We start from the raw sequence: 141,220 nt of genomic DNA, 5'->3' as shown, positions 1-141,220 counted from the left end.
GCACTCCGGAATTACTCCTGGCGGTGCTCAGGGGACCCTATGGGATGCTGGGAATCGAACCCGGGTCTGCCGCGTGCAAGGCAAACGCCCTCCCCACTGTGCTATCACTCCAGCCCCATACAGCGTTGATGTAAGGTGTCAATTCTCACTTGTCACGTCGTATCCCGTTGCTCATCGATTTGCTCGAGCGGGCGCCCTTGTCACGTCGTATCCCGTTGCTCATCGATTTGCTCGAGCGGGCGCCATTAACGTCTCCATTCATCAGTGTCGCATGCCTAGTGTGGCCCAATGGCGTCTGCTTGCTCTAGGAACACGAAGAGCCTCAAACCGTTCCTTCAGGGTCTTGATGAAGACGTCTGACCATCACGAAGGTGGGCGGCCAGGCGTTCTTTTGACGTCCCGTGGAATAATCCAGTCGGTAACTGCTCTAGTCCAGCGGTCATCTCCAAATCACATTACATGTCTGGCCCGTCTGATTTTTGATGCCTTGGCAAACGAGACAGCGTCCCTAATTCTTGACCGTCGAAGGAGGTCAGGACTCCGGATTTCTTCTCTCACTTGAGTGAGACGTGATACTCCACATTTACAAGCCATGTAAGGTGTGAAGGAAATTTTTTTTTTCTTTTTGGGTCACACCCAACAATGCTCAGGGGTTACTCCTGGCTCTGCACTCAGGAATTACCCCTGGCCGTGCTCAGGGGACCCTAGGGGATGCTGGGAATCGAACCCAGGTCGGCTGCGTGCAAGGCAAACGCCCTCCCCGCTGTGCTATCGCTCCAGCCCCAGAAAAAAAATTTTTTTAAATAAATAAAATAAAAATGATAAGACAAAGGCTAGAGTGGCAGCACAGCAGGTAGGGCGTTTGCCTTGCACACAGCCAACCCCGGTTCAAATCCCAGCATCCCATTTGGTCCCCTGAGCACCGCCAGGGGTGATTCCTGAGTGCATGAGCCAGGAGTGACCCCTGTGCATTGCTGGGTGTGACGCAAAAAAAAATAATAATAAAATAAAAACGAAAAGACAGCACAATGCAGTGAGGAGGAAAATCAAGCTGGGATCCAGGGAAATCAGCCTTATTCATTTGCGGGGAGCCCCTCACACCCCTTGCAGACCCCTAGACAACCAGCAAAATCCCGTTTCTGGCGTTTCCTCACTGCCCCACGAGGGAATTCTTCCTGTCCACGTAACAAACTCTGAAGCAGGTTTGCATCAGCCCAGACGTGGGTCACTCGGCTCCTGAGGAGAGCCGGGGGCCCTGACTCCACACACACCCCCCTTTGGGAGGGGTCCGGAGACCTGAGAAGGCCCCGGGGACCATCCTGAACCGGAGACAATGAGTCGAGTGCTGACCCCCGAGTGCTGACATCCCCCCCCCCCCCCCCCGCAAGCACAGGCCCGGATTAGTCATCCCACCCAAGCCTCAATTAGCCCAGACGCCACTTGACGCGCTCCAAGTATTCCTGGAATTACAATGTTGCTTGAGAAAGTGGGGGCGTTTTCACTGTGCATTTCTGGTGGCGGCGTCTGGCTGTGTTTTTTTGTTTTGTTTTGTTTTGTTTTTTTCATTTTTGGTTTTATTTTTGCTAAGGGAGAGCTCGTTCTCTCCAGGCTCTGTTTGGTGCCTTGCGGGGGGGGGGGGGGGACGTGTCATCTGCCTTCAGCCAAAGGGGTCTGACTCTTTGGGATGCTGGGAATTGAACCCTGGTTGGCTGTGTGCCAGGCAAATGCCCTCCCCAATGTGCTATCGATCCAGCCCCAAACCGTTTGGGTCCCACCTGACAACGCTCAGGGGTTCCTCCTGGCTCTTCACTCAGGAATCACTCCTGGAGGTGCTCGGGGGACCCTATGGGATGCCGGGGATTGGTCGGCCATGTGCAAGGCAAGTGCCTTCCCTGCTGCACTATCGCTCCAGTTCTCTAATCGTGTATCACTGTCGTCCCGTTGTTCATAGATTGGCTGGAGTGGGTGCCAGTCACGTCTCCACGGTGAGACTTGTGACTGTGTTTGGCATCTCAAATACGCCACGGGGAGCTTGCCAGGCTCTGCCGTGCGGGCGGGATCCTCTCGGTAGCTTGCCGGGCTCTCCGAGAGGGACGGAGGAATCGAACCCGGGTCGGCTGCATGCAAGGCAAACGCCCTACCCACTGTGCTATCGCTCCAGCCCTCTCTAACCATAACCGTTTTAGTTTTTTTTTTTCTTCTGAGTTCTGCCTGGTGGTGCTTAGGGGCTATCCCTGGCTCAATGCTCAGGGACCTTTCCTGGTATTCAGGACACAAGGGTCCACACCTGGGCTGGTCACACGTACCACAAGTGGTTCCTGGACTAGTTCCCTGCCCCCAGGGGGTAATTCTTTTTTGGTTTTGGGGGCCACCCCTGGTGATGCTCAGGGGTCCCTCCTGGCTCTGCACTCAGGAATCACTCCTGGCGGTGCTCGAGGGACCCTATGGGATGCTGGGAATCGAACCCGGGTCAGTCTCGTGCAAGGCTGGTGAGAACGGGGGATTATTGTCCCATTTTCAGTGTGGCCTCTTGGGAGTGGAGAAGAGGGAAGAAAGGAAAGATCTGAGGGGCAGATAGAACCGAGCCCACCCAGACCCCCAACACTCCATCCCAGGACGTGGGTTTTTCCTGCTGGAGCTGGACAAGGGTGGGGGGGCATCAGGTGGGGGATTCTCATGAACTTACAGGAGGTGCTTTACAGGAAGGAGGAGACTGGGGGGGCGGAAGGCTCAGGGGCCCACGCAGAGTTTGGCACCGGAAACCCCAAGTAGCACCAGGCATGGCCTAGAAGCACCCCCATCCTTCACCAAGAAAAGTTCAAAATTGGGGCTGGAGCGATAGCACAGCGGGGAGGGTGTTTGCCTTGCACGCGGCCCACCTGGGTTCGATTCCCAGCATCCCATAGGGTCCCCCGAGCACCGCCAGGAGTGATTCCTGAGTGCAGAGTCAAGAGGAACCCTTGAGAATTGCCGGGTGGGACCCCCAAAAAAAAGAAAAGAAAAGAAAAGAAAACTCCAAAGGAAATCATTGAGTTTTGGGAAATGCTCAAATGACATGGAAAATGCCAGAAATGCTATTTCAACTAAAAATATTGTTAGGGGGAGAGGGGATGCTCAAATATCAGGCACAGGAGGACCCAGGCCCTTCCCATTTAAAGACATCATCATGGGGTGATAGCACAGAGGGGAGGGCGTTTGCCTTGCATGCAGCCGACCCGGTTCGATTCCCTGCATCCCATACGGTCCCCTGAGCACCGCCAGGAGTAATTCCTGAGTGCAGAGCCAGGAGTAACCCCTGTGCATCACCAGGTGTGACCCAAAAAGCAATAAATAAATAAATAAATATAAAAAATAAAGACATTATCATGGCCTTGAGTGATATAGAACAGCGGGTTCAAACATCAAGTGGCTGACCCGGGTTCCATCCTGGCATCTCATAGGATGCCAAGACCTGTCAGGGAGAGATCCCTGAGTGAAGAGCCAGGAGTAACCCCTGAGCATAACTAAGGTGTGACCCAAAAGGCAAAAAAAAAAGTCATATTACTTAGGGGCTGAGCAATAATATAGCAAGCAGAGTGTTTGCCTTGCGTGAGCTGACCCAGGTTTGATCCCCAGCATCCCACAGGACCCCATGAGTACCACCAAGAGTAATTCCTGAGTGCAGAGCCAGGAATAACCTAAAAAGCTGAGAGAGAGAAAGAAAGAAAGAAAGAAAGAAAGAAAGAAAGAAAGAAAGAAAGAAAGAAAGAAAGAAAGAAAGAAAGAAAGAAAGGAAGGAAGGAGGGAGGGAGAAAAGGAGGAAGGGAGGAACAGAGGAAAGAAAGAAAGAAAGAAAGAAAGAAAGAAAGAAAGAAAGAAAGAAAGAAAGGGAAAGAAAGAGAAATATTGACTTAAAACAAAGCAGAAAATTCAGAAGTAAATTACTGAGTTTTGGGAAATGATGGAACAGACAGGGAATGTTAGAAATGCTATTTTAACTGAAAATAATGGGCAGGCGATCAAATATCAGGCACAGGAAGACCCTGACTCTTCCCATTTAAAAACATAAGAGTGGCCCCAAGTGACATGACAAGGGGAAGGGTGTCAGCCTAAAAATAAAAATAAACCAGAAGGGACCCCTAGAAAGTTGTATTCTGGGGGCCAGAGAGATAGCACAGCGGGGAGGGCATTTGCCTTGCACGTGGCTGACCCAGGTTCGATCCCCGGCATCCCGTAGGGTCCCCCGAGCACCGCCAGGAGTGATTCCTGAGTGCAGAGCCAGGAGGAACCCCTGAGCATCGCCGGGTGGGGACCATAATGGTAGAAACCACCACATTGTGCACAGTGAGACTCGGAATGTAACTGAAATGTAAGCAAACGCTCTCCCCGCCTGCCGCCAACTCCGCGCCGTACGCATATCAGCCATGGAACTGTGAATTCTTGGTCTTTCCTTTCCCCTTCACGGGACCCTCGAAGCATCCTTACGTCCACTGTGATTTCAGCGGCTTTAGTTTCCCTGAGAAAGAGCCACAGGGACACACAGCATTAGTCCTGATGCGTCCTGGCCACAGACAGACGGGGAATGGCCATCTGCCACCCGCGATTTCCCCTGCCTGCTCCCCGCGATGCACTCTTCCCCCCATCCCTTGCCCCCGTGTAGACACCACCCCCCCGCCCCACCCCCCCCAGCCCCCTGGCCAACCACCCTTTGTTAAATTTTATTTATTTATTTATTTATTTATTTATTTATTTATTTATTGGAGGTCACACCCAGCAATGCTCAGGGGTTCCTCCTGGCTCTGCACTCAGGAATCACTCCTGGTGGTGCTCAGGGGACCCTATAGAATTCTGGGAATCGAACCCGGGTCGGCCACGAGCAAGGCAAACGCCCTTCCCGCTGTGCTATCGCTCTAGCCCCTGTTCTAGGATTTTTATTTCCTTTTTGGTTTACACCCGGCGATGCTCAGGGGGTTCCTCCTGGCTCTGCACTCAGGAATCACTCCTGGCGGTGCTCAGGGGACCATATGGGATGCTGGGAATCGAACCCAGATCAGCTGCATGCAAGGCAAACGCCCTCCCCACTGTGCTATCGCTCTAGCCCTTGTTCTAGGATTTTTTTTCCTTTTTGGTTTACACCCGGCGATGCTCAGGGGGTTCCTCCTGGCTCTGCACTCAGGAATTACTCCTGGCAGTGCTCAAGGGATTCCAAACATGGGATGCTGGGAATCGAACCCAGGTAAGCCACATGCAAGGCAAATGCCCTTCCTGCTGTGCTCTCACTCCAGCCCCAAGACTCTTTTATTTATTTTTTTTAAAGACAAATAGAGATCAAAGAGACAGCAGAATCGTACTCAACCAGGCGGCCTTGCTTTAAACACAAGCAGACGTGTGACGTCCGTGGAGTAGCCGCCAGCTGGGATGACGTCTGAACACTGACGTGGCTGGGGGGTCACGGGGAGACAGCGGCGTTACAGAAAGGAACGGAGAGCTCTCGTTCAGAGCATCGGGTTTCTTCTTCCATTTGGAGAGTACATCAGTAAGATCTCCTGAGCGGCCAGGAAAAGTGCTGAGTGGGGAGAGATGTTCATGCAGGAAAGAGGCCCCTTGGCTGAGAGGTGGGGAAACCAGAGCTTCATTCTAGAGCAAGAGACCCCGGATAAGAAAGCATTGTGGGGGGGGGGTGTCAGAGCCATAGGCCAGGCACATGGTCAACCTGGGTTCAATCCCCAGCATCCCATACGGTCCCCTGAGCACCTGAGTGCAGAGCCACAGGCATCGCCGGGTGTGACCCAAAAAGCCAAAAAATATATAGCACAGCAGGGAGGGTGTTTGTCTTGCATGCAGCCGACCCGGGTTCAATCCCCAGCATCCCATAGGGTTCCCCAGCACCGCCAGGAGTGATTCCTGAGTGCAGAGCCAGGAGTCAGCCCTGAGCATCGCCGGGTATGACCCAAAAAGCAAAAAAAAAAAAAAAAAAAAGGAAGAGAGAGAGGTGAGGGAGGGAGGCAGGGATGGGGAGAGAGAGTGGAGCGGTTAATAAGGTTAATGAGATGCTGGTAAGGGAAGGACAAGGCCTGAATCAACTGGGGACTTCGAGGGTGACGTTTGTTTGGGACTCGTAGGGGCATTCGTGACGCTCATGATCGTCACTTTCCTGCTCTGTTTTGTTGATTTCCCCCTGGGTGACCTCGAGCGACACACAATGGCATGAATAGTGATCAGTGGGACATGAAAATAATTCCTAATGAATGAGGTGAGCAACGGTGGGGGGGGGGGGTGACTGTAACATGGGGACAGGATGGGCCGGAAATGCGGAAGAGCTTTTGCCAACAAGGCTCTGACAGGAACAAGGACAACGGTGAAGAAGGAAAGTCCCCAACACCATGGGCATCGGGTGAGGGGGGATTGCGGGAGGCTATTTTATTTATTTATTTATTTATTTATTTATTTATTTATTTATTTATCTATCTATTTATTTATTTTGCTTTTTGGGTCACACCCAGCGATGCTCAGGGGTTCCTCCTGGCTCTGCACTCAGGAATTACTCCTGGCGGTGCTCGGGGGACCCTATAGGATGCCAGGGATCGAACCCGGGTCGACCGCGTGCAAGGCAAATAGCCCTACCTTCTGTTTTATCGCTCCGGCCCCTTATTTATCTCTTTATGTATTTATTTATTTTTGAGAGAGTCTCTTGCCCGCATACCTGGCTGTCTTCCCCGGGGCCCCTCGGAGGGGATGGGCTCCAGCTTCCCTCCCCACCCCAAGCAGAGCTCTCGGTGGCCGAAGACCACCGGAACCTAGCTACAGCCATGCTCGAGGCCCCTCTCCACACGTTCGGACAGGCCTCACGCATGAAGGTACTGGCAGAGAAACCCAGGTGTGTGTAATCCCATCAACGGCCAACATCCAGAAAGAGATTTAAAAGCAAGCTCTCAGAAGTGATATCTTTAGCCTTCTTCTCCCTCTGGGATAAACTGGCAATCTTCTGAGAGTTTCCTGCCCACATGGGACAGCCTTGCAAGCTTCCCATGGTGTATTCATATGCAAAATCCAGTAACAAGCTGGATCTCATTCCCCTGACCCTGAAAGAGCCCCCAGTGCAACATCATTGGGAGGACCGAGTCGAGAGAGACTTCTAAGATCTCAGGGAAAGGACGAAATGAGACGTGACTGAACCCGCCCGAGAAATCGACGATTAGCAGGATTTCGTGATCGTGATCTGATTTTTTAGCTTTTAGGGTCACACCCGGTGATTCTCAGGGGTTCCTCCTGGCTCTGCACTCAGGAACCACTCCTGGCAGGCCCTATGGGATGCTGGGATCGAACCCGGGTTGGCCGAGTGCAACGCAAACGCCCTCCCCGCTGTGCTATCACTCCAGCCCCATGGGAGATGCTTTTGCAGAAGCTAAACATCAGGTCGGTGAACAGACACCCAGAGGACGTCGATGACAATGGAATGAAATCACGCTTTGGGCTCGCTGGTTCTCTCGAGGGCTGCCGTGGGGACGGGGACAAACAGGAAGTGGGTCATTCCACGGCCACACGAAAGACTCCAACGCCAGCAGGATTGAAAACAGGCTTTGGGGACTGGAGCGATAGCACAGCAGGGAGGGAGTTTGCCTTGCACGCGGCCAACCTGGGTTCAATTCCCAGCATCCCATAGGGTCCCCCGAGTACTGCCAGGAGTGATTCCTGAGTGCAGAGCCAGGAATAACCTCTGTGGGGCTGGAGCAATAGCACAGCAGGTAGGGCGTTTGCCTTGCACGCGGCCGACCCGGGTTCAAATCCCAGCATCCCCTAGGGTCCCCTGAGCACCTCCAGGAGTGATTCCTGAGTGCAGAGCTAGGAGTCAGCCCTGTGCATCGCTGGGTGTGACCCAAAAAGCAAAAAAACAAACAGGAATAACCTCTGAGCATTGCTGGGTGTGACCCAAAAAGCCAAAAATAAAAATAAATAAATAAATAAATAAGAACGCCCCCACTTCCCTGACCTGGCTCCCAACCCAGCACTTGGGGACAAGATACGCCCTGCCATTTCCACCCAAGAACGGGCCGTCATGGATGGGCCTGTCTCGAAACCCAGGGTGACTCCCAGGAACATTCTGGAACATTCTGAGCTGACTTCCTGGGGTCGCCTGAAGAAATGCCTCGGGCTCGACCCCAGCTGTGCCCCCCCCCTCTGCATTCCAGCCGCCACTGAGTTCTGGAAAAGTCTTTCCTCGGAGGAGCTCCTGCCCGACCCAATTACCGTCACAGCCCTGAAGAACGGACCAGCGGACGGCGGCCGCAGCTAGAGAGACGCCGAGCGTCAGGGCTGGGGAGACACTGGCGAGACTTATTTAGCCGTGGGGAAGCCGAGGGGGCCGGGAGTTCTCGCCTCTGGCTCTCCCGTGGGAACGAACTTGGACCATGTCCGTGAGGATGGTCTAGTCAGAGGTCAACGTTTCTGAGAGCCCCTGAAAGCCCTGGGGGAAGGACCGGCTCCAGAGAGCATCAGCCAAGGAGGAAAAGTGACTACGGAGATGGGGGGGGGGGGCAGACTGACCCATTGGGCCCCCCCCCCCCGGGCGTAGGAAAGAGACAGGCTATTCTGGGGACATGATGAGACGGTCTCCGTTAGACGCCGCCCGCCCGCCTCAGCCAGCCCCAGGGACAGTGTCTGTACATCCGAGAAGGAGGGAGAAGCACGCAGAGACAAACACGGCGGGTAAATGAATCCCCCCCGCTGCATTTCTGACAATTAAGGGGTGGCGTTTTTGACCCAGGAGGGGACCAAGGCAAGGGGTTGAAGGGCACAGAAGAAAAGGAGATGATTCTCTCCTCTCCTGGACCCCAAAGATGGGGGAGGGGAGGGAGAGAGGGAGAGAGAAGAAGAGAAAGAGTGAGAGAGGGAGGGAGGGAGTGAGGGGGAGGGAAAGATGGAGAGAGAGAGAAGAGAGAGAGTAAGAGAGGGAGAGAGAGAAGAAAATAAAATGAGAGAGGGAGGGAGGTAGTCGGGGGAGGAGAGAAAGATGGAGAGAGAAAGAGAGGGAGATAGAGAGGGAGAGGGAGGGAGAGAGAGGGAGAAGAAAAGAAAGCAAGAGAGGGAGGGAGTCAGGAGAGAGAGAAGGATGGAGAGAGAGAGGGAGAGGGAGAAAAAGGGAGAGAGAGATGGTGAAGAGAAAGAGTGAGAGAGGGAGGGAGTCGAGGGAGGGAGAGAAACATGGAGAGAGAGAAAGAGAGGGAGATAAAGAGGGAGAGGGAGAGGTAGAAGAAAAGAAAGCAAGAGAGGGAGTTAGGGGAGGGAGAGAAAGATGGAGAGAGAGAGGGAGAGGGAGAAAAAGGGAGAGAGATGGAGAGAGAAGAGAAAGAATGAGAGAGGGAGGGAGGGAGTCAGGGGGAGGGAGAGAAAGATGGAGAGAGAAGAAAGAGAGTAAGAGAGGGAGATAGAGGGAGAGAGTCTGGGAGAGAGGGAGAGGGAGAGGAAGAGAAAGGGAGAGAAAGAAGAAAAGAAAGAGTGAGAGAGGGAGGGATGGAGGGAGTCAGGGGGAGGGAGAGAAAGAGAGGGAGACAGAGAGGGAGAGGGAGAGAGAGGGAGAGGGAGAAGAAAAGAAAGCGAGAGAGGGAGGGAGAGAAAGATGGAGAGAGAGAGGTAGAGGGAGAAAAAGGGATAGAGAGGAAGAGAGAGAAGAGAAAGAGTGAGAGAGGGAAGGAGGGAGTCAGGGAGAGGGAGAGAAAGATGGAGAGAGAGGGAGAGAGACAGACAGAGAGAGAGGAAGAGGGCGAGAGATCAGGAGAAAGAAGAGGCAGGGGCTGACTGACAGCGCAGAGGGGAGGGCGTTGGCCTGGCACGGGGCGACCCAAGTTCGATCCCCGGCATCCCATAGGGTCCTCCAAGCACCGCCAGGAGTGACCCCTGAGTGCAGAGCCAGGAGTCAGCCCTGAGCATCGCTGGGTGGGACCTCCAACCCCCGCCCCCCCAACACACACACACAAAAGAATTCTGGCAAGGGGAGTGAGGACCGAGGGAGTCACCGAGAAGGCAAAGGAAGTTGTGTCTACACCAGCTATCAGGGCAGGGTTCAGGCCCGGCTGGCAGGGACAGTGTACACAGCAGTGGACACTCAGAAAGTCAATGCCAGGCAGGCCCCCAGAGCCAGCCATGGTTGTGAGCAGGTGGGTGAAAGGAGAGAAGCTGGCAGGGACTGATCTCACCACTATTGGTGTCCCAACACACACACTCACACACACTCACATGCACGCACACACTCTCACATGCACTGACATGCACACAGACTCACACACATGCATACACACATGCACACACTGACATGCATGCACACACACTCACATGCACTGACACACAGACTCAAACATATGCATGCACACACATACACACATTCACATGCACACACATGCATGTGAGTGTGTGTTAGTGTGTGCATGTGAGTGTGTGTGCCTGAGTGCATGTGTGTGAGCCTGTGTGTGCATGTGTATATGTGTGTGCATGAGTGGGGAGCCAGGAGTCAGCCCTGAGTGCGGCTGGGCGTGGCCCCACCAAAAAATTCAGAAGAGATAAATGTGACCTGCTGGGAGTGTCACCCCCCTCCCCCACCCCCAAAGCTCCTCTTTAAAATTCTATCTCCCCACATCTCCATTTCGAAGCCGGGCTCTCTCCCTCCCCGTCTTGCGTCCCTGGGAGACCCAGCGGCCCCACCCTGCCCATCTCGCCCCTGTGGGTTACCCCCACACACACCCCAGAACCTCACTTTGGGGGCTGCCGACGTTGTCTTGGGTGCGCGCGCCCTCTGCTGGTGAGCGTCGGTACCGGCGCCCACGGGCTCCGTCTCTGGCTTGAGCTGGACAGAGGCAAAACCCGCGCTCTTGGCAGACTCCAGGTGGATGAAATTCTAGAGAGTTCTAGGACCTCAGCTCGTCTGACAGTGTGGAGGGTGGCCTTGAGCATGGCCTTGGCTGGGTTCTGGAGGTGTTCGGCTGCCGGGGCTCTGCTTGGGGCGGGGAGGGAGACTCAACCCACCCCCCTCCGAGGGGACCCCCCCCAGTGAAGACAGCCTGGCACGGGGGCAGGAGGGTCTATGCAGGAGGTGTCCTATGTAGGGTCTAAAGTTCCTTTCTTGGGGAAATCGCCATCGTATGACAGCAGGAAGGGCTCTTGCCTTACACGCTGCCAACGCAGGATCCATCCCGGGCATCCCACAGGGTCCCCTGGGCACCGCCAGGAGTGATTCCTGAGCACAGAGACAGGAGGAACCCGTGAACATCACCAGGTGTGGCCCCCAAAAGCCCAATGAAATAAATAGCACTATAGCACTGTCTTCCCGTTGCTCATCGATTTGCTCGAGCGGGCACCAGTCACGTCTCCATGGTGAGACTTGTGATGACTGTGTTTGGCATCTCGAATATGCCACGGGGAGCTTGCCAGGCTCTGCTGTGTGGGTGGGATCCTCTCGGTAGCATGCCGGGCTCTACATCATATATGGACACTTCATTTCATTTCTTTTCTTTTCATTACGTTCATTTCTTCTTTTTTATTTTTTTGCTTTTGGGGTCACACCCGGTGATGCTCAGGGGTTCCTCTTGGCTCTGCACTCAGGAATTACTCCTGGCGGTGCTCAGGGGACCCTAAGGGATGCTGGGAATTGAACCCAGGATGGCCGCGTGCAAGGCAAATACTGTGCTATTATACATTTGAATATATATATACATTTGTATATATATAATATATATATACATCAAATATACACTTGGATTTGAATCCTGCCCTAAGAAGGTTCATTTCTGAGTGGTAACTATTTCCAGGAAAAATAGAGCAGGGGATGCAGTGACAGGTGGATATCTCCAGAGATTTCAGGAACGCTGAAGGGGTATATGACAAAGGACACAATTAAAAAAAATGTGGCCAGAAATAGAGGGACCCAGCAATGTGCTGAAGTCATTAAGACACAGAGATCTAACCTCTTTCTCTCTCTCTCTCTCTCTCTCTCTCTCTCTTAATCATTGATCAAACACGTCAGAAACAAAACCAACAATTGCACAGGAAACGTAAATGATATTTCAGCCAACATGACGCAACTGACATTTGGAAAACACTCTTCTGTGTGTTTGGAACGTTTGCCTTGACCATCACGTCTGCACTAGGTAAGCAAACATCCAGGAACCCAGAAAAGTTTCCAAATATACATTTGAATCGCAAAGACGCTAACTCAGGAAAAAAAAACAACACAGAGACTCTTTCGTGAAAATAAAATGGTCTATGAATCCATGAAGAAATCGACATGGAAATGAAGAGTTCTTTGAAGCCACAGCACCAGGAGGAGAGAAATATCTCCAGGTTTGTGTGTTATGGTGAGTGGGGCTGTGTGCAGGGTGGCCTTGTGAGTCATCACTGTGTTTATTGGAAAGTAATAATGATTTCAAATAAATTACCTCCATGTCCACTTTGAGGAATAAGAAAAAAAATCAGCTAAACCCATTTGTACGCAAAAGGAGATGACATCGAGGAAAAACCAATAAACCAGATAGAGCAGAAATGGAAGAGAAAAATAAATGAAATCAAGAGCTGCTTCTTTTAGAAAATAAAGGTAGATAAACTTTCACTCAGACTGATTAAAAAAAGAGAGAGGGGGTGAGGTGGCAGGAGGGATACTGGGGACATTGGTGGTGGAAAATGTGCACTGGTGGAGGGATGAGTGTTCAATCATTGTATGACAGAAACTCAAACATGAAAGCTTTGTAACTGTAGCTCAGAGGGTTATTCAATTACAAAAATTTTTTAAAGAGAGAGAGAAGGAAAATCTCACCCCTGTTAGAAATGAGAAAAGGGACATCAACAAACATAGTAAAAGGACAAAGAAATACCATTTTAAATGATGTGAATGGGACCGGAGCAATAGCACAGCGGGTAGGGCGTTTGCCTTGCATGCAGCCCACCCGGGTTCGATTCCCAGCATCCCATAGGGTCCCCTGAGCACCGCCAGGAGTAATTCCTGAGTGCATGAGCCAGGAGTAACCCCTGTGCATCGCCGGGTGTGACCCCAAAAAGCAAAAATAAATAAATAAAATAAAATAAAATGATGTGAATGAAGTTCAAAAGTTGGAATAAATGAATTAATTCTTTGGAAGTCACAAAAGAAAGACGACCTCAGGAAGAAAGAGGGCTCAAGACAGGAGAGCGGGGAGGGCCCTTGCTTTGCATGCATCTGACCCGGGTTCAAACCTGGGCAACCCAATATGGTCCCCCAAGCTTTGCCGGGTGTCAGCCCTGAGCTCAGAGCCAGAAGTAAGTCCTGAGGAACTTCAGGTGTGTGTGTGTGTGTGTGTGTGTGTGTGTGTGTGTGTGTGTGTGTGTGTAAGGAGGGGTGGAGAAAAGGAAGGGGGAGGAGGAGGGAAAAGAAGAAGAGGATGATGATGATGATGATGATGAAGAGGAGGAGGAGGAGGAGGAGGAAGTGGAGGAGGAAGAGGAGGAGGTGGTAAGAGGGATTATCTGCAGTGCCACGGGTCCAACCTGGGTCAGCTGTGTGCACGTCAAGTGCCTTAATCTCTGTGCTACCTCTCTGGGCCCAAATTTTAAAACACCATAAGTATTTTTATGGTACACATAAAAAGCCAAAAGATAATTAAAGTAAATTATTTGTCATAGGTGAATATGATGGACTGGAGCGATAGTGCAGCAGGTAGAGTGTTTGCCTTGCACACAGCAGGCCCGGGTTCGATTCCTCTGTCCCTCTCGGAGAGCCTGGCAAGCTACCGAGAGGATCCCGCCCGCACGGCAGAGCCTGGCAAACTCCCCGTGGCGTATTCGAGATGCCAAAAACAGTAGCAACAAGTCTCACCATGGAGACGTGATTGGTGCCCGCTCGAGCAAATTGATGAGCACCGGGATGACAGTGATACAATGATACAGTGATTTATTATTAGCTTATTTCGGGGGAGGGGTCCACCCAGTGACACTCCGGGGCTCTCCTGTCTCAATACTCAGAGAACCATGGAGGACTGGGGCACCCCCACATTCGAAGCAGGTGCTCCAACCCACACTGCTCTCTCTGGTCCCCCAACATTGAGGATTACGGTTCCAACTCCCCGCTTGACAAATTCTCCGGAATATTACTCGCCTGCTCGCCATGTTCTTGCTAGACTTCTGGGTCCATTATGGGTCTCAGGGCATTTGATTCTCCAACAACTTGATGGAGATGATGTGAGCTACCGTATTACCCCATTGTGTGGGCAGTACCTACCTCCAGGGTCCCTGGGGGCCCCTTAACTAGACCAGGCAAGATAACGAACCCTGATATTGCTCCCAGAGCCTCCTGCTGCAGGTGGAAGGAATATTACAATGTCCATTTGCAGCTGGAAGCCAAGGTAAGTAGCCTGAGCGGAAGACTTGGCTCTTGGAGAGAGAAAATAAATAAATAAATAAATAAAGACTCCACCAGTGATTTAATTAGCCAAAACCATCCATTCCTATAACTGCATAGTAGCACGGTGAAATGTGCAGGAACGAACCATGTCAAAACCCCAGATTTATTTATTTTTTTTTTTAAGAATTTTCTGGAACGGGAGCTGGAGCTATAGTACAGTGGGGAGGGCGTTTGCCTTGCATGTGGTCAAGCCGGGTTCGAATCCCAGCATCCCATATGGTTCCCCTGAGCACCGCCAGGGGTTATTCCTGAGTGCATGAGCCAGGAGTGACCCCTGTGCATCGCCGGGTGTGAACCCAAAAAGAAAAAAATAACAGAAAAGAATTTTCTGGAACATCTGGCTTCTTGCTGATTTCCTGTTCGGGAGTTTCCTAAGAGTCCACTAAATTGGCGTGCTGATGTGAGGAGATTAAACCAAGGAAGAGCTGGGAGCCAAAGGGCAGTGTTGCAAGTCTGTCACTCGGGGGTCAGAGGGGAATCGGCTCTCAAGAGGGGAGATGCGGGCGACACGTGTGCTCAGGCACCGCATGTGCCCGGCCACGTGGGCACAAGCAGCACATGAGCTCAGGCAGCATATGCGTGCACTTCCTTTGTTCAAGGTGTCTTTTTTTTTTTTTTTTTTGCTTTTTGGGTCACACCTGGCGATGCACAGGGGTTACTCCTGGCTCTGCACTCAGGAATTACCCCTGGCCGTGCTCAGGGGACCATATGGGATGCTGAGATTCGAACTCGGGTCGACCATGTGCAAGGCAAATGCCCTCCCCGCTGTGCTATCACTCCAGTCCCTCAAGGTGTCTTTTATAGGGTTTCTCCAACCTGCCCCCACGTGGAATTTCTTCCCAGGTAAAAGTCTGTTGCTAAGGAGGTTACCAGGGAGGCTGGGAGTGGGGATGGTCTTCTTTAGACTGGATCACATTTTAATCAGATTAAGGGAGAGGTCGAGGGAATTCGAGGGAATTCAAGGGCAGGGTTCCAACCTCCTCAGGGTCTGCTGAAGGTCTTTTTTTTTTTTTCTTTTTGGGTCCCACCCGGGGATGCACAGGGGTCACTCCTGGCTCTGCACTCAGGAATTATCCCTGGCGGTGCTCAGGGGACCCTATGGGATGCTGGGAATCGAACCCGGGTTGTCCTCGTGCAAGGCAAACGCCCTCCCCGCTGTGCTATCACTCCAGCCCCCTGCTGAAGGTCTTATCAGGTCTGTTTTCTGTATCCACAGGGTGGTTCAGTCTCAGGATTCTCCTTCCTGGAGACTTAATTAATCGAAGTTTCATTGCCAAGGGCCTTTCCCTAGCTACCTGCCTCCATTAGATTGACCACAACCAGCTACAGCAGGAAGCCCCGCCTTGGATATTCCCTGCTCCGATACCATTACAATAACACCTGCCCAGTGCCCCTACATTAAATTCTGGTGTGAGGGGACGAGGGCGTTTGCCTTGCACGTGGCCGACCCGGGTTCGATTCCTTCATCCTCCGCCCCTCTCGGAGAGCCCGGCAAGCTACCGAGAGGATTCCGCCCGCACGGCAGAGCCTGGCAAGCTCCCCGTGGCATATTCATGATGCCAAAAACAGTAGCAACAAGTCTCACCATGGAGACGTGACTGGCGCCCGCTCGAGCAAATCCATGAGCAATGGGATGACAGTGACAGTGACAGTGAAGGGACGAGATTTGAACCCCCAGGTAGAAAGAGACTTAGCTCAGGTGAAACTTCCAAGCAGCACCCCAGGTTCCTTCCCCATGGGGAAGGAGAAGCTGAAACGAGCTGAGGACTTAGTCTGGGATTTACGTAGAAGCCCTGCTTGCTCTCAGAGCCCAGGGGTCCAGTGTGAGCTATGGGGTAGCCCCCAACTCCAGTGTGTGTGTAGGGGGGGCTTCTACCAACTCCATGCTTTTGGTTCGAGCATCAACCCTTCTACCCCCAACCCCACTGACTCTCGGCCCCTGAGCACTGCTTGAGAGCAAAATCAAAGCAAATCCCCTCCAGCGGTGTGGGTGGGACCCACAAGCACAGCTGGGCGCTGTTCTCGTTCTGACAAGTGGCACCAACTGTCTCCAAAGGTGGCCGCACAGGTGGCCAAAGTTATCCCAAGAAGGGGGCAGAGTAGGCGGGGCCGGCAACGGGCAGTGGGTTCAAATGCAGCCGCCCTAGTCGCAGATGCACGTCACTTCTGCGCTACACGGCTGGCTTGGTGGGGTTTGTGCCCGGATCCAGTTCATCAGGCTCGGCCCTGCTGAGACCACCTCCCGCCAAGCCCAGAGAAGGAAACCCTGGGTGGGTGTCTGTCACTCAGTGTAGGGAGCCTTTTACAGAGCTTGGCTCTGATCTTTTTTTTTTTTTAATTGCTTTTTGGGTCACACCCAGCGATGCTCAGGGGTTCCTCCTGGCTCTGCACTCAGGAATCACTCCTGGCGGTGCTCAGGGGACCCTATGGGATGCTGGGAATCGAACCGGGTCAGCTGCATGCAAGGCAAACACCCTCCCCACTGTGCTATTGCTCCAGCTCTTACCTTCTGATCAAACAGAGGCTTCCTTAAGTTCCTGTAGCAAGGTACCCACTCCTGATCTTATTGATCTTACCCTGTCGCCATTTGTTTATCACTAGCTGCCGCCCATGCCACACCCTGCATTTTACTACTCTTTGTATTGGGGGTCCCGGCATGCAAACCAGACCACCTCCTCCCAGCAGAGAGGTATAAATACTGTAACTGCCAGAGAATAATCTCTCTCTCTGTCTCTGTCTCTCTCTCCCTCTGTCTCTCTCTCTGTCTCTCTCCCTATCTCTGTCTGTCTCTCGCCCTCTCTCTGTCTCTGTCTTTTCCCCCCTCTCTCTCTCCCCCCTCTCTCTCCCTCTCTCTCTGTCTCTCTGTCTCTCGCCCTCTGTCTCTGTCTTTTCCTCTCTCTCGCCCTCTCTCCCTCTCTCTCTGTCTCTCTCTCGCCCTCTCTCTGTATCTCTGTCTTTTCCTCTCTCCCTCTCTCTCTGTCTCTCGCCCTCTCTCTGTCTCTGTCTCTCGCCCTCTGTCTTTTCCTCTCTCCCTCTCTCTCCCTCTCTCTCCCTCTCTCTCCCTCTCTCTCCCTCTCTCTCCCTCTCTTTCCCTCTCTCTCCCTCTCTCTCCCTCTCTCCCTTTCTCCCTCTCTCTCTCCCTCTCTCCCTCTCTCTCCCTCTCTCCCTTTCTCCCTCTCTCTCTCCCTCTCTCTCCCTCTCTCTCCCTTTCTCCCTCTCTCTCTCCCTCTCTCTCTCTCTCTCTCTCTCTCTCTCTCTCTCTCTCTCTCTCTCTCTCTCTCTCCCCCCCCTCCTCCTCCTGGCTCTGCGTCTGTTCATTCGGCTGCGTCCCCTGGACAGGACGGGACCCCCCCCACTCGGACCAGTCATCTCTCCGACATGGAAGCCAGGAGCGACGCTGCTGCTTTCAAAGGGAGTGACCCGGTGCTTCGCGGGAAGACGGGCTCTGTGGCTTCCTCTGGGGGCCAGGCAGAGAGCCGGGCTTGTAAGCCCCGAGTGGCCCCCGCTTCTCAGCCCCCAGATCTCCCGCACCTGCCCTCTCTTCCCTCAGACCAGAAGGAGGCGATGGAGACGTTCTCCTTCCCCAGGTACGAGGTGGATGAGCTCCTAGCGCACATCCGCAACAGCATCCTAACAGGCGCCGATGGGAAAAACCTCTCCAAGACGGATCTCTGTCCAAACCCCAAGGTAAGGGGGGCGTTGCGGCAGGGATGGGGTTGCAGGAGGGCTCCCGGCCGACCCTCGGAGGCCGCAGGACACTCTCGGCGGTCATGTCCATGTCCAGAACCTCTGTCTGCATGTCAGGAATCCACTCTGTAATACAGCTGGGTTCGAGAGAATGGGGGAAAAAAAATAAAGCCTCGAATATATTAGCACTAGAGGGCTGGAGGGATAGCACAGCGGGGAGGGTGTTTGCCTTGCACGCGGCCGACCCGGGTTAGAGTCCCATCATCCCATAGGGTCCCCTGAGCACCGCCAGGAGTAATTCCTGAGTGTAGAACCAGGAGTAACCCCTGCATATCGCCAGGTGTGACCCAAAAAAGCAAAAAATAATATATATAGGGGCTGGAGTGATAGCACAGCGGGTAGGGCGTTTGCCTTCCATGCAGCCGACCCAGGTTTGAATCCCAGCATCACATATGGTCCCCTGAGCACTGCCAGGAGTAATTCCTGAGTGCATGAGCCAGGAGTAACCCCTGTGCATCGCTGGGTGTGACCCAAAAAGCAAAAAACAAACAAACAAAAATATATATATATTAGCACTGGAGCACTGTCGGCCCATTGCTCATGGATTTGCTTGAGTGGGCACTGGTCACGTCATCCACCTGCCTCTCCCAGCTGCTCTGCTGGGCTACTTTCGGGGTGCCGGGGGTTCTGCTCTGAGACTTCTCTGTTGCAGCCCGAGGTCTTACGTGCCATCTACATGCGGGTGCTGGTGCTGGTCTTCGGGATGCAGCCCGAGGACTTCTACAAGGTGAGTGCGTGGAACCGGGCACCAGGGCCGGGGCAGCCCCCTTTCTCCTCCTGGGCCTTTCCGGGGACGAACAGCGGATGGGATTTCTGGGGCTCTCCCCTGCTCCCACTCTTGGGCTCCCTTCCTCTGCAGAACGCCTCCGGGTTTTGGCCAATCCTGAGAGAACCAACGCACGGGGAATGTTTAGCCAGACAAGGGACTCGGCGCTGTCCTGGTCCACTACTCCCCCCCCCCCCCCCCGACCCATCCATCTGGGCACTGCAGAGGAATCAGCCCTGAGCACCCTGGGTGGGATGCTTCCCGCAGTGCTCTTTTTCCGGCGTACGCCCTGGACACACTCTGAGCACTCCTGATGCTCTCAGTGGCAGTGCAGTGCCCGTGTCGGCTTTGGGGCTTTGGGTGTGTGCCAGGCGTGGGGGCCGTTAGCCCGTTGTCTTTTTTTTTTTTTTTTTGCTTTTTGGGTCCCACCTGGTGATGCTCAGGGCTGACTCCCGGCTCTACACTCAGGAATCACTCCTGGCAGTGCTCGGGGGACCCTATGGGATGCTGGGAATCGAACCGGGGTTGACCACGTGCCAGGCCAACACCCTCCCCGCTGTGCTGTTGCTCCAGCCCCACCCACAAGACCCTTTTACACACCCCAGGAATTACTTGGGTGGCAGAAGACCGTTTCTTGGCAGTGAGGAAGGCACTTGCTATGCCCAAGGTGGACCCCAGTTTTTTTTTTATTTTTATTTTTTAAAAAATTTTATCACCATGTGGAAAGTTACAGAGTTCTCAGGTTTATGTCTCAGTTATACCATATTAAAACACCATCCCTTCACCAGTGCCCATATTCCACCACCAAAATCCCCAGTATACCCCCCGCCCCCCACCCCAACTGTATAACTGATGAACCTCACTTTATTTTCTCTTCACCTTGATTAAGTTCCATATTTCAACACAAAACTCACTATTGCTGTGGGAGTTATACCCCCAAACAAGATAACCCTAATAAGGAGGCATTTGATAATTAGTTTTCCATTCAAAGATTGTATGTTTTCAGGTTTTAGAAAAGGTCGCGTGGCCGCGTTAGCAGCCGCGCGGCTCAGATCTGTCCCAGTCCCGAATCCTGGAGCCGTGTTAGTTGCTGCTCAGTGTCGCCAGGGTTCCATCTGGAGAAGGTGTGCTGGCGGCACCTCCTCCCTCCGGCCCCCCGGTGTTGCTGGCCCCGATTCGGGTCCGGAGCATTGTCCGGGCCACGTTGCTCACCAGAATGCCTGCCGATTCTCTGTGGATTGTGGCATCAAGATGGCGCCGAGGGTGGGTCGAGGGCGTGACTTCCGGCGGCCGGGACCACTCAGAGTTTGGGCTGGCGCCGCCCCACTCCAGTGGCCCCCGCGGGACCCCAGTTTTTATTTTACTTTGGGGACCACACCCAGTGATGCTCAGGGCTGACTCCCGGCTCTGCACTCAGGAATCACTCCTGGCAGTGCTCAGGGGACCCTATGGGATGCCGGGGATCGAACCGGGGTTGGCCGCGTGCAAGGCCAACGCCCTCCCCGCTGTGCTGTTGCTCCAGCCCCAGCCCACGGTCTCTCTGATCCTCCCCCACAGCTGCCGGCCTGTGGGGAGGTGCCCTACCCACAGACCATGCAGGGCTTTCTATTCGTCAGCAACCTGTTCCGACACCTGTGAGTAGTGGGCGGCGGCCTCAGGGGGTCAGGGTGCCCCGGCCCTGTCCACCCCTGCCCGCCTCCCGGGCCCGTCCACCCCTGCCCGCCTCCCGGGCCCCCACCGAGGGCCACAGCAGCCCAGGTCGGCACATGGCCCTCTCTCCTTTGACCTTTAACCCCGAGGATGCCCAGATCCAGCGGCCGGGCCCCGGAGCCCAGAGTGGGGGGTTGCGCCAGGCTCTGTCACATTCTTGCTTCCTCCTCCAGGAAGCCCTTCATGCACATCTGTCGGGTCAGTGACTTCGAGATGGCGGATCTTCTGCACCCGAGTGAGTGAGGCCCGGAGCCAGGTGCAGGCTCGAGGCGTCCCGGGGCGAGGGGGCTTCTGGGGCCTCTGGGAACCCCCCATGGTGGTGGTTCTTCTGCTCGGCCTCCCCAGGAGAGCTCGTTTCAGCAGGACTCTTTCTTGCTCTCTGTCTTTGTTTTCGGGCCATACCCGACGATACTCAGGGCTCACTCCTCACTCAGTGCTCAGGATCACACTTGGCTCAATGCTCAGGACTCACTTCCAGTTCTGTGCTCAGGCATCACTCCTGGCTCAGTGCTCAGAGATCAGTCCTGGCTTTGTGTTCAGGACTCACTCCCGGCTCAGTGCTCAGGGCTACTCCTGGATCCATGCTCGGGGCTGGCTCCCGGCTCGGTGCTCGGGGCTGACTCCCGGCTCGGTGCTCGGGCCTCACTCCCTGCTCTGTGTTCGGTACTGACTCCTGGCTCAGTGCAGATCTCAGAGGGGCTGCGGCCCAGCAGGGGAATCCCTGTCTGGGTGGGGGGGCCCGAGCTGCCAGGCGTGTCCCTATGTCCCTTCCACTCCAGAAGCCAAGCGGACCATCCGGTTTCTCAGTGCCATTGTCAATTTCATCCACTTCCGGGAGTCTTGCTGTGAGAACTACATGGAGTTCCTGTGGCAGCATGTGAGGCCGCTCGGGGCTGGGCGGTAACTGGAGCCCCCCCCTGCACCCACCGGGGGGGATGGCTCCCGGCTCAGTGCTCAGGACTGACTCTTGGCTAGTGCTCAGGGCTCACTCTTGGTGCTGTGCTTGGCGATGGCTCCCGCATCAGTGCTCAGCACTGCCGTGCACTGCCGGGGGGGGGGTGGCGGCCTGGCCCCGTGACTCGTCTCGTCTGGCTGACGCACGTCCGTCATTGTGCCAGGGCACTGCCCTCGTGCTAGACGCTGCCCCTCTCGGGGACATGAGGACGGCTTCGGGGCTGGCCAGGGAAACCCCCGTCTTCCCAGGGTGCCGAGTGCGGGACACCGTGGGGGGCCACACCCAGAGCCCCCACCCCAGAGCCCCATCTCTGCCATCCTTCTCCCAGGCACACCTGTGTCGCCCATTGTGGGAGCACTGAGCTGTGAGGCTGAAGTGGAGGTGCTGCTGGGGGTCCCCGAAGGCACCAGCAGCCCCAGGTGCCCTAGGAGGGGGCGTCCCTGACGGGCCCCGCGCCCCCCGCCCACAGGAAGCTGCCGCCAGTAAAATGAGTCAGCTGGAGAGAGCCAAGGAGGAGGCACTGCAGAGACTGGAAGAGCTGAAGTGGGCGGCCCTGGGTAGCTTGGGGGGGAGGGGGGCGGGGGTGAAACCTTGGCGAGGGGTCCTGACCCGCGTCCCCTGTCCAGGCTGGTCCCCGCCGACCAGCAAGCCGAGGTCCAGCAGCTGGAGGACGACATCCAGGAACGGCAGCGGCCCCTGAGCCACTTGCAGAGGAAATCGGTACGGCGTGGGGCCACGCCACCAGGCAGTGGACGAAGGACCTGCTTTCCCCCCCCCTCCGGTCACCAGGCAGTGGACGAAGGACCTGCTGTCCTCCCCTCGGGCCACCAGGGCAGGACGTCCCTCGGCATAGCACCCACCCGACGGCCCACGGGGGGGGGGGGCGCCGTGATGTCACTGGTTTTTTTTTTTTTTTTTTGCTTTTTGGGTCACACCTGGCGACGCACAGGGGTTACTCCTGGTTCTGCACTCAGGAATTACCCCTGGCCGTGCTCAGGGGACCATATGGGATGCTGGGATTTGAACCCGGGTCAGCCGCGTGCAAGGCAAACGCCCCACCCGCTGTGCTATCGCTCCAGCCCCGATGTCACTGTGTTGGACGTGATGTGCAGCCGGGCTGGGTGCGACCCAGCGTGGAGCTGGCATCACTCATGCCTTCCGTCCCCTCTGCAGATGCAGATGCAGGAGACAAACGCGCAGAAGAAACACCAAATAGCCGAGAAAACCAGGCGCCGGGTGAGGCTTGGTTCCCGGGACATACATGGCCCACGGTTCCCGGGTCCGAGAGGGGTGGCTAGAGGGAAACCTGGGACCTGGGGGCAGAGGGGGCGGGTTGGAGCTCCAGATTTGGGCACCGGGGAGGTGGCACGGGTCCGTGCGGACGCACTGTCCCCTGGCCCCTCCAGAATGAGCTGAAGCTCTCACTGGCGTCCGCCAAAGAGCTGCAGGAGGGTCTGAAGGCCAAGGTCGTCGATTCGCCAGAGAAGCTGAAGCGGGAGAATGAGCAGATGAAGGACACGGTTCAGAAGTTCAAGACCTCCCTGGTGGGTCCCGGCCTCGCCCCTCTCCCCCCCTCCCCACCCCTGCCTCTGCCGGGCTTCCTGCCTGCCCTTGAACCCCGGTGGGCAGGACAGGAGCTGTGTGTCCCCTCCTGGACCTCAGTCTGGTCTGCGGTGAGTCCATTCCGGGCTCCTCGGAGGCTCTGGCCGAGTGACCGTGGAGGGGCTGTGTCCCCTGAGCCGTCCCTGACTTTACTGTGACAGGCGGGGGGGGGGGGTCCCGTGCAGGGTGGGGACCGCGCCCCCTAGCCAGGCCCTCCGCCCGCATCGTCCCAAAGTCAGAGCAGGGCCGGCTGGCCGGATGGGTGGGCGCATCGTGGGCAGCCAGTGGGTTTTGAGCTGACCGGGCGGCGCCGTCCAGCGAGAGGTGAGGGACAGGCGTGACCAGTACCGCGACGCGGTGGAGGGGCTGCCCAAGTGCCAGCTGGAGGCGCAGCGGTACCTGAGGAAGGCACAGGAGCTGGCGGACAGCAGGGACGGGCTGGCCCAGACTTCCCAGGAGGTGGGTGTCTCCCGCCCCCCGCCCCCCGCCCCCCGCCCCCAGCCCCAGCGGGAGACAGCGGGAGACAGCGGGATGGCCCTGTGATGTCCCTGTCACCTCCCTCCCGTGGTGACCCCCGGCCCGCCCACGCAGAACCTGATGCTGGAGGACCAGGTGGAGAGCGCCCAGCTGGCCCTGCGGAGGCTGAAGGGGGAGGAGAGCGCCCTCCGGCGGCAGCGCGCGGCCAAGGAGGAGAAGCTGGCCACGGTCCAGCTCAGGGCCCGCCAGAAGCGCCAGGACACGGAGAGGCACAAGCGCGCGCTCACCGAGTAGGTCCCCCGGGGCTCATTGAGTCGGTCCCACCCGGGGTCATCGAGTAGGTTCCCCGGGGTTCATTTAGTAGGTCCACCTGGGGTCACTGAGTAGGTCCACCTGGGGTCACCGAGTCGGTCCCCCCGGGGTTCATTCAGTTGGTCCCCCCCCCGGGGTTCCAGTCGGGTCCCCCCGGGGTTCATCGAGTTGGTTCCCCCACCCCCCGGTGGTTCGAGTCGGGTCCTCCCGGGGGTTCATCGAGTCGGGTCCCCCCCCCCCCGGGGTCACCGAGCAGCTCCCCCCCCCGCACTCCCGCGCCCAGGGACTGCCAGAGGCTGCAGGCGGAGCGGGACGCGGTCTGCGCGCGCGTGGAGACCCTCACCCAGGAGGCGCAGCGGGGGAGGCTGAGCACCCAGCAGCTGCGGGACGCGGCCGAGCGGGAGCGCCTCAAGTCCCGCGTGAGTCTGGGCGGGACGGGGGGGGGCCCTGCCTGGGCAGAGCCCCCACCCTGCTCACGAGTCCTCCCCCGCCCTCGCCGCCCCCGCAGGAGATCTCCGTCAAGCTCAAGGCTGGGCTGGACAAGTACCATGAGGGGCTGGAGAGGGCGTCGGCCGAAGGGCGCGCGGCTCTGCAGAGGAAGGTGGAGAAACTGAGGACGAGGCTGTACCAGGCCAACACTGGAGGGCCCCGGGAGGAGGAGGGCATGGGCCAGGGAGGGCAGGAGGGTGCATCCAGCACTCAGGACTAAGCACCTAACGCGCAGCACTTAGCGCGCAGCACTTAGCACGCAGCACCCCTAGCGCGCAGCACCCAGCTCTCGCCACAGCCCCCACCGATTAGGTTGTCACCTGTGGCCCCTGTGGGGTATTCCGGGGGCCCCCAGGGGTCAGACTCCCTGTGTGTCCTCTGCCTGAGGCTGTTTGGGCTGAAGAATAAATGGATACGCTCATGGCTGGATACGCTCATGGCTGCATGTATGTTTGCGGGCCTCCTCCTGTGTCCCCTCAGGGCACCTGGATCTGAGACCTTCAGGGGTGGGGGGGTGGGTACTGTCGCCTCAGGGTCCCAGCCCCCCCTTCACCACCAGGGGGCAGCACCTCCGTAAGCGCTGGGGACACCAGGGCCCAGCCAGAGCTCCTGGGCTCTGTGGGCTCAGGGGCCGTGGAGAAAGCTCAGTGGGTAGAGCACTCCTGGCAGTCCTGGTTCCATCCCTGGTACTACACAAATTTTCCTAAGTCCCCCCAAAAGGGGACCCCTGAGAGCAGCCTGAGTGTGCGCCCAACCCCCTTCTCCCAAGAATCCCATCCCCCACCGGTTTCCTGGGAATAGCGTTGCCTCTCCTGTGCAGGATGGAGGTCACGGGCACACATGTGCTCCAGCCCTGTCCTGAAGGGTTCCTAGAGGGCAGCGTTCCAGAGAGACATAGCAGGTAGCTGGTGCTCACTGTCTGGCCAGGGCCCCTCGGCCGTGTGTCCCTGGACACTGGGGACCCCCGTTCTTCTGACGTTCAGACCAGCCAATGCAGGGCTGGGGGCTGGGCGTGGGGAAACGCCCATGACCAGCCTCTCTGGGCTTAGACTGGAGGCGTCCAGCCAACCCCTAGCATGTAGGGGCCCCAGGACACCACCCTGTGGTCCCTGGGAGACCCTTGGGGCCAGGGACAGAACCAGTATAATGATGCCAGGCCAGACCCCTGCATCTGGAGCTACTGCCCCCACATCTCTTTGTCACTGAAGAAGGTGGATTTTATTTACTTTATTTTATTTCATGGGCTGGAGCGATAGCACAGCAGGTGCGGCGTTGCACGCAGCCGACCCGGGTTCGATTCCTCCGCCCCTCTTGGAGAGCCCAGCAAGCTACCGAGAGGATCCTGCCCGCACGGCAGAGCCTGGCAAGCTCCCTGTGGCATATTTGAGATGCCAAACACAGTCACAACAAGTCTCACCCTGGAGACGTGACTGGTGCCCGCTCGAGCAAATCGATGGACAACGGGATGACAGTGCGACAGTGCTATTTGTTTCATTGGGCTTTGGGGGGCCACACCTGGTGATGTTCATGGGTTCCTCCTGTCTCTGTACTCAGGAATCACTCCTGGCGGTGCCCAGGGGACCCTATGGGATGCCGGGGATTGATCCTGCGTTGGCAGCGTGTAAGGCAAGAGCCCTTCCTGCTGTCATACGATGGCGATTTCCCCAAGAAAGGGACTTTAGACCCTACATAGGACACTTCCTGCATAGACCCTCCTGCCCCCGCGCCAGGCTGTCTTCACTGGGGGGGTCCCCTCGGAGGGGGGTGGGTTGAGTCTCCCTCCCCGGCAGCCGAACACCTCCAGAACCCAGCCGCGGCCATGCTCAAGGCCACCCTCCACACCGTCGGACGAGCTGAGGTCCTAGAACTCTCTAGAATTTTCATCTACCTGGAGTCTGCCAAGAGCGCGGGTTTTGTCTCTGTCCAGCTCAGGCCAGAGACGGAGCCCGTGGGCGCCGGTACCGACGCTCACCAGCAGAGGGCGGGCGCACCCAAGACAACGTCGGCAGCCCCCAAAGTGAGGTTCTGGGGTGTGGGGGGTAACCCACAGGGGGCGAGATGGGCAGGGTGGGGCCGCTGGGTCTCTCAGGGATGCCAGACGAGGAGGGGGGAGAGCCTGGGTTCAAAATGGAGCTGTTGGGAGGTAGAATTCTAAGGAGGGGCTTTGGAGGTGGGGGAGGGGGGTGACACTCCCAGCGGGTCACATTTATCTCCAAGGCTTCTGAATTTTTGGGTGGGACCACGCCCGGCCGCGCTTAGGGCTGACTCCTGGCTCCCCCCTCGGGGTCACTCCTGGCGGTGCTCGGGGACCCTGTGAGGCTGGGTGGGCCGGTGGCAGGTTAACACCCTCCCCGATGTGCTGTCGCTCTGCCCCAGGTCCTGATTTGAATGGAACACTCAGTCCTGAGTGGCTGGGAGTTGGCAGTTGACACCTTGTTGTCCCCCATCAGCCACCAGAGCCTGGCCTCTGGCGCCTGTCCCTCCCCAGGGTGACGGTGGTGCCCACTCAGTGGGTCAGGAAAAGAAGCCCCCCCCCCCACCTGGGGGCCATTCTATAGTCGTTACAGTAAAAATCTTTCTCCTTTATTTTATTTTGGTGCCAGGGGTCAAATCCAGTGCCTTGGTTATAAGAAGCAAGTTCTATATTACTAAGACTTGGCTTTAAGCCTTGGTCTTAGTCTTTTTTTTTTTTTTTTTTTTGCCCTTTTTGGGTCACACCTAGCAATGCACAGGGGTTACTCCTGGCTCTGCACTCAGGAATTACCCCTGGCGGTACTCAGGGGACCATATGGAATGATGGGAATCGAACCCGGGTCGGCTGCTTGCAAGGCAAATGCCCTCCCCGCTGTGCTATTGCTCCAGCCCCAATCATTGGTCTTAGTAATGAAGGCACATTTGTAAGGAAAACGTTCACTCAGAAAAAAAAAATTACTTAGTTAACTCAGTTTTTTGGAGAATAGGTATTTCAGCATTGCAGCAAAGTCAAGAGTATGCAAGAATTAAAATATTCTCTTTGATGCTAGAGAATTCAGAGAAGGCAGGGACAAAAATGTTGGCAGGTTAAAAGCAAGCAACAAAAAAAGAGGCCTGGGTTCAACCAGATTAATCGTTCTATTAAATTGAAACCAAATTCACTGATATATTACCGAGACAAAAAAAAGATACGTCAGATAAGCGTTATGCAAAAGAAAACTGTTTTATTAATAGGAGACACAAGACAAGAATGATTAGAAATGGAGTCATTGATGATGATCAATGGGTCATTCCAGGAAGGGGCTGGAGCAAAGCGACACTCCAGGTGGTTAATGGCTGCACTTAAAAAATAGATGAAGCAAAAGTGGAGCGAACTTAAAGACAGACACATCTCCAGTCAGAAGCGGAAATATCAATTTCCTCTTTAGTGTCTAGAAAAAAGATCCACGAGAATGAAGTTCTAAAGCTAATTTTGAATTACTTTCAATTCAGTTACTTGACTGCCCGACTGGAGCCCTAGCATGAAGTGTAGGGTGTTGGCCTTGCACGCGGCCGACCGGGGTTCGATTGCTCCATCACTGTCAGAGAGCCCGGCAAGCTACCAAGAGGTTCCCGCCCGCACGGCAGAGCCTGGCAAGCTCCTCGTGGCGTATTCGAGATGCCAAACACAGTCACAAGTCTCACTATGGAGACGTGACTGGCACCTGCTCGAGCAAATCGATGAGCAACGGGATGACAGTGCTACAGTGCTACTTGTCCTTTGATGAGAGAACATTCTGACATTTATTTGAATAAAAACAAACTGAGGGGGTAGCATGATCTGCCTTCCTTTAATATACCTCTCTGGGGAAGGGGTGGTCAGGGAGATAGTATGGTGGGCAGGGCACTCATCTGGCATCTTGCATGCGGCTGACCCAGGTTCGATCCTGACTTCCCATACGTACCCCCGAGCACTGCCTGAGGTGGTTCTTGAGCACAGAGCCAGGAGTAAGCCCTGAGCATTGATGGGTATGGCTCAAAAATAAAAGAAAACAAGCTATATATATTTGAATAGGAGAGCCCGGCAAGCTACCGAGAGGATCCCGCCCGCACGGCAGAGCCTGGCAAGCTCCCCGTGGCGTATTCGAGACGCCAAACACAGTCAGCACAAGTCTCACCATGGAGATGTGACTGGTGCCCGCTCGAGCAGATCGATGAGCAACGGGACCACAGTGCAACAGTGCTGCTGTGTTTTTGGGCCGCACTTGATCGTGCACAGGGCTCACACCTCGTTCTGCTCAGGGATCCCTCCTGGGATGGAAGCTGAGTCAGCAGACGTCAGCAAAAGTCACCACCTGTTTGTTTGCTTTTTGTGTCACACCCAGCAATGCACAGGGGTCACTTCTGGCTCATGCACTCAGGAATCACCCCTGGCGGTGCTCAGGGGACCCTATAGGATGCTGGGATTTGAACCCGGGTCGGCCGCGTGCAAGGCCAACGCCCTCCCCGCTGTGTTATCGCTCCAGCCCCAAGTCACTGTCTCTCTGAACCCATGTGCAAGTTGTTTTGTATTGGCAGTGATGCGACACAGTGCAAACCTTCGTGGGGTGCAGGTAGCCGGGACTCAAGGCTGTGACTCATTCTCAGACAGGGAACGCAGGGCTCAGCGCTTGGATTGGGGCCAGTGGCTTTGCTGCCTTGACTCGTGTTTCGAAACCGAGGAGATAATCTAAGTTTCTGCCGCCTCCTGTCAAACTGATAAGAGCCCAAGTCTAGTTGATGGATTGACTTGACAGTTTGGTGTCCAGGACTTAATGGAATGAAAAAAGAACCACCACCATAACAAAAAAACACAAGCTCCCAGTGTCTGAGTGAAGCAAAGTATCTAAGAACGATCAGATTTATTTAGGTCAGATTTTACCATTGCTGCAGGTAGAAAGAAGTAGTTTGAAATTTTTTTAATTATTACTTTTATTCCTATCAATAGCACAGCAGGTAGAGCGTTGGCCTTGCACCCGGCCGACCCAGGTTCGATTCCTCCGTCCCTCTTGGAGAGCCCGGCAAGCTACTGAGAGTATCCCGCTCACATGGCAGAGTCTGGCAAGCTCCCCGTGGTGTATTCGATATGCCAAACACAGACACAACAAGTCTCACCATGGAGACGTTACTGGTGCCTGCTCGAGCAAACTGATGAACAGTGGGATGACAGTGTCATAGTGCTATTTTTGTTTATTTTGGGGTTTGGTTTTAACCACACCTGCTGGTGCTCAGGGGCTACTCCTGGCTCTGCACTCAGGAATTACTCCTGGCGGTGCTCAGGGGACCCTATGGGATGCTGGGAATCGAACCCGGGTTGGCCATGTGCCAGGCCAACACCCTCCCCGCTGTGCTATCGCTCTGACCCTTCTTTGACATGTCTTACACCAGTCAGAGGGCTGGTTAGTTATCTGCATCACATCCACCTGCAAACTGGTCAAAAAGCAGATGTTTAGGTTTGTTTTGGGGTCACACCCAGTTGGTGTTCAGGACTTACTCCTGACTCCATGCTCAGGAATCACTCCTGGCAGGCCACTCGGCCGACCCGGGTTCGATTCCCAGCATCCCATAGGGTCCCACGAGCACCACCAGGAGGGATTCCTGAGTGCAGAGCCAGGAGGAACCCCTGAGCATGGCCGGGTGGAACCCAAAAGCAAAAAAGGAAAGAATGCATAGGAGTTATTTATTGGAGTCTTAAAGATTCTCTTGGTTTTTTTGTTTGTTTGTTTGTTTGTTTTTGCTTTTTGGTCACACCTGGCGATGTACAGGGGTTCCTCCTGGCTCTGCACTCAGGAATTACCCCTGGCGGTGCTCAGGGGACCTTGTGGGATGCTGGGAATCGAACCCGGGTCGGCTGCATGCAAGGCAAATGCCCTACTCGCTGTGCTATTGTTCCAGCCCCAAAATTCTCTTGTTGGGAATAACTTAATCCTCCTTTCTCTGGCATGGTCCTCCCTTCACCCCCTACTCTGCTCCTCGGTCCGTCTTATCCGTAATGCTTAACCAGCTGTAATTTTTCCTCATTCGTCTCTTTCCTCCTAATCTTTCACCTCTTCTGGAAGATAAATCAGCTGAAACCTTAATTTCACAACACTTTGATGAAGATCCATCCACTTCCACTTAACTTCCTTCCACTGTGATTTTTTTTTCACTTGACTAACTCTTCTCCTCCAATGCAAAGACATCTGAACTTCAAAGTTTTAAGTGGGGGGCGAGAAGGGGAGTTTAGGTCATATACGGTGATGCTGATTAGGAGCTCTACCTGGTTCTGTGCTCGGGAGTCAGTCCTGGCAGCCATCAAGGACTGAACTGGACCCGGGTTCGATCCCCGGCATCCCATAGGGTCCCCGAGCACCGTCAGGAGTGATTCCTGAGTGCAGAGCTAGGAGGAACCCCTGTGCATCGCTGGGTGTGACCCAAAAAGTAAAAAACAAAACAAAACAAAACTAAGCATACTTGCCTTGGCAGATCTTTCCCCAGCAACATTTTCCAGCGTGGTCTTATTTCAGGACTTTGGGGGTACACCTGGCAGTACTCAGGAGCAATTCCTATCTCTAGTGGGGGTCAGTTCTGGCACTGTTTGGAGTATCGTGCTCTGTTGGGAGTTGAACTCTGGCTTCCCCAAAATGCGATGCATTTTTTATTTTTCTTTTTGGGTCACAGCCAGCGATGAACAGGGGTTACTCCTGGCTCATGCACTCAGGAATTACTCCTGGTGGTGCTCGGGTGACCCTATGTGAGGCTGGAAGTCGAACCCGGGTCGTCCCCGTGCAGGGCAAATGCCCTCCGTGCTGTGCTGTTGCTCCAGCCTCGCGATGCATTTTTTTTAATTTAATTTTTTTTCTTTTTGGGTCACACCTGGCGATGCTCAGAGCTGACTCCTGGCTCTGCACTCAGGAGTTACCCCTGGCGGTGCTCAGGGAACCATATGGGATGCTGGGAATCGAGCAAGGCAAGGCAAAAGCCCTACCCGCTGTGCTATCGCTCCAGCCCCTCGTGATGCGTTTTGAACCATCTCTGTGGCCCTTGTTTTGTACCTTTAGTGGTTTCCAGTGTAGCCCATTAGAAGTTAGGGGCTGGGGAGATGGTGCAGGTGTTAAGTTGCTTGCCTTTTACATGGTTACCTCCATGATCCCCAACCTTGAGCAAAGAACCAGGAGTAGCTCCTAAGTACCACTGGGTGTAGCCCCAAGTCCTCCTACCCCACCTGAATTTAGTTATTAATTATTTCGGCTTTTGGGGTCCCACCCGGCAACGCACAGGGGTTCCTCTGGCTCATGCACTCAGGAATGACTCCTGGCCGTGTCGGACACGGAGCAGGGCAGGAGTAATTCCATCATGCCCGGTTCCTGCTTCACGTCTTGTTTGACTTAAACCGTTTTTGTTTTTCTTAAAGCCCCGCTTCTCCCTGCTGGCCATCTGTGAGGGAAGGACATTTGGGCTGAAAACTCGGCCTTGGCAAATAGTTTCATAACCACCATCCGCTATCTATAGAAGGATGCAGGCAGGGCAGGCAGCGGCCAGAATGTTCTGAAAATGTATCTGTAGCACTGCACGGTCGTCCCATTGTTCATCGATTTGCTCGAGCGGGCACCAGTCACGTCTCCATGGTGAGACTTGTGGTGACTGTGTTTGGCATCTCGAATACGCCACGGGGAGCTTGCCAGGCTCTGCCATGCGGGTGGGATCCTCTTGGTAGCTTGCCGGGCTCTCCAAGAGGGATGCAGGAATCGAACCCGGGTCGGCCGCGTGCAAGGCAAACGCCCTCCCCGCTGTGCTATCGCTCCAGTCCTCTAGATGACCTATCTGTAACTATTTGTTTGTGGTATTTGAAAATGTTTTCTTCTGAATTATGAAAACGTGCAACTTCTGCTTACATTTTTGTTTGAATTTGTAAGCACGGGCTATGATGTAAGCTTTGACTATAAAACTGGAGGTTTCTCCCTTGTTCATCGTCTTGCTTTGACCTGTGTGCCTAAGAGCTCGACCCCAGCTAGCTGGCTTTAATAAACTCCGCTGTGTGTTACATTACTGGCTGAACTGTTTGTGCGGATTCTGAGAGGAGGAAATTATCAATACCATACCCTAACAGCGGTGCCCGGGGGACCCTAGGGGATGCTGAGAATCCAACCTGGGTCGGCCGTGTGCAAGGCCTTTGCCCTATTGCTGTGCTATTTCTCCAGCCCAGATCTATGTATATATAGTTAATGTTAGAACAAGTGTTCATTATATTCATTTATTGATCATTCACGAGGATCGATATGATCAACAAATATTCATTACATTCATTTATCCACCAAAGAATGTTTGAATACCCATGGAGAACTAAGCCCTTCTTTCAAGGAGCTCCCTATTCATTTGGAAAGACTTTAAGCAAACACTGAAAAATTAAAAAAAAAAATCAATTGCATTATTCATGTGCCAAGAAAGATTAAAAAACAGCACCTCTCCGGGGACAGGAGTGATTCCTGAGTGCAGAGCCAGGAGGAACCCCTGTGCATCGCTGGGTGTGACAAAGAAAGAAAGGAAGAAAGGAAAGAAAGAGAAACCTGAGCTGGAACAGATGGAAAAGCGGGGAATGCAGAGAATGAGCCCATCATGGGGTGGTTTTCTGTGGGAGGGAGAGGGAGGGGCGGGAAAGGCTCGTCTAGCTGCTGAAATGGGGGGGGGGGGTTGTCTTTTCCTAATTATGCCTCTTCAGCACTTCCTATGTCCTAGGGAACCCAGTAATCTTCAACCCTCCCAAGGCCAATGAAATGTGCAATCTTGGGGGCTGGAGAGATAGCCCAGTGGTTAGGGCGTTTGCCCTGCGCGCAGCAGACCCGGGTTCGATTCCCAGCAACCCATAAGGATCCCAGAGCAGCGCCAGGAGTAATTCCTGAGTGCATCACCAGGTGTGACCCAAAAAGCAAAAAATAAATAAATAAATAAATAAATAAATAAATAAATAAAATAAAAATCTGCAATCTCTTCCCCTAGGAGCGTGAGGAGACCCCAAATAAATGACCCCCTCGGATTCCCCAAGCGTCCTGCTACAATCTCTAGTCAATTCGCAGTATTCCGAGGAGCCTCCCAGCAAGAGCCCGGCTTGGAGATTGACATCCGAGATCAGATCCCTTAAAACCGAGGCGGTGGGGCTGGAGCAATTGCACGCGGCCGACCCGGGTTCGATGCCCCGCATCCCCGAGGGTCCCCCGAGCACCACCAGGATAAATTCTTGAGCGCAAAGCCAGGGCTCCAGGGACCCCTTAACATCACCGGCGGTGTCTCCCCCAAAACAAAGCCCAATCAAAGTTCTTTGCAAAGCGTCCTGATTCCGCACTGCTCTCCGCATCGTCGTTCTGCTGCATCTCGGTGCACAAAATGCAAGCAAGCGTCAGGCCGGGACGAGGCTCCTTCGGGACGGCCTTCGGGAGCACGACGTCGCACGGGGGCCCCGAACTCGCGACCCAGGTCGCAGGTTGCAGCAGTAGCTCAGCCAGGAACCGGGACCGCCCTTGGTCCGTTCGGGAATGCGCCTCGCCCCACGCGTGCGCCGTGCGGAGCCGCCGCAGAGGCCCCGGGACGCCGCGGGCAGCCGCGCGTGCGCACTGGCCGCGGCGAGGCCGTTCCCTCCCGTCTCCGCTCCCCCACACCCCTCGGCCTCCCCTCCTTCCGTTCCGCTTTTCCTTCTGCCCTTCCACCCGCGGGAGCCGCCCAGCCCTTCTAAGCATCAGGCATGCAAAAGAGCTTCCGACGCGGGCGAGACAGCTGCCGAGGAGTGCGTATGTGTGAGTGTGCATGTATGTGAGTGAGTGAACCACGGGGCAGCGGCGTGTGCCGCGTCTAAAGTCGTCCCCCACCGCGTTCTCTCGGCGCCGGGGGGGCCGCCCCTTCCGCCACTCGCGCATGCACAGGCGTACGGGCCGGCCCCCGGCGCGCGGGGATTGGCCGCGGCGGGAAGCCCGGCGCGCCGGGATTGGCCGCGGTCGGGAGCTCAGCGCGCTAGGATTGGTCGCGCCGGGGAGCCCGGCGCGCCGGGATTGGCCGCGGCGGGGAAAGCCCAGCGCGCCGGGGATTGGCCGCGGCGGGGAGCCAGGCGCGCCCGGATTGGCCGCGGCGGGAGAACGGCGCGCTCGGATTGGCCGCGGCGGAAGCCGGGCGGGGGCGGCGGCGGCGGCGGCCCGGGGAGCGGTAGTGGCTTCTCCTCCTTCCCCGCCTTGGCTTCGCCGCCTCCCGTCGGACGCCCGAGGAGCCTCCAACCCAAATAACAACAGCAGCCAGGGCCCCCGCACCAGACAAACCCCACCCACCCAAACAAACAAACAAACAGCAACCAAAAAAAAAAAAAGCCCTTCAGCGTCCTGGTGGCCCGGGCCGGCGCGCCCGCCCGTCCGTCCGTCTGTGCGTCCGTCCGTCCGTCCGTCCGTCCGTGCGTCCGCCCGTCGCGATGCTCTGAGGCGCGGCCGCGCGGGTCCCGCCGCCCCTCGCCATGTCCGGGAGCCGCCAGGCCGCGGCGGGCTCGGCCGGGACCAGCCCCGGCTCGTCGGCCGCGTCGTCGGTGACTTCCGCCTCGTCGTCGCTCGCCTCGTCGCCGTCGCCGCCCGCGGCTGCCGCGCTGGGCCCGGGCGGCGCGGGGGGCGGCGCGGCGCGGCCCGTGCTGGTGGCGCCCGCCGTGTCGGGCAGCGGCGGCGGCGGCGGCGGCGGGGCGGTGTCGGCCGGCCCGGCCCGGCCCAGCTGCGCGGCCCGGCCCGGCGGCGGCGGCGGCGGCGGCGGCAGGAAGCGGCCGCTGCTGGTGCCCCTGTGCAACGGGCTCCTCAACTCCTACGAGGACAAAAGCAACGACTTCGTGTGGTGAGCTCGGGTCCGGGGTCCCGGCGGGCGCCGGGGGGGTGCATGCGCGGGCGTCCCCGAGGGCGTGAGTGACAGCGACCCGGGCCCGAGTGCAAGTTGCACGCACCTGGGCAGGGCTGGCTCTCGGCTCTGCTTTGCAAGCCCGGGGTCGATGATTGATCGATCGATCGATTGCTTGCTTGATTGCTCTTTGGGTCCCACCCAGCAATGCACAAGGGGTTCCTCCTGGCTCGTGCACTCAGGACTCACTCCTGGCGGTGCTGGGGGGGGGGGGGGGACCCTAGGGGATGCTGGGAATCGAACCTGGGCCAGCCGCGTGCCAGGCAAACGCCCTCCCCCCGTGCCGTGGCTCCAGCCCCCTCGTTTGATCTTTGGAAGGTTTTTCTTTACTTTTTTGTGTTTAACTTTTCACTGAGCTGTTAAGGAGGCGAAGTTGGTCTCTAAAAGGGTAAACGTGGGGGCCGGAGCGATAGCACAGCGGGTAGGGCGTTTGCCTTGCACGCGGCCGACCCGGGTTCGATCCCCGGCATCCCATATGGTCCCCCAAGCATCGCCAGGAGTAGTTCCTGAGTGCAAAGCCAGGAGCAAGCCCTGAGCATCGCTGGGTGTGACCCAAAAAGCAAAAAAAAAAAAAAAAAAAAAAAAGGGTAAACGTTTCATTGTTTTAGGGGTGTCTCTATACACCCCCTGTTCTGTGTGGGGGCCGCACCTGTGATGCTCAGGGCTGACTCCTGGCTCTGCACTCAGGGATCACTCCTGGCGGGGCTCTGGGGATACCGTATGGGATGCTGGGGATCGAACCCGGGTCGGCCACATGCCAGGCAAACGCCCTACCTGCTCCAGTCCAAATGTTTATTTAACTTTTTTTTTTTTGTTTGCTTTTTGGGTCACACCCGGCGATGCTCAGAGGTTCCTCCTGGCTCATGCACTCAGGACTGACTCCTGGCGGTGCTTTGTGGGGGGACCCTGTGGGATGCTGGGAATCGAACCCGGGTTGGCCGCGTGCAAGCACCCTCCCCGCTGTGCTGTTGCTCCAGCCCGTGGGTCGATTGATTAAAAGGCCTGTCTGGTGTGGGGATCGGAAATTGGCATCCTTCAGGTGCAAGGGGGGCACTTGGTTTTTTGCAATAGGCATCCTCAGGTGCTCATGGCCTGGGGGCCCCAGAAATGCTCCTTGCAGGTTGCACGCTCCTCCAGAAACAGACAAGGGGCATTAGGGACCCTGCTGGGGGTGTTAGGGACCCTGCTGGGGGTGTTTGGGGCTTGGGGTTTTTTTGTGTGTGTTTTTGTTTTGGTTTGGTTTTGCTTTTTGGGTCACACCCGGCGATGCTGAGAGGTTACTCCTGGCTCTGCACTCAGGAATCACTCCTGGCGGTGCTGGGGGACCCTATGGGATGCTGGGAATCGAATCCGGGTCGGCTGCGTGCAAGGCAAACACCCTACCTGCTGAGCTGTCACTCCAGCCCCAGTGAAGCACTTTTGTTTGGTGTTTTAACACCTGGTGATGCTTAGGGCCGACTCCTGGCTCTGCACTCCGGAATCACTCCTGGCGGTACTCGGGGGACCCTATGAGATGCCGGGGATTGAACCCGGGTCGGTCGTGTGCAAGGCAATTGTCCTCCAAGCTGTGCTGTCGCTTGGGGTCCCCAAGTGGGGTTTGCAATCCAGCCCCAGTGTAAACTCCCGAGCCGAGTTGGCTGTGCTCCCGGGAGCCTTCCCTGCGTTGGGGGGTTTTTGCCTCTGGAGGAAACTGTTGCCAGCTGTGTGGTCTTGGGGACGGGGGAGTCGGTCTGTCCTGTCAGTGTTGGGGACGTTGTTTTCCCTTTGGGCTTCACGGGGAGCTGAGATGGAGGCGTTAACATAGAGCAGAGCTAAAGACGGGACCAGAGGGAGGAAAGTTGATTGGATTGAGTTCAGAAAACTCAAAGTGTCTCTTCTCTTCTTTTCTTTTTTTTTTCTTTTTTGGGTAACACCCAGTGATGCTCAGGGGTTACTCCTGGCTCTGCACTCAGGAATCACTCCTGGCGGTGCTCAGGGGACCATATGGGATGCTGGGAATAGAACCTGGGCTGGCTGTGTGCAAGGCAAACGCCCTCCCCGCTGTGCTGTCGTTCCAGCCCCAAAGTGTTTTTCAAGTTCTTTGCTTTTAAGTTTTTTCAGATTCGGAACCAGCCCATTTTTCGTGGATCCTCTGGTGTCGCCTTTGTAAATAAAGCAGCTTGTGGTTGGGTCAAAGCGGCCTTTGCTCCTCAGTAGAGCATGTTATATGATAAAATAGAAGCTAATAAACGCGAAGGGGGCGCTGGCCTGGGTCCCCGGCACCCCATAGGGTCCCCCGAGCACCATCAGGAGTGACTCCTGAATGCAGAGCCAGAAGTCAGCCCTGAGCATACCCCGGGGTGGCCCCAAAACAAGCAAAAACCCGAAACAGTGAAGGTTTGCAGTGTAGCCTTGAGCTGCCTTTTGCATTTCCACATGCAGGAGGTTGAAAGAAAACACACATGAGCATCCGTAAACATGCACTGGAATAGCGTAGGAGATGGGGCGTGAAGCACACTTGTCACCCACGGGGCAGTTGCCCCTGGAGTGTCGTTGTCTTTATCATACGCCGTTTTGGAGGGAACCGGAGAGTGATGGAAAAGTCTAAGCAAATGGCATCGAGTTTTTTTTTTTTTTTTTTAAGGGACAAGATTATTAGTCTGACTGTATTGCATAGATCATTGTTTCTCAGTTGGGGACCATTGGGCCTCTTGTAACCCCCAGGTGTTGCATGGATACCACCGGTGAAAACTGTTCATTGGGTAGGTCAGGGGGGCAGCCGGAAAGAAGTTGTAGGAAAGGAACCATGGTCAGAAAAAGGTTGAAAAACTTTGTTATAGGTTATTCTGTGTGTGTGTGTGTGTGTGTGTGTATGTGTCTGTGTGTGTGTGTGTATGTGTGCGCGTGTGCTCTAATGGAATCCAGTGAGTCTTGAAAGATGCTAAATACTTGACTTCCTGGGAATCACATTAATCCTTCTCTCCGCCCCACCCCCTTCCCCGCTTGGGCCTGGTTGAGTTTTTCAGATTTCATCAGTGCAGATCTGTTTCCCCCACGTCGAGCTAAATTTGACTTGGATAAACTTTTGCAGGTGGGCTGGAGTGATAGCACAGCGCGGAGGGTATTTGCTTTGTACAGGGCCGACCCGGGTTCAATTCCTCCGCCCCTCTGGGAGAGCCCGGCAAGCTACCGAGAGGATCCCGCCCGCACGGCAGAGCTTGGCAAGCTCCCCGTGGCGTCTTCAAGATGCCAAACACAGTCACAACAAGTCTCACCATGGAGACGTGACTGGTGCCCGCTCGAGCAAATCGATGAGCAATGGGACGACAGTGATACAGTGATAAACTTTTGCAGGTAGGGGGGTAGAGATTAGGCAAGGCGCCAGCCTGACTTTTCATTTCTAATGGACCCGGGATCATTTATCTGGTGTACATTAAGGTCATACTGTGGACAATTTCGTATTCCTCTGTGCCTTTAGATCTAAATGAAGGTGATGTTTGAATAATGGTGGTGATGATTTGTTTTTCTTCTTGGGTTCCGGGTGACACCAGCTATGCTCAGGACTCACTCCTCGTGGTGCCCGAGTATGTGTGGAGCCCAGGATGGAAACAGGATCAGCCCCGGCCCCCTGGACACATAGTTCATTTCACCCTTCAAATAATTCTGCGAAGTTCCGTAGAACATCCAAAGTTAGCATAATGTTGACAAAGTTATTGTCCCATAAAGATATAAAAAAAAATTTTTTTTTCCCCACCTAGAATAGCTAAGGGTGAAAGTGCGAGCACAAAGCTCTCCAGGTCTCTGTTTAATGCTTTCTCGGTGTGGAATGAGATAATGCCAAGGGTCTCTGTGGCAAGGAGACCGCTGTTTCCTACTTACCCGAGCCTTGTCACTGTCAGACTCGCCCCTCTGCTTGTGCCTGTGTCCCCAGAGCACTTGTGGGAGTTGCAGATCCGGCGGGTTGTGTAGTTTGCAGATTCTTCCCTGCTGACAGTGGTATTGTGACCCCGGCTTTGAGACCTGACTTCAAGTCAGATAGATGCTGCATTTTCAGTGTCATGCATTGATGTCTCTTGACTCGTGTAACATTTGAAGGGAAGCTTACATTGAGTTGCTGAACTGATCAGCAATTCAGGGGTTTATGGTTTTACTTTAGTGTGGCCACTGGAATTATTGTCACGTTGTTGTTAGTTTTAAGTAACTTTTTTTTTTTTTTTGCTTTTTTGGGGTCACACCAGGCAATGCACAGGGGTTCCTCCTGGCTCTGCACTAAGGAATGACTCCTGGTGGTGGTCAGGGGACCCTATGGGATGCTGGGAATCGAACCCGGGTCGGCCGCGTGCAAGGCAAACGCCCTCCCCGCTGTGCTATTGCTCCAGCCCCAGTTTTAACATTTTAATCAAACATCTTTTTGCCTGTGTCATAGTGTATTTAACGTGAACTTGAATGAAGTCTTTGACATAACAAAGTCATCTTTTTACCAAAAGATTTTTTTCTTTTTCACTATGGCCTAACTCCTGGCTCTGCATTAGCTTTGTCGACTGTCTGAAACGATCTTCTCTGCAAGCCCCAGTTATTCTCTTGAGCAGAAATAAGTATTTTTGAGTCACTTGGAAGTCCACGTGGGAAGGTGCTGATCGGCCGTAGGTAGGCTCTACATTCAATCGACTTAGCTGGTAATAAATCTGCGGCTGCTGGCTTCTGTCAGGCTATTAATAAAACGAGGCTCTTTTCTGAGGGCCTCATGATTTAATGTGAAGACAGACCTTGGTCACACCGTTATTCCGTCGTGGCCTCTCGACTTTTCTTAGGCCAGTGGCAGATCTGAATTCAGCTGTCACAGACTCAAGCATCTCACGAGGTGGTTGTTACCCTTCATCACTTGTAGGACTATAAAGGAAGCCCCCCAGCTATTCCTTGCTTTTCTAACAGCTCACCAACGACCCAAGCATGAAATAGAGTGGGAGATAGCATAGCACCTGCCACTGTCACTGTCATTGTCATCCCATTGCTCATCGATTTGTTCGAGTGGGCACCAGTAACGTCTCTCATTGAGAGACTTATTGTTCCTGTTTTTGGCATATCCAATATGCACGGGGAGCTTGCCAGGCTCTGCCATGCGGGCTCCATACTCTTGGTAGCTTGCCGGGCTCTCCGAGAGGGGCGGAGGAATCGAACACGGGTCGGCTGCGTGAAAGGTAAAAGCCCATCCGCTGTGCGATGACTCCTCAAAAAAAGCAAAAAGCACCTGCCACAGTAAGAAAAATTGGAGGGAACTACTTGGTTATACACTTCGACACAACCTATGCGTGATGTGTGTCTTTTGGGCATTTTGAAAGTTCTGAAGTCTGGGATACAACTCTCCCTGTCCTGGTTTGGAAAAATCAGTTGAAAATCTCATTGGCCTTTTGGGACCATTGGAGCTTATAAATCGTGCGTGCTGGAGTGGGTGGCTTTGGTGTCACACCTGGTGTTGCTAGGGACTGAATCTAGGCAATCTTTGCCTCAGCACAAAGCATATACTCAGTATTGAGTATAAGAGGCCGCGTGCAAGGCCTCTTTCGCCTCTCCCCAGCCCCATGTGGACTGGGAACGCATAGTCAATACTGCAGCAAACTTCTGAGTTCGTCAGATGGTTATAACGACACCCAAGAAGTTCCTTGAAACTGGGGCTGGAGCAATAGTGCAGCGGGGAGGGTGTTTGCCTTGCACGCGGCTGACCCGGGGTTTGATTCCGAGCATCCCATAGGGTCCCCCAGCACCGCCAGGGGTAATTCCTGAGTGCAGAGCCAGGAGGAACCCCTGTGCATGGCCGGGTGGGACCCATAAACAAAAATTAAAAAAAAAAAAGTTCCTTGAAACTGCAAAACTAACCCCTCAATCCTTCTTTTGCTTTGTTAAAAAACGTGCGATTTGGAGGAGACCCTCTGAGGACGAGGGTGTAGAATCAGCAATTTATTGGCTTCTGCTGATCAATCAAACGGCGGGTCATTAGCATTATTGCCAGAAGACGTGGGGTAGACCAGGTGGCCCAGAAAGGAAAGGGACTGCTGATGCAGCAGATCCTGAAAGCCGGTTGTGAGTTCTGGCCTGTAAATTGAGAGGCTGGTGTTTGTGCGGTAATAGTTCATTACCAGAGACTGTTCATTCCTACCCTCCCTCCTCTCACGTCGCCCGGACTGGTAATGAGTCGACCCAGCGTTAGTTAGCTGATCAGATTCCTCTAAGAACTTTTGTGGTTCACTACTTCCTTAAACCTTGTTACTCTAGACGGCAATTTCTTTGTCTTAAATCATTATTTCAGCCCGTAACCCTTTCCCCAGAAGACTTCTAAAGTTTTTAAGCACTTGACAGAGAAATGAATCATTTCCGTTAATGTTTGTATCGTAGCACTGCACTGTTGCACTGTCGTCCCGTTGCTCATCGATTTGCTCGAGCGGGCGCCAGTCACGTCTCCATGGTGAGACTTGTTGTGACTGTGTTTGGCATCTCGAATACGCCACGGGGAGCTTGCCAGGCTCTGCTGTGCAGGCGGGATCCTCTCGGTAGCTTGCCGGGCTCTCCCAGAGGGGCGGAGGAATCGAACCGGGGTCGGCCGCATGCAAGGCAAATGCCCTACCCACTGTGCTACTGCTCCAGTTGTGTTTGTATTGTACACAATAAAATGTTTCTTAAATGCTTAATTTTATTTTACACTACAAAAAGTCCTTGTTTTTCCTCATCTTTGCCCTCTTTCCTTCCCTTTTCCTTCTTCCACCTCCTCCTCTGTTTCTTTCCATGGTGAGAGAATAACCTGTTTTCTCATCATATCCTCAGATAGGTTAACTGACTTTTCAGTTTTCATAATTTAGTGTCTATGTAGAGAAAGGTGCATTGTTACAGATTGATAGAGATAGAAATTGTGTTTTTGACTTAACAGTTTGGACTCCATGCTTGTCCTTATTGTGTGTTTTACCCAAGGGAACAGTTTTTCTAAATCAAAATAATATATGAAGTAATTAACCGTGATATTGGTGAAAGAACAGGTAGATATAGGTTAGTGTGAACAGAATAGGGCACCCAGACATAAATGTGGTTAGTTCTTCGTCGAAGGAACAAAGCTAATACAGTGTAGAAAAGGATCTTTTCTAAAAATGTTGCTAGATCAGCGGGATGTCTGTGTACAGAAAGATAAGTCTAGATCCAAACAATTCAGAAAAATTACCTCAAAATGGTTTACTGATCCCTTCTTTTTTTTTTTTTTTTTTTGGTTTTTGGGTCACACCCGGTGATGCACAGGGGTTACTCCTGGCTCTTCACTCAGGAATTACCCCTGGCGGTGCTCAGGGGACCGTATGGGATGCTGGGATTAGAACCCGGGTCGGCTGCGTGCAAGGCAAATGCCCTCCCCTCTGTGCTATCGCTCCAGCCCCTACTGATGATCCCTTCTTATATAAATACTAAAAAGATCATTGAGCAAAAAGTGTTTTTTTTTTTTTTTAACATTTTTGCTCTGTGAAAGACATTGTCAAGAGAATGAAAAAATAAGCTGTGGATTTGAAGGAAATACTTGCAAAAGACATACCTTTAAGGACTTATCTAAAAATACACAAAATACTCCAAAACCTCGATAGCATGAGAACAACTTGATTCAGAGTGAACCCTTGCTCTCGGCAGGACATTTTGCCAAAGAAGATACAGCTGGAGAAGAAGGCTCTTGCAAAAGCCGTATCATGTCAGCCGGGAAGTACCAGTCAGAACTCAAGTGAGAGCTAACCCTTGTTGGCCCAGTATTGCAAAGCAAGTGCCCCGCCCACCAGACTGTCCTTTAGCCTTCAGAATTCACCTTTTTTTGTTTTTTTTTTGCTTTTTGGGTCACACCCGGCGATGCACAGGGGTCACTCCTGGCTCTGCACTCAGGAATCACCCCTGGCGGTGCTCAGGGGATCCTATGGGATGGTGGGAATCGAACCCGGGTTGGCTGCGTGCAAGGCAAATGCCCTACCCGCTGTGCTGTCACTCCAGCCCCCAAGAATTCACCTTATTGGAGGTCAGAAATAAAAAGCACTATTTTGGCTGGCAGAGGTAAGGAGACGTATCTGAGAACAGGGATGGCCAGTCAAGATAGCCATTGCTGATTATTCTTTTAAAAAGGGGGCAAGTTAAAATATTAGGGCCATTGGGGCTTGGGCAATAACGCAGCGGGGAGGGTGTTTGCCTTGCACGTGGCCGACCCGGGTTCGATTCCCAGCATCCCATAGGGTCCCCTAGGCACCACCAGGGGTAATTCCTGAGTGCAGAGCCAGGAGGAACCCCTGTGCATCACTGGGTGTGACCCAAAAAGAAAAAAAAATATTAGGGCTATTTTAATTTACTCCTTTAATTTATTTTTAGAATTTGGTTGCTTGGACAAGATTTTATTAGCAGTAAAATTCCCCAAAGTTAATTTTGCTCAAAGAAATGCACATTTAGGGGCTGGACTGATAGCACAGCGAGGAGGGCGTTTGCCTTGCACATGGCCGACCTGGGTTCGAATGCCAGCATCCCATATGGTCCCCTGAGCACCGCCAGGTGTAATTCCTGAGTGCATGAGCCAGGAGTGACCCCTGCGCATCACCGGGTGTGACCCAAAAAAGCAAAAAAAAAAAAAAAGAAAGAAATGCACATTTGTTGGGGGGGGTGGTAGTCACACCCGTTGTTGCACAGGGGTTACTCCTGGCTCTGCACTCAGGAATGACTCCTGGTGATGCTTAGGGGACTATCTGAGATGCCAGGGACCGAACCCAGGTCAGCCTGGTGCAAGGCAAATGCCCAGCCTACTGTACTATCCCTTCATTCCCAGAAATGCCCTCTTTTTTTTCGTAGAAGGTTGAGGATCCTTCGTTGCTATGTGTTGAATGATCTTGTAGGTATTGTGATTGTTTGGTATTGGTCTTTCTCAGTTTGTAATCACTCGGAAAAAAAAATTATTATTTTCCTATTTTTCTTTTTAGCCCCATCTGTTTTGATATGATTGAGGAAGCATACATGACGAAATGTGGCCACAGCTTTTGGTAAGATGATTCTGTTTTGTGAAATAGTCTTGGCAGTTTGAACTTGTGCCCAGATGTAGTCGGTGAGGTTAGATTTTTAAGAGTAATTTTTATTATCTTGCAAATTGTATTATTCCTTTGGCTAGTGAAACTGCTTCTGAGTGGCGCTGAGAATCAAACCCAGGGCAGTCCCACATGTAGTGCAGGCTTGTCCCCGACGGAACCTTAAGATTGACAAGGTATGGGGCTGGAGCGATAGCACAGCGGGGAGGGCATTTGCCTGGCATGCGGCCGACCCGGTTCTATTCCCAGCATCCCATAGGGTCCCCTGAGCACCGCCAGGAGTAATTCCTGAGTGGTCCAGGAGTAACCCTGTGCATCACCGGGTGTGACCCAAAAACCAAAAAAAAAAAAAAAAAAGAAGATTGACAAGGTAGTAAGTTTACAATTGGGAACGGCCTGCTAAATATTTAGGTTTGCATAAGCCTTTTAGAGACAATTGTCAGGTGTGAGTAACAAGAATAAAGCATTAAAAAACCATAAGGGGCTGGAGCGATAGCACAGCGGGGAGGGTGTTTGCCTTGCATGTGGCTGACCGGGGTTCGATTCCCAGCATCCCATACGGTCCCCCGAGCACCGCCAGGAGTGATTCCTGAGTGCAGAGCCAGGAGGAACCCTTGAGCATCGCCGGGTGGGACCCAAAAAGCAAAAAAAAAAAAAAAAAACCAAAAAAAAAAAAACAAAACAAAAAAGAACCTCATGAACTCACTTGCGAAATCTCCGTAGAGCTGATTCCGAATTGGAAAAGGATAGAAAGAATGAAAAGCTCTACTCTCTTCTCTTATACTTCGCTTCATGTTACCTTTAAATTACAGCATGTCACAGTTTGTGTACCGAACAGCATTGTAGCTGCAGTAAAATATACAGGAAACGGACTTGACCATTTTTTAGTTGAGTCGTGTTTTCTAAGTATACTCACATTGTTTTGGAATGTACCTCTGGATCGTTTTTATTTTGCAAAATTGAAACTGCACATTAAACGGCTTTTCATTTCCACCGAGCCGGTGTCTGTCCATCCCCCATCCTACTTGCTCTTCCTACAGATTGAACTTTTCAAAAATGTGAGGAGCTAGTGTGTAGGTAACAGATCTGTCCGTTTGTCCATCCGGGGACATTTTCTCGGCTTCCATTTCTAACCCTTGTTAATATGCTGCTTTGAATACGGGTGTATGAATGTCTCTTTAGACCCTGCTTTCAGTTTTTGAGGGTCATATCTGGGAATGATTGCTGGATTTTAACGATGATAACACCTTGTTGGTTTTGTTGCTTCCTGTAGTTTCATTATCATTCTACTTAGGCGGATTTTTTTTTTTTTGCTTTTCTTTTTTTTTTTTTTTTTTGCTTTTTGGGTCACACCGGCGATGCTCAAAGGTTACACCTGGCTCTGCACTCAGGAGTTACACCTGGTGGTGCTCAGGGGACCCTTTGGGATGCTGGGAATCAAACCCGGGTCGGCAGCGGTAGGCCGAGTGCAAGGCAAACGCCTTCCCTGCTGTGCTATTGTTTCAGCCCTCTTGGCCGTTTTTTATAATCATTTCTTATCTTCACCAACACTGTTTATAATAATAGTAATCATCCTAATGGTTATGTGCTCTGATATGTATCTTTAATTCCTTTTTCTTATTTTGATTGTGGTTGGTATATTCTATTTGTAATTAAATTTTATTAATTAGTCTTTTGGTATATTATTTTAGTCTGAGTATTTTGGGTTTGGTTTTTTTTTTCCCCCCTAGTTTCGGTCACTCCTAGTGGTGCTCAGGGCGTAGTTGTGGCCCCACACTCAGGAATTACTCCTGGCAGTGCTCAGGGGACCCTACAGGGTGCCAAGGGTTAGGACTGGGTGGGCTGTGTGCAAGGCCGCTATATTGTTGTTCTGGCCCTCTAGGATTTGTGTTTTGAGAGTCTTTCTGTTCTCGTTTATATTGAAGTTAGCTTAGGTCTATAATTTTATTTCATTTTATTTTTACTTGGGGGCATTTGGAGCCACCCCTGGCGGTGCTCAGGGCTTATTTCTGGCTCTGTTCATGGATATGAGTGCTGGGCATCAAACCGGGGTTGACTTCGTGCCAGGGAATTGCTTTGACTCCTGTATTATCAGTCTGCTTCCCAGTGAGTCACAAAATTTTTTTTGGAGGGGGGGCAGGAGCTGGAATGTGGGGTAACACCCAGGCAGTTTTCAAGACTTACTCTTGGCTGGCTCTGTGCTTAGGAACCACTCCTGGTGAGGTCCTGCACCATTTACATCACATGCATTTAAAATGCTAAATGCCCTTGATTTTTATATCTAGTCGATTTGTTTAATTATAATTTATTATTATAAGCTTGATTCATCGAGTGCCTTACGAATCTTGTTTATGATGTCAAAATATCAGCTGGCGTGAATCTCGTAGCAATTACAGCGGAGAAGAGGACTTGACAACTAATAACGCATTATTTTGTGACCAGCTAATCAGTCTGTCACTTGTTTCATCAAACCTATTTTATATTTTCTTTGCCAATAGCTACAAGTGCATTCATCAGAGTTTGGAGGATAATAATAGATGTCCCAAATGTAACTACGTCGTGGATAATATTGACCATCTGTATCCTAATTTCCTGGGTGAGTCTTTGGAATGATTTTGTGATTTTTTTTTTTTTTTAAAAGTCATCTATCCCCCCAAATTGTACGCGGGCAATAATTGATTCCGAGAACCGAGCTCAGAGGTAAGCAAATCTGTCGCTTTTACTCACCAGGGCGCTTTTCTCAGTCTTCCCTAGGTTGTGACATAAATTCTATACCATATGTTGTTAGTACCATATGATAATTACTTTTAAGTTTCAAAAAAAGGAAGAGACACAACTCTTACACAGATGGCGGGACAGAATGTGAGATTGAAGGAGACGCCTCCCCCCACCCCCCCCCTTACGCTCGTTCCCTCTCCCCCCTCCCTCCCCTCTCCCCTCCTTTCTTTCCCTCTCCCTCCCTTTCCCTCTTCCCTCTCCCCTCTCCTCCCCGCCCTGCATTGCTCTTAGTTCTGCTTCTCGGGCAGGAGTGAGACGCAGCAGATGATCGGGTTAATGGAAAAACTATTCAGATATGGGATGTCTGCCTTGGGGGTTGGGAGCACGTGATCAGATCTGGAAAGGTGACGGGGAAGGAAGAAAGGGAGAGAGATGGTTGTTGGGATGCGTAACTCTGGAGCCAGAACGTGTCGATTGTGGCAGAAAATCTAAGTCAGGGAGCAAATTTGGGGGTGGAGGGGAGTGTCACATCTGGCGGTGCTCGGAAATTCCTCGGTACTGTCGCTCCAGAACCACAGTTGTCAATACATAGAAAAATTCTGCATGTCGAGAAGCGTATGGGAAAGCCGTAGCCTGAGGGTTTTTGTTTTTGCTTTTTGGGACTTCCTCCTCACGCGCTGGTCATGCATTCCACCGCTGAGCTAAAACTCTGGCCTCTGAGTGACAGCCTAGATCAAATTTCAGAAAAATTGATTTTCAGATATGGGCAGGAATCCATCGGTCAGAACTGGCTCGCATATTGGCTACAATGCTGGCGGGAATGATGGTCCTTGTGTAGACGGGTTCACAACCCACCCAGGAGCTCCCAGTGGGGTTTATAGCTCCCGAAATGGGAGGCAATGTGACCCTGGACATAATAAAGTCATCCTGAAAATCCATTAGAATGTGTCTGGGTAGGTGTCTGCCTAGAGATTTATACTGTCACTGTAGCACTATCATCCCGTTGTTCATCGATTGGCTCGAGCGGGCACCAGTCACGTCTCCATGGTGAGACTTGTTGTGACTGTGTTTGGCATCTCAAATACGCCACGGGGAGCTTGCCGGGCTCTCCGAGAGGCACAGAGGAATCGAACCCAGGTCAGCCACATACAAGGCAAATGCTCCCCCTACCTGCTGTACTGTCCCTCTGACCCCTGTTGTACTAACAGTAATTATGAGAGGTACATCTAGCTTCGTTTTATTTCTTTATTTTTGGCTACGTATCTTTGATATTTGGTGGCTTTTTTTTAAAAAAAAAACAAAACTCAAATGGACTCTCCACAGAACAGTGAGATGCCGTAGTTGACAAAAATGCCAATCACCTCTGCTTCCTGTTTTTCTTTCAGTCAACGAGCTTATACTCAAGCAGAAGCAGAGGTTTGAGGAAAAGAGGTTCAAGTTGGATCACTCAGTGAGTAGCACCGTATGTTTCAACTCTTTTTTACTATTTTTAAATACATTTCCATTGGGGGGGGGCTTGGGGCAGGGGTTGGTTTAATAGTCGATGTTGAAGCGTGGCGCCTTAATTGACTTTCAAGGGGGATTTGTGTAGAATACTTGGATTTAGTGAATATTCTTGCACTGTAGCACTGTTGTCCCGTTGCTCATCGATTTGCTCGAGCGGGCACCAGTCACGTCTCCATAGTGAGACTTGTTGTGACTGTGTCTGGCATCTCGAATACGCCACGGGGAGCTTGCCAGGCTCTGCCGTGCGGGCGGGATCCTCTCGGTAGCGTGCCGGGCTTTCCGAGAGGCACGGAGGAATCGAACCCAGGTCAGCCATGTGCAAGGCAAAATGCCCTACCCGCTGTGTATTACTTTAAAAATGTATTGATCATCTTTTGAAAAGTGTTGGAATCTCACTGGGTCAAGTACTTGGTACTTGGAATATTTGCCATTGACAGGATCCTTTGGCCAGGTGAAATGATGGGTGGTAGTTGGGGGTTTTCTGCAGGCGTCTCAGCTGGAGAGAATTGGCTCCAAACTGAGCAAGTGTCCTTAAGTTGTGAATGTGTCTCCACTACACAGACATTGAGCATGTAGAAATGTAGGGAATGTCTGACTTGAAGGCAGCGGGCAGCCGGGAGGAGTCGATTAGAACAGCGCGGGTTTTCCATATCTGTGTAATAGGCATGTTCGCACGTGCACATGTGGGCTTGGCTGCGCCTTGGTATGACTTCCGCTTGATGAATCTGCTGAGTTTCTTCTCTTTTTCAGAATGGCCACAGGTGGCAAATATTTCAGGATTTACTGGGGACTGACCAAGATAATCTTGACTTGGCCAACGTCAACCTCATGTTGGAGTTGCTAGTGCAGAAAAAGAAGCAACTGGAAGCAGTAAGTGACCTTTCAGTTTGCATTTCTTTTCTTTTGTTTTCTTTTGGGTCACACCCAGTGATGCACAGGGGTTACTTCTGCCTCTGCACTCAGGAATTACTCCTGGCAGTGCTCAGGGGACCCTATGGCATGCTGGGAATCGAACCCGGGTTGGCCGAGTGCAAGGCAAATGCCCTCCCCGCCGTGCTAGCTCCAGCCCCGAGTTTGCATTTCATCACATCAGATATGATCTAGGTAGAGAGAGAAATGACGAGACCGTCAGCAAGAATCACCTGCAAATGTCACACCAGTGGATTCTCATCATTGTTTGGGTGTTGGGGCTGAACCCCAGTCTGGGCCGTGAGGAAGCGGAGCAGTGTCACTCAGTGACTGCGCCTGCTCCCACCCCCCCTCTCCTCAGTGTCCAGGGAGCACTGCTCATTGCTCGTCTTTCTGGGTTCTTGCCACGCCGTCTCCTCCTCAGCACCTGCGATTTGGAGGGAAGAGAGAGGCCCAGTGGAGGGGCAGGGGAGATGGAAGATGCTCAGGTTTCATTCCAGGCATTGTGTGGTTACCCGAAGACAGAATTGGGAAGAGTTCCATAGAGCACTACCGGGTCTGCCCCCCCCCCCCCCAATAGTTCAGCCCTCCCCCCACTCCCACCATAAAAAGAAAGAACCAGTTGGAATTTTTGATCCCCTTCGAAGGAGCAGGTGAGTCACCCTTTTCTATTTTCAGCGAACGCCGACATTTTCCCCACTGGGGTAGATGAAAGAGAGTCTCTCTGGGCGGTTGTGTAAGAGGCGTGACAGGTGCGTCTGCTGTGTGGGCCACCGTACTGAAGACCCAGGGACGGACCGATGACAAGAACTGAATTTGCTCCGCCTTTCCCCCCCTTTTTTTCCCTGCTGTGAAAACTTGATCCTTGCCTTTTGTAGCCCCTATGACTTAGAATTGAACAAAGGCAGGGATCTTAGTTATAGGTTGCAAAGTCTTTTTTTTTTTTTTTTAATTTTTTTTTTGCTTTTTGGGTCACACCTGGTGATGCACTGGGGTTACTCCTGGCTTTGCACTCAGGAATTACCCCTGGCCATGCTCAGGGGACCATATGGGATGCTGGGATTCGAACCCGGGTCGGCCGCGTGCAAGGCAAACGCCCTACCCGCTGTGCTATCTCTCCAGCCCCCAGGTTGCAAAGTCTTTCTTGGGGAAAAAAAAAATTTGAAGGGCTGGAGCGAAGGCACAAGTGGGCAGGGTGTTCGTCTTGCATCTGGCCAGCCTAGATTCGATCCCCTGTATCCGTCTGTCCCTCCAAGCCTGTCAGGAGTGCTCCCTGAGTGCAGACGTTGGGGTAAGCCCTGAGCTTGAGCGTGGCTGAACAACAAAGCCAAAACAGAAACGATTTTTTTGTTCTCCCGGCTTATTATGATGCTCACTGGGGGCTGCAGCCCAGTGTTTTGGGGTGCTCACACACATGGGGCTCCGGTAGAGCCAGACATCATGGTGCTGTTGTGCAGAGACAGCTGAGCTGCCAGGCTCAAGTTAACCTTGAAAGCCTTGGGCATCCAAAATCTGGAAACAACCCGAGTGCCCAAGAACAGACGACTGGTTAAAGAGACTCTGGTACATCTACACAATGGAATACTATGCAGCTGCTAGGAGAGATGAAGTCATGAAGTTTACATATAAGTGGATCAACATGGTGAGTATCATGCTAAGTGAAATGAGTCAGAAAGAGAGGGACAGACACAGAATAACGGCACTCATTTGTGGAGTGTAGAATAACATCCCATGAGGCTGACAACCAAGGACAGTAGAGACAAGGGCCAAGGGTATTGCCCCATAGCTGGAAGCCTGCTTCATGAGCGGAGGGGAGAAGGCTGATGGAATAGAGAAGGGATCACTAAGAAAATGATGGCTGGAGGAACCAGCCAGGATGGGAGATGCGTGCCGAAAGTAGATAATGGACCAACATGATGGCTTCTCAGTGTCTGTGTTACAAGCTATAATGCCCAAAAGGAGAGAGAGAGTCTGGGGAATATTGTCTGCCAAGAAGGCAGGGGGAGGGTGGGAAAGGGGGGTATACCTGGGATATTGGTGGTGGGGAATGTGCCCTGGTGGAGGGATGGGTGTTTGATCATTGTGAGATTGTAACCCAAACATGAAAGCTTGTAACTATCTCACGGTGATTCAATAAAATTAAAAAAAAAAAAAAAGAAAAAAAGAAAGCCTTGGGCATCATTGGTAATCTAGGGATTTGGCTCGGAGCCCTGCACTGTTTCTCCAAGTCCAGGAGACGGGAGTTTAGGGTCTAACCTTCCACTGTGATTTTTATGTGATACTATTTGGCTGGGAAAGAGCTGGGCTGAGTAAGAGTATGTAAACAGAATTGCCGTTTCCTGTGCAAAGATTTTGGGGCTTAGTATAAAGAGTTCATAGATGGAATATAATTCCTATGTAATTCTATAAAGGAATTCACAGATGAAGAGTGTAACTTAAAATAATGTTTCGGGGGGGGGAGGGCTGGAGTGATAGCACAGCGGGTAGGGCATTTGCCTTGCACTCGACTGACCCGGGTTCGAATCCCAGCATCCCATATGGTTCCCTGAGCACCGCCAGGGGTGATTCCTGAGTGCATGAGCCAGGAGTGACCCCTGTGCATCGCTGGGTGTGACCCAAAAAGAAAAAAAAAATAATAATGTTTTGGGGCTGGAGCAATAGCACAGCGGGGAGAGCGTTTGCCTTGTACGTGGCCAACCTGAGTTTGATTCTCAGCATTCCGTAGGGTCCCCCGAGCACCGCCAGGGGTAATTCCTGAGTGCAGAGCCAGGAATAACCCCCGTGCATGGCCAGGTGTGACTCAAAAAGCAAAAAAAAGGGAAAAAATGTTTCTTGAAACTAGTTTTAGTTAGTCTGGGGGGAAATGCCTTACTTTCAGAAATACTAATTAATTAATTTGTTAATTTCAGTTAACAAATGGAAAAGCTGAATACATAGACATGATATATACAACTGTATCGTACTGGTTGATGGTGGTGTTAAAAAAACTGAACTGGGAGGAGGGTGAGGTTATGTAGGGGGGGAAAAAAACTGAACTGTTAGAATTTAAAAGCACAATAATGATTTTCTATTTTAGGAATCACATGCGGCCCAACTACAAATCCTAATGGAATTTCTCAAGGTTGCAAGAAGAAATAAGAGAGAGGTATATTTAATATATTTTACAATATGTCTTGATTACTATTAATGACTATTTCCATTATATTCATTTATATAATGGGTTTCAGGCTTAAATAATTTAAATGTTTTATTTTACTCTTTTTAGAAACTAGTAAAAACTTATTGGAAAGTAGAAGAGAAAGGAAAAGTAACTATGTGGGGAGGAACTTAGATAAAGGACTTAATTCAATTTAAACATTTTAAAGGTATTTGAATTTTTAGTTTTTCTTAAGCTTTGCTCTTTTAATTTTGACCTTTATGACTTGATATTTTAAAAAAATCCTTTCTGGGGGCATGCAGATTATAAAATGACTTATCTCAGAGCTGTAATGAATAGAAACTAATTATTAAATGACATCTTATCTTCCCCGGAAAGAAGTCTTAGTTACTTAGTTAATAAAATTTTAGTAGAGGTGCTGGAGTGATAGCACAGCGGGGAGGGCGTTTGCCTTGCATGCGGCCAACTCGAGTTCGATCCCCGGCATCCCATAGGGTCCCCGTAGCACCGCCAGGAGTGATTCCTGAGTGCAGAGCCAGGTGGAACCCCTGAACATCTCCGGGTGTGACCCAAAAAGAGAAAAAAAAATTTTAGTAGAGAGGGTTACGGTGACTAGTTGCTTTGGGGGTGAGGGGACTCGGTTACAGTGCTCCGGAGGTCCCAGCGCCAATTCTCACGGAGACTTGACCAGCTGGGCCAGATGGCTTCGTGCAAGAGCCAGAGGATGTGGTGCTAAATGCAGGTGCCGTGATGCCGGGTGTCCATTGGGGAGGGCCGTCTGCGGGTGCCTAGAGGGGCCCCTGGGGCCACACTGGGCAGACTCGGGGTCCCAGACGTAAGAGTTTGTCTTGAGGTGAAATGCGTGGCGGGGAGCAAGGCAAGGTGAATGCTAGAGAAATGTTTGGGGATGCCAGGAGGACTATTACTACTTCTTTACAGCAGCCGTTTACCGTGAATACACAGAGGAGTCAGGGGAATCCGTTTCATAGCCAGAACGCTCTCCTAGGATGTGAAATTCGGAATTTTTTTTTTTTTTTTTTTTTGCTAAAAATTCTTTAGTCCTTTCGTGCTTGTACAGAACTTGGGGAAAATTTGCAAGCAAATAGCTGTGGTCTTGGTCTTAAGCTAAAATAACTGAACACTGCTTTATGCTTCAATTCCTGTCTCAAAACTCTGCTCTTGGGGCTGGAGCGATAGTTCAGCGGGAAGGGCATTTGCCTTGCACGCGACCGACCTGGGTTCGATTCCCAGCATCCCATATGGTCCCCTGAGGAGTGCCAGGGGTGATTCCTGAGTGCAGAGCCAGAAGGAACCCCTGTGCATCGCTGGGTGGGACCCAAAAAGCAAAAAAAAAAAACTCTGCTCTTTTTATTCTGAGTTCTCTTTTTTTCTGTGCTAGGTTCTTTTTAAAATAAGTTGATGGATGGTTTCATTTTGATGAATAACTTGCATTGCTGGGATATTCCGTTCTCTGAATTTAATACTTCCCCCTTTTACAGCTGTTTATTGTTTATTTTTTTTGGAGGGCGGATGGCTTCACCCGGTGGTGCTCAGAGCTTACTCCTTGCTCTGTGCTCAAGAGTCACTCTTGTTGGTACTTGGGGCAACATATGTCGTGCTGCGAATGGAGCCAGGTTCAGCCACATTCAAGGCAAACGCCATAACCCCTGAGCTTACTTGAGAGGGAGATTCAGTACCTAAGAAGTCATTTGATTATGAATGTGTAAGGGCTGGAGCGATAGCACAGTGGTATGGCATTGGCCTTGCACGCGGCTGACCCAGGTTCGATTCCTCCACCCCTCTCGGAGAGCCCGGCAAGCTACTGAGAGTATCTCACCCGCACGGCAGAGCCTGGCAAGCTCCCCGTGGCATTTTCGATATGCCAAACACAGTCACAACAAGTCTCACAGTGGAGATGTTACTGGTGCCCGCTCGAGCAAATCAATGAACAACGGGATGACAGTGACAGTAATGAATGTGTAAATGAGTCAGTTGAGTGAACAGTCCAAACATGATATTTTGGGATTAAATGAGATATTGGGGTCATTCTCTGTGGCCTGGGTTATTTAAGGCTTTCATTAAACCTTAGGCCTTGTTTTACATTTTTGAAGAGCCTGCTAGTATTTGCAACAGATTTGTTAGATTAAACAGCAACGCAGCAGACGGCTGTCAAGAGAATGACACTCTAAGTGCTTGCCTGCCTGTGGCCAGTCACGGTTCGATTCCCAGCACCGCACATGCTCCCTCTGAACACCTCTGCTAGTGATCCCTGAGCACTGAGCCAGGGGTAAGCCCCGAGCACTTCTGGGTGAGTCCTAAAAGCCAGACAAACTAAGTAAATCAAAAGTAGTGCTTCTGAAATATTCCCGGGCTTGTGTTGCCACAGTTCTAGGTGCCGCTAGAAGACAGAAGGAACCTGAGACCCAGGTAGAGGGTCCAGGCTGTCCGGTCGTGCTTGGGTGGTCCCCTGAGCGGATGTGGGGGGTGTCCGTGAACGGGAGGCTGATGGAGACGGCCCCTCGATGACTCTTTCTTTTTCTTTTTTCTTTTTTTTTTGCTTTTTTTTTGCTTTTCGGGTCACACCCAGTGATGCACAGGGCTGACTCCTGGCTCTGCACTCAGGAATTACTCCTGGCGGTGCTCAGGGGACCCTATGGGATGCTGGGAATCGAACCCGGGTCGGCCGCGTGCAAGGCAAACGCCCTCCCCTCTGTGCTATCGCTCCAGCCCCCACGATGACTCTTTCTCTGAACCCAGTTAGATGTTTTTCTCCTTGGTGGCTGCTGGCCTCTGATCAGCCTCATCGGCAGACTCCCTAGGGTTTTTCATCGCCGGGTGTGACCCAAAACAAAAACAAAAACAACAAAAAAAACAAAACAAAACAAAAAACAATGTTCCCCTGGTCTATTTAAAAAAAAAAAAAGATTGAACAGGTCAGCCACATGCAAGGAACATGCCTTAGCCCCTTAACTATCTTGTGGGCCCCTAAAAAGTTCTTAACCAAAATACAGTTGAACCTATAGCATGACCATCATTTAATCACTGTCCCAATTAAACAGGTCATTTCTTTTTTTTTTTTTTTTCTGCTTTTTGGGTCACACCTGATGATGCACAGGGGTTAGCTCCTGGCTCTGCACTCAGGAATCACTCCTGGCGGTGCTCAGGGGACCCTGTGGGATGCTGGGAATCGAACCCGGGTTAGCTGTGTGCAAGGCAAATGCCCTCCCCGCTGTGCTATCGCTCCAGCCCCTAAACAGGTCATTCTTTTTTTTGTTTTTTTTTTGCCTTTTGGGTCACACCTGGTGATGCACAGGGGTGACTCCTGGCTCTGCACTCAGTAATCACTCCCGGCAGTGCTCAGGGGACCCTATGGGATGCTGGGAATCGAACTCTGGGTTGGCCGCGTGCAAGGCAAACACCCTCTCTGCTGTGCTATCGCTCCAGCCCCTAAACAGGTCATTCTTAAGACCCCGTCAAGTCCCTTGGCTGTCCCTTCCAGATTGTCACCACCTCAGCTAGTCAACCTACTCAATACTTTTGGTGGTCACATTCCTGTCGGTCTTTATTCTATCCCAGTTGTAAGTAAACTCTAGCTTTTGAATTGGTGTACGTGTCCTTCTGGAGTATTTAGTGGCCTTTGCTGGATTCAGCGTTAAATGTACATTGTTCTTCGCGACTGTAGTTGATTTTCCATGTCTATATAGTTGTATGGTTTCTGTGAAAGAATATTATGCCCTTTTTTAACAAAAGTATTGTGTATTGATGGATCTCCAAGTTGTTTTGTTGAGGAGCTAGCCACAAGCCACGCAATTTTCACACATATGCACGCATACATCTCCAGGTGTGCCGAGTGTAGCATGTGAATGGTGTACTTGCAGACGTCGAGTTCATGGGTCACGGGCATGTGTAGCTCCAAAGGTAGTAGATAGTACCAACTCGGCTTCCTACTTAGTGGGAAGGTTCCTGATTTTGTTGTTTTTGTTATTTTGTGTGGGGTGTACCCTCTGGTGCTCAGGGCCCCGTGCAGGGCTGGCAATTGAACCTGGGATGTGGATTGACTCCTGCGTGTGTGCCAACCCTTCGCCCTCTCCCCTGACTGGCACCGGGGTTTTGCTACCGGTTGCCCGGTCCCAGTGTTGCTAATCTTGGGGCTTGGATGGTTCGAATTTGCATTTCCCAGGTAGCTGTGAGGTTCAGCCTTTGGCGCTGTTCTATTGGTCATTTAGATTATGGATGTGCGAAATATTTGTTCAGCGCTTAACGAATGCTCACCTCGTGTCTATTTTGTTATTTAATGATTCGTTATCGGTATATGTTAGAATGCTCTCTGTCTTTGTCACACAGTATTTTCTCCTCGGAGCTACTTTTTCATTGTCTAATTATGTCACTTGATTAGCAGATGTTTCTGTCAATTACAGTCTCAAATTTATTCATCTTTCCTGCACTCATGAGTGCCTTTGCCAGGTAAAGAATTTTTCCCCTCGGGTCCCAAAGACATTTTGCTGCATTATCTACCGAAAACTTTATTCCTTTACCTTTCACATTCAAAACTATAGTCTGCGGGGGGATTTACTGCTGTGGAGTAGCGTGGGGACTTTATGGAGCGTCATTTGTCTGAGTGTCTTGGGTTAGAATTTATCCTTCCCTGTTTCTTCGAAGTATCACATTTGTTGTTTGTTTTATATCAGACATTGTTGAACACATGCACACACACACACACAGAGTCATATTTCTCAGTTCCCCTTTTTTGCTCTGCTGCCCTTTTTACCTTTTTTTTTTTTCTTTTTGTCGATACCCAGATGTGCTCAGGGCTCACTCCTGACTGGGTTCTCAGGATTACTGGTGGTGCTGAGTGGATCATGTGCCAGAGATTGAACCCGGGTCAGCTCCATGCAAGACAAGAACCTTACCTGCTGCCCTGTCTCTCTGTCCCTGCTCTCTGTTGTCTTCGTCGTTTTGGTTTTGGTTTTACTTTTTTTTTTTTTTTTGCTTTTTGGGTCATATGTGCCAATGTCCAGGGGTTACTCCTGGCTCTGCACTCAGGAACTACTCCTGGCGGTGCTCAGGGGACCCTATGGGATGCCAGGGTTTGAACCCCGTTGGCGTTTTGTTCATCTCTCTTTGAATTTATGTCTTGGACATTTAAAAACCGGTGGATGCATTTCCATGATGAAAACTCTTGAGATTTTTATCGGAACTCCTTGGGTTCTGTAAATCAGTTGGGGAGCCTGTTCCTTTAAAATACGGAGTCTTTTAAATCCATGAACATGCTATTTCTCTGTGTATCTCCATGTTCTTAGCAGTGCCCTTCAACATTTTGATATTTTGGTTTGGGGTGTTGCTCTTTTCATCTTCATTGTAGATTTGTTCCTCAGCCTCCAGTCACTTTTATGCTAATGTAAACGATGTTGATGTCTTTAATTTCATTTTCTTACTATTTGCTGCTGGTGTGAAAGAACTACAATATTATACGTGAAAGAATGTATTTTTTTTTTGTATCCAGCCATCCTAATTCAACGCATTAATTCTAATTCTGATAACTTGTCTCTTGTCGTTTTCTGTGTACACGTCACCATCTGCAAATAATAAGTTTAGTTTCTGCCTTGATGATCCTTACACCTTTTATTTATTTTTCTTGTCTTACTCTGCTGGCTAGGACTCCCGGTACAGTGATGCATAGAAGTCCTAGCGGGGCAGCCTAGTCTCCGTGCTGATCTCAAAGTGAAAGCTTTCGACGTGTCACCCATAGGTATGAGCTTTTTTGTAGGTTTTTTTTTTTTGTAGGTACATTTGTCATACAAGGAAGTACATATCGATTCCCAATTTCCCGAGAGATTTTTTTCCCCCTCCCCCTTAACCATGAGTGGGGTTAAATATTTTATAAATTGCTAATGCATCTGAGATTAAAAACATCTTTTTACCCTATTGATACTTGTGATTTCATTGATGTCACATTAAAAAGCAAGGTGACTTGGCATATTGGGTGAGCAGCTGTCTTGATTGGCCCAAGTATATCCTTGTGGAATCACTGGCCGTTTACATTCTCTGTCTCTCATGCTTACGTAAGGCAAACCACACCGTGTTTTTTTTTTTTCTGAATTGTTTGGTTTGCTGATACTTTGTGTCGGAATGTTACATCCCAGTCATACTGTTCCCTAACTTGTTTTTTTTTCTTACACTGACCTTGTTGGTTTTGCTATACACTCACCTGAGTGGGAGCTTGTACTTACATTTCCTGCTTTCTGGAAGAATACATGGAGTTCAGGGTATATCTTGGCAGGATGACAGACAGCCTCGTTAGAAGCTAACAGGACCATTTGTTTGCAGAACGTTTTAAACGGTCTTCGTTTGTTTTGACAAGTTTATTCAGATTATTGTTTCACTTGGGGCCTTATACCCCTTAAGTTGTCTGTTTCATGTAATTTTCAAGTTTCTTGGCCTCTGTTTGTTATGCTCACCGTAGTGGTTTAGGGTGTCCTTCATTTCTGCTTCTGATTCTTGGTGCCTTTTCTTCCTTGGTTCTTGCTGGATTCTTACCCAGGATGTGTTGTTTTTATGAGACTCAAGTTGGACTTTGTGTATTTCCTATTTTAGTTTTTGTTTTCTGTTTTGGGCTAGGAGCGATAGCACAGCAGGTAGGGTGATTGCCTTGCATGCGGCTGACCCGGGTTGATTCCTTCTACCCTTTCGGAGAGCCCGGCAAGCTACCAAGAGGATCCCGCCCACACGGCAGAGCCTGGAAAGCTCCCCGTGGTGTATTCGATATGCCAAAAACAGTCACAACAAGTCTCACCATGGAGACATTGCTGGTGCCCGCTCGAGCAAATCGATGAGTGACGGGATGACAGTGACAGTTTTCTGTTTTATTTGTTCACGCTCTTCATTATTTTTCTCCTTTCTATTTTGTTGTTCCCTTTCTAGTTTGTTACTTTGAGTATCTATATCATGATGCAGCCTTTTTTCTTATCAGGGCTTGGGGCCATTCCCAGTGATTCTGGTGGTACTTAGGGCTTATTATTATTTCTGTGCTCAGGGCTCACACCTGGCAGTGCTCAGGGGATTGAACGGGGCTTGGCAGCTTGCAGAGGGAGACACTTTCCCCCCTCCCTGTACTACCTCTCTGCCCCTAGACTTGATCTTTTTTCTTTTTTTTTCGTTTTGGGTCACACCCGGCAATGTACAGGGGTTACTCCTGGCTCTGCACTCAAGAATTACTCCTGGCGGTGCTCAGGGGACCATATGGGATGCTGGGATTCGAACCCGGGTCAGCCGCGTGCAAGGCAAAAGCCCTACCCGCTGTGCTATCACTCCAGCCCCGACTTGATCTTTTTCTTGTGTTTTATTTTTTTCGGGGTGTGATGGGGCACGCCTGGCCCTACACTTAGGAATCATTCTTGGTGGGGCTCAGGGGGCCCAGTGTGATTCCAGAGCTGGGACCCTGTCAGCCACAGGAGCGCCATATCTGCTGGACTGATGCTCTAAGCCCCAAGGCAATGATTCTCTTTTATTATTATTACTTTTTTTCTTTTTGGATCACACCTGGCGATGCTCAGGGGTTACTCCTGGCTCTGCGCTCAGGAATTACTCCTGGCGGTGCACAGGGGACCCTATGGGATGCTGGGAATCAAACCCGGGTCGGCCGTGTGCAAGGCAAAACGCCCTACCCGCTGTGCTATTGCTCCAGCCCCTACAATGATTCTCTTTTAGCCGCATGTTGTGATTTCGTGTGCTCTCCCCTTGTTTCTTAGTTCCAAATAGAGGGAGGGGACAGTGGTCGAGCAGCTGAGGGTGGCCTGGGTCGATCCCGGGCTCTGCAGGCCCTGAGAAATATGTCCTCTGGGCCTTGTGTCGAATCACCGCTTGGGGGCTGAGAATTGCCTAGTGGGTCCCTAGACCCCCTGCAAGAGCCAAGTGCCCGGGACCCTGCCAGTCGTCCCCGTGTGCTCTCTTCCCTCCTGCTTCGGTGACCTTGGGCTCTTCCTGACTTGCCCTTTGCTGCTGTTGCCATGACGACCCGGAGTCACGCACTCATTTGGTTTGGGTGCTCGCGGGGTGGGCTCCCTTCTAGTCGGGGCGCTGAGGTCGAGCTTCCGGGACCTTGCCGTTGGGCCGTGTGGGGAGGCGCCAGGGCTCAAACACGGAGACTGAGTCCCGCCCTGCAAACACTGTCCTGCTGAGCCCTCCCTGGCCCCTGGGTCCACTTCTCACACAGCGATGTTCCCTCTGTCTCCTTCCACCCTCTCACAGCTCTTGGTCTCCGTGTGTATTATTATTCCACCTCGTGAATATTATTTGCTCTGCTTAGCCAGTTCTTCAAGGCTCAGGCTTTTTTTTTTTTTCTTTCCTTTTTGGGTCACACCCAGTGATGCTCAGGGGCTCCTCCCAGCTCTGCACTCAGGAATCACCCCTGGCGGTGCTCGGGGGACCCTATGGGATGCTGGGAATCAACCCGGGTCGGCCGAGTGCAAGGCCAACACCCTCCCCGTTGTGCTATCGCTCCAGCCCAAGGCTCAGCCTTCTAACTTCTTTTCAGATCAAATTTCAGTGATCCCATTGCTGCCTCCCCCTCTCCTCTGCTTTTCATCTCATTTAGGGACCATCTGATCTTTCCTGTATCCCCTCTGCACGCGGTGCTTTTCAGTGTTGGGCTTCCATTTTTGAAGGCAAGGCCACGGTGGTCCGTTTGCATCTTTATTTTGTTGGGGGGATGCTCCCACATTGGTGCTCAGAAGCTCAGGCTGCCTCAGTGGTCCTCGGACAGCTGGGTGGCTGGTTCCGTGCAAGGGCTCAGCTTGGGCCCTGGGTGCTGGGGGGTGGTTTTTAAATCCTCTTCCAAGCAGCACTTAGCAGGAAAGGATCGTTATCGTTCATACTTCAATGAATAATGTATCCGTTCCCTTATTGGCTGGGATGTATTGCTAGGGAAGGAAAGGAACTCGTGTTAATAAATTGTGAATGGATCGCAGAGCCTTAGCGGGCATTAAGTGGAAATTAATTAATAAGAAATTGGCAGGGCGGGGAACAGCCTAGTGATAAACAGCCTGGATTCTGGAGCACGGCCAAAAGCCAGTCTGGATTTGAACTCTGCTTTTGCCACTTACCGAGTGATCTGTGCAAGTGATTTAACCGTTAGGGGGTTTTTTCCCTTCACATGTAATAATGCCTATTTCATACCTCACTCAAGTGCCACTTTTTTTTTTTTTAATGTTTGGGATGATTTATTTATTTATTTGCTTTTTTTGGGGGTCCCACCCGGCGATGCTCAGGGGTTACTCCTGGGTCTGCACTCAGGAATCACTCCTGGCGGTGCTCAGGGGACCTTATGGGATGCTGGGATTCGAACCCAGGTTGGCCGCGTGCAAGGCAAACACCCTCCCCGCTGTGCTATCACTTCAGCCCTCAAGCGCCACTTAACTATTACTATTTCTGTTTCTTGACATTTAGAAACTTTGGTTTATTACATTTTGGTTAGAATAAGATGGCTCTATAGTGATGGCTTTCTTTTTTGTTGCTGTTTTTGTGTTTTGGGTCACACCCGGCGATGCTCAGGGGTTCCTCCTGGCTCTGCACTCAGGAATCACTCCTGGTGGTGCTCGGGGGACCCTATGGGATGCTAGGAATCGAACCCGGGTCAGCCGCGTGCAAGGCCAACGCCCTCCCCGCTGTGCTATCACTCCAGCCCCAGTTTTCTATATCGTAGTTTTGAATAGCAGTCTTGTTAGATTTTTCTTTCAATCAGGTAATTTAATACTCAGGAAAATTTGCAATACAGATTCATGTTTTAGAATTACGATAGTTTGCAAACGGCTTCCGTCTAATGAAAGAGGGAATAGTCGAATATGTTCTAGAATGTGATCCCACCTGTTCAGATGTTTGCGCTGGAGGCCGAAGGCTGTGCTTTGTGTGCCAAAGCACCTGGTCCCCAGAGCTCCGCCAGGGGTAATTCCCAGGCACAGAGCTGGGCGTGACCCCTGAGCACTAAGCACTGGCAACAGCCAAACTTCTCCCCCTACCCCCCAAATTTGCATTGTAATGATATAGGACAGGATTATGATACAGTAAGTAAGATACTAGTCAGAAAATATTAAGGTGTCAACTTGTGAGTGTTTGGGGATGAAACTCATGTTTATTTTTTATTTGTGGGTTTTTTTTTTTAGGGCAGATGCACAACCAGCAGTGCTCAGGGGTTGCTCTTGGCGATGCTTGGGGGCACCCTATGGGATGCTGGGGATTGAACCTGAGTCAGCCACATGCCAGGCAAACGCCCTCCCTCCTGTACTACTGCTCTGGCTCCTAACTTTTATTTATTTACTATTTATTTTGTTGTTTGGGTCACATCCGGCAACGCACAGGACTTCCTCCTAGCTCTGCACTCAGGAATCACTCCTGGCGGTGCTCAGGGGAACCTGTGGGATGCTGGGAATCAAATCAGGGTCGGCCTCGTGCAAGGCAAACGCCCTTCCCGCTGTGCTATAGCTCCAGTCCCTAACTTTAATTTTCTTTTTCTTTTTTTTTTTTTTTTGGTTTTTGGGTCACACCTGGCGATGCACAGGGGTTACTCCTGGCTCTTCACTCAGGAATTACCCTTGGCGGTGCTCAGGGGACCATATGGGATGCTGGGATTAGAACCGGGGTCGGCCACGTGCAAGGCAAACGCCCTACCCACTGTGCTATCGCTCCAGCCCCTAACTTTAATTTTTTTAAACGGGGCAGATAACTGTCATCCTAACGTTAGCTACTGCCAGTGAAAGGAGCTGAATTGAAAGTGGGTCGGACAGCTTACATTCCAATGAATTCATACCATGAATGTTGGTGTCATATTTTATGTAGGTAATTCTCATGTCAAGGACGCTAGATTTCTTAAATCTACTTTTGCGTTTTATCGTAGGGACTTTCTGCGGGGCGGGGATCCAACCTGAGCTGCACCCTTTCCTTCTTCCAGAACTTTCTGCCTGTGTTTTTTTTATTCCCATGATTTGCCACTGGTGCCCAGTTTCCTCGAAATCATCTTCCAAATGTAAAGTTCTTTCATGCTCATGGTGACCCGGGCCTCCTGGTTTGATGTAGGTTTTCCCCCTTCTTATGTTCACAGCAGCTGGAGCAGATTCAGAAGGAGCTCAGTGTTCTAGAAGAGGATATTAAAAGAGTGGAAGTAAGAGATCAAGAATTTCTCCCGTCTCTAGCTATGTGTCGATTTCGTGAAATTGTCACTTTTCTTTAAAATTGCTGCACTAAGTTTATGGGATTAGTCTGTTCCGTGGAAAATAACAGATGTTACTTTAATTTTAATTGAGTGCATTTTGGTAGAAAAACCTGCTGAAATCCTAATGAAAATATTATTCTCATGTTGGCTTTGCAGTGTTTTATTGCCATAATTATTCATGGGTAGATTGAAAAATGTTATTTAATTTTCTTGGTGTGCCATCGTATTAACGTAAATAAATTCCTGCAAAACCCTCAGTTCTTGCTTTTAAAATGATGTCACAATCCTGCTCTTTTATTAAGTTAACAATTTTGTTATATTTACTGTGCATTACTAAGTGTACTAAGGTTAATTTAAAAGAAGACATGAGAATGTATTTATTACCAGTAGCTAGGAATCTTTCGTATTTGGTCATTTACATCTAGTCTCCATGAGAGAATTACTGGAGACACATGGGCGATTAGGATGTGGGATTTTTTTCTTTTAGCTATATTTAAAATTCAACATGTATTTAAGTTTACATGTTAGAGTTTCCCTTTTTTTTAACCTTTTTTTTTGCTTTTTGGGTCACACCCGACTGCACAGGGGTTACTCCTGGCTCTGCACTTAGGAATTACCCCTGGCGGTGCTGGGTAGCCCATATGGGATGCCGGGGATCGAACCCAGGTTGGCTGCGTGCAAGGCAAACGCCCTCTCCGCTGTGCTATCGCTCCGGCCCCTTAACTTTTGTTTTGTTTTGTTTTGTTTTTTTGCTTTTTGGGTCACACCTGGCAATGCACCGGGGTTACTCGTGGCTCTGCACTCAGGAATTACACCTGGCACTGCTCAGGGGACCCTATGGGACGCTGGGAGATGAACCTGGGTCGGCCGCGTGCCAAGCAAGCGCCCTCCCCGCTGTTCTATCGCTCCAGCCCCAGTTTCCTTTTTTGATATATAGACCGTTTTCAGTCGTGCTGAGTTCGGTGTTTAGTGGCAATTCAATATCCCATGTGGGTCACAACCCCTTCCCCTGGTTTGGCTGTACGGTCGAACTGAGGCCGGCTTAGCCAGAAACCACTCTTGTGATTCTATTTCTATACTGCGTTTTAGAAATGTGTGCACTTTTCCCATTCATCAAACTGCAGCACATATAAAGGCTCCAAAGGTGGGGTGCTGGAATAATTTCATTTATGATCATGTAGTCGCCTGTTCGGCCGTCCCTGAGTACAAAGATAATCTTTTCAGGACGCAGTAGGCAGCAGTGAGGGACTGCAATGGACTTGCCGACAGAGCTTCCGTCATGTTCACCATTAACCTCTGGGCCTTTGATCAGTGGTCAACGGTCATTACTGAGCAGAGTCTGTGTTTGAATCTCCAGGAGTGTTCCGTTACTGTTCTTAATATTTGCACGGGGAGTTTGTAATTCTGCACTGCAGAGCTGAACCTGACGGTCCACTTTACCGTGCTGTTTATATTCATCACTAGGTTATTATTATTATTATTATTATTATTGCTTTTTGGGTCACACCCGGCGATGCTCAGAGGTTCCTCCTGGCTCTGCACTCAGGAATTACTCCTGGCAAATGCTCAGGGACTATATGGGATGCTGGGAATCGAACCCCGCGCCAGCCGCGTGCAAGGCAAACGCCCTACCCGCCGTGCTATCGCTCCAGCCCCTCACTAGGTTATTTTTACCCCAGATTCCTAGCTCGCTCACATATTTCATTAAAAATATTGACATTTGTTTTTTTTCTCTATTTGGTGGCTTCATCCGTGATTAGCAAAATTTACTAAAGAGTTTCCTGTTTTTTGGGAAAGTGAACTACAGAAAAGACTTGTCTTTCAACCATTTAGATATTCAAACTACCCTACACGGGGGTCTGGAGTGGGGCCAGAGAGATAGTCACGCTTAGGGTGTCCTGTCTTAGAGTATTTGCTTTGCTTGCAGCCGACCTGGGTTCCATCGCTGGCATCCCGTACGGTTCCTTGAGAACCCTGCAAGAGTAATTCTAATCCCGAAGTGCAGAGCGAGGGGAGTAAACCTGCGCACTGCTGGGTGTGGCCCCAAAACAAGACGGAAAAAAAGTGTAGGGAGGGGGCTTGGAGAGTTAGTGCAGGGGGTGTAGTGTTTGCAACCCCTGTTGGTTCCCGGCACACGAGTTTGGGTATTGAGATAGAAAGGACTTAAGCGATAGCACAGCAGGGAGGGCGTTGGTCTTGCATGTGGCCCACCTGAGTTCGATTCCCAGCATCTCAGCATCCCATAGGGTCCCCCGTGCACCACCGGGAGTAATTCCTGAGTGCATGAGCCAGGAGTCAGCCCTGCGCATCACTGGGTGTGACCCAAAAAGCAAAAAAAATAAATAAAAGAAAGGACTTAATGAAAACTTAGGGTTCGAAAGATCTTACTGTGACTCCAGGTCTGTTGTTTTGACTGTTGACGCTAATGTAAATCACTCTGCTTTCAGGAAATGAGCGGCTTATACTCTTCGGTCAGTGAGGATAGCACAGTGCCTCAGTTTGAAGCTCCTTCTCCGTCCCACAGGTACAAAACCTCAGACTTCCAGTGGCTTAGGATTTCTGTTCTAAAAAATGCACATATGGTGCTGTTAAACTTGGGAGCAGTTTTCATGCAACGTACAGAACCCCGGAGAAATTGCTTTTTGGTCATGAGCTAGGGGTGGTGAGATTTGGATGGCCCATCTGTTTCCCTTGCTACTTGAATTTCCATGCCAGGAACAGTCAGTGAGTGGAATCCTAGAAGATTAGGAACTGTTGGATTATGAGTTTGATGCATTTCAGGAGATAATCTGAATTCAGCTCACATAGAATTAAAATTTGTAGTTTGGGAGCGTGGAATGGAAATATTAGGAACCTGGTTGATAAAGTAATGCCTTTCACTTTCTCCCAGCTTTTTGCATTTTTTTTCTTGGCTGATCACTTTCCCCAGGCTTCAAATGAGGGCATGAGACCTGTTGGTTTAGATCTTTTATCTCCCACTAACAGGTTTGGTTAAGATTTCCCTTCTGGGGGCTGGAGCGATAGCACAGCGGGTAGGGCGTTTGCCTTGCACGCGGCCGACCCAGGTTCAATTCCCAGCATCCCATAGGGTCCCCTGAGCACCGCCAGGAGTGATTCCTGAGTGCAGAGCCAGGAGTAACCCCTGTGCATCGCCAGGTGTGACCCAAAAAGAAAAAAAAAAAAAGGAAAAAAAAAATGATTTCCCTTCTGTTCTCTGTAGGGGGAGAAGGCGTCTTCCTCTCACTCATGACTATTTGCCTCCAGTTCAGAGGAGAGGTCATGGGAAGGAGTCTTCTACGTTTGTGAGGGAAGTACTTGAGGCCTCTTCTAGCTTTAAAGTTCTCTGTGGTGCACTATATAATACTTAAAATTTGGATATGCCTAAAATGTTCAAAATAAGAACAATTTCACCTTTTTTTTTAATTTTAATTGAATCCCTGTGAGAACAGTTACAAAGCTTTCAAGTTTAAGCCTCGGTCATACAATGATCAAACACCCATCCCTTCACCAGTGCACATTTTCCACCACCAAGAACCCCAGTATACCCCCCATCCCGCCCTCCAGGTCAGATGATCTCCACCTTACTCTCTCTCTACTTTGATTGCATTCAATATTTCGACAAGAGACCCACCATTATGATTTGAGTTTTTCCCCAACAATCAGACCTGCCAAAAAGGCATCGTTTGTTAGAGAATTTGTTTTCTGTTGCTGATTATGAAGAGCAGATGATGTCGCCGTGATTTTGGATTTCTGATGTTTCAGAAAAAAGTCTGGAGCCGTTTGTGGGTGGCAACTTGGGGCCTCGTCGGGACAGGGAGAAGGGCCGGTTCTACCCCCATCCCGTGAGACCCCACCTGTCTTGTCGCTGTAGTCTCATACCTGGCTGTAAAATAGGCTCTGAAAGATGGTAGCCACAGGGAAGTTGCGGGGGGGGGGACGCGGAACATTTAACTCAATGTTGTATAATATTTTCACATGCAGTTCTTTAAGTCTTTTTTAACCTCTGCAAAATCTTTAAGTAAAGGCAGGCTAGCTTTAACAGATGGACTTGGGAGGATCGTGTTGTAAGTCATATTGCTAAAATCAATAAGAGCTGTACAATCTAGAATTGTCCCATCTTAACTTATAAATATTGAGATTCTGAGATTAATAAAATGTAAATCATTCAGTTATTCAAGTTCATACTTAAAAAAAAGTTTAGAAAAGGGATTTCATCTGTTCTAATATTTAGTTTTCATTGTCAAAGTTCTTAATTCCATTTCTCAGTTGCTATTAGGTGAGAATCATTTAGACTTTTGACTTTCAGTACATTTATTGTTGTGATGTACCTTGGGCGCGATAGCACAGCGGGTAGTGCGTTTGCCTTGCATGTGGCCGACCCGGGTCATTCATTAATCTTGGAAACAAAAGCTAACATTGCTCTGGCTGATGCTGGGGCCCAACTTTTGAATGATTAAAGTCCAATAATTTATCAGATGGGCTGGAGCGATAGTGCAGCAGGTAGGGCGTTGGCCTTGCATGTGGCCAACCTGGGTTCGATTCCTCTGCCCCTCTCGGAGAGCCCGGCAAGCTACCGAGAGGATCCCGCCCGCACAGCAGAGCCTGGCAAGCTCCCCGTGGCGTATTCGAGATGCCAAACACAGTCACAACAAGTCTCACCATGGAGACGTGACTGGTGCCCACTTGAGAAAATGTATGAACAACTGGACGACGGTGCGACAGTGCTACTTGGCTGCCTCACATATCTGCACTTGAGATTTCCCTGGCCTTGTGCCATCAGTTTCGTGGAGCCATTGAAAGGGCAGCTTCGTAGGACGTCCAGGGACAGGACTCAGGACACTGTCGCTAAAGAGCACTCTAGCTGGGAAGCAGGATTTTTTTTCTTTCCCTCATTAGCCGTCCTATGGAGAATCTTTGTGAGTTCTAATTAATTCTGTGGTCCCCTTGGATATGTGCTTCAGCCACGTCTCTCTCCCTGTTATTTTCTTTCAAACACTCGGGAGTGACTCCATCAGTAGGGTTTCATCTGGAAGCTTAGTCTTCACTTCCGGTTAAACCCGGAGTCTTCTCAGTCAGTGGAATACTTAGTGTTTGAGTGGAACAGGCAAGCAAGAGTTGTCGTTATCATTAAAAAAAAAAAAAATCACTAATTGTGAGTACCGGATGTGGGCACACTCCATGTGTGTTCGGTGGCCCGGAACTGGTCCGCCCCCCACAACGGACATAGTCGAATATAGGAGGAAATCCGGCCAGGCTGGTTGGTGATCAGTCACCGATCATTCCCCTCTCACCATGCTGCTCCTTCCAGTCTCCCAGCACTAGCTATCAAGAAATCCGCAGGTGGGCTGGAGTGACAGCACAGCGGGGAGGGCGTTGGCCTTGCATGCGGCCTACCCGGGTTCAATCCCCAGCATCCCATAGGGTCCCCCGAGCACCGCCAGGAGTGATCCCTGAGTGCAGAGCCAGGAGGAACTCCTGAGCATTGCTGGGTGCGACCCAAAAAGCAAAAAAAAAGAAAAAAAGCCACAGATAGTGGGGCATAGCAATTACACATAGGTGTGGTTGCACAGTTAACAGACATAACGCCTTTCCCTCAGGGAAAAGCATTAGGACAAAATCTCATCCTTGTAGATCCACCCAAGGGCGGAATTCCATCTAAGGGTGCATTACTGTTCCCTTTCCTTAGCCAGTATCTATTAAACAGTCATCTTAAATTTCTTTTTTTTTTTTTTTATTTTTGGCTCTTTTTTGTGGGGGTCACACCCGGCGATGCACTCAGGAATTATCCCTGGTGGTGCTCAGGGGACCCTATGGGATGCTGGGAATCAAACCCGGGTTGGCCACGTGCAAGGCAAATGCCCTCCCTGCTGAGCTATTGCTCCGGCCCCTTTAAATTTATTTCTTAATAATATTTCTAGTCATTGTGTATGGACACCGTCAAAGATATATTCAGCTTAAAGGCTGGCTCTTCCTGGGGGACATCTCGCCTGATAACCCAGACTGCAGTCTTCAGGCCAGGTCAGTCTTTCCTAACCCCAGCCGGGTCCTTAACCAGTTACTTCTCTTTGGGTCAGGACAGAGTTTCTTCATGACCGTGCTTTTCACTTACGTGCTTTACGGTACTTGACCTGTCCCTTTTCAATACCAGTGTCACTCACGGCCCGTCCTTTTTCGATGCCTGGGTGGCTTATGACTTGCCCTGGGTCCGTCTAAGGCCCTCACCGGGACCCTTCTTTTGGGATGTAGGAACTAAGCGTAACTGAGGCTTAAGTCGAGTAAATATGACAGATGTCCGGGAGTAAATACTATTCGGAGTCAGTTAACTCCCAAGTCACAAAATATACCATTAACTGTCTTCCTGTGTCTGTGCCAAAAGGACATTGCTCTGAGGTAAACTCTGCACACGGAAAGGAAAGAGAAAAGTAGTATTTCACTTGCATATACCTGAGAAGAATCTGACTTTACAAGTCACAGGGGCTGATTTGGGGATCTAGTGGGTATGTCCCTGTAACGGGAAGGAGAGCACAAAGGAATGAACGTTCCTTGGGAGCACTGTGACGGGTGTAACTCAGTAAACCTAAGCTCCCTGCAGCTTGGGGAAGAAATGATAAACCAGTGATATCCAGCAGCTGATCAGCTGGTAATGTCCAGTTTCAGCTCCTCTTTGTATTAATATTTCTTCATACCTGTGGTCTCTAAGTCTTTGTCATACAGTCTCACTGTTTTCTCTTGACATGTTGCAGTATGGTTATTTCTTTGCCCTGCCTCTGTTTATTGAATACTTTTTTTTTTTTCTTTTTGGGTCACACCCAGCAATGCACAGGGGTTCCTCCTGGCTCATGCACTCAGGAATCACTCCTTGCAGTGCTCAGGGGACCCTATGGGATGCTGGGAATCAAACCCGGGTCGGCCGCGTGCAAGGCAAATGCCCTCCCCGCTGTGCTATGGCTCCAGCCCCTGTTTATTCAATACTTCTGACATGCCGGACAGTTTTCTAGGTGTCCCATCTAGCAAATTCCTGTTATCTTTTGGAACCTTAACTTTTGAGGGGTGTGTGTAGAGGTTGGGGGAGATGCTAAACAAGCAAACAGAAGGTAGCCGACAGAGCATCTAAGGAATGGTCAGGAGGAAAAGGACACAGAGTGGGGGCTTACAGCTTGTCAAACAGAATAGTGTTATTTCTCCAAATGTACATTTTTACGGTGATGCAGTGAAACACCGGCTATCAAAAGCCACCGAAGCCTTTAGCGGGATCTTCCTAGATTTTAAAAAGGTTCCTGCAGGGGCCAGATCAATAGTATAGCAGGTTTGGTGTTTGCCTTGCACGCAGCTAACCCAGGTTTGATCCCCGGCAACCCGTGTGGTCCCCTGAGCACTGCCAGGAGTAATTCCTGAGTACAGAGCGAGGAGTAACCCCTGAGCATCACTGGGTGTGACCCAAAAAGCAAATAAATAAGTAAATAAAAACAAATAAATAAATAAAATCAGGGCTGGAGCGACAGCACAGCGGGCAGGGCGTTTGCCTTGCACCTGGCCGACCCAGGTTCGATTCTCAGCATCCCATAGGGTCCCCTGAGCACTGCCAGGAGTGATTCCTAAGTGCAGAGCCAGGGGTCAGCCCTGAGCATCCGCCGAGTGGGACCCAGAAAGCAAAAATTAATTATAACAAAATGGTTCCTGCAAGTAGCCATGTGGAGGGGAGGGCGTGTGTGTCCTCTCAGTTCGGGAACTTTCGAGGCTGGAAGGGAAAGTCCCCACGAGTCCCCGCGGTGAGGCATCCGGGAAGCGCAGGCGGTGGCTCGGAGTGGGAATGTATTAGTGGGAGGGGTGAGAAGCGGTTGCACTGAGAAGTAGCAGATCCTGCAGAAGGTGGAGGAGTTTATAGTCTAGGGAGATGTGGGAGAATTGCTTGAAAAACTCATGGAGAGTTGCTCTCAAAATCGGGGGCTGGAGCAATAGCACAGCGGGGAGGGCGTTTGCCTTGCACGCGGCCGACCCGGGTTCGATTCCCAGCATCCCATAGGGTCCCCTGAGCACCTCCAGGTGCAATTCCTGAGTGCAGAGCCAGGAGTAACCCCTGTGCATCGCCGGGTGTGACCCAAAAAGCAAAAAAACAAAAACAAAAAAAAAACCAACCAGTGTTGTTCTCAAAATGAGATGCTGGCAGCATGAGTCTGGTTAACAGCTGATAAAGGAGAAGCGGGCAAAATGGAATTGTCATCAAAGGAATGTTTTGATTCTTCTTTTTTTTTTTAAACAAATAATTTGCATGCCACTTGAAGTTTGAGAGAAACACTTGGGAAAAATTATGTACTCGCAGCGAATGATGCTTAAGATTAAGAGGTGAAATTAAATGTGCTGAGAAAAATTTTGACTTTCTTTTTTTTTTTTTAAAGAAATCGCACAGGGTTGAAGAGATATTGGGAAGGGTGCTTGCCTTGCATGCCAACGTGGGCCTGATTCTTGGCTTCCCACATGGTTCCCTGAGCCCACTAGCACGGATCTTTGAGTGTGGAGCCAGGAATACCCGCCCTGCCCCCAGTATCGCTTTGTGTGGCTGCAAAACAGAAAGAGAGGGAGAGACAGGGACTCTCTAGCTGAAATTGTAGTACCTCCTCGCACCCAAGTCTCACAGGCTTACTTTGCAAAACCTTTTGTAGCTTTATTTTCCCTGTAGAGAGGGCATTGAATTCCTTGCTTAGATTTGAGGTTTCTGTTAGGGCTGGAGCCATAGCACAGCGGGGAGGGCGTTTTCCTTGCACGTAGCCAACCCAGGTTCGATTTCTCTGCCCCTCTTGGAGAGCCTGGCAAGCTACCGAGAGGATCCCGCCCGTACGGCAGAGTCTGGCAAGCTCCCTGTGGCGTATTCGTGATGCCAAACACAGTCACAAGTCTCACCATGGAGACGTGACTGGCGCCCGCTCGAGCAAATAAATGAACAACAGGATGACAGGGCTACAGTCCTAACCTTATGCAATTCAATCTAAAATTCACAGCTATTCTTCCTTTCCATCTGCAATTAAAAGGTCACTTGAGGATGTTGGGAAAAAGTTATTCTGCCCTTCTGAAATATTCTTGATTGCTTCTGTCATTTGAAGGTTGAGTTTCTGACCTTTTCTTTGAAATCCTTAACATATACTTTAGAGTATTTTTGTAAACCTTGAGTAAACCCAAGCTAATGTACCTGAATCCCCATAGTGATTTTGAAAACCTTTGCAGTAAGCGGTGTAAGAGCTTCGGATATTCTGTCTGTACCTCCAAGTTTAGAAATCATTCACTGTAGTATTTTTCAGCATTGAAATATTTCTGTCACCGTGAGCGAGATAAATGAAAGCAGATTTATTCAGGGAGGGTTTTATTTCCAAATCTGTCACTGTCACTTTCACCTCATTGCTCATCGATTTGCTCAAGTGGGCACCAGTCACGTCTCCATGGTGAGACTTGTTGTGACTGTGTTTGGCATCTCGAATACGCCACGGGGAGCTTGCCAGGCTCTGCCGTGCGGGAGGGATCTTCTCGGTAGCTGGCCGGGCTCTCCGAGAGGGGCGGAGGAATCGAACGCGGGTCGGCTGCGTAAAAGGCGAACACCCTACTTGCTGCCCTATTGCTCCAAAAAGTATTGCAATCTTCTATATAATCTTTTGAACCCCATATTTTAATTTTTGTTTTTGGGGTCATATCCGACAGTGTTCAGGGGTTACTTCTGGCTCTGCCCTCAGGAATCACTCCTGGCAGTGCTCAGAAGATTATTTGGGATGCCGGGTGTAGAACCTGGGGTTGGTCAAGTGCAAAACAAGTGCCCTCCTCTTTGTATTATTGCTCTGGTTCCAGACTCAAAAGCCAAACCCACTTTCAGAAACCAAACTACATATGCCAAAAAGCCATTGAAGTCACTTGTGTTTATAAAAAATTTGGTTTAAACTTTTTTCAAGTTTTTATTTCTAAAGAGTCTTCAAGGGAAAAGTTCATGTTAATTTTTAGCTGAATTTTGCTTCAAAATCAGAAAATGTTTACTCATGCAGAGGTGATCGTATTTATTTGCAAAAGTTATAATTGCCAGAGTTATGTATGTAGCACATGTGTTTTTAGGTAGTTCTGTAAGTTACACTAATTCCCTGCTATAGACCTCAAAAATTCTGTGTAAATGGGACTTTAACTTACATTTTCAATTTTTTAAATGAGAAAATTGGGTCAGGGAGATGAGACACTTTGCCTAGTGTAATATAACTAATTGGCGTAACTACTCTAGAACCCTGGAAACTGTGAAACTTTCGGAAGTGAAAGGGTTCTGTCACAGCACCATTGAAGGGGGAAAAGTAAAAAAGAAAATTAAGAGGGGCTGGAGCGATAGCACAGCGGGGAGGGTGCTTGCCTTGCACGCGGCTGACCCGGGTTCGATTCCCAGCATCCCATCGGGTCCCCTAAGCACCGCCAGGAGTCATTCCTGAGTGCAGACCCGGGAGTCAGCCCTGAGCATCGCCGGGTGGGACCCAAAGAGAAAAAAAAAAGAAAAAGAATAAGAGAAATTTTCAAAATGTAAGGGCATTCATTCTCTTCAAGAAGAGAAAACACCATTTTGATGGTCTTCCATCAGAATTCTAGAATCAGCCTGTCTGGGCCCACATTGCAGTGACATAATTTAACGGCACTTTGACATCAAGCAAGTTTGCCAACCCAGAACCAGACACCGTGCAGTGTTGACTGTAAAATCAGATAAATTTGTTTCAATGGTTGTGCCGGATGTTGAAGTGCGTATGAGTTAGAAAGGAATCATTGAACACAAAGGCTGATGTTTTAATTTAATTAAATTTAATTTTTGCTTTTTTGGGTCACTCCCGGCAGTGCTCAGGGCTGACCCCTGGCTCTGCACTCTGGAATCACTCTTGGTGGTGCTCGGGGGACCCTATGGGATGCTGGGAATTGAATCCGGATCGGCCTTTTGCAGGGCAAACTCCCTCTCCACTATCACAAGCCCCAAGGCTGATTTTTCTTTTTTTCCGTTTTTCTTGAGATATCTGCAGAATGGGAGCCGTGGGAATTTTTATGGTTTGCTAAATGGGACTTCTCAATTTGAAATTGAGTGTTTTAGGTCTTATAAAAAGAAATAATAATGCCGTATACTCTCATCATTGGAAAAGTGTTAGGTAACTGGCACCAAAGCAATGTAGCTCTTAACCTATAATTCACGAGGCCTTGGTGAGAAACTCTTTTCAAAAAATTACTAAAACTGGGCTGGAGCAATAGCACAGCGGGGAGGGCGTTTGCCTTGCATGTGGCCGACCCGGGTTCAATCCCCGGCATCCCATAGGGTCCCCCGAGCACCATCAGGAGTAATTTCCTGAGTGCAGAGCCAGGAGTCAGCTCTGAGCATCACTGGGTGTGACCTGAAAAGACTGGGGCCAGGTTGGAGAACTCGCTTTACAAAAACGTCGTAGGCCCGGGTTGGATCCCGAGCACCTCTGGGTCCCTTGAGCATCCACTAGGGAAGGCCCCACTGTGCTGAAAGTCCTTTTGCACCACCAGTTGTGGCTCCCCCCAAAAGAAATCATTAAAATTTGGTTTTCATTATTATTTGATTTCCCGCTGTGCATTGCTAAGCATCGTTTGTGTCAATACCTTAGCGGTGTTAGGTAAAATACACATTTTGACTTCAGCCCCAGAGAGTTGACTCAATACAGGATTTCGTGTTCCGTTTATGCTAATGAAGAAGCTGGTCCTCGACAGTAATTAGCCCACTTTTATGCGCGGACAATGCTTTGTTTTAAAAATGAGTTTATTCAGTTCCCTTATTTACTTAGAGACCTCTTGTTTCCGTTATGCTCAGTCTTAATTGAGCTCAGGAGAGTTTTTTTGTTTTTTTTTATTTGGTGGTGTTTTTTTTTTTTTTCCCCCTTTTTGGGTCCCACCCAGGGATGCACAGGGGTTCCTCCTGGCTCTGCACTCAGGAATTACTCCTGGTGGTGCTCGGGGGACCCTATGGGATGCCGGGAATCGAACCCAGGTCAGCTGCTTGCAAGGCAAACGTCCTCCCCGCTGTGCTATCGCTCCAGCCCGAAGTTTGCTTTGCTTATAGATTAAACCCATGATTTGCTGTTGTGCCTATTGATCATTTAAAAGTGAATAGTTCACTTTCAGTACAAGTCCTGTATAAAACTAGTCACTGTCATTGTCACTGTCACCCCGTTGCTCATCGATTTGCTCGAGCAGGCACCAGTCACTTCTTCATGGTGAGACTTGTGACTGTCTTTTGGCATATCCAATACGCCACAGGGAGTTTGCCAGGCTCTGCCGTGCGGGCGGGTGGCTTGCTGGGCTCTCCGAGAGCGATGGAGGAATCGAACCCGGGTTGGCCGAGTGCAAGGCACACGCTCTCCCGCTGTGCTATCGCTCTAGCCCATAAAATTAGTCACCTGCATTTATTAGAAAAATTTTTAAATTTATTTGAATTGTATTAGTGACCTACTGGCCTTTTTCCTTTCTTTTCAAATTGAATGATTTTACTGAAATAGTAAATACCAAAGCTAGTAAGCAGGTGCTGTGTTTTTCTATTTTTCTCCTTAAATTTTTCCTTCGAGTAAGACAAAGCTAATTCAGGATTTCCCCTCTTTTCACGTTGAGAGCAAGACCTACCTAGAGAGTCTGTCTAGAGTTTGTGTAGACCCTGGAACTCTGAGCTCTGAATATTTCCTGATGGCGTCACCTGTGGCCTAATGCAGGGTCCTCCAGGATCTTAGTTCACTCATTTGAGAAACAGGAATGGCAGGAGCCAAAATCCAAAATGAGTTGGGAGGTTTAAATGATGTCTGCTGGGGCTGGAGCAATAGCACAGCGGGGAGGGCGTTTGCTTTGCACACAGCCGACCCGGGTTCGATTCCCAGTATCCCATATGTCCCCCGAGCACCACCAGGAGTAATTCCTGAGTGCATGAGCCAGGAGTAACCCCTGTGCATTGCCGGGTGGGACCCAAAGATAAAAAATAAATAAATAAAAAATAATGTCGGCCAGTGCCTCTGGCGCAGCCCTGCCTGATAACTGGGGGCTACCTTTTTTTAATTATTATTATTTTATCTTCATAAGTTTGTTCAAATGAATTGATGACATCCAATATTTCAACACCAAGCCCACCCCCCGTGACACCTTCCCACCACCATTAATTCGAATTTTCCCATACCATCCAGGCCTGCCTGCCAGGGTTAGATGCTAGATGATGTATTGACTATTAGCTTTTTATGAATATCATGAGAGGTCGCGTGGCCACTCTTGTGACCGCATGCTTCTGGATTCTAAAATTGTAAATCGTTGGAGTCCAGAGATATCTTGTAGGGAGCCAGTCCAACTTGAGATTGATTTGGGAGTCTCGGATCAAGGCCGTTGATATGCTGAGTTGGGGCCCAGAGGCAGATCATGGGTGAGACAGCCAGGACCCCGAGCGGCCGGGGAGATGGGAAGGTACGGCCAGTTTCTGCCGCATGTGCCCTGGAATCCCAGTCCTTGAACCCACATACCTGCGTTTTGCTTCTGGAAGTCATCGGGGTTCCATCTGGAGCGGGCAGAAGGCACACACCTGCTCCATCCGAGGTGTCCCGGTGGACCTGACTTAGTACGGGGTCCGGGAGATCTTCGGCGAGCTGCTGTCTTTTGGGATTCATGCTTGTATCTCTGGGGACTGCTGCTTCTTCTTCTTCTTCTTCTTCTTCTTTTTTTTTTTTTTAATTTTGTTGAATCACCGTGAGATAGTTACAAGCTTTCATGTTTGGGTTACAATCTCACAATGATCAAACACCCATCCCTCCACCAGGGCACATTCCCCACACCAATATCCCCGGTATAACCCCCCTTTCCTACCCTCCCCCTGTCTGGCTTGCAACACAGACACTGAGAGGTCATCGTATTTGGTCCATTATCTACTTTCAGCACACATCTCCCATCCCGACTGATTCCTCCAGCCATCATTTTCTCAGTGATCCCTTCTCTATTCCATCTGCCTTCTCCCCGCCACTCATGAAACAGGCTTCCAGTTATGGGGCAATCCCCCTGGCCCTTGTATCTACTGTCCTTGGGTGTTAGCCTCATGTGATGTTATTCTGTACGCCACAAATGAGTGCAGTCCTATGTCTGTCCCTCTTTTTCTGACTCATTTCACTTAGCATTATACTCTCCATATCTATCCATTTATAAGCAAGTTTCATGACTTCATCTCTCCTCGCAGCTGCATAGTATTCCACTGTGTAGATATACCAAAGTTTCTTTAACCAGTCATCTGTTCTAGGGCACTCGGGTTGTTTCCAGATTTTGGCTATTGTGAGCAGTGCTGCAAGGAACATATAAATACAGATGTCATTTCTACTGTGCTTTTTTCACATCCTTGGGATACATTCTCAGAAGTGGTATTGCAGGGTCTATATGGAAGCTCAATTTCTAGGTTTTTTTTTTGGGGGGGGGTTATACCCTGCAATGCTCAGGGGTTCCTCCTGGCTCTGCACTCAGGAATCACCCCTGGCGGTGCTCAGGGACCCTGTGCGATGCTGGGAATCGAATCCGGGTTGGCCACATGCAAGGCCAATGCCCTCCCCGCTGTGCTATCGCTCCAGCCCCCATCAATTTCTAGTTTTTGAAGGGACTGTCCATATTGTTTTCCAGAAAATCTGGGGGCTGCTTTTGATCCTGTGGTTTCCCACCTGGGGGTGATGGCAGCTAAGTCAAGAGTCGAATTGCTTTGCTCTCTGCAATAACAACACCCTCGTAGGAGCACACCAAGTTAGGTGGGATATAGAAGCCAGCTGAGGCTCAGTTAGCAACGGTCTTGGAGCCCCTCAGACAAGGACTCAGTGTCCCCTGACGAGGGAGAACAGTTGTCACAAAATTCTTTTTCGCTGATTATTTTTGGATCATTCCACTAGCCGGTTAGTGTGGCAACAAGCAATAGAAAGTAAATTCTTCTGTGCTTGCGACAGGGACAGGCTTTCGGGGTGATTGGGAAAATGGAGACAGTGGTGGAGGGAAGGTGACTGTGATGATGGGGTGGGGGTTGGAATATTGAATGCCTGGAAAGCTTATTTAAGTCATGCACAACTTAAATAAGCTTAAATAAATAAATGGTGTTTGAATATAAAGGAGGAGCAGAAAAGAGAATTCGTTTGTACCTGGACCAAGAAGAAAGACCCTATTATTTTCCTAGTATTCTCCTTAATCGGGTTACTTTTTGTGTACACATTTTGGAAAGGATTATAAGATTTTGTCTGTAATATTTCTTGCGTTCACTTTATTACGGCACTGGTCGTATTTCTTAGTGAATAAGCCCAGCTATGAAATGCATATAAAATTCCATGGCCTTTTATAACCGATGATTTCAGTATCTTGAGTTTAGTTTTATGCCACCATCTACACTCATATATAACATCATTATTATTCAGGCTTGCAGTCACGGAGGTCTGAAATATATAGCGCCTTTAGAAATTGCCTCAATATTGGTATGTTTTACTGCCCTCTGAACTGTCATCTCATAATTTTATTAATGTTTGTACAGATGCCAGGGGATTTGGTTTCACTAATTAAAATGGAGCAGAGAGCTCTCTTCTGGTGGTGTGTTTTTTTTTTTTTTTTTTTTTTAATTCTCAGTGTGAGATGGAAGCAGGCGAGGCAGGGCGGTACCTCTGAGCGGCATCCCTAGCTCAGGAATGGAGACGGGAATGTCTGGCGTCTCCTCCATTTTGGCCCGTTACTCCCTTCAGTGGGGTCGGTGGAAATTCCAGGGGCGTGATTGCAGAGCCAGGTGGGGGTGGTCTCGTTAGCTAGAGAGGGTGCTGGTCACGCTCTCATTTGTAGTAACAAGTGCTTGGAAGGTCCCCTCCCTGCCCTCCTAACCCAGACACTGTACTAGGAGCAAAATGAACTAATTTCTATTGCTCTGTTTTTAATTTTAACACTACTACGAGGGCCGTTTGATCTGTTCTATATTTGGAGATGTGAGATTGTATATTATGGACTACTAGTAGGGGAAAAATTTTAATGACTCTTTTTTCCTCCTTTGGGACATTGTAGTGAGAATTAGAGACAGAAATTTTTCATTTTAAATCTCTCTGAAGTGCTTTCATCATTGCCAGTAGGCTGGGAAGCGAGAAACCTAGTAAGACGAATGTCCCCAGCCTTGTGGAAGCCAAATCTCTATCACCCTAAGATGGCCTCTCGTGTTTGACCGTGGAGATGATTGGGATACTCCCAAAATAATGATTTTTGTGGACTTGTGTGGAAAGGGTTGCTTTCAGCAGTATCCTCGGTTGCTTACATTTCATTCGGGTTTACGAATACAGCAAAAGAAGACAGAGTCTTTTTCAGTAGGTCACTCCACTCTTGGGTGGCACGTATACGTATTATCCATCACCTTTTTTTTTTTTTGCTTTTTGTGTCACACCCAGCAACACTCAGGGGTTACTCCTGGATCTGCACTCAGGAATCACCCCTGGCAGGAATCAGGGTACCCTATGGGATGCTGGGAATCGAACCCGGGTCGGCTGCGTGCAAGGCAAACGCCCTCCCCGCTGTGCTATCGCTCCAGCCCCTATCCATCCCCTTTTAGCTGTCAGCAGTCTTCAGAGGCTAATTGGAGGTGGGACCGAGATAGGAATGATGGAGTGGCTAGAAAGAAACGGTAAGAACTACAAGGGGGTTGAAATGAGTCAGTGTGGGCCGGAAGGGTTCGAGTTACAGGCAAAGTCTGGACCTCTCGCTGCTGGTCCGTTGGGCCCCTGGCCGCTGGCGTACACCCCCCAACACCTGTAACTTGCAGTTCATGAAAGGATCGTTTTTGACGGTTACTATTGGTACTACACGTCTGACCGTTCTCTCTCGCCTGGACGGTTTTTGGTAGCTCTGAGTTTGAGCGGGAGGCTGGGTAGTCTCGAGAGGGTGACTCAGTCCTCCCTGCATTCAGTAGGGTCCTGACCCACAGACCACCTCCTTGGACATGACGTCAAAGCAAACACATGTGTATGCTTGTGGGATCACTCCCTGGCGACATCTTTCTCAGCATGCGTGGTTTTTGGGGGAGGGGGTTACGGGGTAAATTGTTGAAGCATTCATCAATGTTTCCCCCCTTACCATGCATTATTTGGCATTATTTGAGATCTGAATTAACGGCGGTGCTTTGTGCTTCACACACAGAAACACGTGTCTGTCTGATGTGTTTTCCGGTGAGCACTGAAATTGTGTTTTTCTCGCTTCCTTTGCAGTAGTATCATTGATTCCACCGAGTACAGCCAGCCGCCGGGTTTCAGTGGCAGTTCTCAGGTGAGTGGGACTGGTCAGGAGCATGCCCGGTGCAGGCAGCCGTTGGGAGCGCTGCGGCCCCGAGGCATGGTCGTGGAGGGGCTCAGTCCTCGCACAGGACATGGGGCGACGGCAGACCTTGAGAGGGGAAATGATAGAGGAGGAAACTGCAAATTATCCAGACTCAGCTTGCACTCTGCTCAGCAACTACCCATTATGGTTTTTGCTCCCCTCCTCCCGTCCCTTTGGTTGGGGTCGCAGCTGTCTGGGGCTGCGCACGGTGATGCTGCAGTGCTCTCTGGTCACACTGGTGATGCCGTAGTGCTCACTGGGTCACAACACTGGTGACGATGCAGTGCTCTCTAGGTCACAACACTGGTGACGCTGCAGTGCTCGCTGGTCACAGCACTGGTGATGCTGCAGTGCTCGCTGGTCACAACACTGGTGATGATGCGGTGCTCACGGACCACACTGGTGATGCCGTAGTGCTCGCTGGTCACAACACTGGTGACGCTGCACTGCTCGCTGGATCATAGCACATTTACCTTGCAGTGCCCTGTGTGGCAGTACATGCAGACACACTTGCCCTGGAGGTGGCCCCCATGCAGTGCACCTGGCGTCACCTCAGCAGTGGGAATGGAACACACAGGTGCTCTATCGAAGAACCAGCCATTGCCCTCCCCTCCCCCATCTGTGCGTTTTCAGATTAAACTTCTCTGCTTCGCCTCTCTTTTAACTGAATCATCTGATGAGTTTTCCACTGTTCCTCTCTTCATCTGTGACCTGAGGATATTTCCCAGTCCTGATTTGGAGGCCTGGCCTATTTAATAACTTGATATTGGAATAACTTCAGACTCAAACACAGTTACAAGAATGGTTCAGATAACTGTTACTTTCCCGAGACCGTGCCCACATTGCCCACTAACCGTCCCACTCTTACTCTCTCTCTCACATACATGTATGTACGGTTTCAACAGGCCTGGATTACCATCTAAGGGACAGCAGACGTAATGTCCCTTCCAATTACTCCCATCTGGAGTTCCTTAAAAACAAAGATATTAGGGCCAGGGAGATGGTAGAGGGGGGAAGGCACCAGCTTTGGATGCGGCAGAGCCTGGTTTGAACCCCTGGCACCGATTGTCATCCCCAGAGAGCCAGGAATAAGCCCTGAGCACTGCTGGGTGTGACTCAAGACAAACAAATCCAATAAAACAGATACACTGGGGCTGAGGAGAGAGTCTGAGGGTCATAGCCAGTATGCTGCAGGTGTATTGGCTGTCCACATACCTGATTTAGACATTCTGTTCTAATAAATGTCAAATTGCTCCAACGTTTATTCTGCTCCTTACTCTTACTCTACAGTGTTAACTTAAATTCATTGTCCATACTGTCAGACACTATTTTAATTCAAAGGGTACAGTGACTGCAATATAGGGTTGGCAAAATAATTACTTTTCTCTTAGTAATTGTTTCTTTTAACAATTTTTGATTCTCAGGGGCTGGAGCGACAGCACAGCGGGGAGGGCGTTTGCCTTGCATGCAACCGACCCAGGTTCAATTCCCAGCATCCCATAGGGTCCCCTGAGCACCACCAGGAGTAATTCCTGAGTGCAGAGCCAGGAGTAACCCCTGCGCATTGCCAGGTGGGACCCAAAAAGCAAAAAAAAAAAAAAAAAAAAAAATTGATTCTCAGTAATGGATTCTACCTGCACTTCATTGGGGAGTGTTGAAAAAACTTTTTTCATTTTTGAAAAATGAATCTTGAAGCCTATTTTTGCTTTAAGACAAAAGTTGGAAACTGACCGAAGAACCGTGCATTTTTACCACCTATAACTATTTGAATATGATAGACATTTGAAATAATACAGGCATGCGTTTAGGACTTTCCTGCAGAGCGAGTAAGGTTTGCTTGCAAGTTTTAAGTGGTTTTGTTTTGTTTTCTTCCTTTCACTTTAGACCAAGAAGCAGCCCTGGTACAACAGCACCTTAGCTTCCAGACGAAAACGACTCACGGCTCATTTTGAAGACCTAGAGCAGTGTTACTTTTCTACGAGGATGTCCCGTATCTCAGGTACTCAGGAGGGCTTCTTCAAATGCTTCAAATCCATTCCTGGCTTTGTATGGTGGATTTAGGCCTATTCCTAAAGCCAACGTCGATTTTCCACAAAATGAGCATTGTGACTATTTTGAGAGAGGAGCACATTGCTTGCTCATTACAAGTCTTGCTGTGTATCGGGTACTTTGGGGTCGGGGATGGGGGGTCAGTCCCCGTGAGGCCTGGAGATGACTGTGTGGTCCCGTGCTGGCATTGATTTTTGGGTCACACCCGGCGATGCACAGGGGTTCCTCCTGGCTCTGCACTCAGGAATTATGAATATGACAGAAGCCAGAGTTGATTTCACTCGAGTTGGCAGTGCAAGGCAAACGCCCTACCCGCTGTGCTATCCCTCCAGCCCCCCGTGCTGGCATTGAATCACCGACTTCCTGCTCCAGCCTTTGGTGCCCATCTTCCTGGGCCTCTTTGGGAAATGTTAATCTTAGCCCAGTGAGCTGTTCAAAGCTTTGGAAACGTGGTTATGGCAATAAAATGAGCAAACCAGGGTTTATACAGTTCTTACCAACTGAGAAAGTTCTCTGTCTCTAGGCTGAGAATAAAAAGATGAAGGCACCAGGTGTGTGTGTGTGTGTGTGTGTGTGTGTGTGTGTAGAATTGTAAGCCCAGTGGGTAACGCAGCAGGTCCATTGCCGTATTGGATGCCATGTGCCGTATATAGCGAAGACATTCTGGCACCAGAGAGGAATGCCCGCTGGAAGCACTGAGAGTGACAGAGCCAGGCCACGCTGAAAACGGGGATGTGCATGTACCTGATCCCTGGAGTGACTTCAGAGGGGCTGAGTGTCGTAGGAACTGAACAAGGGCGAGAGGAACATGTTCCGAGTAGAGAGAAGTAACAGAGCTCTGGCTGGCATTGTGTAGGGTCGCCTGCCGCCCTCGAGAACGGAGTCAGGTCTGCCCTGTTTCTGCTCAGTGCTCTCCTCTTGCTCACGTCTTCGCAGTGCAGGTGGAGTTGGGGGTGTGACTCAGTTGGCCTGTATGAGGCCCGGGTTGATCCCTGTACCCCAGAACACAACACGGAAAACACAAGTTAACAAGCCGACCAAAACATCAACGTGTAGGCTTTTACAAAAAAGAAAAGGTGGTAGCTGATGTGTATAAAATGGAGTACTTGGGAGGAATTGCTAGTTTTATTAGTCAGACAGCTACCCAGAGCAGACGCCATCAAGGAAAAGAGTGCCTGGTAATGCATTAAAAATTGCACCGTATTTTTCTCTTGAATAGGCATGTTTTCACTGTGATTTATTTCCCGCTTCAGTTCCTTGAACGTATTTGCCTCAGGATTGTGGTGGAATTAAAAAATGTAGCAGATTTACATAATGATTTTCCCTCTGAAGACAAGTAGAAAACCAGCCTTTATGTGTTTCAGGAATGAACGAAAGGCAGTTTTTATATAGCTGGAAAGTTTTCATCTGGGGTCTTGGGAATGGTGCTCTCCCCGCCCCACTGGAAGCTAGACCTCCTCTAGAGAAGTCTCTGGTTCATGCTAATCGGCCACAACAAAGGCAGATCCTTTCTTTCAAGTTGGGAAGGAGCTTGTGGCAGGCTGTTGTGCTAATAAAAGTAGCAGCCGCTCCTGCCAGGGAGAGGAAGGGGATAACAAACCCACTTGACTCATTGGAGGGTCAGAGCTCTACAGAAAGGTATGACTGTAAAGTTACAACTAAGAGGAGGATGGATTTTGATTTCTATTATACTCAAGATTTCTATTGTACTTATTGTACCGAATATACTTAGTATACTATACCATATACTATATATACTACATACTATACTATATTATATACTACAGTATATTGTATATAGTAATATAGTATATTATACATAACATGCTATGTGCTGTATAATATAGCATAATATACTATGGTATATTATAGTATATTGTACTATAGTACTATATTACACTATAGTACTTATTGTACTTAAGTCTAGTTTTTTCTGGACTCTCCAGTTTAGCCTGCCAAATTTGCATATCGATGAAAGTAATCAAACTATCATTTTTTTGTTTTGTTGGTTTGGTTTTTGGTATTTTTTTTCTGCTTTTTGGGTCACACCCAGCGATGCACAAGAGTTACTCCTGGCTTTTGCATTCAGGAATCACTCCTGGCGGTGCTCAGGGGACCCTATGGGATGCTGGGAATCGAACCCGGGTCAGCCGCGTGCAAGGCAAACGCCCTACCCGCTGTGCTATTGCTCCAGTCCCAGAAACTTACCGAACTATTGACTACATAGAAGTTCCTCCTAGTGCGTTTGACTAGGAAAAGGAAATTTTAACTTCTGTCTAATGGGGTCCTTCAGCATTTTAATTGCCCGTCTGTGGTTTTTTGTTTTTGTTTTTTTTCTTTTTGGGTCACACCTGGCAATGCACAGGGGTTACTTGTGGCTCTGCACTCAGGAATTACCCTTGGCGGTGCTCAGGGGACCATATGGGATGCTGGGATTAGAACCGGGGTCGGCCGCGTGCAAGGCAAATGCCCTACCCGCTGTGCTATTGCTCCAGCCCCTGGTTTGTGTATTTTTAAATGAGACTCCACTCAACTTTATTCAACTTCTCTTACCCAACTTCGACTTACTACTATGAAGTGGGATTAAGGAGTGAATGACTTGGATTCTTGTCATTGAAACAAGATAAACTGTAAAGCATTCAGAGAGAGCGCCTAGTTACTGAACACACTTTGACTTTGGGTTTTGTGTTGCCAGCATCACAGCTAGGCCCTAAAACATAGAGGCATGGGGGCTGGAGCGATAGCACACCGGGGAGGGCGTTGGCCTTGCACTCGGCCGACCCGGGTTCGATTCCCAGCATCCCATATGATCCCCCGAGGACCGCCAGGGGTAATTCCTGAGATGCAGAGCCAGGAGGAACCCCTGTGCATCGCCAGGTGTGACCCAAAAAGAAAAAAAAAAACAGAAACAAAACATCATAGAGGGGCTGGAGCAATAGCACAGCGGGGAGGGCGTTGGCCTTGCACGCGGCCGACCCGGGTTCGATTCCCAGCATCCCATATGGTCCCCTGAGCACCGCCAGGGGTGATTCCTGAGTGTAGAGCCAGGAGGAACCCCTGTGCATTGCTGGGTGTGACCCAAAAAAAAATTAAAACAAAACAAAACAAAACATCATAGAGGCATGTGATCTGCCGCTGAATACACACTAGTCTGTACTTACTGCAAGATTATAGACCAGCCTTGCAAGCGGAGTCCTGATTCCTAAACTTTCAGTCACTGAAATAACAAATTTCGCTAGTTTCTAATTTCTGCTGGAAGTAGGTGCTAATGAGTGGGCTTCCGATAGCTGAAATTTCAGATCCACTAGAAAAGGATTTTGGTCTTCAGTAAATACACATTTGCAGATGCTTGTGCATTTCATATGCATAAAAATTGATGTGAAAATGGGGAAGAGTAGATTAACATTAGAGCAGTTTAAAAATGAATATCTGAAGTAATTATCTTTCCAGTATTTATTGAATTAAATGGCAGAGCAATAGGATTAGATAGAAAAAAAACCAATTAACTATTAACATCCAAACCACAGTGTTGTACATTTGGTTCTTTTTTTTTGCAATAACCCATGTTTTATTTATAATTTGATTTTTTTTGTGAGAATAACTTTGGTGGAGCAGGGGCTTTATCTTAATAACACGATGTTACATACTAATTAGATTTGTTCCTTTGCTGCTTTTAGAATGGAAACACTACAGAATTTGACTCTATTCAATATAGGTCATTAGATTTGCCTGGTTAGTGTTTAAATATTTCAAACGATAAAAGATTACATAATTTCCTCTGATCGTTTTTTTTTGCTTATAATCATCGTTCACGGTTTCACGTCAGCAGGCTAGCCTGTGTTCACTGATGACTGAACAGTCAACTCTCCACACTGTGTTGTCATGCTCTGGTGACTTGGTGATGGTTTTCATGGTGTCTTTGCTTCATTAGGCTCACTGTTTGCAAAGGACACGAGAGGAGAGATGACAAGAGCATGCAAGTTGTGTGTGTGTGTTTAGGGAAAGGCTTGAAATTGCAGTGTTGTCACGACTGCAGCTCAAGTTTCAGCCTAGGAACTGCAAGTTCATTTGGCTGTCGGGCCCCACGTGGCGGTGCTCAGGGCTTACTCCTGGCTTTGCATTCAGGAGTCCCTCCGGTGGTTCTTGGGGGCCCACTTGTGGGGGTGGGGATCTTAGGTGGGTGATCTACATGCGCAGCAAGCACCAGCACTTGGTGCTCTGGGACTGCCCCTGACGTGAGGCTCTGGGTTGCTCCCTGGGTTACTCTGTGCAGTGCTGGAGATCAAACATGATCTCCACCTGTAGCACTGCACTGTCGTCCTGTTGTTCGACAATTTGCTCAAGCGGGCACCAGTCACGTCTCCACGGTGAGACTTGTTGTGACTGTGTTTGGCATCTCAAATACGCCACGGGGAGCTTGCCAGGCTCTGCCATGCGGGCGGGATCCTCTCGGTAGCTTGCCAGGCTCTCCAAGAGGGATGGAGGAATCAAACCTGGGTCAGCCACGTGCGAGGCAAACGCCCTCCCCGCTGTGCGAAGCTCGCTGTGATCGTATAGGTAGTGCTTCTCGGTCTAGAGTATGCAAAATGATTCTGGCCCTCTTTGCTGCCTTCCAAGCCTTGCTTTGCTTTCCATTCCTTGGAAAGGAGCTATGAGTCCAAATTTGAAATATTTTTGAAAACCAGTGGTGAAAAACTGCTTATAACTGCTTTCCGTTATAAAATCGTTTCTCAGTTGAAGAGCCGTATTCTTTGAGCTCTTGGGTCATCTGTTCCTCTGTTCAGATGAATTACGTGTGATCGTTACATAAACCCAGGCCGGAGACGTATCTCTGCCAACGTGTTCCTTCAAACTAGTCAATAGCCCTCTGGACATAAACATTCTTTTCTTTCCCCTCTTTGCTTCATTCTCAAGGTAAGAAAGTGATTTTAGCTTGAGAAACGATTTAACTTCTCTTTCTCAAAGGACTTTTTTGGGTTTTGTTGCCAGCAAATTATTGCTTAATATAAAGGAGAGAAATGGATGCTGAAAATCACAGATTTGGCCGGCGAGGTAGTATAACAGGTTGGGCGTTGGCTTGCGGGCAGCCGACCTGGGTTCAGTTTCTGGCATTCCATATCATCGCCCACCACCACTGGGAGAGGATTTCCTGAGTGCAGAGCCAGGAGTCACCCCTGAACATTATCCGGTGTGACCCGGAGGAGAAAACTTAAAAGAAAATCCAGATTCTTCCAGTTAAAAAACAGTTTTACAGTAGCTGCTGGTTAATTTGTGCATGCTAGTCTTTTCCAAATGCTCCTTAAGATTTTTTTTGTTTGTTTGTGTGGGGGCTGGTGAGATAATATAGGGCGTTTTGCCTTGCATACAGTAAGCACATAATAAGGACATAATAAGGACTTAACCACCACTTCACGGTCCCCTGAGCCCTGCCAGGCGTGATCCCTGAATGTAGAACCAGGAGTAAGCCCTGAGCACAGCCAAGTGTGGCCCTAAAACCCAAACAAAACAAAATTTGGCTTTTTTGGGGGGAGGGGTGTCATACCCGACGTTGTACAGGGTTTACTCCTGGCTCATGCACTCAGAAATTACTCCTGGCGGTGCTCAGGGGACCCTATGGGATGCTGGGAATTGAACCCGGGTTGGCCGCGTGCAAGGCAAACGCCCTCCCTGCTGTGCTATTGCCCCAGCCCCAGCAAAACAAAATTTGGGAAGTTGGGTGTTTTTTTTTTACAATGTGATTTTTTAGTCTGTGGATATTGCTCTATGGATTCCATTATAGTTCAGAACAGTTATGTGCTCTTTTTTCCCTAGACGACAGCCGAACTGCGAGCCAGCTGGATGAATTTCAGGAATGCCTGTCCAAGTTTACCAGATATAACTCAGTCCGACCCCTGGCAACACTGTCGTACGCTAGTGATCTCTACAATGGCTCCAGTATAGTCTCCAGGTAAGTATTCCTCACGACTTCCTGTTGCAGATGTTCTAGAATCTAATGTAATCCGAGTAGAAATTGCACTGTAAAGTTTCAGAACCAGTGATCTGAAGTTAGGTTGCTTGATAATTTTGAGTTCTGTGATCTTAGGATGGTTTGTAAATCTCTCTCTTCCTCAGTTTTTTCATCTCTGAAATGGGATCATTGGTCGTAGCTTCCTCGAAGATGTGAATGTTTGCTTGGATTTCCTTTGATAGGTTTCGATGACAGCACTCTTTCTTGTGATTTGATCCCTCTTCAGTTTTCTGGGAAAGTTATTGAAGAATTGTTATTATTTCTCAAATAGTTTGTAGACGTTTCTAGTGACACTCTGTCTTAAGTTTTGAGAGAAGATTTTTAAAAAATAAATAAATTCAGCTTTTGTAGATTTGAAGCTATCTTGACTGTTCATGTATTGTTGTGAGCTTTGGTACTTAAGTTTGTCTTTCTAAAGCAATGTATCAGCCTCATGTAGGTTGGTGAGTTTATCGACATGTGTTTATGATATTTCTTTATTATTCTTTTAATGTCTTGGATTTTTTTTTTTTTTTTGGCTTTTTGGGTCACACCCAGCGATGCTCAGGGGTTCCTCCTGGCTCTGCACTCAGGAATTATTCCTGGTGGTGCTCAGGGGACCCTATGGGATGCTGGGAATCGAACCCGGGTTGGCCGCATGCAAGGCAAACGCCCTTCCCGCTGTGCCATCGCTCCAGTTCCAAGACAACACACTTTTATGCTGGCAATGGGAATTTCTTTTCAGGCACTAGACTGACTAAAATTTGAAAACACAGAGCAGTGATAGAGCTTATTTCACCAGTGAAGTAAGTGCGCAATTAAATTAATGCGATTTCATTAGCTGAGTAATTAATTTATTTCACAAATTAATTGACCACCTAGTGTGGTCTCGATTAGAGGTATATTATGATACTCGGAGTCAAGAGAGCTTCTAATCTTCCCTCTTTATGATAATGTGCCTTCACTGAAGTATGATGGAAGTCTGCTAAACAGTTGACCTGGTGTCTGATGCCGCTTAAGTTCTGAACTGATGAAGGAACGTATCGCCTGTATTTCCAAAGGTTTAAAAACAGAGCTTGGGTGCGAGATGGCAGAAATAATTGGGGTCAACCAGGGATGGCCTCACACAAGTCCTAAACCTCCCCGCCTGCAACCTCTCTCTCTGGTCTCTCAGCATCTGTTTGGGGACCACACCCGGCTGTGCTAGGGAGTCACTGCTCAGTGGCCATAGGGGATGCCGGGAAGTGATCCGGGTGGGCGTGTACAAGGCCAGCATCCTGCCTGTCTTGCTTCTGGCCCCGTATTCCTGAAAGCCATTTTGCACTGATCTGTTGTAGTCTTGGTGTGTTTTGTTTTCTTTTCTTTTGTTGGTTTTTTGGGTCACACTCAGCGATGCTCAGGGGTTCCTCCTGGCTCTGTACTCAGGAATCACTCCTGGTGGTGCTCGGGGGACCCTGTGGGACGCCAGGGATCGAACCTGGGTCAGCCATGTACGAGGACAATGCCCTCTGCGTTGTCCTACCACTCCGACCCGGGGTTTGTTTATTTATTTATTTTTTATTTATTTGCTTTTTGGGTCACACCCGGCGATGCACAGGGGTTACTCCTGGCTCTGCACTCAGGAATTACTCCCGGCGGTGCTCAGGGGACCCTATGGGATGCTGGGATTCGAACCCGGGTCGGCCACGTGCAAGGCAAACACCCTCCCCGCTGTGCTATCGCTCCAGCCCCCGGGGTTTATTTTTTAACGCTTTACAAAGACGGTTATATTTCAAACCTGTGCGTGCAGCTGCCAAGATTTCCTGTCAGAGGAAAAAATACTACACAGACCTGAGTTTGGGAATTATCACTCGTTGAAAGCAAGTCATTTGAACAATGAACTAGGAGTGTGAGAATGGACCTTTGCCACATGTGTGTGCTTCCCTGAGTGACATTGTCTTAGCCACTCGAGCAGAAAGACGGCCAATTTTCAGAGCTTACCCGGAAGGAAGGACCGATGTGACTGGTCATCTGCAAGCGAGTAAACCGGGAGCCAGAGAAATGAAGGCATTTGGACTCGGTCCCAGCCTTGACCACTTGGGTCTTCTTGTTCCTCCCATATTCCTCACTGGTAATGCCGTGATTTGGAAGGATTTTCGTTCCTCTCAAAAGCAGCTATTCTGTTAGAAAAGATGAAACCAGGAAATTCGCATGTAAGCGGATCAACATGCAGAGGATCATGCTAAGCGACATGAGTCAGAAAGAGAGGGACAGACCCAGAATGACTGCACCCATTTGTGGAATATCACGATCACGGTCACGAAATCCCGTTAATCACCGATTTCTCAGGCGGGCTCAGTAACCTCTCCGTTCGTCCTTTCCCTGAGATCTTAGAAGTCCATCTCGACTCGGCCCTCCCAACGATGTTGCACTGGGGGCTCTTCAGGGTCAGGGGAATGAGATCCAGCTTGTTACTGGATTTTGCATATGAATACACCATGGGAAGCTCGTGAAGCTGTCCCATGTGGGCAGGAAACTCTCAGAAGATTGCCAGTTTCTCCCAGAGGGAGAAGTAGGCTAAAGATATCGATTTTGGGAGCTTGCTTTTAAGTCTCTCTCTGGATGTTGGCCATTGATGGGATTACACACACCTGGGTTCCTCTGCCGGTACCTTTATGCGTGAGGCCTGTCTGACCGTGCGGAGAGGGGCCTCCAGCATGGCTATGGCTAGGTTCGGTGGTCTTCGGCCGCCGGGAGCTCTGCTCGGGGTGGGGAGGGAAGCTGGATCCCATCCCCTCTGAGGGGCCCCGGGGAAGACAGCCAGGCGCGCGGGCAAGAGAGTCTTATAAAGTCACATAATCGGAGAGTAACACCTAAGGACAGTTGAGATAAAGGCCAGGAGGGTGGGCCCACAGCTTGGAAGCCAGTCTCATGTGCTGGGGGAAAAGGCAGCTGGGATGGAGAAGGGACCACTGAGTCAGTGATGCTCGGAGGGCCCGCTCGGGATGGGAGATGCGCGCTGAAAGTAGACTATGGACCAAACATGATGGCCGCTTAGTGCCTATATTGCAAACCGTAACACCCAAAGGGAGAGAGAGAGAGTAAGAGGGAATGTGTCTGCCACAGAGGCAGGGTGGGGGGGAAGCGGAGGTGGCAGGAGGGACACTGGGAACATTGGTAGTGGAGAACGGGCACTGGTGAAGGGATGGGTACTCGAACATTGTTTGATTAAAACATAATCACAAAAATTTGCAAGTCTGGAGGGGGGCTGGAGCCATAGCACAGCAGGTAGGGCGTTTGCCTTGCACACGGCCGACCCGGGTTCGATTCCCAGCATCCCATAGGGTCCCCCGAGCACTGCCAGGGGTAATTCCTGAGTGCAGAGCCAGGAGGAACCCCTGTGCATTGCCGGGTGTGACGCAAAAAAAAAAAAAAATTTTTTTTTGCAAGTCTGTAACTGTACTTCACGGTGATTCATTAAAATTATAATATTTTAAAAAGCAGCTGCTTCCTGAACCATTTGCCTTTTCCTGTTCCTGAGCCCTCCAGTTGCACGGACTCGTGGCGGCGGCCCCCGCTGGCGTCTGAGTCCTGCTGGGCCTTGACCCTCCGCCGTGATAACTCCACACGCCCTGCTCGTAGCTGTCGAGGGCGCGGCGAGGGTGCTCAGGCTCACACGCACACAGCTGGCCATCCTGCCCCCCCAGCCCCCCACCCCCGTCTCTGGCTGGCGTGTCGCACGCTGCCTGCAGACGCTTGCCCGGTTGTGCCCTAGACATCAGTGTTTGTCGTGCGGATGCATGCGGTTGGCATCAGATTGGAACTCTTGCTACTTGCTTGCAAGGTGGACACTTCTCTGCAGGGACCCTCTGCCTGGCCAGTGAAGAGGCTCTTCTAGGAGCAGGGGTGTATGGGGGAGGCGGGGGGGCTAAGTGCTTGAGATGGCACCGTTTAACTTTGTTTTTGTTTTGTTTTGTTTTTTGCTTTTTTTGGGTCACACCTGGCGATGCACAGGGGTTATTCCTGGCTCTGCACTAAGGAATTACTCCTGGCAATGCTCAGGGGACCATATGGGATGCTGGGAATCGAACCCGGGTCAGCCACGTGCAAGGCAAGCGCCCTACCCGCTGTGCTATCACTCCAGCCCCGGCAGCATTTAACTTTGCACCTTAGTTCATTACATTTAGGAGACAAGACTTTTCCTATGTTACTGGAGCGATAGCACAGCGGGTAGGGCGTTAGCCTTGCACGCGGCTGACCCGGGTTCAATTCCTCCACCCCTCTTGGAGAGCCTGGGAAGCTACCGAGAGGATCCCGCCCGCACGGCAGAGCCTGGCAAGCTCCCCGTGGCGTATTCGAGATGCCAAACACAGTCACAACAAGTCTCACCATGGAGACGTGACTGGTGCCCGCTTGAGCAAGTTGATGAGCAACGGGACGACAGTGCGACAGTGCTACGCTTCCTATAAAATACATGAGGTCTAGTGTTGGTCACTTACGAGTGTGACCTCGCAGAGAAAAAAATCTGCAAGACTGCTTTCAAATGACTGCTTCCTTTGCTTGCAGTTTCCTGCTAAGAACCTAAGCATGGGCCCACAAGGGGGCAGTATTTGTTTATTTTGACCATCTCAATTGTTAAGTAACAAATGGAAATAATGGAAATCGAGAGGTTTCATAATAAGGTTCATCTTCAGGAATTTTACACAGCCCCAGGCTAACAGAACAGGTCATGGAAAAGACGGGAAACTCCTCTCCCACACAGCAGTGGTGTCATCGGTTAGATTTTTTTTTCTAAAATTAGCTCTTCCATTTGGTGGCTAGCAGAGAGTGATGGTTTGGAATGACATTGGTTAAATGTATTAAACAGTGACTGCTTCGGGGCTAGAGCGATAGCACAGCGGGGAGGGCGTTGGCCTTGCACTCGGCCGACCCGGGTTCGATTCCCAGCATCCCATATGGTCCCCCCGAGCACCGCCAGGAGTGATTCCTGAGTGCATGAGCCTGGAGGAACCCCTGTGCATGGTCAGGTGTGACCCAAAAAGAAAAAAAGAACAAAAAACAATGACCGGTTCTTAAATTCTTGATTTTGGTACTGCTATTCGTTATGAATAACACACACCTGTAGTTTAGAGATTATTTTAACATTTCTGGGTTTTTTTGTTTGTTTTGGTTTGGTTTTTTTTGCTTTCTTGGGTCATACCCAGCAATGCTCAGGGGTTACTCCTGGCTCTGCACTCAGAAGTTACTCCTGGCAGTGCTTGGGGGACCATATGGGGTGCCAGGGATTGAACCTGGGTCGGCCACATGCAAGGCAGACGCCCTCCCTGCTGCACCATCGTTCTGGCCCTGCTTCTGTTTTTTTTTAAATATTAGAAATAGAGCTGTACTAGTCACTAGTAGATTCTAAGGAAAATGATTAAATATGGCATTTGTGGCTTCAATATCAACCACTACAGTGGACTTTTTGACCAGGGAAAACTAGCAAACTATGATCCTGTCACTGTCATCCCGTTGCTCATCGATTTGCTCAAGTGGGCACCAGTCACGTCTCCATTATGAGACTTGTTATTGTGTTTGGCGTATCAAATTCGCCATGGGGAGCTTGCCAGGCTCTGCTGTACAGGCGAGATACTCTCTGTAGCTTGCTGGGCTCTCCGAGAGGTGCGGAGGAATCGAACCCAGGTCAGCCTCGTGCAAGGCAAAACGCCCTACCCGCTGTGCTATTACTGCAGCCCAACTATGATCTATGAGTTCAAATTTGACCTATCCCCTGTTTTTGAATACTTGTGAATCAGAGTGGGCTTTGCATTACTGTTACCCAAAAACAGAAAAAAAAACACTCAACAACAATAGCATATGATATATAGCACTGTCGTCCCGTTGTCCATCGATTTGCTCGAGCGGGTGCCAGTCATGTCTCCATGGTGAGACTTGTGACTGTGTTTGGCATCTCGAATACGCCACAGGGGAGCTTGCCAGGCACTGCCATGCGGGCGGGATACTCTCGGTAGCTTGCCGGGATCTCCGAGAGGGGCGGAGACATCGAACCCGGGTCGGCCGCTTACAAGGCAAAACGCCCTCCTCGCTGTGCTATCGCTCCAGTCCGTCATATGATATATAGTAATATAAGATGTATAATAATGGTATGAAAGTTATTCTAAAATTTAAATTATGATGCCTAATAAAGTTTCAGTGGGACACAACCTTGTCATTCCTTTACATATCGTCTTTCACTGCTGGCATACACAAGTAGTTGCGATAAAGAGCAGGTCTGTGTTTGACATTTTTTGCAAGCACCTGACCTAGTACGTTGGTTTAGGCCCCAAGGCGATCCTCCTGGCTTGGTTATAGTGCTGGGATTGTTTTGGAGATGGCTTGTGGTAGAGTTTCTGGTCCCCTGTGAAGAGTGACTATTGTTCACGCCTCACCGCTCTATAATAAAAATAACCACACTTCGCCCATCCGATGCTGAACGCTCTCTCACTGGTTGATGGACAGCAAGAGATGCTTAGTACTCCTGTAGAAAGAAGTCCTGTTCACCCAGCCAGAAGAGGTCCATTTGTGCCTTTTAAAATTTATTTGTGGGGGCTGGATCGATAGCACAACGGGTAGGGCGTTTGCCTTGCACTCGGCCGACCCGGGCTCGATTCCCAGCATCCCATATGATCCCCCGAGCCCCGCCAGGAGTAATTCCTGAGTGCATGAGCCAGGAGTAACCCCTGTGCATCGCCGGGTGTGACCCCAAAAAACCAAATAAATAAATAAATAGATAAATAAATAAATAAATGAATAAAATTTATTTGTGGTTGGGGGCTGGAGCAATAGCATAGCAGGTAGGGCGTTTGCCTTGCACACAACTGACCCGGGTTCGATTCCCAGCATCCCATAGGGTCCCCTGAGCACCGCCAGGAGTAATTCTTGAGTGCAGCGCCAGGAGTAACCCCTGTGCATTGCCGGGTGTGACCCAAAAAGCAAAATAAATAAATAAATAAATAAATAAATAAATAAATAAAAATTTATCTGTGGCATGGAGCTGAAAAATAAAAATGATATGAAACAAGGGCAGAAAGTTGGACAGGACGTCCCGAATTCTGACATGCCCCTCAAATATTGAGTGGACGCTTGTCAGTCCCCGCCTCTTCCTCCGCCCTCCTCTCTGCTCCCACATTACATTATTGCTGTTGCCTAAAATCATAAAACTGTGCTTGGCTCCGAGCTTTAAAAACTTCCCAGTTGTAGAACCGCAAACTGAAAAGCTTCAGGGCTGGAGCGATCGCACGGCAGGTAGGGTGTTTGCCTTGCACACGGCTGACCCGGGTTTAATTCCCTGCATCCCATCTGGTCCCTTGAGTACCACCAGGAGTAATTCCTGAGTGCATGAGCCCGGAGTAACCCCTGTGCCTCGCCGGGTGGGACCCCAAAAGGAAAACAAAACAAAACATTTTTTTTTCCTTTTTGGGTCACACCCAGCGAGGCACAGGGGTTACTCCTGGCTCTGCACTCAGGAATTACTCCTGGCGGTGCTCAGGGTACCCTATGGGATGCTGGGAATCGAACCCGGGTCGGCCATGTGCAAGGCAAACGCCCTACCCACTATGCTATCACTCCAGTCCCCAAAACAAAACTTTTTGAAAAGCTTCAAAAGCCATTGTTACGCATGTGCAGTCATGTACAATGAAGTAGAACATCTCTAGTATTTGAAATTGGATGGACCTCAATCAGAATACGGAAGTGGTTCACGAAAGTTTTTTCCTGGTACGTTATTTCACCTGTTCCTCCAAACACCTGTTCTAGACCACTGGCTACCCGATTCTTGCCCCGTTGGAAAATTTTGAATACCGAACTGTTCTGGGGTTTATGTTGGAGCAAGACGGTGTGTACTTCTTCGCATCTGCAATCTTAGCTCAACCTGTTTTTGAGATGCATCCAAAACATTTAGATACCGGTGTTGGTGACTAATATTTTTTTATGAATATTCCACATTTTGTTTATGCATTCATGAGTTTTTGGACCTTTGAACTCTTCCGCAGTTTTTTACTATTGTGAATAAAGCTGCTATGAATATTCACACAGGAGTCATTTTGGATATGACTTATTTATTTCTCTTGGGTAAATAGTCTGGGACTGATTTCGCTGAGTAGTGATTAACTTTCACTTTCCATTCTGTGGAAAGGCCAAACTGTTTCTCAAGTGACTAAGTTGCTAGGGCATTCTCATCAGCAATGCAGGAGACGGACTTGTCCCCAGTAATTCTTGGTTATTGATTAAATAATTGGCTATTTAGTAGCATGTCAATCTTGTTATTAGTGGGTGTGACGTAGAAATAGGCCTTTTTGCTTTGCTATGTATTTCTTCCGTAAGGAAAGGTGTTTAATGTTCTTATTTGTCACTCATGTATCTGTTTTGTTTCTTTTTTTTTTGCTTTTTGTTTTTTATGTCACACCCAGTGATGCTCAGGGGTTACTCCTGGCTCTGACTCAGGAATTACTCCTGGCAGTGCTTGGGGGACCATATGGGATGCCGGGGATCGAACCCGGGTCGGCCACATGCAAGGCAAATGCCCTACCCGCTGTGCTATCGCTCCGGCCCCACTCATGTATCTTTTATGATGTACCTGTTCAAATATTTTACCCATTATAAAAATAACATCATAGGGAGCTGGAGCGATAGCATAGCGGGTAGGGCGTTTGCCTTGCACGCGGCCGACCCAGGTTCAATTCCCAGCTTCCCATAGGGTCCCCTGAGCACCGCCTAGGAGTGATTCCTGAGTGCATGAGCCAGGAGGAACCCCTGTGCATCGCCAGGTGTGACCCAAAAAACAAAAAACAAAAACACAAAATAATAATAACATCAGCTCTTCCTTTCATTGAATAAGGTCTTTAGAATCTATGCTGAATATGGTTGCTTTGTCAAATATACGTATCGATAGTACTTTCTCCTGGGGTTTAGTTCATCCTTCATTTACTGATGTCTGCTTTGAAGAACAAAGGTATTGATTTTGATGAGTTCCAATCTATTCATTTTTCAAAATGTGTTTCAGATTTTTCATGCAGAAATACTTACCTCCCCCCCCCCATTCTGTATTTGTTTTCCGCTTGGATTTTTAATAGATTTAGTTTTTAGGTGTTACTCCGTAATTCATTTCAAGGTAACTTTTTCTGACTGGCATGTGCGTTTAAAGTCATTTGAGTGTTCGTAAGAACTTACCCCCTGGTTCTGTGCTGCTTCCTGCAAACCATTTGTCCTAAGCCATGTTTCTTCAAGACCAGGGTCCACTTCTTGTTTTGTTTTATTTCATCATAAGTCCCGAGGGTAAGTCAGGTGTCTTGTTGACCAGCTCTTATGTTTTTTTCCCCCCTCAGTATTGAATTTGACCGGGATTGTGACTATTTTGCAATTGCTGGTGTTACCAAGAAAATTAAAGTCTATGAATACGGCACCGTCATCCAGGATGCAGTGGATATTCATTACCCTGAAAATGAAATGACCTGCAATTCCAAAATCAGGTACTTGCATGAGTCTAATGGCACCGTGCAATGTGTGTGTTCCAATCATGTCGTTATGTATCTAACAGGAAGTATGTGTAGCTAGTGTGCGTGTATTATTTTTACCTGTGTGATTCTTAGGCATTCTTCATCTGTGTTTTGTTTGTTTGGCTTTCTGGGTCACACCCGGCGATGCTCAGGGGTTACTCCAGACGCTACTCCGAAATTACTCCTGGCAGAGAGAGAGCAAAAGGGAATGCCCTGCCACGGAGGCGGGGTGGGGGTGGCGGGAGGGATGCTGGGACCATGGGTGGTGGAGAATGGGCACTGGTGGGGGGATGGGTACGTGATCATTGTATGACTCAAACGCAAGCACAAAACTTTGTAAGTCTATAACTGTATCTCACAGTGATTCACTAATAAAAGAGTTTAAAAAAGAAAAAAATAATAGGGGCTGGAGAGATAGCACAGCGGGTAGGGCGTTTACCTTGCACGCGGCCGACCCGGGTTCAAATCCCAGCATCCCATATGGTCCCCTGAGCACACCCAGGGGTAATTCCTGAGTGCAGAGCCAGGAGTAACCCCTATGCATCGCCAGATGTGACCCAAAAGGCAAAAAAAGAAAAAGAAAAAATAAATTACTCCTGATGGTGCTCAGGGGCCATATGGGATACTGGGGATCGAACCCGGGTTGGCCACATGCCAGGCAGAATAATCACAATATCTGTGATACCACTTCCACGCCTTCTCATTTATTCTTTTTTCTTTTTCTTTTTCTTTTTTTCTTTTTGGATCACACCCGGCAATGCACAGGGGTTACTCCTGGCTCATGCACTCAGGAATCTCTCCTGGTGGTGCTCAGGGGACCCTATGGGATGCTGGGAATCGAACCCGGGTCAGCCACGTGCCAGGCAAACACCCTCCCCGCTGTGCTATTGCTCCGGCCCCTTATTCACTCTTGGTGACCAGGATTGTGACTATTTGGCAATTGCTGGTGTCATTAAGAAAATTAAAGTCTGTGAATATGGCTCCGTCGCCCAGGATGCAGTGGGTATTCATTACCCTGAAAATGAAATGACCTGCCATTCCAAAGCCCAAAATGGGAAGTAATTTTGCATTTGGAAGATAGGACTTTTTTTTTTTCCCCTTTTCGTCTTTTTGATTCTGAGTCTTAGACCCCAGGCCTCCTAAATGTGAAGTGTGCACTCCACCACGGAGTCATCTCCCTCCTGGGAATAGATTTTGATTTTTGATTTTTGCTGACTCCCAAGTGGATATCAGAGGTCCAGGAGCCTCTCCGGGTGATACCTGATCAGCCGCTGTGAAAATTCAGCGCAGCACCCAAGGGTCCTGGGTTGCTCAGGCCCTGTGGCAACGGGGATTACTTGGGCTGCCTACCTAGCAGTGCTCGGGAGTCTTTTCTGTCTTGGCACAGGCTAAGCTGGGCAGTCCTTTATGGCTCCCTGGAGTGAGTGCAGAAAGCTCGACGTTGCCGGACGCTGTGGGTTTCCCATGCAAGAAGCCAGTCCTAACCGGGGACCTGAACCACCCAAAGCGCCAGCTCAGAAATGCTGGATCTGGGGCTGGAGCGAGAGCACAGCAGAGAGGGCGTTGGCCTTGCACGCGGCCAACCTGGGTTCAATTCCCAGCCCACAGGGTCCCCCGAGCACCGCCGGGGTAATTCCTGAGTGCAGAGACAGGAGTAAGCCCTGAGCATTGCTGGATGTGACCCAAAAAGCCAAAAAAATTAAAAAAGAGGGAGCTGGAGTGATAGCACAGCGGGTAGGGCATTTTCCTTGCCGAGGCCAACCTGGGTTCGATTCCCAGCATCCCATATGATCCCCTGAGCACCGCCAGGAGTAATTCCTGAGTGCAGAGCCAGGAGTAACCCCTGTGCATCGCTGGGTGTGACCCAAAAAGCAAAAAAAGAAAAGAAAAAAAGAAATGCTAGATCATTAACTGGAGCTCAAGTGTGTTGATCTTCCAACTCGAATTCTGAATCATTTCATGGAATTTCTCCTAGACATCCCTTCTCTTTGTCTAAGCTTGCAGTTGATGTGCCTGAGACTGAGTGCTAGTGGTACTGGAAGAGGGGTTGGGTTTGGGTATGAGGAAGGAATAATCTAATTGGCTCTCCCTGCATCCTTCAGCCGGCCCGCAGGCCTGGTTCGTATGTGCCTTGCGCTCAGAACAGACTGGTTTTTTTTTTTTTTTTTTTTTTTTTGCTTTTTGGGTCACACCTGGCGATGCACAGGGGTTACTCCTGGCTCTGCACTCAGGAATTACCCCTGGCGGTGCTCAGGGGACCCTATGGGATGCTGGGAATTGAACCTGGGTCAGCCGCATGCAAGGCAAACGCCCTCCCTGCTGTGCTATCACTCCAGCCCCCAAGAACAGACATTTTTAAGACGTCTTTGTGATTCTAGGATACTTGAGAATAGCTGAGACAATGAATGGAAAAGGTTGTGTTCTAATTCTCAGTGCTCTTTATTGAAATTTCAGCCATACACTTAAAGTGCGAAGTTTTGTTTATTTTTTTGTATGTATATTTAGAAACCCCAATCATCACACTGCTTTATTGGCTTTGATGACTTTCAGAAGTGGGGCCCGGGGCTTCCCTCTGCTCTGCAAAGCCTGTGACCCCCCTGCCTCGATGACCTTCTCTGCTTCCCTTGTCAGAGATGGCCAGTGGCAACTCGCATCTCAGGTTTGCAGCTAGGGATTGGACAGAATTGTGGTGTGGTTTATTACCTAGTAGTTTCATTAGAAGATTTCGGGATTTACATAATACGATTTTTTGCAGGAATGTCATGAGCAGCATAATGATTCTAGATGTATGTAGACCATTCTTCGAGGGGTCTAATCTTTCCGAACACATCAGCCTTCTTTATATTCTCGTGATTTCTTTTTACGTAAAGCAAGCCCTGCCTGTCTGTTGCAGCTGTATCAGTTGGAGTAGTTATCACAAGAACCTGCTAGCCAGCAGTGATTACGAAGGCACCGTCATCCTGTGGGATGGATTCACCGGGCAGAGGTCAAAGGTCTATCAGGTAAAGAAGGATCCTAGATCCATGTTTTTTATTTTTCTTTTCTTTTCTTTTTTCTTTGGGTCACACCCGGTGATGCTCAGGGGTTCCTCCTAGCTCTGCACTCAGGAATCACTCCTGGCGGTGCTCGGGGGACCCTATGGGATGCTGGGAATCGAACCTGGGTCGGACATGTGCCAGGTCAGCGCCCTCCCCACTGTGCTCTCGCTCCGGCCCCTCTCTCATTTATTTTCATAGCTGATTCTCATTCCCAGCACAGTAAGAAATTGGGTTCACAGGTTATTTTCCCCCTCTAATTAAGAGCTGTATTCTTATCTTCTTCCAGGAGCACGAGAAGAGGTGTTGGAGTGTTGATTTTAACTTGATGGATCCCAAACTCTTGGCTTCAGGTTCTGATGATGCAAAAGGTACTGATGAACCCCCAACTCCCCCCCCTCCCCCTGCGATCCCTTTTACTGTCACGGATGCAAATATTGATTGAAACTCAGAGCAATCCTTTGTGATTATTGATGAGTCTAAAAATGATTCATGCACAGCAATCTATACCTTTTGGCCCTAAAGAAAACGGAATATACCGATTGTCAAAAATGTTCTCTGGGTTCACATCATGTGCCGGAGGCTCAAAGAGTGCAACCATCTGAGAATCGCCATCCAGAGACTCAGTTTCTTGGGGAACATTTGGGCGTCTATTCTGAGCTTCTTAGCAGAGGGGTGTGGGAGGGAAGAGGGGTATGTGTCAGGGGGGCAGCCCACCAGCACACACACTGTATTTTCCTTCACGTCACAAGCCCATGGCTTAGGCTGTGCCTCTGACTGATGGGCTGTGAACAGTTCTCCACTTGACCTTGGCCCTCCCAGCTCAGGATGCTCCGTGTTGCTCCCTGGACTTCCGGTTTGCACGGCCCCCCTCGCTGAGTTTGACTGATGCGTGCGGAGTGAATCGCAGAACTCGGAAACGTTTTCCTCATTAGCTAATGGCTTCCGTGGAAGATGCTGAGAGCAGAGCGTGTGGCTCGGGCCAGAACTTCCTGCCCTCCCCCTCTGCCCACCTGGCCGCCTGCCCGGAGTCTCCCCAGAGCAGTCTGTCCTTCCGAGTGTCCAGAGGCCGTCGCAGGGCTGATGGATGAGATCACCCGTTTGCAGCAAGGCTTCCATTCTCGGGTCCCCTGCGGGTGGGACTCTCTGGTCACTGGGTACATGCTTGGGTGCCATCTTCATTCCTCCCTCAGCCTTGAGCCTTTGAAGAATCCATCTCGTTAGCATAACAAAAGACACATGGATTTTTCTCATCTTCACCTACATACTCTCAGTATACAGTAAACACACATGCGAATGCACGTGGATATTCTATTGTAGATTAAGCTTGGCTTTTTTTTTTTTAAATCATAATTTACAATCTTGGCAAATTGGTTTTATTTATTTATTTATTTACTTACTTACTTACTTATTGGGTCACGCCCGGCAATGCACAGGGGTTCCTCCTGGCTCATGCACTTAGGAACTACTCCTGGCAGTGCTCGGGGGACCCTATGGGATGCTAGGGATCGAACCCGGGTCAGCCGCGTACAAGGCAAACGCCCTCCCCACTGTGCTATCAATTTCCAGCCCCAAGTTTGGCTTTCTAAGCTCTTAGAATTCAATCAAAAGGTATTCTATTCTATATCCTATTTATCAAGTATTTACATGTATGAATATGTGAACATGACCATGCATGTGGATATGTGTAGGATGACATTACTTTGTCCTTTCCCTCCTTGCCACGAGTAGCTTGTCCCGGTTTTACCCAGAGTTTAGGCTTACCCCAGTCTCACCCATCAAGGTGTTCCCGAATCTCTCCCATCCCTTTGTTTAGCTATAATCACTTCTCCATGCTCTCTTCCCCAAAAGAGTTAATCCGAGGCTTTCCCTTAATCTGACTCTGCTAATTTGCAAGGTCAGACCTTCCTAGGATACTGAATTTATATTATATAAGTTAATATTGCCTTTCTCTTCTTCTTGTGCCTTTTGAATAATTTACTTTAAAGCTATGACTGTTTTGTATAGACACAAGAAGACAATATTATGTTTTTATAACTTGGGAATTAATTGGCCTCGAATATTCCCTCCCGGGCCTCTGCTTTCTCCACTTAAGCCTCAGTTGCCCTCAGTTCCTAGCACCCCAAAGTAGGGTCCCCGACATGGGACAGGAAGGATCCAGGGCAAGCGGTGAGTTATGTGCTACCCTGGCATCGAGATGGGCCTGGCCAAAGTGCCTAATTCTTAACTATAAGTTAAGAGCTTGATCATAGACAAATGCTGTCATGATCCAATAGTAATTATGAGACTGGGACCCTGCCAGGGATAGGAAAGACTGATCTGGCCTGAGCACTGTAGTCTGAGATTGAGATGGCCCCAGGAGAGCAATTCTATAAGCTTTAATGCATCTCTTATTGTGTCCATACAAAATAATTAATATTATGAATTCTTATATGTTTGCTGGCTGAGGAGAAGAGAAACACATTCATGGGACTCCGCTCTTGGGTGGATCCTCCTGCTGAAAGAGAATTAAGTCCTAGGAGAAGCATCCCCTAAGGGAAAGGAACCTTACCCTATTGATGGTGACCACACCTACGTGTATGCCCCAACCCCCTGATGCTGTGGAGATTTAACTAGGCTGTGAGAGTGGGTTGGGGGGCCAGATCCACGGGGGCAGATCCACGGGGAGAGATCCAGGAGAGCGGGAGAGAAGCGGAGGGAGAGAATGAAATAAACGGATCGAGCAACCAGTTTGGCCTTCTTCCTTCTTCCTTCCGTCGCCTGCCCTCGACCGACAGCACACACAGCGGTTCTGGGGCACCGGACGCGGGCGGTGAGACAGAGCCACCCGGAGAGCCCGCGAGTGCTCGCGCCCCTCGGCGTTCTTTAGTTTTTTACAGCTATGTTTATCAGAATCTCGATAAATGCTCTTTGATGTGGGGCTGGAGCAATAGCACAGCGGGGCGGGCGTTTGCCTTGCACGAGGCCGACCCAGGTTTGATTCCCAGCATCCCATAGGGTCCCCTGAGCACGGCCAGGGGTAATTCCTGAGTGCAGAGCCAGGAGTCAGCCCTGAGCATCGCCGGGTGGGACCCAAAAAGCAAAAAAAAAAAAAATGCTCTTTGATGTGCATGCTTTACAGCCAACCTTGTCATCTTAGCACTGTATCTTATTCCCCCGTGTCTATTGACTGAACAGCGTGTGATTCATATTGGGAAATAATGAACCAAACCAAATATTGCAGTTTGAAACTCCGATTCTTTTATTTTAATAACGCAGTCTTATTTTTCTCTGGGAAAGCTAATCAATTTCCAAGGATACCGCTAAGCTTTCAATGACATGTATCTGGTAGCAGTCCACATATGAAATGTGTGTGTTTGCGCTTCCCTGGAGCGTGTGGTTCTCATGAGGGTCTTAGGTTTGAAAATGATTCGGCCTGGACACACACCGACAGCCACGCCAACACACAACTAATAGCACTCCCGTCTGCTGCCTAACTCCGGGCACTGTCCGTTTTTTTTTAACTCCTATCTTTCATGTCTTAGTTATAAGATGTCATTACCTTTCCGTGTACATTGATTATTTGTCTTTCCTGTTTCCTGCCTTTGAAATTAAGTACCCTTGGTTGTATGCCCCTGTTTTTTGCTGTTGTTCAGCTGCTCTGTCTAGATAGCTCTTGTTTCTAGTAAACCAGAATGCTTTAGATGAGCAGAAAAGGAGCAAGAGAGCCTATCAGTTAAACTCCCCTGGTTATGGGGCTGGAGCGATAGCACAGCGGGGAGGGCATTTGCCTTGCATGCGGCCGACCCGGGTTCAATCCTCGGCATCCCATATGGTCCCCCGAGCACCGCCAGGAGTAATTCCTGAGTGCAAAGGCAGGAGTAACCCCTGTGCATTGCTGGGTGTGACCCCCCCCCAAAAAAAAAAAAACTCCCCTGGTTACAGAAGCCCTGGCCTGACGCTTTCTCTTCTCTTCGTTGTCTTTTGTCCTTAGTCAAATTGTGGTCCACCAACCTCGACAACTCGGTGGCCAGCATTGAGGCGAAGGCTAATGTGTGCTGTGTGAAATTCAGCCCCTCTTCCAGATATCATTTAGCTTTCGGCTGTGCAGGTAAGAGAGAGACGCGGGGCCAGCGGGAGCACTGTGGTCTGCACGCGTGTTTCGCCTGCCAGAGGCCTGGGTTAGCCTCTGAGCGCCATGTGGTATGGCCCGCAGACGAACAAAACAGGGTTGTCTTCCTTTGATGGGGGTTGCAGGGTGGGTCCTCTGCTTTTTTTTTGGGGGGGGGTCACACCCGACAGGGGTTCCTCCTGGCTCTGCACTCAAGAATTACTCCTGGTGGTGCTCAGGGGACCCTATGGGATGCTGGAAATCGAACCTGGGTCGGCCGCGTGCAAGGCAAATGCCCTCCCTGCTGTGCTATTGCTCCAGCCCCCACAAATGCTTTTTTAAACTTAATTGGAAATGTGACTCTCAACCCCTTAACACCTACGACACTGGAGTATCGCTCATCTCTTTCGACCTCAGAACCCGGGGTGGAAGGAGCTGTGACCTCTAACTAATGTCACAGCCGTAACATGCAGATGTGACTAAGGTGAGTTCGTGAGTGCCCACACCATCTTACCTGCTTGTGTCTTCAGTGATAAAGAGGTTTGTTGCATCATAAATCTGCCCTGTCTTTTATTTTATACAACAATTGCCAGTGGGGTGATAGCTCTTTGTTTCACATAAATGTCTGGATGTTTATTTAGTAAATCTTGATTTATGTCCGGAACATGTTTTTATTTATCCGTGCTACTTGGGGAATAGGGGAAATAACATCAAGGACATTCTATTTTCAGGTTTCCAAGTCATTTAAGTGAGCCTAAATGGGACCGTTCTGCATAATGACAATATTTAAGAAACACTGTTACTTTGTCATAGATAAAATCTCCCTTTGAGAGTAAGAGAATCTAAAAACATCTTTGAAATACCTAGTAAATCTTTTCCCTATTTATGTGTGTCTCGTCTTCCCCGCTAAAGAGCTTCAGAGCCAAATCTTTTAATAAATATGTTTAGAATAGACCTACTTAAAACCAGATTGAGGAAAGTATAGTGCACGCAGTGTCATTTTGTATAACAGAAGATAGACCAGTGGAACAGAACTGAAACAGAACCACAAATATCTGGCTATTTGATACCTAGCAAATGCATCACTAAAGTTTGGACAAAAGAGAATTGACATTCTGGGACCATTAGTGTAGGAAAATGATTATTACAGCTATTTCACACAGTACATGAAATCATTTGTAGGTGATTCAGTGACCTAAGTAAACAGTAGCACTGGGCAGGGTTCAAATGATAACTTGGAGAGACCGTCTTCATCATCTCCTTGGTAGCAAAAGCTTTTAGCAGCAGAAGTATAAGCCAGACAGGAAAGATAAACTTGGGCTACAAGAAAATGAAATTCTGCTCATTAGGTAGTACTTGAAGTCATTTTTAAGTCATTAACCAGAGGAAGAGAATTAGTACTACGTATTAATTGAAGAGTGCTTACAAATAAATGAGAAAATGCTATCAGTATGCCCTAGAGCCCTGCTCCTCAGAATCGAGCCTGCACCGCCATAGCACTGGGGTCGTGTGGGACTTAATAAGAAATTTGCATTCTAAAGCCCTGCCCACGAGCGACTGGATCGGGGGTTTCTGAAGGGGAACCCCGGGATCCCCGGTTTTAACAGACTCTCCACAGTAGCGTTTCTTAAGTACTGGAAATGTGGAGGGCCGTGCCCTAGAGAAACACCTAATATAGGTACATTGTTCGCGCATTCAGATATTGAATTGAACAGTAACAATGAGTGACCTACATATAGCACCTTACATACATGTTGAATGAACTCAAGTTATGAAGAAAATGATGGTACCATTTTATATATGACTGTATGAAACAAACATGGACTGACTGCAGAATTACATGGTTGAGTCCTAAGGAACAGAAAGGAAATCATTATTAAAGCGCCACGCAAAAGTTAAAGGAATATTGTATTCATTACATAGTTATAAAGTGGTTGAAACTCCTCACATACATTCCACAGTCTCTTCTCTATGCAGGTTCTTTTGCCATCTTAGAAAGTAAGTCTTTTAAAAACATAAACTTGAAGGAAGTGCTAGAGATTTAGACATTTACAGGAAATATCATGAAATATTTGAGTAGCTTGACTTTTACGATAGAACTATAGAAACTTCTTGGACTGGAGCCATAGCACAGCGGGTAGGGCATTTGCCTTGCACGCGGCTGATCCGGGTTCGATTCCTATGTCCCTCTCGGAGAGCCCGGCAAGCTCCCAAGAGTATCCCGCCCGCACGGCAGAGCCTGGCAAGCTCCTCGTGGCGTATTCAATATGCCAAAAAAAGACACAAGTCTCACCATGAAGATGTGACTGGCGCCCGCTCAAGCAAATTGATGAACAACAGGACAGTACTACTATAGAAACTTCTTAAAGTTGACCCATATCGGGGGCTGGAGAGATAGCACAGTGGGTTGGGCATTTGCCTTGCACACGGCCGACCGGGGTTCAAATCCCAGCATCCCATATGGTCCCCTGAGCACGACCAGGGGTAATTCCTGAGTGCAGAGCCAGGAGTAACCCCTGTGCATCGCCAGGTGTGACCGAAAAAAGCAAAAAAAAAAGAAAAAAAAAGTTGACTCATATCTTCGTGGTTTTTTTTTTTTTTTTTTTTTGAGAGACAAACTTTTAAATTTTATTTAATTATATTTTTAAATTGAATCACCTTGTCACCATGAGATACAATTACAAAGCTTTCATGATTTTCAGTCATAAAATATTCCAATACCCATCGCTCCACCAGTGTACATTTCCTACCACCAGTACCCCTTGCATCCCTCCTGTCACCCCCACCCCCAGCCTGCCTCTATGGCAGGCACTTTTCTTCTTTCTCTACCTCCCCCCAAACTTTTATTTTATTTTATTTTATTTTTTTTTTAAATTTTATTGAATCACCATGTGGAGGGTTACATAGTTCTCAGGATTATGTCGGTTATACAGTTCTCAAACACCCTTCACTTCACCAGTGCCCATCTTCCATCACCAACCCCCCCAGTATACCTGCCGCCCCCTCCCACCTCCCCAGTCCCAACCCTTGCACATGATATGTTTCACTTCGTTTACGCCTTATTTCGATTACATTCCATGTTTCAACATACAACTCACTACCGTTGTTGGGGTTTCCCCCAAAAAAGAAAAGCAGTCCTATTGCCAAGGAGGCATTTGATAGTTCTCCATTGCTAAGAATATAGAGATATTAAGTCCCGCTGTTTGTTACATAGTTTTTCTTTTTCCCCCTTGCCCCGCGCCACCGAGTTCACGCCTGTTTTAGTAATCGCCACGCTGCCTGACAAGGGAAAAAAAAAAACCGAAAAGGATGGTTATTTCCCGTCATCAGCAGGCGTGGGGCTCTGGCTTAGTTGATAGACTTGTAGAGTATCTGCAAGCAGTCTCTGGAACCGACGGTCTTGCGCTGGTGTCGGCTCCGGCTCGAGATTCCACCAGCGTCCCGCTGTTCCTTGTACATAATTTTTCCCCTTATATCCCATTCCCACGCCACCAGGTCTGTTTGCTTAATGGACATCACACTGTAGTTGATGACACACCGCGTTTCTTCCCGAGAAAGAAGAAAATTTCTTCTCAGCCGGCGTGGGGATATAGCTTAGTTCAGTCTAGTGAGATGGCTACCACTTTGATTGCCTTCAATATTTCAGCAACAGACTTACTATTAGGATCTCCCACAAAAGTCCGCCCCATTAGAAAGGAACCATTACATATTGCTCAAACTAAGATGACATTAAGTCGCGCGGCCGCAGCAGCGGCCGCGCGGTTTTGGGTTTCTGTATAAAGTCCAGGGAAAGTACAACCAGAAATAACATCACTATAAACTTTTACCCTTTTATGGTGCTCATAAGATGGAGAAACCTAGAGAGAGGCTCGGCGTCTCCGTTTTGCGCTCAGGAAAACCGCGGCCCCTGCGCTGTGTTCAGGAGGGAGGAGTTGAGAGAGAGACAGGTTAAAAGAATTGGGGGATGCCCGGGTCCCACAGCTTCAGCACGCCGTGGGGTCTCTGGTCCCATGCCGGAATTAGTTCAGTGGGCTGCTTGGGGTCCGAGGGCGCTCCCTCGGGCCCCTCCATCATGCTCCTTCCACAGCCGGGTCCAAAAGGCATATCTTCGTGGTTTTGAGTGAAGATAGGTTAAGTGAATATGGACATGTTGGTGTCTCAAGTTTTCCTTTATAAAAGAAACGTTTAATTTTTTGTTATTCCACTCGGGTAGAACATGAAGATTATAGGTTCGGCCATATCATTTATGTTCTGTCTTGGGAGTACCTACACTCGTACTTTCTGAACTACAGCTATGATGAGTTACGTGTAATGGAAATTATTATTAGCCTTGTGCCCAAAGCTGAAAGAAAGCAAGACTGCCATTGTTTATTCGCATACTCACTCACTGGGAAAAAAACATTTTTACATCCTGACATGTGTGATTTACTGGAGCAGTTCTAGAAAATGTGTTTTTCCTCATTGAAGTCTTAAAAATTGACTTCTAAACGTGGCTTGCTATTGTGGAGTATTGTAACTGCCAAATGAAATACTTTTAAATAATTTTTGAAAAACCCATTATAGAAAATGAAACTCATTTTTCCACATTTAAAAATTTATTTGCCGGGGGCTGGAGAGATAGCACAGCGGGTAGGGCGTTTGCCTTGCACGCGGCCGACCCGGGTTCAAATCCCAGCATCCCATATGGTCCCCTGAGCACCGCCAGGGGTAATTCCTGAGTGCAGAGCCAGGAGTAACCCCTGTGCATCGCCAGGTGTGACCCAAAAAGCAAAAAAAAAAAAAAAAAATTTATTTGCCGTTCTGATGTTCTGTTTGCGAGGTTGGAGTTTAAGAGATGGGCGGAAGGCAATGACTCATGGAACTTTCATCCCGTTTCCCTAGTGAGAGGGTTCAGATAGAGATTGGAGGAGAGGGGCAGGAGCTTAGTACAGCAGGTAGGGTGCTGGCCTAGGCTCACCCCCCCGCCCCTGTAAGGTCCCCCAAGTACCACCACGAGTACAGAGCCGGGAATAAGGCCTGAGCACTGCGGGTGTCCCACCAAATTTTTTTTTTTTTGAAATGAGATTCTGCAGAAAAAAATAAAATTTAGCCAGGAGTTACAGATAGTAATTAGAGACTGGTAAAAATAGGAGTTCAGGGGCTGGAGCAATGATAGCACAGCGGGGAGGGTGTTTGCCTTGCACACAGCCGACCGGGGTTCGATTCCCAGCATCCCATAGGGTCCCCTAAGCACCGCTGGGAGTAATTCCTGAGTGCAGAGCCAGGAGGAACCCCTGTGCATTGCCGGGTGTGACCCAAAAAGCAATATATATATATATAATATATTTAAGGGCTGGAGTGATAGCACAGCGGTTGGGCGTTTGCCTTTCATGCATCCGACCCAAGTTTGATGCCTCCGCCCCTCTTGGAGAGCCCGGCAAGCTACCGAGAGTATTGAGCCTGAGTGGCAGAACCTGGCAAGCTCCCCGTGCATATTGGATATGCCAAAAACAGTAACAATAAGTCTCTCAATGAGAGACGTTACTGGCGCCCGCTTGAACAAATCAATGAGCAACGGGATGATAGTGACAGTGATATATATTTAAAAGGTTAATATAAAAATAAAATATAAAAAATATGTAAAAAATATATATGTGAGTTCAGGGGCTTCATTGAATGAAGTGAACTACACTGGTTTTCTTCCCGAGCTCCCAGTATAAGACGGTTCAGGGCCCTGAGTGCTTGTCTCACCGGCGGCCGAGCACGTCTTCCTGTGGCCCTCGAATGAGTAGAGGAGACCCCCCATCTGTTTCCGGTCCCCCACCCCTGGCGCCCGGGACGCAGGCTGGACCAGAACACCTGAGAGGCTCTCATCCGCGCCTCACTCGAGCACCAAGGATGCTCAAGAAGGAAGTTGTTTGGGGGCTTGCACGTGGCCGACCCGGGTTCGATTCCCAGCATCCCATAGGGTCCCCTGAGCACCGCCAGGGGTGATTCCTGAGTGCATGAGCCAGGAGTAACCCCTGAGCATCGCCAGGTATGACCCAAAAAGCAAAAAAAAAAAAAAAGAAAGAAAGAAGGAAGCCTCTTGCTTCTAGTAGCCGGGCCAGAGAGCTCACTCCGAGCTGCGGGGAGAACAGGGCGCCCGGAGAAATGCCCGGTGCCCCGAGTAGCACGCCCACGCGGCCCCTTGAAGCCGGTGCTGTCGGCTGCATGAAGCCAGTGCTGTCGGCTGCATGCTGAGCGCCAGCACCCAAGCCAAAAGGTCTTCTCTGCACGCCGACTCTTCTGTACTCGGGCCGTGACCCTCAAAGGTGTGGCCTGCACACCAGTGGCATCAGCCTGGGCCAGAGACACAGAGGGTTCCGGGAGAGAGTTTCACTAGCTCCTTGGCTATGGAAGGCGCCAGTGAGAAAGGTCAACAGCGTGGAGGAAAGTCAGGAGATGGTTGCATTTTATTTTATTTTATTTTATTTTATTTTATTTATTTATTTTGCTTTTTGGGTCACACCTGGTGATTCTCAGGGCTGACTCCTGGCTCTGCACTCAGGAATTACCCCGGGGTAGTACTCAGGGGACCCTATGGGATGCTGGGAATCGAACCCGGGTCGGCCACGTGCAAGGCAAACGCCCTCCCCGCTGTGCTATCGCTCCAGCCCCCCCCCTTTTTTTTTTTTTTTGATATTTTCATTTTAAAAACGAGTTTCAGCCAAGAGATGGGTCCCCTTTTGAGATTTGAAATCTGTAGCACTGTCACTGTCGCACTGTCATCCCGTTGCTCATTGATTTGATTTGCTCGAGCGGGCGCCAGTCACGTCTCCATGGTGAGACTTGTGGTGACTGTGTTTGGCATCTCGAATACGCCACGGGGAGCTTGCCAGGCTCTGCCGTGCGGGCAGGATCCTCTCGGTAGCTTGCCGGGCTCTCCGAGAAGGGTGGAGGAATCAAACCTGGGTCTGCTGCGTGCAAGGCAAACGTCCTACCCACTGCTCTATCACTCACCCTAAAACATACACTTTTTTTTTCTTGAAATATACACTTTTTAATGCAACTCTATGTTCTGAATAATCAAGACAAAATTCTGAATAATCGAGGCAAAAAATGAATCCCGGCCCTGAGTTCTCCGGCAGGGACTGGGTGGGACGCTGCGTGACGTGTGGTGACAGTGAGTTTGGCTTTCTCACTTCTCTCTGAACCCGCCTGTGCTGTTTCTCGCTCTGCCATAGATCACTGCGTCCACTACTATGATCTCCGGAACACTAAGCAGCCGATCATGGTGTTCAAGGGGCACCGGAAAGCCGTCTCCTACGCCAAGTTTGTGAGCGGCGAGGAGATCGTCTCCGCGTGAGTATTCCGGCTGCACAAGGGCCCGAACCCAGAGGTCTGTCATCCGAGAACAGTTTCGGAGGACACTGGGTCGACACAAGAGTAGCCCCGTGGTATCGGCCCTAGTCTTAAGTAGTAGATTATTTAAATCACCGCATCACAGCACCTGGATCTTCTGGTCTCTGCTGCTCACCTCTCACTTCTGTGTTATTTGTGAATAAAATTCTGATGGTAGTTTTTAACTATTTATTTATTTGCTTTTTGGGTCACACCCGGCGATGCCCAGGGCTTATTCCTGGCTCTGCACTCAGGAATTACTCCTGGCGGTGCTCCGGGGACCTTAGGGGATGCTGGGGATTGAATCCACATCGGCCGCTTATAAGACAAATGCCCTACTTGCTGTACTATTGCTCCAGCCCCTGATTGTAGGTATTTTTTGTTTGTTTGTTTGTTTTTGCTTTCTGGGTCACACCTGGCGATGCACAGGGGTCACTCCTGGCTCTGTACTCAGGAATTACCCCTGGCGATGCTCTGGGGACCCTATAGGATGCTGGGAATCGAACCCAGGTTGGCGGCGTGCAAGGCAAACACCCTCCCCACTGTGCTATCGCTCCAGCCCCTGATTGTAGTTTTTATGTGACCCTTAAGTATTTTTGCTTCAGATTGGTTCAATACAATGGGAAGAGTTTTATCCACTTAATGTCATTAATTTTTTTTTTTTTGGGGGGGTTACACTCGGCGATGCACAGGAGTCACTCCTGGCTCATGCACTCAAGAATCACTCCTGGCGGTGCTCAAGGGACCCTACGGGATGCTGGGAATCGAACCCAGGTCGGCGGTGTGCAAGGCAAACGCCCTCCTCACTGTGCTATCGCTCCAGCCCCAGTTTCATTACATGTTTATCCATATTGTAGTAGTAGTAGTATAAAAGGGGATAAACACCAAAGTAGGACTGAACTCAGAGGGGTTCATACAAGTTTACAAATCAAAATAAGTAGTGGCCAATCAAAATTGGTCTCATCTTGTTGAATAAAAATGGGCAGTAAGAGCTGGAGAGATTGTACATTGTGTCGGCACATGCCCTACGTGTGACTAATCCACATTTAATCCCCAGCTTCCCGATGGCACCCCAAGCCCAGCCAGGAATATTTCCTGAGTTTAAGCTAGGTTTAATTCCTGAGCATCTCCAGGTATGGCCGCAACGAACAAAAAATGGGCAATAAGTTTGTTATAGGCTTATTCAGATTCAAATATGCTTGGTAGCTTCTGGCAAAAATATTTTCAGATTCTTGATGTTGAATCATCTAGTATGATTTCCAAGTAGTTGAGAAATTATGTAAATTTGGATCTCTTGGTTAACTTCAATAATATGGCTAATTTTTTTATATTTTATACAAGTTAAAAAGCCAACTTTTTCTATTTTTGTTTTTGTGAATGAAGATATTTTTTTCATGTATTATTTGAGGCTTCGAATGATTTAAAACAGGGGCTGGATGGGCTGGAGTGATAGCACAGCAGGGAGGGCGTTTGCCTTGCCCACCGCTGACCCGGGTTCGATTCCCAGCATCCCATATGGTCCTCTGAGCACTGCCAGGGGTGATTCCTGAGTGCAGAGCCAGGAGGAACCCCTGTGCATCGCCGGGAGTAACCCAAAAAGCAAAATAAATAAATAAATAAAACAGGGGCTGGAGCGATAGCACAGTGGGGAGGGCATTTGCCTTGCACAAGGCCGACCCGGGTTTGATCCCCAGCATCCCATATGGTCCCCTGAGCACCGCCCGGGGTGATTCCTGAGTGCAGAGCCAGGAGTGACTCCTGTACATCGGGTGTGACCCAACAAGCAAAAAAAACAAAACAAAAAACAAAATAGGATGATTTAAAACAGTCTCATTCTCAATTCCCTCTGGAAATCCTGAATATGTATTTATCATGTTAAAACATTTATAATGTTTGGGGCCGGAGCAATAGTACAGCGGGTAGGACGTTTGCCTTGCAGGTGACCAACCTAGGTTCGATCCCTGGCCTCCCATATGGTCCCCCGAGGACCACCAGGAGTAATTCCTGAGCACAGAGCCAGGAGCAACCCCTGTGCATCGCTGGGTGACACAAAAAGCAAAAAAATAAAAAAACATTTATAATGTTCAAATGTCATAAATTGTTCTAACCTGAGCGTTTGACCAGTAAAAGATCTATGTGTACATATATGTATATGTGGGGTGGAGGTGTGGATTAGCAGGAGAGCACAGTGCTCACCTGTGAGGCTTTGGGTTGGAACCCTAGCATGGCTAACATCAAAAGGATAGAACAGTATAATGTCTAAGGATGGGGACAATGTTTCAAAAATAAGAAGCGATTTAGAAGGTAGATTTTGGTCTTCAAAAGATGTTTTGATGTCGCGCTACTATTTACTAGCTGTAATACCTTGAGCATTTATTTTACAGAAAAGAAAAATTGGTGGCTGAGAGAGACGCAATTATACATTGAACAGTATGATTCAGTTATTGTAACACATTCAAAGAGAAAGAGAATGTGATTGTTTATTCAACTTCTGTGAGTTCTGGGTATGATAGGTGTTCCAGAAATCTTTATATTAATTATTTTCGGCAAATGAATTCATTTACATATTATTTCAGTGAGACAGACTATAAATCATTCATTTAGAGCATTGCCCGCCTGAAAATAGTTCATATTCAATATACCAATACAATTCAGCGGTTGAAAAAACTCAAATCAAGTGGAAGAAAGAGCCTTGCAGTAAGCACAGCTGTTAGTAGACGGGAAGACGCTTCCTATACACCCCGGGAGGGCTTAAAGCATTTTTTTTGTTTGTTTGTTTGTTTTTGGGTCACACCTGGCGATGCACAGGGGTTACTCCTGGCTCTTCACTCAGGAATTACCCCTGGCGGTGCTCAGGGGACCATATGGGATGCTGGGATTCGAACCCGGGTCGGCCGCATGCAAGGCAAACGCCCTACCTGTTGTGCTATCGCTCCAGCCCCGGGCTTAAAGCATTTTAAATGAAATTTTTTTATCAACATCTGTCAGGATTCATCTAATTCTGTCCGTAAGAAATAATTGTATTTCACATTTAACCGATGGAAAAACAAAAGGCCGGAGTAGCGTGTGGTTTCCCCAGCGTCAGAAGCAAATGGATGGTGGGTTGACCGGTCTCTCTTGGTCCTGGTTCCGAATCTGCATTCCGAGCCGCCAGGTTGCGTTGTGTCTGATTCGTAGCGGTGAGTTCCGTGCCAGGAAATCTCAACTCTGCGTCTTGCAGCTCGACGGACAGCCAGCTCAAACTGTGGAACGTGGGGAAGCCATACTGTCTGCGCTCCTTCAAGGGCCACATCAACGAGAAGAACTTTGTCGGCCTGGCTTCCAACGGGGATTACATAGCGTGCGGTAAGTGCAGCGCCCGTGGACGTGGTTCGTGGGCGCATCGGTTAGAACTGGTGCCTTGGCACTCTTGAGTCTTCCTTAACTACGTGAAGAAGCTTTAGTTCTGGGCTGGAGCGATAGTACAGCGGGGAGGGCGTTTGCCTTGCACGCGCCCGACCCGGGTTCGATTCCCAGCATCCCATATGGTCCCCTGAGCACCGCCAGGAGTGATTCCTGAGTGCAGAGCCAGGAGGAACCCCTGTGCATCGCCAGGTGTGACCCAAAAAGCAAAAAAAAAAAAGAAACTTTAGTTCTTCCTTCTGAGCATCCGCTGACAGTTGGTGGAATAGTAGGAGAATGTTACAGATGTTTTATAGTCGATCTTGTATTGTAATATAATTTTATTTGGGGGTCCAATGGGTTGGGGGTATTTGGGCCTCACGCGGCCTGCTCAGGCCGTACTCCTGGCTTTGCACTCAGGGATGACTCCTGGCAGGCTTGGGGGAGATGAGCCGGGGTGCTTGGATTAGAACCGGGGTTAGCTGTATGTGAGGCAAGTACCCTACCTCTTCTCCTCCTCGTGATCGGGCCCAATTATAAGGTTATTTTTTTTTAATGAATCAGTGTGAGATAATGAGTTTCAGTTACACAATGGTCGAACACCCATCCCTCCACCGGTATACATTTTCCACAACCAATGCCCACAGTATCCCTCCCGCCACCCCTACCCTTCCCCAGCCACCTCCTGCCTCTATAGCAATTTCCCTCTTTCTCTCTACTTTTAGGCATTATAGTTTGCTATACAGACACTGAGAGGCCATCACGTTGGGTCCTTTATCTACTCTCAGCACACAACTCCCATCCCGAGCGACCCCTCCAACCATCATTGACTCAGTGATCCCTTCTCTATCCCAGCTGCCTCCTCCCCCAGCTTGTGAGGCGGGCTGCAAACCCTGGAGCAGTCCTCCTGGCCCTTGTCTCTGCTGTCCTTGGGTGTTAGTTTCATATTATGTTAGTCTCCTATGTCTGTCCGTCTCTTTCTGACTCATTTCACTTAGCCTGATGATACTGTCCATGTCTATCCATTTATAAGCAAATTTCATGACTTCATCTCTCCTAACAGCTGCGTAGTATTCCATTGTGTAGATGGACCTGAGTTTCTTCGACCAGTCGTCTGTTTGGGGCACTCAGGTTCTGGCTATTGTGAACAGTGCTGCAATGAACATACAGGTGCAGATGTCATTTCTGCTGTGCTTTTTTGCACCCAGGGGATATATTTCCAGAAGTGGTATTGCTGGGTCATATGGAAACTCAATTTCTAGTTTTGTTTTTTTTTGTTTTTTTTTTTGCTTTTTGGGTCACACCCAGCAATGCACAGGGGTCACTCCTAGCTCATGCACTCAGGAATCACCCCTGGCGGCGCTCAGGGGACCATATGGGATGCTGGGATTTGAACCCAGGTCGGCCGCGTGCAAGGCAAACGCCCTACCCGCTGTGCTATCACTCCAGCCCCAATTTCTAGTTTTTTTGAGAAGTGCCCATATTGTTTTCCAGAAAGACTGGACCAGTCAGCATTCCCAGCAACAATGAAAGAGAGTCCCTTTCTCCCCACATCCACACCACCACTGGTTGTTTTTGCTCTTTTTGATGTGGGCCAGTCTCTGTGGTATGAGAGGAGATCTCATTGTTGTTTTGATTTGCATCTCCCTGATGATTGGTGATGTGGAGCACTTTTTCATGTGCCTTTTGGCCATTTGTATTTTTTTGAGGAAGTTTCTTTTTTTTCTTTTTTTAAAAATTTCTTATCTATATTTACTTATTTATTTATTGGCTTTTTGGGTCCCACCCGGCGATGCTCATGGCTGACTCCTGGCTCTGCACTCAGGAGTCACTGCTGGTGGTGCTCAGGGGACCCTATGGGATGCTGGGGATCGAACTCAATCATTGTGCCGAATTAGAGCTCACTCTTCATCAGTCTTGGCATGTTATTTACCCTTGATTGGGTAAAATTGACTTGTTCCGCATATATATGAACCTTAACTTCACCGTATCAGAGCTTATGTTTGATAACACAGTGGGTAGGGCATTTGCCTTGCATGCGACCGACCCGGGTTTGATTCCCAGTATCCCATATGGTCCCCTGAGCACCGCCAGGAGTAATTCCTGAGTGCATGAGCCAGCAGTAACCGCTGTGCAAAAGGCCCTTCCCTCCCTGTAAGGGCAAAATACCACTTAGGGTGTTTCTCTCCTTTCCTTAGTTCAATAACTTAACATCTTAATTAACGTCTTAATTCTACTTCTTAATATTAGTCATTTTGCATGGACACAGCAAGAGATTCATTAAGCTTGTAGGGTGGCTCTCCTGGGGACATCTCGCTACAGATCTCAGACTACAGTGCTCAGGCAAGATTAATCTTTCCTAACCCCAGCAGGGTCCTAATCCAGCTGTTATTTTTTGGATCGTAACAGAATTCGTCCATGACCATGTTCTTATGGTTAAGTATGATGGAACTTTGGCCTGGCCCATTTCGATGCCAGGGTAGCTCACAGCTTGTCCTGGGTCCATCCAGCCCCTCATCAGGACCCTGCTTTTGGGGTGCTAAGAAGTAAGTGCAACTGAGGCTTAAGATGAGAGAACATATGTCCAGGAGTTAATATTATTCAGTCAATTGACTTCCATGTTACAAAAGCATAGCATTAACTATCTTCCTATGTCCATACAAAAAGGACATTGCTCTGAATTAAGTTATTTACAGGTTAACAGAGCAGTAGGGGAAGCAGAGCACAAACAAAGAGGTTACAAATAATCAGAGGGATGGGAGTAACCCAGTAAACATATGCTCCCTGTGGCAAGGCAGAAAGGACAAACCAATGTTATCCTACAGTTTATTGTTGTTTGAGCTTAATTAAGCACTGAAGGGGAATTACCTTACAAACTGACCTGATTTCCCTAATTTTCAGTTCTTTCATTATAAACTTTCCCCCCACCCCTTTTAATTTCAGGAAGCGAGAACAACTCTCTTTACCTGTATTACAAAGGACTTTCTAAGACTTTGTTAACTTTCAAGTTTGACACGGTCAAGAGCGTTCTGGACAAAGACCGAAAAGAGGACGACACGAATGAGTTTGTCAGTGCCGTGTGCTGGAGGGCGCTGCCGGACGGGGTAAGTCTGCGTCGCCCCTCGCCAGGGCCTCCCCATGCACTCGGTGCCACGCGGATGCGGACGAGCTCCTTCGAAGTTTGGAATAAACATTGGCACAGGGTCGTGCAGTTTATTTGCTGCTCAGAATTGTACCACCAGGGGCTGGAGCGATAGCACAGCGGGGAGGGCGTTGGCCTGGCACGCAGCTGACCCAGGTTCGATTCCCAGCATCCCATAGGGTCCCCTGAGCACCGCCAGGAGAAATTCCTGTGTGCAGAGCCAGGAGGACCCCCTGCACATCGCCGGGTGTGACCAAAAAAAAAAAAAATTGTAGGGCTGGAGCAATAACACAGTGGGTAGGGCGTTTGCCTTGCACGCAGTCGACCTGGGTTCGATTCCCAGTATCCCATAGCGTCCCCCGAGCACCGCCTGGAGTGATTCCTGAGTGCAGAGCCAGGAGTAGCCCCTGTGCATCGCCGGGTGTGACCCAAAAACAAAAAAAAAATTTTTTTTTTGTACCGCCAAAGGAAACAGGTACGGAGGTAGCAGGTGTCACGTGAGCAGCGGAGCGGGTGCGTGAAGGGCTGGGACGAAGTTTTGTGGCGCCTCCTGTGTTGTCTGTTTGTCTCCTGTAAGACCGGGGATCTCTCCCGGGTACACATTGTCTGGCTTTCCCTTCACCGCCCCGTGCAGCTCCATAAATATTCATCTCAGCCCGGTGGCCTGTGAGGAGGGAAATAATTTGCCGTCGACCTAGACGTGACATCTACTTCGTCCCTCCTTCAGGGCAGAGTCCTGTCAGCGACAGAATCCGCCCCCCCTGCGCGTCGTTAGGCGAGTTTAACTCCGTAACAAGCACGTTGCCCTTTTCCCTGGCAAATAACACGTTTCCGCAAACCTGTCATTTGTTTGTACAAGTGGCGGAGCTTGCGCGTGGCCGCTGAATCCCCTTTGCACAGGCTGCTCCGTGCGCAGCCCCCCCAGCATTGAGGCAGGTGCTTCTCCTCAAAAAAGAAGCCCACTCTCACAGTCAGGTGAGGAAAAGATTGTGGTAGCAGGGGGCTGGAGTGATAGCACAGCGGGGAGGGCGTTGGCCTTGCACGCGGCCGACCCGGGTTCGATTCCCGGCATCCCATAGGGTCGCCTGAGCACCGCCAGGGGTAATTCCTGAGTGCATGAGCCAGGAGTGACCCCTGTGCATCGCCCAGTGTGACCCAAAAAGCAAAAAAAAAAAAAAGATTGTGGTAGCGTGTTGGTTTATGTGCCTCTTGCCGGGGGCGGTGTGTGATCATAGATCACACTGTGATCTATGTGATCACAGATCACAGCTCCCAGCTGTGTGCAGGACCGACTCCTGGATTCCTTCCTGGGCGCCCGGCATCCACACGGAACACTTTTCCCGCTAGATTGTTCCGCTAGCCCCCGGAAGCCGCAAAAAATGTTTTGTTGTTGTTGTTGTTTGCTTTTTTGGGGTCCCACCCGGCGATGCACAGGGGTTCCTCCTGGCTCATGCACTCAGGAATTACCCCTGCCGGTGCTCAGGGGACCATATGGGATGCTGGAAATTGAACCCGGGTCGGCCACGTGCAAGGCCAATGCCCTCCCCGCTGTGCTATCGCTCCAGCCCCCAATGTTACTGAGTTATCTGACAACATAAGCTGCCCCCGTGTCCTCTCATTATGCCCTAGACGGTAAATACAGGAAAAGTGTCTGATGAGGAGCTGGGGATACGGTACGGTCCTTCTTTCCTTTCATTTCCCTAATGAGCCTAGAGTTCCTTGGGGGAGCGGGGCGCTGGGCTCTTCTCTCTGAAGCACCCACCCTTCCCCGGCCCACTGGTGGCAATCTGGCTGCAGTCGTGTCGCCACCTGGGTTCCCCAAACCCGTGACCAGCTTTCCTTGCCCACGGCCCCAGCGGGGGCGCTCCAAGGCCCCTGTCCTAACCCGTCACTGTGACGCTGTTGTGACGCCCAGAATCCGCTGGAGCCTGGGGTCTTTGGAAGCCCGTGAGCCCTGACGGTGGGCTAAAGGGCAGCACGTGAGTCCAGTGTTTGGGGTGTATCTGCGTCTTCCTGTAGAGCCGAGGGCAAGGTCGGGCTCCCCGGAGGAACTGCATCTTGCGGGTGATTGGCCACGTCGGAGCAGTTGCTCACACGTTTGTTCGAAAGGCCGGAGCTCGGGCCCGGCAGGGGGGAAGGACGTGCAGGGGGCTTACCCGCTGGGGGCCAGGGGACAGGCCGCAGGCCCCCCGGTGCCCGGTGCTCAGCACATGCTCAGGCTGGGAGCTCTCCACGCAGTGCCCCGGGCCTCCCGTGTACCGACACGTTCTGAAAGAATGAACCCGCGTCCTGTGAATGAACCCGCGTCTGTGGGGGAGTGTGTGAGTCGGGGAGCACAAAGATGAAACGGACAAGGGCACCAGGAGTGGTGGTGGGCTGTGAGCGTCCGACAGTTCCCGCCGCTCCGTCCCCTGCAGGCCCTCAGGGCCCCCACGGCCTTTTCCCCCAGAAAAGATCACTTTGCCCTGGTACGCTCAGCGTGCCTTGTTAATGGCTTTTTCTATGATCTGAACCCGTTTCGTTTTTTTTTTTTTTCTCTCGTTACTTATTTGAATGCTTGAAAGTATATTTAAATGAGCGTTTGATGCAGTCTCGAGCCAGCGTAGGGAAGACCGCATAATCAAAGCCTAATGAAGCACCTCACAAATGGAACCTGCAGTCGTCCCCCCGGGTGGGCAAATGCAGAGCTGTCTTTTGTCCCCCAATTGCAGTGGTCCTACAGAAACACGGAGGTCTCTGTCGGACTTACAGCAGCTGCTGAGCCCGATCGTTCCCCTCCACACAGGGCAGCCTGGAAAACCAGCATGCCAAGTCTTGCTTTCCCTGCCACTGCTTTCAGATCTTTGCTTGTTTGTTGGTATTGTGTGGGGACCACAGTCGGAGGGGCTCAGGGCTTCCTCCTTGGCTGGGCGCTGAACCTGGGCCGGCCACATGTAAGGCGGGCGCCCTGCCCTCTGTACTTAGTGCTCCCGCCCCCGTTCTGCCACTCTGTGTCATATTTTGATGAAGACTGCCGCTTTCTCCTCCTCGAGATCAGCACCAGGCCCCTCATTGAAAACCTTTATATTGGGTCATTAATAAGTCAGATGGGGCTGGAGCGATAGCACAGCGGGGAGGGCGTTTGCCTTGCACACGGCCGACCTGGGTTCGATCCCCAGCATCCCATAGGGTCCCCTGAGCACTGCCAGGAGTAATTCCTGAGTGCAGAGCCAGGAGTAACTCCTGTGCATCGCCGGCTGTGACCCAAAAAAATGACTGATTAAATAAAATTTAAAGACAGCCAGAGAACTTAACATCTGCATACATCTGAACTGATTTTTTTTTTTTTTTTTTTTTTTTTTTTTGCTTTTTGGGTCACACCCGGCGATGCACAGGGGTCACTCCTGGCTCATGCACTCAGGAATCACCCCTGGCGGTGCTCAGGGGACCATATAGGGTGCTGGGAATCGAACCCGGGTCGGCCACGTGCAAGGCAAACACCCTACCCGCTGTGCTATCACTCCAGCCCCTTGAACTGATTTTTTTTAAATGTCTTAGCTGGTTTTGAAAACAGGAATTATATTTTGTTCCTTTGATTCCATAACCAGTTAATGAAATAAATACAGAAAGAATTCTCTTTTTCTGGAGGGTTAGATCAGTGTGACTGATCTAGGATTCTAAGCCGCTCAGTATTGTAGCTCGGACGAAGCTAATCGGAGGTCGTTTCCATGCAGTTGTTCTCATTAAGAACTGATTTGTCGGGGCCGGAGCAATAGCACAGCGGGTAGGGCATTTGCCTTGCACGCGGCCGATCTGGGTTCGATCCCCGGCATCCCATATGGTCCCCCAAGCACTGCCAGGAGTAATTCCTGAGTGCAAAGCCAGGAGTAACCCCTGAGCATCGCTGGGTGTGACCCAAAAAGCAAAAAAAAAAAAAAAAAAGAACTGATTTGTCGGGGGCCGGAGCGATAGCACAGCGGGGAGGGCGTTTGCCTTGCATGTGACCAACCCGGGTTCGAATCCCAGCATCCCATAGGGTCCCCTGAGCACTGCCAGGAGTGATTCCTGAGTGCATGAGCCAGGAGTGACCCCTGTGCATCACCGGGTGTGACCCAAAAAGCAAAAAAAAAAAAAAAGAAAGAAACCCCAGTGTGCGGAATCCAGATTGCCAGGCAGGGTACAGGAGGTGGTCTGCACTGCCTCGTGCGGGGAACTGTCGCTCACTACCTTCCACCTTTGTCCTCTCATGATCACACTCGAAATCACAGGGAAGTCGGCGCAAGATCACATTCTGCGTATTCAACTTTGTGGGATGTAGGCAGATGAGATCGGAAATGCAACATCCATATGTATAAGCTACGAGAACTTTGGTTCTCTCAGACATTTCCCGTCTCCCCCATTCCATTCTAATTTGATGAAATCCAAGGCCCAGGATGTCAGAAGATTCCTCGCTCCGTTTTCTATGTACCGGAAGCAACCGGGATCCGGTTCACACAGGAGCTCCGTGTCTGTTTCTCAGCTCGACATCTCACACAGAGTGACACAGAACTAAAATAAGTCATTTCAGCACTTGGATAAAAAGGAAAGAGCTGTAATTATTTCAGAGTTTCAGGGCTGCCTGGGGGAAGAAATCCGACATTGTATTTTGCAGACTTGAGGTTGATGAGGCGCCAGAACAGCAGAATACCTTTGGTAGAGTATTTCTCTTGGTGGGCCGCCAGGAATCTTTGAAAATACTGAGTGATCAGAGATTGCATTTATTCTTTGGGGGTCTGACGCCGGATGGATTCTAGTTCTGAGCAGGATACAGTACCTGAGATACAAAGTTAACATTCGCAAAATATGTTAAGAGCTTGTCCAGAGCCAGTGAATAGTCTAACCTATTTCAGCGGGAGCCTGGCGTTAAAAATTGGGTGCGTATGATTTTAGTGGGCTGGAGTGATAGCACAGCGGGGAGGGCGTTTGCCTTGCACGCGGCTGACCCAGGTTCGATTCCTCCGTCCCTCTCGGAGAATCTGGCAAGCTACTGAGAGTATCACACCCGCCCGGCAGAGCCTGGCAAGCTCCCCATGGCATATTCAGTATGCCAAAAGCACTAATAAGTCTCACAATGAAGACGTTACTGGTGCCCACTTGAGCAAATCGATGAGCAATGGAAGGACAGATAGTGCTATGATTTTAGCGCTTCCGCACTCAAGAAAAGTTCTTGTTTCGGGGCTGAAGCGATAGCACAGAGAGAAACTCGACAGTTTCCCACACGAGGCAGTGCAGGCCACCTCCTGCCCTGCCCGGGTTCGATTCCCAGCTTCCCATATGGTATCCCAAGCACCGCTGGGAGTAATTCCTGAGTGCATGAGCCAGGTATGACCTAAAAAGGGGGAATAAAAAGTTCTTGTTTCTTTTTCTAAGTAGAACGTCTTTTCTTTGGAGGAATTCACCTCTGCCCAATACAAAACTTTTTCTTCCATAGATAGCAGGTGATTTGAATATTTCTATAAGATACCAAAATGAGACAACATAAGAAAGTGAGAATCTTAAGATTCTAAATTTCAGATTTTATTTGTTGTTTGATCTTGCAAATGCAATTCCGACATCTAACTCATTCCACCCTGACTTCTTTTTTCTACATGCCGGAGAGCTGACTATCGTTCCAAGGAGAAGGTCTTTTTGATGGGTTTGTAGGTTGTGTACGTATATTGAATCCAACTCAATTCTGAAAAAAAAAAAAAAAACAAGATCTACTGAAACAAAGGTCAAAAGAATAAAGGCCAAGAGACAAATAAGCAACTACTTAGCATCAATGTTTTGTTTTTTGTTTGTTTGTTTGTTTGTTTTGGGGGGCGTTTCTGGGTCATACCCAGTGATGCACAGGGACTACTCCTGGCTCATGCACTCAGGAATCACCCCTGGCGGTGCTCGGGGGACCCTATGGGGTGCTGGGAATTGAACTCGGGTCGGCCGCGTGCAAGGCAAACACCCTCCCCGCTGTGCTACCGCTCCAGCCCCTTGTTTTTTTGTGTGTCACACCCAGCAATGCACACGGGTTCCTCCTGGCTCTGCACTCAGGAATAACTCCTGGCAGTGCTCAGGGGACCCTATGGGATGCTGGGAATCGAACCCGGGTCAGCCGCGTGCAAGGCAAACGCCCTCCCCGATCTGCTATTGCTCCAGCCCCAAGTGTTGATGGTTTTTATTCCAAGCCTTTGAAGACTTTCTTGGGACCAGTGTCACTGCCCTTGGCTGGGGCTTGCACAACTGCCGTGTTGGGCAGGTCTCTTTGTCTCTCGGTCAGTCAGCACTGGCCACGTCCCCAGACCCCTGACATGTGGGGTCCAGACCAGTGTGAAATGCCTGCCGACTTGGAGATCTAAAGATAAGAGACTTGATCAAAGAGAACAATCTCGAACAAAGTGGTCTGCACGAAGGCAGGAGGGCGCGGGGCGGGGAAGGTTCTCTGGCCCAGGCAGATGAAACACAGAAAGGGGAAGGAATGCTTTCATTTTCCGTCTTTTGCCTTTAAACCAGAAGGGCCCTGGGAACTCTCGAGAAAGATGTTAGAACGGTTGGAAGGAAATGCAGAGAGCAGAGAAATCAGGAAATTAAGGACTCTGGAAGATCTGCTGCTAGACTCTGGGGGGAGAGGAGGATTTTCACACGGCAGCTGTAGGGACACAGAGAAGAGAGAGGCGGGAAGGCACATTTGCCTGGAAGATGGGAAGCGTTCTGGGTCAGCGGGCAGAGTCCCACTTGACACCGGCCGGCCCGTGCAGGAGAAAATCCGTTTCCCTATCAGAGGCACCTTCTGAATACAGATAGGACCACCCTGCCAGCCGCCCCCCCCCCCCGCCCACAGGAGAAATATGAGAGTCATCATTCCGTAGGATCGCACGCAGAGAATGAGCCATCAGTTCGGGCTTGCTTTTGCTCTTGCTGCTTCTCGCCGTTCTATTGTAGCTCTTCAGAGTGACAGTCGTCTCCCGGCAGAGAGGAAACAAGGGGTCGGTGTTTGCGGGGAAGAGAGTGTCAGCTGTGGCCAAGAGGTTTCACGGAAAGATTTTTTTTTTTTCTTTTTGGGTCACACCCGGTGATGCACAGGGGTCACTCCTGGCTCTGCACTCAGGAATTAATTACCCCTGGCAGTGCTCAAGGGACCCTATGGGATGCTGGGAATCGAACCCGGGTCGGCCGCGTGCAAGGCAAACGCCCTCCCTGCTGTGCTATCACTCCAGCCCCATGGACTTTTTTTTCTGTTTCTTTTTGGGTCCCACCCGGTGATGCTCAGGGCTGACCCCTGGCTCTGCACTCAGGAATCACCCCTGGCGGTGCTCAGGGGACCCTATGGGATGCTGGGAATCCAACCCGGGTCAGCCACGTGCAAGGCAAACGCCCTCCCCGCTGTGCTCTTGCTCCAGGCCCATCATGGAGAGAATATTAAGGAGATCTGGGAGGTAGACAGTGCGTCCTCGTTCCTGGAGGAGCAGTTAACGGTCCTGTGGCTCCCTAGCTCTTGACTTTCACGTAAGGGAGCACCATCTTCCAGATGGGAGTCCTGGGAGGTAGAGTTGCCCGCGCCGTCTCTGGTATGGGCTGAGGTACCGCTTTCATCGTGTCTTGGTGCTTGGGGCAGGAGTGGACATGGGTGGCAGGTACCGTTGCAGCGGACGCTGCAGGACAAGCCGGTGAAGCCCCACGAGGGCTCCCGTCCGTTTTCACTGGCTCACTCCACCGAGTTGGCGCCGAGTCCAGAGGGCACTGTGGATTGTTGCTCGGTGGCTGGTCCCTTGGCTCCGTCCCTAGTTGGGATCTGTCACTTGGAAAGGTTAACGCCCTCGTTCTTGGGGAATGGAGCTATAGCACAGCGGGGAGGGCGTTGGCCTGGCACACAGCCGACCAGGGTTCGATTCCCAGCATCCCATAGGTTCCTCCGAGCACCGCCAGGAGTGATTCCTGAGTGCAGAGCCAGGAGTCAGCCCTGAGCATCGCTGGGTGGGACCCAAAAAGCAAAAACAAAAAAAGCAAAAAATGAGGTTCTTGGCTTTTCTTTCTCAATAAAATCCTGAGGGAACCGGCCTGCCTAATCAGTTTTATAGCCCAGACAGTTAAGCAAGGCAACAGAAGTTATCGCCGCTTTTCCTGTTCTTTCATACAGTTTGAATTGTTGTCTGTGGCTGGAGCGATAGCACATCGGGGAGGGCATTTGCCTTGCACGCGACCAACCCGGGTTCGAATCCCAGCGTCCCATAGGGTCCCCTGAGCACCGCCAGGAGTAATTCCTGATTGCAGAGCCAGGAGTAACACCTGTCCATCACCAGGTATGACCCAAAAAGCAAATAAATAAACAAATAAATAAATAAGTAAATAACGAGAAAGATCACCCTCCTTCTCCCAGATAAATATCGACATCATTTTTGTGCTTGTCTGCTGGCAGACAGCCATCCGGAGAGATTCAGATCAGAGATGGAGACAGAGGTGGAGAGTGAGGTTTCACGGGGGCAATGAATAGAAGTGGGGCCTTCTGTGGGGCGCACGGAGCATTTTGGCTTTCCCTGCGTGTGTTCGTCTGGGTATTGCATTTCCGTCTCTGACTTTCCGCCTGCCGGCTGTCTGCTGCTCTCCTCTGCCTTGACAACTGGGCGTCACCCGCTCTGTTGCTGTTTGACTCCCGTGGAAAACCGAATCCTGAACACAGGGATCTTGGGGTCTCAGAGCCGTCGTTGAAAGGGTTGTTCAAGTTGGAGCTTTGCTTGAAATTCTGTTGGCGCCTGAGGAGGGGGATAAAGAAAGGCGGAGGAACGGGGCTGGAGCAACAGCACAGTGGGAAGGGCGTTGGCCTGGCACGCAGCCGACCCGGGTTCGATTCCCAGCATCCCATAGGGTCCCCCAAGCACCGCCAGGAGTGATTCCTGAGTGCAGAGCCAGGAGTCAGCCCTGAGCATCGCCGGGTGTGATTCAAAAAAAAAAAAAAAAAAGAAAAGAAAAAGGAGGAAGAGAAGGCTGCTGTCTTGGGCGGGCCAGCCGGGAACGCTTCCCTGTCCTTTAAAAACTCTTATTCTGGGGCTGGAGCGATAGCACAGCGGGGAGGGCATTTGCCTTGCACGCGGCCAACCTGGGTTTGATTCCCAGCATCCCATAGGGTCCCCTGAGCATCGCCAGGAGTGATTCCTGAGTGCAGAGCCAGGAGTAACCCCTGTGCATCGCCGGGTGGGACCCAAAAAGCAAATAAATAGATAAAATTTTTAAAAATTAAAATAGATAAAAATAAAAACTCTCCTTCTCTCTCCTAGGAGTCCAGTGTGCTGATCGCTGCTAACAGTCAGGGCACAATCAAGGTAAGCAGTTTCTCCGTCTCCGTGTCCAAGCCAGCGAATACACTGCGTCCCGTTTAGGCTTTGTGCCCTTGCCAGGTCATGGGTGTCGGGGCGTTTGGAAGGAGCTTTGAAGGGGCCGAGATGGGCTCCCTTGCCCCTGCGGAGCTGATGATGGTGTTTACGCTCCTGAGCGGGCACCGAGGGCGCGCAGGGCAAGGCGCGGGTAGGCCAGAAGGCGTTTCCCAGGGGCCAGACGCCAGGTGGCTCCCTTTAGGCAGCTGCAGACAGGGGTCGGGTGCGAGGTCCAGGAGACAGCCCCGCTCCAAGCTTAACTGGCGGCTTTTCCTGGGGTGCCTAGGGCAGGTGCTTTTCCTGCTCAGGGGATCCTGCTGTACCCGGCTCATCTTCGGTCACCAGGTGGGCCCTGAGCCCGGCCGGGGAAGGGCCTGGGAGCCCCAGCACCTGCTGACGTCGCCCCTGTCTGGTGGTGTTCTGTGGCCACACCCTGCAGTGCTCAGGGATGACCCCTGAAGGGGCTCTAGGGTCACCTGCGTGCAAGACAAGGGCCCGCCCCACTGGACTCTCGCTCTGGCCCCCAGCGTGGCCCCTCTTAAAGCTAGAGCCATAGCTCAGCGGGGAGGGCGTTTGCCTGGCACGAGGCTGACCCGGGTTCGATCCCCAGCATCCCATAGGGTCCCCCAAGCACTGCCAGGAGTGAGTCCTGAGTGCAGAGCCAGGAGGAACCCCTGGGCATCGCTGGGTGTGACCCAAAAAGAAAAAAATAATAAAATAATAAAACGGTGTGCTAAGCTAAGCCTCCTTCCCCCCCTCCAGGTGCTGGAGTTGGTGTGACGGTTTACTCAAGTCCGCTCCGAGATCCTGCGAGAGACCCGTCTGCAGCGCCAGCGACGGGGGAGCAGTGGCCGGGCCCTCCCCGGAGGCCTCCCGGACTCCTTCCCATCCCCGGACCACCCCTCCCCCGCCCCCGCCCCTTTGGAACTCGGAGCCGCCCCCGCCCCCACCCCCGCTGTCAGCGCCGCTCTCCTGATGCCGCCGCTGCCACTGCTGGTGCCGTCAATCTATAATTTTTGTGATAGGGAAAAACCTTCTTTTGAATAAAAAGAAATAACAAAAAAATAATAAAAGTTTATTGAGCCACAGAGGAGCCGGGCACGTGTCTGTGCGTGGTCACACGGGGCCGCTCAAGACGCTGCCCACGTGACCGAGGGAAGAAGGTGCCCGGGGAACCCGCAAGCGCTGGGCCTGACGGAAATGAACGGGATGCTCCCAGCGAGTGTCTTTCTTCTGTCTCAGTTGGGGCTGGGGGCTCAGCGTGGACAGCGCGTCCCCGATACCCCGGAGGCGGCAGAGGGGCAGGACCGTGATCACAGAGCGAAATGATGTTGGGTTTTTTCGTGGTTTTTTTTTTCTTCTTCTATTTGGGTCCCACCCGGCGTGCTCAGGGGTTCCTCCTGGCTCTGCACTCAGGAATTACTCCTGGCGGTGCTCGGAGGACCCTATGGGATGCTGGGAATCAATCCCGGGTCGGCCGCGTGCAAGGCAAACGCCCTCCCCGCTGTGCTATTGCTCCAGCCCCCCAACACGAGTGTTTGTGCAGTGACATATTTGAGTATTCTCCTGATGTGGGCTTAATCAAGATGAAAATAAGACTTGTATCAGCTGAGATCAGTTTTTATAAGTAGATGAATTTGTCTCCAACTCAGATGAAAGTTTCCCCGACTTCCGGTAATTAGATCTCACTAACTTCTAGCGTTACACACCTGATAAATTATCACTGTGTTACTGTCATCCCGTTGCTTATCTATTTGCTCGAGTGGGCGCCAGTCACGTCTCCATGGTGAGACGACTTGTGACTGTGTTTGGCATCTCGAATACGCCACGGGGAGCTTGCCAGGCTCTGCCATGCGGACAGGATCCTGTCGGGAGCTTGCCGGGCTCTCCGAGAGTGGCTGAGGAATCGAACCCGAGTCGGCTGCATGCAAGGCGAACGCCCTCCCTGCTACGCTATCGCTCCAGCCCACCTTATAAATTATTGGACTTTAATCATTCAAAAGTTGGGCCCCAGCATCATCCAGACCTATGTTAGCCTTTGTGTCCAAGATTAATGAATGGCCTTTTGCAGATATGAAGAAAGAATATTCAAATGTAAATTCTTCAAGACCTTCATCCAGGCAGCCTTGTTCAGCAAATGATCAGAAGAAGCAGCAGAGAGAATTAATGGCACTTGGAGTGCCTTTAAATAGAAGCAGATTAATAATCTGCTCATGGGATGATATACATTTTGGAATTATGTCTTTACATTTGATCTGTGTCTTTCAAGTTGCAACTGTTACAGATCATGTTAATTGCAGTGTTTTGGGGAGGATATAGTAAGTGATCTTTGGCGATCAGAAGGAGTTCGTTCTTTTATAAGTTACGTCCAGGAGCAGTGCTTTATTGGTTTGTGTTCTATTTTCCTTGTCAGTAGGAGCCACGATTAAATTTGAATTAAATTTGAATTAGTCTTGCGGCTGGAGTGATAGCGCAGCAGGTAGGGCATTTGCCATGCACGAAGCCGATCTAGGTTCGATTCCCAGCATCCCATAGGGTCCCCCGAGCACCGCTAGGACTAATTCCTGAGTGCAGAGCCAGGAGGAACCCTTGTGCATCACCAGGGTGTGAAGCCCCCCCAAAAAAAAAAATAAAAGCAAATTTGAATTAGTCTTTGCAAGTTGTCTGCATCAAACTGACTTTTCTTCCTGCTTTTTTTGTTTGTTTTTTCCTTGGGCTCCTGCCCACAGTGCTCAGGGTCTATTCCTGACTCATTCGTGCTCAGGGGACCGTAATTCACGTGGGGCTGAGGGTTTGGACTAGTTGGCAGGATGCAAGGCAGGTGCCTTAACCTCTGCGCTCTGCTAAGCTCTTTTTCATGTTTAAAGATCGCCAGCTGTGCTAGAGTACATCCCGCCTGGTATGCTAGAGACGCATGTTGGAGACCTGTGAGTTTGACCCTGTGTTGCATCAGTCTCCACCATCACTGTGTATAGCCGTGGTGGCCCCCAGCACTGCCTGGGGTGGCCTCTTTAGAAAAAAATTAAGGGGCATGAGCAACAGTTCATAAGAAAGGCGTTTGCCTTGCACGCAACTGACCTGGATTCTATCCCTGACATCTCATAGGGTCCCCTGAGCACCACCCAGGAGTGATTCCTGAGTGCAGAGCCGGGAGTCAGCCCTGAGCATCCCTGGGTGTGCCGCCCCCCCAAAAAAAAACCAAAAATAATAAATGCCTGGGGCTGGAGCGATAGCACAGTGGGTAGGGCGTTTGTCTGGCATGCGGTTAACCCAGGTTCGGTTCCCAGCATCCCATAGGGTCCCCCAAGCACCGCCAGGAGTAATTCCTGAGTGCAGAGCCAGGAGTGACCCCTGTGCATCGCCGGGTGTGACCCAAAAAGCAAAAATAATAATAATAATAAATGCCCAACAAGTCTCACCATGGAGGCGTTCTTGGTGCCCGCTGGAGCAAATCGATGAACAATGGGACGACAATAAATGCCCCAACGTCAGGCCAACGTTGAGCCCCTGAGAAAGGTCACTGGGGGTCCCCTCGCACTGGGCCCTCTGCCCGGTTCTGAGCGGTTCGTTCCGAGAACCAGTGCCACCTCCCGTTGCCGGAGCCCTGCTCCTAGCAGTCTCTCCCGGTGCGGGAAGGCCCCTGGCACTCTGGAAATTAAAAAGCTCTGAAGGATTGCGGGGCCGCGTTAGCATATGCATATGAGAAACCCTATCACGCCTCCTCGCTCTCCTTCATTACGGAGAATAATGAAGGAAGAAGGCTGCCAACCGGAGCAGCCGCGGAAGAGGAGGTGGAAAGGCTCGGCGAGCTGTTCTGGAAGTTTCCACGGGTCCGTGGAGCGTCTGCCTGGGAACTGACCTCACCTACCGGGAAGGCCTTGCTCAGCAGAAGGGTGAGATTTCCAAAATTCCTTCTAGGAGACACAGGGGAACCCAGATTCTCCCTGGGGACTGGAGGCGGAAACATCTCCCTCTTTCTTTCTCTTTCTTTTTTTTTGGGGGGGGTCACACCCAGCGATGCACAGGGGTTCCTCCTGGCTCTGCACTCAGGAATTACTCCTGGCGGTGTTTGGGTGACCCTATGGGATGCTGGGAATCGAACCCGGGTCGCCCGCGTGCAAGGAAACGCCCTACCCGCTGTGCTATCACTCCAGCCCCCCCCTCTTTTTTTTCCTTTGCTTTTTGGGTCACACCCGGCAATGCACAGGGGTTCCTCCTGGCTCATGCACTCAGGAATCACTCTTGGCGGTGTTCAGGGGACCCTATGGGATGCTGGGATTCGAACCCGGGTCAGCGGCGTGCAAGGCCAACACCCTCCCTGCTGTGCTATCACTCCAGCCCCAATAAATCTGTTTTTATTTTATTTACTTTTCCCTTTTTTGGGCCACACCCAGCGATGCTCAGGGCTGACTCCTGGCTCTGCACTCAGGAATCACTCCTGGCGGTGTTCAGGGGACCCTATGAGATGCTAGGAATCGTACCCGGGTCAACCGTGTGCAAGGCAAACGCCCTCCCCGCTGTGCTTGCTATCTCTCCAGCCCCTCCCTCTTTCTTTTCTTTTTTTGGGGGGACCCACCCGGCATCACTCAGATCTGAGCGAGCAAGGTGGCCCCCCTCAGCGGCGGAAACGGCACTCCTGAAGGAAGGATCCGCCCTCTTCCCTGCCCGTTGGAGACAGGGTTGATTCTCTGTCTCCATCTCCACACCGCCCTCCTCCCCTGCAAGCCTGAGTCCACTGGTGTCCAGAGCACCAGCCCTGCGCACTGCCCAGAGGGGCCCGATTCCGGGCGGGGCGTCCCCACAGGAGGGTATTTATAGAAGCACCTTGGGCCGCGGCCGCTGGCCTGCCTGGAACCTTCCTCCCTCGCCAGCCTAAAGATAGAACAGGGATGAGGACTACACGGGCCCTTTGAGGCCGGGGACCGCCACTCAGAAATGCTGACGCTGGAGCGACAGCACAGCAGGGAGGGCGCTTGCCTTGCAAGCGGCCGACCTGGGTTCAAATCCCAGCATCCCATATGGTCCCCTGAGCACCGCCAGGAGTAATTCCTGAGTGCATGAGCCAGGAGTAACCCCTGAGCATCACCAGGTGTGACCCCCCCCCAAAAAAAATGCTGACGCGCCTTCTCCCGGGCGCTCAGCTCTGCCCAGCTGCCCCCCCAGGTGCACGCACGGCCCCTGACCTCGGGGCCCCTGGGGGCGGCGGCCTCCAGCCTCTGCCACAGAAAAGAAGCCAACTTCTTTATTATTATTATTATTATTTTGGGCCATTTGGGTTTTTGGGGTCCCACCCGGCGATGCTCAGGGCTGACTCCTGGCTCTGCACTCAGGAATCACTCCTGGCGGTGCTCGGGGGACCCTATGGGATGCTGGGAATCGAACCCGGGTCGGCCGCGTGCCAGGCAAACGCCCTCCCCGCTGTGCTGTCGCTCCAGCCCCTCCCACCCATTTCTGCCGCAACCTGAGTGTGGGGTAGTACCCACCCGGTCAGCAAGGACCACCTCCAGGGACCATTCCAGACCTTTCGGTCAAGCCCCTCTTCCCCACTGCGGTGTTCAGGGCTGAGTCCTGCCTCTGCACTCAGGTGTCACTCCTGCTAGTGCCTGGAGCCGCATCGCGATGCCGGGGATCGAACCCGGGTGGGCCGTGTGTCAGGCCAGCACCCACCTCTCCTCCTGGCTATCATGGGGCAAGGAAGAGGAGCAGGGAGGGAAGTAGAGGGAAGCAAAAGCCTTCACTGGCTGTCCCGGGAGGCTGTGCCTACAGGACTGGCTAAGGGGAAAGATTCAGAGCTGCCCCATCCGGCAGATCTATTCAAAAGTGTTTCAATGACATCATTTTAGCAGAGAACAATGAGACCCATCTCTCCACGGCCCTGGGTGCGGGGGGGGGGGGGGAGGGGGGGAAGGCCAAGTCTCATTAAAAGCAAACGCCAGCATAGGAAAATACAAAGGTACCAAGCAGCATTTAAAACAATTAAAATGAAATTCTTTTTATGCCCGGATTCCGTCTGGAGGCCTAGAGGCTGGGCACTGGCCTGGCACGCAGCCAGGAGGTCCGGGGGGGGGGGCACCAGGAGTGACCCCTGAGCACAGAACCAGGACTGAGCCCTGAGCATTGCTGCGTGCCATCCACCCCACTAACTGTCGCACTGTTGTCCCCTTGCTCATCGATTTGCTCAAGCGGGCGCCAGTCACGTCTCCATGGTGAGACTTGCTGTGACTGTGTTTGGCATCTCGAATACGCCACGGGGAGCTTGCCAGGCTCTGCCGTGCGGGCGGGATCCTCTCGGTAGCTTGCCGGGCTCTCCGAGAGGGGCGGAGGAATCGAACCAGGGTCGGCCGCATGCAAGGCAAATGCCCTACCCGCTGTGCTATTGCTCCAGCCCACCCCACTAACTACGCACACAAGAAAGAGTGAAAGAATATGAAGGTGAGGCAGGGCCGGGAGAAAGCAGAATCTTTTCTTTTTCTTTTTTTTCTTTTTGGGCCCCACCCGGCGATGCTCAGGGGTTCCTCCTGGCTCTGCACTCAGGAATCACTCCTGGCGGTGCTCAGGGGACCCTATGGGATGCCAGGGATCGAACCCGAGTCGGCCGCGTGCAAGGCCAATGCCCTCCCCGCTGTGCTGTCGCTCCAGCCCGCAGCATCTTCTTGTCTTTTTGGTCTGGGGGGGGGTCACACCCCGCGGTGCTTAGGGACTTCACCGATCTGGAGACCTAGTGTCTCATTGGGGGTGCCCAGCGCTTCTGCGCCCTCTATAGCGGCTGGGGGAGGGGTCAGAGACCCCCAGAGCAAGGGCTGGGGCGGGCCCAGCAGCGCTCCCTGCTGGAGGCGGGGCCCGAGGGTCTCAGGTGCGTTTAGGAACTTCACCCACCTGCATCGAGGGGCGCTTGGACACCAGCCCCCCAACCCACCTGCACCCGGGATCTTGACCCACCCACATGCGACCGGACATCTCACCCCACCCCGCCCGCGCGCGCGCACCGGGACCTCCACCCCGCCCACCCCTGTGCACCGAAACCTCCAGCCCCGCCCACCCGTGTGCAGCGGAACCTCCAGCCCCGCCCACCCTCGTACACTGGAACCCCCACCCCCCACCGCCCACCCTCGTGCACCAGAACCTCCAGCCCCGCCCACCCTCGTGCACCAGAACCTCCAGCTCCGCCCACCCTCGTGCACCAGAATGTCCAGCCCCGCCCACCCTCGTGCACCAGACGCTCCACCCCGCCCACCCCCGTGGAGCCTTCGCCCCTGCCCACCCGCATGTGCCCAGGTACCTTATCCCCCGCTCCCGCCCGCGCACGCCCTGGGAACGTCCCCCTGCCCACCCGCGCGCGCCCGGCGCTGCGTCACCCACCCCACCGGCCCCGGGTGGGAGGCGCTGGCGCTGCCACCTCGCAGCTTCGCCACCGCCCCCCCCGTGGGAGGCCTGAGCTTTGGGGTTTTGGGATTCGCTTGGGGGCCACACCCGGCGATGCCCCAAGCTTCTGCCTGGCTCTGCGCTAAAAAGTCGCTCCTGGTCCTGCGCTGGATGCCGCCGGGGGACCGAACCCGGGTCGGGGGCGGCGCGACACCCACCCCGCTGGGCCTGAGCGCCGGGACCCGCCGCAGCTCCGCGCTCACGACCACTGCAGCCTGGCTGGAGACCCCCAAGGTAGGCAAAGGCCCCGCCCCTTGGTGAGGGGCCGACCCCGGTGCGCCCTTATAAGAGACCTTGGCTGCAGCCTCGGACTCCCCTTAAGCAGTGCCCCCCACTGCCCCCTGGGGGTCCCGGTGCTCCGAGCGTGTCCTCTGCCATGCTCCAGGCTGCGCGCAGAGGACACTGTTCCCCCCAGAGCCCCCCAGCGCCCCCCGTTTCTGGGTTCTTATCAGGCACCAGGCAGGTTAGCAGGAGCCAGGGAACAAATTTAATTACATCCGCGCGGAGCCTCCCGTAGCTGAACATTCCAGAACAAACGAGAAGGGGCCTGGGGGGCTTACGGGGCGCTCAGGGGTCTGGCGGAGACACCCCCCCCAATTAGCATTTTCCCAGAGACACGTCTCCCTTCCTTTTCTCTCTCTCCTCTTTGGCATTTGGGCGTTATGGTTTGCAACAGAGCTTCACTGCATCACCGTCATGCTGCTGTTCATGGATTTGCGCGGGCGGGCGCCAGTAACGTCTCCATCCCTCCCTGTCACGTGCCCCGATGGCGGATGGGGCGATCTTTCAGGATCAGGGGAAGGAGGACCGTCATTGTTGCTGTTTTTTTTTTTTGCATATCGAGTTATGCCACGGGGAGCTTATGAAGTTATTACGTGAATCCCTTTACCTCCTTTCAGTGCTCAGTTCTTTTGCTTTTTTTGCTTTTTTTTTTTTTTTTTTTTTTTTTTTTTGCTTTTTGGGTCTCACCCAGCAATGCACAGAGGTCACTCCTGGCTCTGCACTCAGGAATCACCCTTGGCGGTGCGCAGGGGACCACATGGGATGCTGGGATTTGAACCCGGGTCGGCCGCGTGCAAGGCAAATGCCCTACCCGCTGTGCTATCACTCCAGCCCCTCTTTTTTTGCTTTTTAGGTCCCACCCGGCGATGCTCAGGGGTTCCTCCTGGTTCTGCACTCAGGAATCCCTCCTGGCCGTGTTCGGGGGACCCTATGGGATGCTGGGAATCGAACCCGGGTCGGCCGTGTGCAAGGCAAACACCCTCCCCGCTGTGCTATCGCTCCAGCTCCAGTGCTCAGCTCTTGTGCAGATTTCCGACTCTCGTGGTCCCAGAGGTCCCGTCTCCATCCTGCCTCCCCCACCCCTCCCGACTTGTGACAAGTGTCCAGCCTTGGGAAAGGTTAGGTTTTGGGCCGTTTCATTTTGTGGCCACTCTCAGCCAGCGGTGCTCAGGGCTGACTTCAGGGGTTACTCCAGGGTGGGCTCGACAGGTGTGGGGGGGGCGACCCTCGGGGGTGTGCAAGGAAAGGCAGAGGTGGGCTCCGCGGAGAATGGCCCCTGCGTGGGGTCTTTCCGCCTTCTGCCGGGAGAGCCGAGACGGAGGATGAGACAGGGCGTTGTGTGTGTGTGTATTGTGTGTGTGTGTCTGTGTGCGTGTGTGCTTGTGTGTGTGTCGTGTGCGTTTGGCCACGCCCACTGGTGCTCAGGGCTTGCTCCTGACCCCCATCCGGGGGTGGGGATTGAACCGGGGTCGGCCACTAGGCAAGGCATCTCTCGACTTCACAGCGGGTTGTTTCTGAGCGCCTTTGGGGGGGGGGGAACTAGTCTGTGCTCTCTTCAAGTGCTCCCAAACCTCCCCCAGCGGGCTAGCTCCCCCATTGCACAGAGCTTCTGCACCATCTGCTGAGAACTCTGGCCCGCAGAGAGCACTGGAATGAGGGCACCTGCCTCCTAGGAGCTGCGCCGCGTTGAAGGTTCGAATCCCGGCCTCACAGAGAGCCCCCCCGCCCCCCCCACCCCCCTCAGCCTTACCTGGCCGGGCCCCGGGAGCACAGCCTTGGTGTTCAGGGAGCACGTTGCTGGTACTGGAGGCTTCCAACTACACTACCCCCGTTCGTGATGGTGGGAATGCAGGGGTGAGTGGTGGACGCCCGGTGTTGGGGCAATGAAGGATTCCAGGGCTCCAGGAAATTCCGTCGCAGGTGGGAGTGATGGGGGTCTGGCTGGGGCGGGCGCGAGGCCATGAGGACCCTCAGGCGCTCAGCATCTCTGTGGCAGGGGCAGGCCAGCGTCGCGGGCACCTGGAAAATGTGTCCGTCTCCCACCAGGATTCAGCCGGGCCCGGGGCTTGCTGTGACTGTGTGTGTCTGTGTGTGTGTGTGTTTTGGGGGGTTTGCTCTGGGAGCGCCCCCCCACCCTGTCACAGAGCCCTGGCACCGCTCAGGTGAGTCCTGGCACCGCCGGGGCGAGCTGCTCACTCGTTCGTGCCGGCTGCGGCATTGCAGGTTATTCAGGAATAAAAACCAGGCTGAGCACATTTGCCTCCGGAGAGATGCAAACAATTGCGTTATTGAGACCCGCTGGCTGGCGAAAGTGCTCCGAGCTGGGTGCTCTGTGCCAACTGGCCGCTTAGAGCACGCCCAGGTCCGCTGCTTGTCTGGGGGTGCTGGGGGACCCTGCTAGAGGGGTGTGGGGGGGATGGGGGGAGAAACCCTCCGCTTCCTGCTCGCCTCTCTCCTCCTCTCCCTTCCTGCCAGATTAATGGCAACGATTTGTCTTGCACCGTGACGGCGGCTTATGAATTCTTTGTCTCGCTCTAATCCTTTAAATTATCCACATAATAAAATATGTATCCACTGATTTCAGGTCGTAATTCCGTCTTGGCGGGGAGGGGGGAGGCGGGGAGGGGGCCGGCGGCAGGAGCTTCCCTGGACCCGCGTCTGTCTGCCGGTTCCACTCCGCCGCCCCCCCTCCCCCGCCGCTCCCGGAACAGCTGGACTCGCAGCTGGGCGGGGTCCCCCGTCCCCCGAGTCTCAGGGCCGACCCTGCAGTGTTTTCAGTCCGTGAGCCAGTGTCCCCCCCCTCTCCTGTGCCCGGACCACCTCTCCAGCACCGCCGGGCGCAGTGCCCGCTGGGAGGTGCCCCCCAAATGTGCCCTCTCAGGGAACCCCCTTCCAAAGGCGTGTGGGGGCCCCAGTGATTATACGAACAGTAGCAAAGGGGAGGGAAGGCCCCCCCCACATACATATACGTACATGCGTGCACACATGTACGCATACATATATTTGGTGCTTTTCCTCTGATCACTAACATCGCGTGATCAAACACATTGCACTCATTCCCACGGCCTGAATTTTGCTGATTTACCTCCTCCTCCTCCTCCTCTTCCTCCTCCTCCTCCTCCTCCTCCTCCTCCTCACTCTCCCTCTTCTTTTCCCTTCTCCCTTTTTCTTCTCCCTTCTTCTCCTCCTCCTCCTCCTCCCTTCTCCCTTCTCCTCTTTCTCCTCCTCCTCCTTCTCCCTTCTCCCTCCTTCTCCTCCTCCTCCTCTTCAACCTCCCTCTTCTCCTCCTCCTCCTCCCTCTTCTCCTCCTCCTCCTCCTCCTCCTCCTCAACCTCCTTCTTCTTCTCCTCCTCCTCTTCCTTCTTTCTTCCTTCTTCCTTCCTTCTCCTCCTCCTCCCTCCCTCCTCCCTCCTTCCTCCTCCCTCCTTCTCCTCCTCCTCCTTCTTCCTCCCTCTTCTCCCTTCTCCGTTCTTCTCCTCCTCCTCCTTCCCCTCCTCCTCCTCCCTCTTCTCCTTCTCCCTTCTCCTCCTCCTCCTCCTCCTCCTCCTCCTCCTCCTCCTCCTTCTCCTCCTCCTTCTCCTTCCTCTCCTCCTCTCTTCCTTCTTTCTTCCTTCCTTCTCCTCTTCCCTCCTCCCCCTCACTCCTCCCTTCTCCTTCCTTCTTCCTCCTCCTCCTCTTCTCTTCTTCCTCATTGTCCTCGTCATCGTAGTCTTCATCTTCTCCTCCTCTTCCTTCTTCTTCCTCTTCCTCCTCTTCTTCCTCTCCCTCCTCCTTTTTCCTTCTCTTCTCATACATGTGTGCACATATGTACACACATGCACACACATACATATATGTGTGCATGCGTAGATACATGCACACATGTACACATACACATGCATGCATGCACACAATACACATGCATGTATGCATGTACATATACACGTGTGCACACATATGTCATGCTACATGGGAAAGGTCTGGCAAATGCTCTACCAGTGCTGGCTCCACTCTGTGTCACCTCCAGCGCCCCCATCTGTCAGTTCTGAGAAAGGCGTCCCTTACCCTCACCCCAGTTTCACCAGCGGGAGGGGAAGGTTCCTTCCAGTCCAGGTGAGGGTCACCTGCATCCTGCCTGTCGCCCGCCCCGTGTGAGCTGGGCTTTGGGCCTGGAGGGGCCTGTGGTCAGGGCCTGACCCCCCTGCCCTGCTCTGGGTCCGATCCCGCCCCGAGTAGCCCTCCTCCTCCTGAACCCCCGACAGAGTCGCTCCTTGTCCAGCGCTGTCCACACCGCCTGCGTGCCCGCTGGCCAGCCCCTCCCTCCTGCACTTGCGGCTTTTTAGATCCCGTGACAAGAAGGTCCCAGCCACCGGCCCTGGCCACCTGCTGCCTTCTGACCCC

At 50.6% G+C, this 141,220-nt stretch overlaps 2 protein-coding genes and 1 non-coding gene across 8 annotated transcripts; all 3 read left to right on the top strand.

Moving 5' to 3' along the window:
- The first annotated feature begins 17,845 nt into the window (after positions 1-17,845).
- Positions 17,846-24,877, top strand: LOC105943199 (kinetochore protein Nuf2-like). 3 transcript variants are annotated; one of them, XM_055120186.1, is made up of 13 exons: positions 17,846-18,085; positions 18,798-18,872; positions 20,469-20,545; positions 20,795-20,856; positions 21,401-21,498; positions 22,046-22,119; positions 22,203-22,296; positions 22,750-22,812; positions 22,983-23,120; positions 23,497-23,637; positions 23,770-23,945; positions 24,251-24,386; positions 24,476-24,877. In XM_055120186.1, the coding sequence occupies exons 1-13, from the start codon at positions 17,963-17,965 to the stop codon at positions 24,674-24,676; spliced, it is 1,458 nt and encodes a 485-aa protein (XP_054976161.1). In that variant the 5' UTR covers positions 17,846-17,962; the 3' UTR covers positions 24,677-24,877. The 3 variants fall into 3 exon arrangements, with proteins under 3 accessions (XP_054976161.1, XP_054976160.1, XP_054976159.1); XM_055120184.1 differs by lacking the exon at positions 20,469-20,545 and having other exon boundaries at positions 17,927-18,085; XM_055120185.1 differs by lacking the exons at positions 20,469-20,545; positions 20,795-20,856; positions 21,401-21,498.
- Positions 24,878-34,592: 9,715 nt separating this feature from the next.
- COP1 (COP1 E3 ubiquitin ligase) lies at positions 34,593-130,224 on the top strand. 4 transcript variants are annotated; one of them, XM_055120172.1, is made up of 20 exons: positions 34,593-35,277; positions 44,289-44,348; positions 46,889-46,986; positions 48,494-48,558; positions 49,365-49,484; positions 52,600-52,668; positions 63,773-63,832; positions 66,331-66,407; positions 81,112-81,169; positions 83,105-83,219; positions 89,081-89,216; positions 98,597-98,740; positions 101,661-101,769; positions 102,092-102,173; positions 105,776-105,892; positions 113,098-113,215; positions 116,475-116,599; positions 119,579-119,739; positions 129,041-129,085; positions 129,899-130,224. In XM_055120172.1, exons 1-20 carry the CDS (start codon positions 34,916-34,918, stop codon positions 129,914-129,916), a joined length of 2,139 nt encoding a protein of 712 aa, XP_054976147.1. In that variant the 5' UTR covers positions 34,593-34,915; the 3' UTR covers positions 129,917-130,224. The 4 variants fall into 4 exon arrangements, with proteins under 4 accessions (XP_054976147.1, XP_054976146.1, XP_054976145.1 ...); XM_055120171.1 differs by having other exon boundaries at positions 48,494-48,570; positions 63,776-63,832; XM_055120170.1 differs by having other exon boundaries at positions 48,494-48,570.
- LOC129400181 (small Cajal body-specific RNA 3) lies at positions 122,423-122,563 on the top strand. Its single transcript, XR_008627504.1, has one exon. It is a non-coding gene; the product is annotated as a small Cajal body-specific RNA 3 (non-coding RNA).
- Positions 130,225-141,220: the final 10,996 nt, after the last annotated feature.

The sequence above is a fragment of the Sorex araneus genome, chromosome X (assembly GCF_027595985.1).
Source record: "Sorex araneus isolate mSorAra2 chromosome X, mSorAra2.pri, whole genome shotgun sequence".
NCBI lineage: Eukaryota > Metazoa > Chordata > Mammalia > Eulipotyphla > Soricidae > Sorex > Sorex araneus.
Note: the sequence above shows the minus strand (reverse complement) of the source record. Positions and strands in the feature narration are given on the sequence as shown.

Coding starts and splice junctions, on each gene's coding strand:
- COP1 (XM_055120170.1), top strand. CDS start 34,916: ATGTCCGGGAGCCGCCAGGCCGCGGCGGGCTCGGCCGGGACCAGCCCC. Junction 101,770..102,091: donor AGAGGTCAAAGGTCTATCAG/GTAAAGAAGGAT, acceptor ATCTTCTTCCAG/GAGCACGAGAAGAGGTGTTG. Junction 113,216..116,474: donor GGCGAGGAGATCGTCTCCGC/GTGAGTATTCCG, acceptor TGCGTCTTGCAG/CTCGACGGACAGCCAGCTCA.
- LOC105943199 (XM_055120186.1), top strand. CDS start 17,963: ATGGAGACGTTCTCCTTCCCCAGGTACGAGGTGGATGAGCTCCTAGCG. Junction 22,120..22,202: donor CAGAGACTGGAAGAGCTGAA/GTGGGCGGCCCT, acceptor TCCCCTGTCCAG/GCTGGTCCCCGCCGACCAGC. Junction 23,121..23,496: donor AGAAGTTCAAGACCTCCCTG/GTGGGTCCCGGC, acceptor GGCGCCGTCCAG/CGAGAGGTGAGGGACAGGCG.